At 44.6% G+C, this 135,787-nt stretch overlaps 1 protein-coding gene and 1 long non-coding RNA gene across 2 annotated transcripts; one reads left to right on the top strand and one right to left on the bottom strand.

The window, feature by feature from the left end:
* The first annotated feature begins 19,434 nt into the window (after nucleotides 1-19,434).
* FOXO3 (forkhead box O3) lies at nucleotides 19,435-108,421 on the top strand. The gene is given in 4 exon segments (XM_050314842.1): nucleotides 19,435-19,956; nucleotides 19,959-20,221; nucleotides 91,463-92,897; nucleotides 104,243-108,421. Coding segments are annotated over 3 exon segments (1,980 nt in total). The 5' UTR covers nucleotides 19,435-19,640; the 3' UTR covers nucleotides 92,864-92,897; nucleotides 104,243-108,421.
* LOC126639718 (uncharacterized) lies at nucleotides 105,364-122,775 on the bottom strand. The gene is made up of 2 exons (XR_007628873.1): nucleotides 122,714-122,775; nucleotides 105,364-110,165 (listed from the first exon to the last, which is right to left on the bottom strand). It is a non-coding gene; the product is annotated as an uncharacterized LOC126639718 (long non-coding RNA).
* Nucleotides 122,776-135,787: the final 13,012 nt, after the last annotated feature.

The following is a 135,787-nucleotide window of genomic DNA, read 5'->3' as shown; positions in this document are numbered from 1 at the left end:
GAATCCTTCTGGGCAAAATGTCCAGCACACAGCTGGATAAACACATCATGGGGTGGGAGAGCAACTGGCACGTGGGTGGAGCACAGAGGGTGATAGTGAATGGGGTGACATCAGACTGGTGACCTGTCACTAGTGGGGTTCCACAGGGCTCCATCTTTAGGCCCTGTGCCCTTCAACATCCTCATAAATGACTTGGAAGCAGGACTGGAAGGGATAGTAAGCAAGTTTGTTGATGATACTAAATTGAGAGGAGCTGTTGATTCCCTGGAAGGAAGGGAGGCCCTGCAGAGAGACCTCGACAAATTAGAGGACTGGGCAATCATCAGACCATATGAAGTTCAACAAGGGAAAGTGCCAAATTCTACATCTGGGATGGGGCAACCCTGGATGTTCGTACAGACTGGGGAATGAGAGGCTGGAAAGCAGTGCCACAGAAAGGGACCCGGGGGTCCTGGTCGATGGCAAGTTGGCTGATGAGTCAACAGTGCCCTGGCAACCAGGAGGGCCAACCATGTCCTGGGGAGCATCAGGCAAAGCATCACCAACCAGTCGAGGCAAGTGATTTTCCTGCTCTGCTCTGCACTGGTGTGGCCTCACCTTGAATATTGTGCATAGCTTTGGGCACTACAAAATAAAAAAGTTAGAAAGTTGTTAGAGAGCATCCAAAGGAAGGCATCAAGGATGATGAAGGGCCTTGAGGGGAAACTGTATGAGGAGTGGCTGAGGTCACTTGGTCTGTTCAGCTTGGAGGAGATTGAGGGGAGACCTCACTGCAGTTACAACTTCCCTGTGACAGGAAGAGGAGAAGCAGGCACCGATCTCTGTGGTGACCAGTGACAGGACCCAAGGCAATGGCCTGAAGTTGTGTCAGGGGAGGTTTAGGCTGGATATTAGAAAAAGGTTCTTTACCTAGAGGGTGGTTGAGCACTGGAACAGGCTCCTCAGGGAAGTGGTCAGAGCACCAAGCTTTTCGTAGTTCAAGAAGCATTTGGACAATGCTTTCAGGCACATGATGTGATCCATGGGGCGGTCCTGTGAAGGGCTTAGGAGTTGGAATTGGATGATCCTTGTGGATCCCTTCCAACTCAGGGGATTCTATGATTTTATGATTATATGACCTGCTTCTCTGATCAACTGCTACAGCTGGAAAAAAAAAAATAGAAAAAGTTTCTGGGCTGAGAACACTTTTTCCAGCTCATTTTGAGCTGAAGCCACTGAGCCGTTAATGCCACAAGCTCCTGCCTATGTCCTGTGTGAGAAATGAGCTTCAAAATCTTAGCCCTTGGGTCAAAATCCTTCGATGTACTACTTGGGTAACTGGCTAGAGTGGAAGGTGGGTCCCTACAACAGAGGAATTGGGCTTCAGCACCTCCTGTCTTTTAAACAGAAAGATGATTGAATTTTTTGCTTGCGTATAACACAGTAAGCAGAGGGTAAAAGCAGGGGACAGTGAGTTTCAGAATAGCTTCCCATTTCTTGGCTTAAAGCAGACAGAAGCTCCCATCTTCCTATTACCTTTGCTTCCCAGCTTTCCCACAGTCATGCAAGGGAGATGCACAAAGCCCCCCGATATTGTGCCACAGGTCCTGGGGAGACTTTACTGTTCCACTTGGGCTGAGATGCTCCTGAGGAAGGGAGAGGCTAGACACGCTGTCATGATTTGTGGCTTCCTCTCCTCCCCTCTGGTGCATTTACCATCGGTGGCAACAGACAAGTTCAATGCTGTATTTTAAGTGACTTGAGGCACCACTGTTCCATAATCCAGGCAAAATGGAGAGGCCGGGTTAGGGCAGGATAAAAAGTAAAGTAGCACGAAAGGCTGACTCGTAAGGCAAAGCTAGTCACTAATCCTGTTTTGTAGGAATACTTTTGTACTTGGGTGCATCATAAGCCATCATCTGGCTCCACCATGTGTTGGGATTTCTCCTCTTGCCTCAGGGAAGAGAAAATTTTTCCTCACCCTCTCCTACACCAGTGTTCAAGCACTTGCACCACTCTCTCTTCAGCAGGGTGCTGTAGCTGTGCCAAGCAGACAATTTCTTATCAACCACGCTCATTGTTTCTGCAATTTGGTGGCCACTTCCAGTCAAAATGCATTCCCTCATTCTTTGCTTGTCTCCTCCAAGGCACGCACACGCTGGCCTCTCCAGTGGTAAAAAATTAGCAGGCTGGGGCTATAAAGTCCTAGAGCATCCACACCTTCTCCGGGCAACCTGTCCCAGCGCCGCGTATCTTTCCTATTCCACCACTGCTTTGGAAAGCTCTCGGTGTTACCCCCGCGGCCTGCAAGGCGGGCAGGGCCCACAAGATGGCGGGCGCGCACCGCGGCCGGGCCTGCAGGGCCCGCTCCGGAAAGAAGGCGGTGAAACAACGCCCCAGACTTGTCACACGTCGGGCTATTAACAAAGTCAAAAAAATACACCGTGCTAGCCTGGGCTCAGATTCCTTTCAGAGAGTTTAGCGTAGAGAAGAGAGGACTGAGAGGGGACCTCATTAATGTGTATGTCAAAGGCAGGTGCCAAGAGGACGGTGCCGGACGCTCTTCAGCGATGCCCAGGGACAGGACGAGGAGCAGTGTCCATAAACTAAAACACAGGAAGTTTCATCTCAACATGAGGAAGAACTCCTTTACACTGAAGGTGGCGGAGCACTGGAACAGGCTGCCCAGGGAGGTTGTGGAGTCTCCCTTTCTGGAGGCATTCAAAACCCACCTGGATGAGTCCCTGTGTCACCTGCTCCAGGGTTCGATGATGTCCAGGGTCTGTTCCAACCCTATTCTGTGATATACTATTAAAAAAAAAAAAAGAAGGAGACTCCAAACACTCTGCTCCTGGCATGGGATACAGCACTCTGGGGACACCTGTGTCCCGTGTTAGGCAGGGCGGACACAAAAACAGGGGGGAGAGGGATCTTGAGGGGCTGCGGGGAGAAGAGCCTCATGCAGGACAGGGATGACCTAACCCTCACCATGCCACAGCTTTATGTTTTTAATACACAACCAGTCAATTGGTTTTGGGAAGTGAGGGCATCCTTGAAATGGGACTGCTTTATATACAGCTAAATACAATATTTCATGTTGCTTGATCCTTCCCCTCATGGCCAGATGCTGCCTTGCAATGGCTCAAGCTGAATCCATCTGGCCACAGCACTACACAGGATCCCTTGGTGCAGAGCACAGGGCACATGTGCTCCTGAGCGAAGCCACAGGCAGGCCACCAAACGCCTTTGAAAAGCCCAGGGCTTCTGCATGGCTACCTTGAGACTTCTCAGGCAGGCATATCAATGCCTGGATCCTTGTCTCCAACCCATCCTTCTTAGCACACTTTGGCATCATGTTGCCTGGGTGATGGAAGGCTGTCTCCACCTTGGGGTGCAGAAGTTCTTGGTGGGGGTCATTGCTGCCTGTCCATGTGGGAACTTTTTGGCAAGTGGAGCTGGTAGCGCCATCCATGCCTGGGATTTTCAGCAATTCTGGGATGCTCATTGCACATACAAGTGGTCTTATGAGAAAAGGAGACTCACCCAATTCAGGCACAGCTGTGAATTCCCCACATTTAAGGGCAGCTGTGTTGACAAGTTGCTCTCCGTATTTTAGTGAAGGAATCTTCTTAATGACGTCTTCTTCATCTGCTGGGATCCTGACACTGTTCTCAAAAAATCATGACAGAGCACTGGTAGGGTTTGACTCAAAGAAAACCCCATGACTATGCCTTTATAAAAAGAGATGGCACTTACTTGGGCTTACTATGGTTAAGAGCTTAAAGAAGCTCCCTAGTTCTGTTCTGCTGCCCCTTCATCATCAGTCTCTCTACTTCTCCTCCTCCTCCCACAGAGTTCAGCTTGCAGCAATTCTCTCCAATGCCAGTATCCTGAGGAGACTGTGCAGGCTGTATCCTCTCCAAAAATATGAGCAAGGAAGCTAGAAGGTTCTAGAGGGGACGGGACAACCTCTGTTTAACATTTCATGGGGTCTTTTTTGTTTTGATTTGGGATTTTTTAAATTGTTTGTTTTTCTCACAGGAGCAGCTGTCTGCTTGGTCTTCCCTGTGTGACCCCCTGCCAGGCTCATACCCTCTGCTGACTGGTGCAAGCAGCTCTTTGTGCAGCCGGGTTCTGCTCTTCTGAGGCACCAAACTCTCCCCACACAGAGTGCAAGCACCCCATATGGCATTCAGTGAGTCAGGCATTTCAATTCTCGGTGTTGCTGCATACTTAAGTACCTTTCAGGCTGCATTTCTTAATCCTCAAGCTCTAAAAAAAAGGCTAAGTTCAAGGAGAAAATATAGACAAACTTGTAGACATTGGTCCCTCTGTGGCTTGCCTAGGGGAAGAAATTATGTTGAGATTTTTTTAAGTCAAACTGTTGTACAAACACATTGAAGGGAGGTAGATAAGAGGAGACTTTTCCTAGGAAACATCACTCCTATAGCAAACCTGCTGGAACAGAAGTCTGATGATATGTAGGAAAATTACCACAGTGTTTCAAGAAACAAGAAAGATTATTGGTCCATCTGGAGTGAAGAAGAGATAAGCGAAAAAAAAATCAGCTCCAATCAAGCATGCTAGAGCATAACCCTCTCTGCAGATATCCTCTCATAACAGTCCAAGCCCATGAAAGAACTTGCAATCAATTGATGCTGAAGTCTACTGAAGGCCTTTAATGTAGCAAGTCAATGAACTTTGATGGAGCTGACTTTTCTGGAAAATCAGCTGGATTGCCAGGGTAACCACATCACAAAAGGATGCGGGATGGAAGGACATAGACGTTTGCTGAAAAGTTCTATGGGCATGACAAAATTAAATGAAACTGAATGTCCTAGAAAACAGTTTCACATTCATCATGTCTCTTGGCCGGATTCCATAGCATTACAGAAACATTTCTACAAGAATTGATTAATTTTCACATTCTGGGCCCTGGAGAGCTTCCCATGCTGCTCAGAATAGGTAGGTCTTTTTGAGTACAGGCTTAAAGGTGAGATCTAAGCCAGCTGGGCAGAGCCAACACCTTTCAGCTACACATTACCATGCATATGACTGAATCCTGCAATCAACAAGCTGAAAGGAAAGAGAGTAAAAGGACTGGCTGCTGATTTTACCCACATTTAGCAGCAGGATATGCCTGTAAAAGCAGATTAACTGAGGGGACAACAGTAAACTAATCTGAGCCAGAGAGCAAAGGTAAATCTTTTTTCTGACGCTAGGAATAACCTTCATCTGGCCAGCGACGAAGCAAATGAATCCAAGCTACAGAGTAATGTCAAAAGCAACATTCCCCCAGAGTTTTGAAGAAGTTTTAGACATAGGTTAAGTTCAGCCTAAAACATGGGGTCTTCAGTTCTAAAATTGAACGTTCCTTAAAGTCTAGGTCAGCTCCTGCCTGGGTCTGTTTGCAGCCTCAGTCTTTGCAAAGAAGAGCAGCTCCTGCAGGGCTTCACCTGGTGCCTGCCTAAGCCATTTCCATCTTTCCAGCCAAAGCCTTATTCTTCTTACATCCTCTGTACTTCCCTGTGTTGGAGCTCTTTGCTCATGCAGATACTTCTACTGTTTTCCAGAGGTATGTGGGCTTCAGGAAAACTGCTTGGAAAACTGCTTGCATGTCCTCGAAAAAATCCTAAAACAAACAAATCCAAACAAACAAAACTCCAAATCGACACCTCCCCCTCCCCCCCAACACTTCTTATTCTTAAAAGCTTTTTTCCCCTCACTTAAAAATAAGTTCAGGACTCTCACTTACTATTTGGAGATCTCAGTTCAAAACCCTGCTCTGCCTCTAACTTCTGTGTTCCAGACAGTCTATGGAACAGGTTAATGGGTTGTGGGTATTGACAACAACTGCATGACAATGGGACAACAGCTCTACCTCTTCATTTCATAGAATCATAGAATTGTTTGGGTTGGAAGGAACTTTAAAGATCATCTAGTTCTAATCCCCTGCCATGGGCAGGGATACCTTCCACTAGATCGGGTTGCTCCAAGCCCTCTCCAACCTGGCCTTGAACATCTCCAGGGGTGGAACACCCACAACTTCTCTGGGTAACCTGTTCCAGTGTCTCACCACACTTATAGTAAAGAACTTTTCCCTAACATCTAATCTAGACCTATCCTCTTCTAATTTAAAACCATCCCCTCTTGTCTTTTCACTACATGCCTGTGTAAAAAGCCTCTCTCCCTCTTCTTTATAAGCCCCCTTTAAGTACTGGGAGGCCACAATGGGGTCTCCCTGGAGCCTTCTCTTCTCCATGTTGAACAATCCCAGCTCTCCCAGCCTGTCTTGGTAGGAGAGGTGCTCCATCCCTCTGATCATCTTCATGGCCCTCCTCTGGGTCTATATCTTTCTTGTGCTGAGGATCCCAAACCTGGATGCAGCACTCCAGGTGGGGACTCAGGAGAAGAGAGTAGAGGAGGCAGAATCACCTCCCTCAGCCTGCTGATCACACTTCTTTTGATGCAGCCCTGGATGTATTTCATCCATGAGAACACCCCCAAGTCCTTCTCCACTGGGCTGCTCTCAAGTAGTTCTTCCAGCCTGTATTCATGTTTTGGACTGCCCAGACCCAGTTGCAGCACTTTGCACTTGGACTTGTTGAAACTCATGATGTTCTCATGGGCCCACTTCTCAAGTTTGTCCAGGTTTCTCTGGATAGCATCCCATCCTTCAGGAGTGTCAACTGCACCATTCAGCTTTGTGTCATCTGCAAACTTGCTGAGGGTGCACTCGATCTCGCTGTGTCAAAGATAAAGATACTGAAGAGACAGAACCCCAAGGGACATCCCTCAGCACCAGCCTCCACCTAGACACAGACTCAGTGAAGTTATTGACACACCTCTCTGGCTGCACCCATCCAGCCAGTGCTTTATCCACTAAATAGTTCACCTTTCAAATCCATGTCTCTCCAATTTCAAGATATGGACATCATGTGGAAATCACTTGCCTTGTTTCAACTCTGACTTTGTGCACAATTACCCTCTGGAACAAGCAGAAACCAGCAGACTTGTCTCAGGGTCTGAGAGAATAAAGTACTTGCATCATCCCAAGCAGATGTGGAATAAGCAGGAAAGTACTGGGACCCCGGAAAAGGCAACAGGAGATGATAAATTTTTGATTTCCACCACCAATTGCTTTTCTAGAAGAGAAGTCTTGCTTTTAAAATTAGCTTAGAACACTTTTCTAAATACAGATTGCAGGTATTTTGCCAAGATAGTACAATAGCATGTTCCTGGGAATAGCCACAGCAGCTACAAATCTGTACTTCTGCATGAAAGGCACTTTATCAAATAAAGTTCCTGACAAGCTCTTTATCTACACAGCACATCACTGACATACCTGTCCGGTGTGAAATCTGTGCAAGAAAGACAGGGTTGGTTTTGTCAAATAATGAATAAGAACCACCCTCCAAGACATCCTGCGCTAGAGAGTATCAACACCGCAACGTGCACTGAGCCTGGCAGCAGAGGCAATATGAGGAAATGGATACCAGGGAAACTGGAAGGTGTGAACAACAGGCAAGTGAAGGACAGATAAGTCCAAAGTTGAAGAAGATGAAGCTAAAAAAAAAAAAGGATAAAAAGAAAACTGCTTATCTGAGCCACTGAGCATCTCAAATTTTTACTCATGCTCTCCTAAGATGAAAGGCAGCAATGCCAATCTGTTCAGAGGGCTTGTGGACTGGACAAAGGCTGCTCTTACCATGGGTGTAGAGCAAACATTAGTAAAGCCCTGAGCAGATGAAAGATAAAGTCCTTACAGAAACAGAGGGCACACAAATGTGCCAGTGATGAGGCTGTCATTCTGATTCTTCCCTTCCACTTCCTGCTAAGTGCTGTTTTTCTCAGTCTCTCTGGGGTTAAGGACAGACAGGAACCATTAGATCTTCACAGCTCCTTTTGGAACTGTTACTCAGACCTCTCGCATATCACAGCCCTTCAAACCTCACCTTCTTGCCTTGCCTGAGACTTGACTACAGTGTCCCTCACACTGTTAACTGTGGTTAGAGCACACCAATCAGAAGCAGGCCCATCGTGTCTTGGACACATCTGGAAAATGCGCCAAATACCCTGACGGCTTGTTATGGTGATTAACCACCTTCATTCCAATAAATCTGTGCTCAGTTTTTCATATGAATGTATCTGGTTTCAGCTTGCTGCAACACATTCCCATAATTTACTAGATTAAAGAGCCTTTCAGTACCTGATATTTTTCTCCCAAGGAAGTTCCTTCACCATCATAATCAATTCCCTGCTCAGCCTTTTTTGATAAAGTAGAGAGAGCAAATGCTTCATGTCTCCCATTGCAAAGCATTTTCTGCAGGCTCTGAATCATTTTGTGTGGCTCTAATGTTCCACCACCCATTTTTCAACATCAATTTATAACACGCAAGCCATCCCAGTGCTGGTCTCACAAATACAGTACGTGCTCATATCCATTTGCTTGTCCCTTAGGACTCTTAAAAAAAGAAATCTATTCAGAGTCTGAGGCAGATGCAAGCAGGCTTCCTTCTGTCTGGCATTTGGAGCAGCCAAAAACCAGCCATCATTCACCTTCACTGGTGCTGTCAACTGAGCAGGTAAAAAGAACGCATGACAAGGCTCTCTCCCTGCCTCTTCACCACGATGTAATGCAACACTGGACAGCAGCTGTCCTTGTGCAGGTACTGCTCTGAGCACGGATTGCTCCAGGCCACATCCATAGGGATAAACTAGCCAATGGGCACAGAGCAGCAGTGTCCAGACTGTTGAACTCTCTTACCCATCAAAGTGGAGTGACTGCAGTCAGACTTTTTATGTCCATAGCTGGGAATTGTTTTGTGAAGTGCTAACAGCGTGGGCCAACACCATGCCAAGGACCAGTCTCATCAAGGACACAGCTGAGCTCCAGTACCTGGGAGGGCTCCACATCGCTGCCACCTCCTTTAATAGGAGGGATAAATGCCATCTTAACACAGAACCAGTCTCCAAGGAGGGAGAAGGATGAAATGGCTTCCTCACTTTCTCCTTCCAGACAGGTCAGTAGGGTTTCTCAGATCAGAGAGGCAGCAACAGGCTGGGGCATCCCGCAGGTGCATCATTCCTCGTGCATCTCAGCAAGAGAAAGGACACAGGAAAAATAGACAAGAAATAAGGAAGAAGAGGCAGTAAAGGCACTTTTGCATAAGCTCAGAGAGGCGGGGGCTTGTGTCTGAGGTCTTGCATCACCTTGCAGCTGGGATCAAACTCAGGCTGGCAACCTCACTGGAGCTGATGCTTTAATCCTGCACCAGACATCCACCCGGCACCAGCACCCCGGAGCTTCCTCATCGCAGGCCGGTCCTGCAGTTGCTTTGTCAGAGCTGAAACGGCAGTAACCCAGGAATCCAACGCCAACAAAGCTGGAGGCACTTCACACACATTACATACAGACAAGGTGTCCAGGCTGTGCCTAAATAAAACTTTGTCTTCAATTCCAGGGCTCTCAGATCAGGAGGCTGAGGGGAGAGTGATTTGGGAAAAATATAATCTCCACCCCAACTCAACAGAAGGGAACAAAAATATCTAATGGCTAATATTTTATTCGATTTTGCTTAGAACAATAGGAACTTTCTTATCTGCTACAGAATTTTCCCCGTTCTTACATTCTCTCAGTGGCAGAAAATGCTGAATCACAAACCTGAAGCTTTAAAAAAAAAATTATTTCACATGCAGAAGAGACATATCTTACATCATTTCATGCTTCCTGCTCTGCTCTCTGGTGCCACGTTCCTCATTTTCAGGCTGTTTTAAAGGTCAGCTTCACAGAACAAATCCTGACCTCAGACATGGGAAATATGCTGCCTCATCACTCCAGGATCTTTTCTCACATGATTAGTCCCAACATTCCTGCAAGTAGAACAGTCCCCACTGCCACTACTGCAGACAGGGGAAAAAAAAAAGAAAAAAAGGCAAGATATTTTTTCTCCATTCCCAAGGTTAATGTTCACCACCATCACACCCTCATTTCATAGGCTGGGGGCTCATTCAGCAATGTAATGCTATTGCCATCTATGGGCAAGTAATGTTTTTACCGTACGTACAAGTTTACAAGTTAAAGTTGGGATGCATGCCTAAACTGACAACTACTCTCAAAAAAGTTTGAAAGGACTTTAAAGAAGATTTTATTTAAGGTTTTCCAATGGCTTAAGATATATGATCTGGATGAAAGTTAATCGAAGACAGCAATTATTCCTCATGGTATTTGTTTTAATCCTTATTATGTATTCGTTCAACTAGCTTCATTTTGTCTGAAGAACTTTATTTGATGCTAATAATCTGAGCAGACAGGAGAGGTCACGTTAAGGTGCTGATTCAGAAGATGCATGCATACTCAGTTTATTTGAACAAAAGATCTGAACTTATTTGAAATTACCACTATCAATTACCAAGGGTTTAAAGAATGATTGAAAGCACAACGGTGATGAACAAGCTTCAGTGCCACAGGAAAGCTGAAGATTAATTTACTTGCTTAATAACTCTTCTAAAAATGTAAGGTTTCCACATTAATAAAATAGCCAGTCAATTAGTCTACTGGTTAAAAATGAAAAATATATACTGAAAAATACTTTGATTGAAGTATAAAAGTTACTGCAAACTCTTTTCAGCTTGCTTATGCCTCTAAGAAAGAATATGGCTAGGTTTATGGTAACCTAGTGGACTAGTTTTTGTCAGTATCTGTAAGAAATACAATGCAAAACTTCTCCGCTCACTGGGAGACTTTACAGAGGACATTTAAAAGAAAGCACACCACCACAGCAAGATGAAAAACGGGGTTTCTGTTAAATTATAACTAGCCAGACGTTATATTGCTCTCAGGTTCACGATAAAGGCAGAAAGGTTGCCTCCTATGCCTACAGAGCTCATTGCCAGGTGGCTCGAGCTATGCATGGTTAACTCCTCAGAGTCAGCCTCTTCTTGTTGGTCTCTGCTGAACCAGTGAAAGGAAAGTGCCCAGCCCCTGAGAGCAAAGATTGCCCCACAGCTTGTCACTCTGAAGAAAAAAAATAAAATAAAAAGGCAGCTAAGGCATCGGACCCATCTCAGGCCCTTGCCAGAGTAAGGACGCCGTAAGACTGAACCGTACAAAAAGAGCTAAAGCACAAAGTTCTCCTCTAACTAAGTCAGAACAAAAACATTTGGATAGGATTTCTGGAAGAAAGAGCCAGAGGTGTTTGTGAATAACCACAAGAATAGGCACTTCCAGTGACTGCAGAACTACAAACAAAAGCACTTTTGTGCACTCCCAGATTATTTGCTCCTATTTTCTCTTACAGTCACATGCTTATGTGGGCCTGTACTGTTTGGAAACACGATTCATTAAGACGCCTTAAATTGCAACTAAGTATTGTACTGTTAATACTGACTTTGTTTTAACTTTCCTGTTAATTAATATAATTTGTTTTATAATTTTATCTCTTATGTGACCAAATCCCCACTGAATTCTTTAAAAGTTTCTGTTGATATGTGCACTATATTTCCAAAGTGTTTCAGATTTATGGTCTCACCTCCCTTCCCTCTCATTGTTTCATTGGTTCAGGGACAGCCCCTTCTTTTCAGCAGATTGAAACATCCAGTAATCTGAAACAGATTTGCCAACCCTATAGCAGCATTAAATCATGCTTTGTGGTGCTTTATTCCTGCTCCAAAAGACTTTATGCATTAGCGAGTACATAAAGTTGTACAGAGACTGAATACATATTGAAAAGTAATAAATGATTCCATATGGTGTTAATTTTTCAAAGCACTGCACCACTGTTTTAAAGTAATAGTGGTTAATTTTCCAATTAGGAAGATTTTTAAATAGCCCTTCTGACCCACATATATGGGAACACTCTCACTTCAGATATTCTCCCCAGCTGAGGGATTTGGGTGCACCAACAATTTTCACAGTCAAATGGCGTCCTTGGTTAGCTAGCTACCAAGAGTGCAATTAGCCAAGGCAGTTAATTTCTTTCTTTTATTCAAAAAAGCTTGTGTCATCATTACTGCAAAGACACAGGTCACAAAGCCTCTGTGAGCAAACTGAATAGCACACGTTCCTCTTTAAGCTTCACGTACTCGAACATCTGTCAGACCTCCGTGACAGTTTCTCCCCAGTTTTCCCTGTTTGCTTCCAACGAAAAAATCCATTTGGGTTAAACAAGGCTTATAATACCTCTACCTTGATATATTTTAAGCTAAACATGCCTATTATGAAGAGTTGCTACTGTATTTAGAATCAGCAGGCTCTTCAGCAGATCAGTTCTCAGCACGTATTCAATTATATGTTGTCACTTAAACGTTATCCCCAAAAAATAAATTAAAAAAATAAAATCAGGTCTCAGTCTTGGTATCATTGCCTCTCCACAGGTAAACTGGCAGTGAACAACTCCAGGTGCACAGCTTTAACAGAGCAGTTTGCTAGACTGAAGGGAAAGATTTTGCAAGCCAGGCAAGGGCGCGGGTGAATGGAAGAATTCAACTTTCAAGATTCCAGGAGGAGTTTGCAGGGCAGTTTGCTATAACTGCCTGCCCTGAGCACGTTTAAGTGACATTCACATGAGCAGCAAGGAACGTAATGTCTTTAATACCAGAAGCAGGGCTGGGGCAGAACAGAGGCATTAAAGTTCATAACTGCCCTCCCGACAGCCCCTGCTCAACTGATGTCTGATACTGGAGGCTCTGGAGTACTATTTTTAGCATCCCAATATACAGGACATTCTGCCTTTCACATACCCAGAACCACCCCACGTTGGGCAGCTCTGTGTCTGTCTTCCCCCCAGGCCCAGTGCTGGAATTCGGAGCTCAGACACGTTTCCATGCAAAACGAGACCCATGGCCTCGGCTGCACAGCCTTCCCAGAGCACATCCAGCACATACCAGTGGGCTCCAGCTTCTCACAGCACACTGCTGTGATCACTCTTCCAAGACGGGACAGCAAGTAGGAGGTGCCCGTCGCTATCCCATCGCTCTGCAGCGTGCCACAGGCACTCAAGAAATATGACCCCCTTCCCATTCCTCTGACTTGATGCAGCTCCTGAGTCAGCAGTCACCCAGTTCCTCCAGGGTGTGAGAGAGAGAACCAGCTGCAAGTGCTTATAATCGACTTCCCCACCATGTGCTAAGCCGCTGACTGCTTTTGCTTAACACTTCACCAGCCCCTCCGAACCCCTTCTCAACTCCCGTGGGGGGCACTTCCTTCCCCCTGTGTGCCTTGCAGTGTCCCCCACACCAGGAGACACAAGGTCAGCTTCTCCTCGTTCTGCTTGATAGGGTTCAGGTGCCTCCCTCTGACCTTCCAGAAGAATATCTTAGCAGGGAGGTAGGCTAGCCTAACACGCACTCCATTTTCAACCAGCCTGTTGAACCCGTACTGCTGCCTGGGGGAGAGGGTGGGGATTCAGGATTCACGGGAGCAATCAAGGAGAGGCCGTGACCTAGCAATAATAACATTGCCATGGGGAAGGGAGGGGAACGGCCTTGGATTTCAGTCTCCTTTTCAAAGTGTGTCTATGTACTTTACATTAAATATCTGTCAGAGAACAAAACACAAAGTTCTGGGAAAAGGACAAGGACCCACGTCTCCAGAACAAGAGCTCTGATCACTGGAAATAGAGGATGACAGTGTGAGGGATGTGCTTAGACTTCTTCCTCCAGGGGCCACGTACAGGAGAAAATAATTAATTCTTTGAAGGAAGTGAAATAGGCCGTATGTGGGCACCTGCTCTCCAAAGGAGAGGCCAGGCTGCCGGCCTCAGCAAAGGTAAATCCTTTCCCGCAGCCTGGGTTCTCATCATCTGGATCCCCGATTAAATCCTCTGCTGTACAAGTGTGCCTCGTGTTCGCAGGTAGAGGGAAGCAGGGCTGTGAAAGGCGGCTATTTAAGGGCTGTGCTGTGTGAGAACCACTGCATCGAAGCAAGGATCGAGGCTGCATCTCTCTGCATAGCACCACATGGACAGGACAGCCACCTCTGGGACGTTTTATGTCTCCTGAAGACAACCAACACCGACACGGTTTCAGAGGTGCAGCTTCCAGATCTCCCTATCACTGCCCTGCCGCTGGGCACTTGGCACACTGGAGTGGCGCACCTGGCTGCCAGACGCGTTCCCGCCCGGGTCCTTCCCTCACACCACACACAGAGATCTGCACTGCCTCGAAGCCCAAGTCCGGAGGGCACCTGCAGCCTGGCAAAACTTTGCTTTGAGACAAGAGGGTCGGGGAAAACCGAGAGACGGCTCGGCTCGGCTCTCGGTGCAGCAGTACCCTCTGGCCGAAGGCAATTTCCCGTGCGAGCGCCACAGCCCGCTCAGGGAAGGCTTTTCTGCCGGCGCGGCCGCGAACCCCCCACGCCAAAGGGGCAGCTCCACTCGATTGTTTATGAGGTGGCGCGGGGCGGCGGCGCGGGCCAATGGGGGGCGGCGCTGCCCTGACGGGCCACGGGCGCCGGCCAATGGGCGGCGAGGGCGGGCCGCGGCGGTCACGCGCGGCCCCGGAGCATGACATCATTCGGTTCGCGCGGCGCAGCCTAGCTTGGTGGGGGCGGGGCCGCCCCTGGGGGCGGGGCCGGGCCGGGGGCGGGGCCGGGCCCGCCGCTCCGCCCGCCCCGCGCCGTGTGGGCGGAGGAAGGTGTTGGGTTATAATGACGGAGCAATTAACAGATAAGTGGGCATAATTGAACCCGCATGAGGTAACCCAGGAGGCTTTAAGTGGACGTGGCCAGGTTGCTCAGCGAGTCGGTAGTGGGGTAGTTTGGCCACTCGGACCAGCCCAAGCTAAGCAGGAGAGCTGTCTGTCGGTCCGTCCATCCGTCTTCACGGGTCCGTGAAGGTGTCCTGATGGGACAGGAGGCAAGGGAAGATGACTAAATACGTAAAATCCAAATCCTTTCATATATATGGCCCAAGATGAATTAGAAAAAAAATCGTTTTTAAAAAAGTGAAGTTTCTCAGTGGATCTCACCAGTTTGACTTCACTCTAAGATTATAAACTCAATAATTTCAAGTACCCCCGAGTATTCAAAAATTATGAGATAAACTCAAGAATTGCATGTACCTGCGAGTATTTGCACTTTTTTTCCTTCCTCTCCCCTCTATTATGGTGGTCAGTCAGCCAGTTTGCTGACTGAAGTCCAACTTCAAGTGATCTTCAAGTTGCTGTTCATCACTTTGAGGAAAATTTCATAGTCAGAACTCTGTAGCCATCTTTGGCAAACCCTTCGTGTTTCCATGGCACAATTTAGACTCTTGCTCTGTATCTGCCATTCTGCCAATCTTTCCGTAACAACCGTGGAACCAACAAGCCAGTTTTAGCCAAATTGGGCAGAAAGGTTAAAGTCTCAGGGTATGAAGCTGGCTGGTTTATAGATGACATTTCTTTCTAATCAGCACACAGGTTGCTCTGAATCAGCCACAAAACCTATTGCCCTTTGCCCAGTCTGTGTTTAAAGGGCATAGTAGGGAACTGCGGGAAGAATAAAAAATACACAGAGGGAGCTGCTTTCTCACGGAGTGGGTGGGAGGGGTAGACAGGGTTATCACAGGGAACACAAACTTCTCAGAGACCAGGCTGCAGGTGCCTTACAAAACAACCTGTCATATACTTGTTTGTGTGAGGTTCATGTAGACAATGCAGCTGTTGTTTAACATAACTGCAATATAACATCAGTTTATTGAGCAACACTAACCTTTACAGTAGATTTCTGTAACGATGTAATGGCAAAAAAGTTCCAAGTCTCCTACCATCTATGCAACTGCAGCTCCAACCTGAGGTAAGCTTATCTGCAGTAAGATATTTGTGTAAGAAAGAGGTGAAGCCAGAAATGTCACCTGCACTTATCTAGCTCCTCTAGCTGCAACGTGACTGTGACCCTGCCAGATCCATGCAATCAGATACCGTGATAGGCACACATGTTCCCAACATCAGCTTGAGTGGCGACAGTAGATAAAAGGAGATGCAGGGGAAGACGCAGCACTGCCCTAAAACACTCTCAGACTAAGTAGGCACAGTAAGTGAGCATGGTTTTTAAATGGCCTGAGGGCTGGCCTAACTTTATTCCTGTTGAAGTCAGCGATAAAACTCCCATAAATGGAGCCTTTTTGAAAATCTCACCCTTGGGGCATTAAAGTACTTGAAGAGATTGAAAATTGTGCAGGCTTTAGATTCAATTTTGATCACTTTTTATATGTATTTCAGAGGGTCCAGCTGTGGAACGACAGTAAGAGGAGATCCTGTGTCTTTCTGTTTCGCTCGCACACTTTTTGTAAGTAAAATGTGTAGGAAAAATTATACCATGGTTTTAATTACACCTCTGAACCGCAGTGTTATGGGCACACACGTGCTGCACGGAGCTATGAGGAACTGGTACCACGACATATGATAAAGGTTGCGTGACTGATGTGCCAGTGAATTCTGAAGAGGGCAGATAATCTTGCAGTAAAGGCCCAAGGCTGGTACTCAGGCGATCCAGTTTTATTTCTCAGTTCTGACATGGGCTTCCTGTATGACCTCAGTACAGTCATGTAATTGCTCAGTGCCTCAGTCTACCATCTCTTTAATAGGGTTACTACTTACTTATTTCCTTTCTCCCGCCCTGGCCTGCCTTACTTAGACTGCAATTCTGCCAGGGAGTGGAGCGTTTCTTACCACGTGCGGGGCCTTCACCCTGTACAGTGAGACCTAATAGCAATGCCTGTAGAGTAATGCAATGCCAATTAAATAAATAAATGAAGTTGATAATATCATTTAGGACTAGATTTGCAGCTTCTAATGCAGCCCACGGTCAAAGTGCTAGGCTTCCCTGGAACCTTGGGGCATATAGATGTGCTCCGTGGTAAGGTTTCCATACTAGTCAAAATCAGCCCCAAGCAGTAGCGAGTTTTGGGAAAAGGCTGAGCGTCAGTCATAGTTCTGCAGCTGACCTTCTCTGGCTAACTGCTGAAAGCCACAAGGAGAGGCTCCTCAGAGATGTGGTATTGGACTAAGTGTCTTCTCAGTGAGCATTCTCATCTGATCTTGGTTCCTGGCTCTTCAATGCTACTGCGGTTTTCCTCCCTACCGACTGCTAAATCATACATGCCAGTGTCAGTGTCACAGTTGCAGAGTGGCTGGTGTCTTTTTGAGCTGCCCATAAGAGGCCACATTACAACAAAAGCTGTGGCAGGGTACAACATTGGGACCCAAAATGGAGTTGCAGTGAAAATTATTTCCATTACTCGAACCTGCGTTCATTCTGATTAATTCAGTGTCTCTTACTATATTTAGATAATGGAGGATTAATTGTATGCATGCTGAAATGCTGTCCCTTGTAACGAAATCAGGCCAAACTATTCCTAACTTGTGTCACTTGAATTCAAAATCTAACTAGACCCTGAGAGCCTTAGGCCTTACTTAGCAGGACCTTTAAGGCATGCAGGATCAGGGCCTTGCTGTTTTCTAATCAAACTGAACGGTTTTCAAGTCTCACTGCTTGTCTATAATGCTCGATACATCAGGAACAATTTAATTTGCCTGCTAGTTCTATCCAGCAACGCTTCAGAAGCACACCTGTTTCTCAAGCATGCAGTTGTCCATCTCTCATATCAGAGACGACACTACTGTTGGACTAAACCTAGTCCACACTCTAGGTCGATACCAAGTTGGGTGAGGACTGATGCATATATGTTGCAATACAATGTATTTATAGTTACATCCGTATTAATAGCTTTATGTTCCATGTCTTTGTGGGTCACCCCTTTATTCAACCCATAATTAACTACGTCTTCGAGTGAGCTACTTTGGAGGGCTTTCTGCTAGGGCATGGCCTCCGAGGAGGAGGCACCTCGGGATTATACTCATGTGTGGGCACGTCTGAACGTGCTCCCGGCATCACCCCTACGGGCGGAATTAAAGTTTTCAAAAAATTACGAAATTATACTCTAAATTTTGAAGTTCACCAGAATAACTCGTACACCAGTAATTTACGACAAGTACAAGTCAGAAAAGAAGCAGGAGTAGTGCAACCCTTAATAAAAGTTTGCTCGGAGAAGCTTGAGCGCTTCCCACCGCCGCCTTCCCGCCACCCGGGCGGCGCGGCCAGGACGCGGCTGCGGAGCCGCAGGGACGGCGAGCAGCCGAGCATTGCCCTCGCCAGGTCCCGGCAGCTCCTCCAGCCCGCCCAGCCCCGCCGGCTCCCCCCATCCCGGCGCTCCCGCCCCCGATGGGGGCGGCTCCTGCGCGGTGCCGCCCGCCCCCCGCCCGCCCATGGGCGGGCCGTGCCGTGCCGTGCGGTTTGGTTGAGGCCCCCTGCGTGTGTCTATAACTTTGTGTTGCTGCCGGTGGTTGTTAGGAGGAGGGATGTGGAAGTCGGCGGTGAGCAGGGTGACAGGCTGCTCGGGCGGGCTGCGGCGGCGGACGGGCTGGGCGCGGGCGGATCGCTTGCCTCTCGCCGGCTGCTCGCAGGGGGAGCGGGCGCTGTGCCGTTTTCCCTTCCTTCGCCTTTAAAGGGAAGGCTCTTCGAAGCTGAAGGCGCAGGAGCAGGAGGAGCAGGAACCATGCAGCAGCACTGCTTCTTCCTCCCGTGAATTCGGATCTCGATTGCTGCCTGTGTGGAGGTGGCTGTCGATCCAGCACCCCCCGCCGCCTCCCGCCCCTCCCGATGTGGCTTTCCCTGCCTTGTCTGCCTGCGCTTTTTAAATGACTTAAGTGAAGGGGGGAAAAACTGTCAAGATGGCAGCAGCAGGAGCAAGGAGGTTATGAATGTGGTGTTGATGCTGGAACAAAACCTATTCTCTTTGGCAGCCCTAGGGAGGGCTTAAAGCTTCTGGACCTGTTGGAAAACTGGCGATTTGATTTGTTCCCGTTGTGTTTGCTTTTTTTCCTGCGAGAAGAAGGATTTATTTTTTTTTTTTTTAACCGACCAGCCCCCAGGGTGGCCTTCTCCTGCCCCCTGCTCCGTCGACGGAGAGATTTTTGGGGGTTTGCTTGCGTGTGGCTTGAGGCACCGCAAAGTGACAGGCTTACGCTAGTGTGCAGTTGGATGTATGCTAAGACTTCGGCTCCCTTTAGGGTGTTCTGAAGAAGGAAAAAGTCTTCGGCGTAATCCAAAGGACCCCTCTCCCTGCCCTCCTGCCGAGGGAGGGCGCAAAGGACCACCCCCCCAAAAGGCAAGATATCTGCGGAAGCGACGGGGAGCGAGCTCGGGGGCGTGGGGGGGTCCTCTCCCGGCTGGATACAGCGCGGTTCCTGCTGGAGCTACTTCTGCATCCGCATGGAGTGAAACATAAACAAACGCACACCCGCACCGCGGGAGCGGCCGCCGCTCCGCCGGCGCGGAGGGCAGCGCCGCGGGCACCTCCGGCACCGCCCGGCCCGCGCTGCCCGCCCTGCGCGGCTGCTCCGGCTTCTAATCTGATTTTTTTTTTTTTTTTTTTTTTATCTCTCCCTCCCCTCTTCTCTCCCCGCTCGCAGCTCCAGCGTGCGCATCGCCCGCGGGAAGCGGGGCTCGGGGCGCAGCGGAGAGCCGGCCAGCCCTTAGCGGAGCGCGGCATGCCCGCCCGGCTGCCCCCCGCCTGCTAGGCTCCCGTCGGCACCGAGGAGGCGGCGGAGGAGGAGCGGGGTCGGCGGCCGCCCGCCCGCCCCGTCGCAGCGCCCCGCAGCCGCCCGCGGGGGAGGCCAAGATGGCAGAGGCGTCGCCCCCCGCCCCGCTTTCGCCCCTGGACGTGGAGCTGGACCCCGAGTTCGAGCCGCAGAGCCGCCCCCGCTCCTGTACCTGGCCCCTGCAGAGGCCCGAGCTGCAGGCCAGCCCAGCCAAGCCCGCCGGCGAGCCGACCGCCGACGCCGCCTCCATGATCCCCGAGGAGGAGGACGACGAGGAGGAGGGGGGCGGCTCGGCCATGACCGTCGGCAGCGCGGCCCCGGCGGGCGGAGAAGCGACGGCGGCGGCCACCGCCGTGCCGGAGGAGGCGGCGCGGCTGCTGGCCCCGCTGCCCGGAGGCGGCCCGGAGGGGCCGAGCCTCTCGCCGGGGGGAGCGGCGGCGGCGGGCGGCGGGGGCTGAGCGGGGGCCCGGCGGCGGCGCCGAGGAAGTGCTCGTCGCGGCGCAACGCGTGGGGCAACCTCTCCTACGCCGACCTCATCACCCGTGCCATCGAGAGCTCCCCGGAGAAGCGCCTCACCCTCTCCCAGATCTACGACTGGATGGTCCGCTGCGTGCCCTACTTCAAGGACAAGGGCGACAGCAACAGCTCGGCAGGCTGGAAGGTGAGGCGGGATCCCGGGGCCGCGGCGGAGTCGCCGCGCCGCCCCGACGGGCATGCTGCCCGCGGAGGATGCGGAGCGGAGCGGGGTGTCGGAGAGCTGTCCCCGACGGCAGCCGGCCGGGCGTTGGTGCTGGCCCTGCTGGTGGTGATCGCCCTGTCGCCTTTGCTTTATTTAAGGGAGGGGGTACGAAAAGTTTTGTCCCTTTCCTGTTGCTATGTGCAAGCGGTGAGGGCTCCTGACTCGGGGGGCTGGGGAGACGCTGGAGCGGAGTTGGCGTCTCTGGTGCACAAGTACATAAGCAGAGAAAGAGAAGGAGAGAGGAAAAAAAATATTTTTAAGGTGTGTGTGTTTTGTTCTGCCTTTTTTTTTTTTTAAGTTACGTTTGGTAACTCATTCTGGAAATAAGCAGAGTTACTTTTATGCATGGTCAGTCTGAGTCTCAAAAGCTCAAATACAGAACGACTCTGTTATTTTTGTCGAGAAAAACCCCAGTGGTTTCCCCACGCGTTCCTCAAAGGCAATAGAGGGAAATTCGGGTCTTGACATTTCTTCATAAAGTTAATCAAAGCATGGAGTTATTGGCTGTTCAGCCACGGGAATGCTTGGTTTGCGAATCCTGCAGTGCCAGCGTACGAGGGCACCGTCTACTGATAGCCCAGCATTTTCTGTCCAGCACTGCGACAGTGAGCAGCTAAGATTACTGCCGTTTTAATAAGTGAGGGGGAAAAAAAAAAAATCTGTTTTTGTGGCTTGTTTACTCAGCGCGTGCAAAAGCACGTTGCAGGCAGGCAGGGTTTTACCCTCAAGACAAAGTCTAATAAGGCCTACCAGAAGCTGGTGCTGCACGTAAAGCACATTGAAGTGATTTCCAGAACTGCTTTTTTTCTCCTCCTTTACCACGTCCATCTACTAGTGTCTGTTGGACGCTGAAATGTCACATAGTTGCAGCTATACAGAAATGCAGGTGCTGCTTAATGTCGATACTGTTTGCAGAAGGAAATCCCGGTATGGTTCAGTTGCTGCTGAGGGTCGATAGTGGCAGCATCTGACACCGAGTTTTTGAATGGATGGCTGGAGGCAAATTTGCCAGGAAGTTCTATTGTTTTACAGAGAAATCAATTTTGAATCTCTCTAGCTCTAGATCATGTGATAACTTACAGTATTCAAATTGATCAGCAATACTGTATAGATAAAACATTTCAGGCAGGTTCTGTGCTAGGAGCCCTGTCTCGTATTTGGTGCCTGAGTAGGACTTGCTGTTAGGAATTGAAGTGAAGCTGTATGATTTTTACCTGCCAAATGAGGCACGGTAAAGGAAGCATTTCACTGACAGACTTGTCTCAGGCTGGGGAAAATATAAACACAAAGTTTATCGGTGCAGTAGCTGGTTCAAGACAAGACTTTTAAAAACACAGATCCTTTTTGCAGCTTTTGCGTCTATATTAGGCGTTGGATTTTGATCTGACTTTACAAGTGCAACATGGAGTGTGATAAAGGGTTACATCTTCCAACGACAGCTCGTGCCTTCATAAGTTGTCTGGTTTCACATAGAAGCAGTGGCTTTAGATGTCAGCTGCTATGACAAATCCAGCCTTTTTATCTGGTATTTTGAGTTTTCAGTAAATTTTTGATACCCGATTCAAACGGAGACATTGAACAATGGGGCTGACACTGTTTCTTCTGAATTTGGTGGCAAAACTCCCTTTCACTTAAGCAGAAGCAGGATCTGGGCCATAATGTGAAGTGCTTACATTGATTAGTATCCTTAATACAGTCACAATTTTTCTGACAATTCATACTGTTAATTTGATATTGATTCCTTTGCTGAGCAGCATTAACTGGTACTTGGAGCTAATTAAAATGTTAAAAACTTGGATCCCTTGAGATTCTTCTGATATAATTTAGTTCAGAAGTTTCTCACAAGCCTTTAGGATGACCTTTCTCAGGAGATGCAAGCACACTGGTAGCAGAAAATTCTGCCTCTAATGACTGTGAACTGTTTCTGGAAGTTAGGGTAAAGTGCTGGATCGCGTTAACGGTGGGTGCAGTTGTGCGTGGGTGGTAGGGGCATACTGGAAGGGGCAAAGGGAAGGTCAGGAGCTAATAATTTGCCAGGCATCAAAACCTGCAAAATTTAATTCCTTGGCAGTGCTAGAGTTTCTTTTAAAGTATGCATATACATTCAGAAGAGGACTATTTCAGCTTCTAGGCTGGAACGTAGATTAGTTTGTGCAGAGGCAACACTCTTAAATAGAGACTCCATCTTAGTCTCCTGATGCTAAAACACATTATATGTTATTATCATCTTTGTTTCCCTCACAGGTAATGAATACAGCTTTTCAGGAACCACTGTCATCTTTTCACATGAGACTTTTCAGGTTGCTAGTTACACCGAGACTTTAAATGAACAGAAGATAGTTCTACATTAGAAGTCTTTTTTTTTTTTTTTTTTTGGTGTCTTAATTTAAAATATTTTTACACAGCTAAGTTCGTTGTTGAAGGCAACAAGCCTATTTAATGATATTCTGCTTTGGCACTGAGTGGGGAAAGTGTTATTATAAACAAAGGGAAGAAGAGAACTTGGTCTTATTATCTTACGTATTATTATATATGAAATATTAATACTGTTTTCAGTGAGATGTACTGAATGCCATAATCCGTAAACATAACTGGGATTATATTCCTCAAAACAATTATTTTAAGAGCTATAAATGAAAGTTACAACTATCACTTTTTTTTTTTTTTTTTTTCTGCCTAGGGCATTAAAGCAGAAGTGAATATTTCAGATGTGGTTACGAAGGCATATTATTACGTTTCCGCTAATTCAGATAAGGTTTGCCCAATACACCCCCCCAACAATCTTCTTTCCTCACCCCTCCCCGTGGCCCCAGTGGGACGTTGGTTAACCTAATAGTGCCTGACAGCTAACTAGGGCAGTAGTTTATGGTGCATCGCTGCAGAGCTGGCATGCTCTGGACACCGTTGTGTACCAAGGGCAGCCTGGTTTGGTAGAATCCCGTACACTTCCAAACCACTTTAGAGGGTTTTGATGCGTGTTTCAATATTGACTTCTGTCTTGAATACTTTGGGAAGGTCAGTGTTTGTATTTATGAACAATGGAGCGGGGAAAAGATCTGAGGGTGAGATGGTTTCACCCTTGTGAAATGCACTGTGCCAGGTGACTGTTCCCGGAACTTACTTCAGCAGAGCTCCTCGATGACCAGCTCTATCTGTTTTTCCAAATTCAGGTACCTGTTACCCTATCGATATCTTGTAGTCATAAAACTAATGTGCTGACTTAAAAACAAGTTTTTCCCTCCAAATATTTAGGGTGCAGCACTCCATAATCCTGAAATAGAAAACTGAAACACCTTTGTGTCCATGTGTATGGTAGAGGTGCCCAGTTTCTCTATAGCTTAAGTAATTCCATATCTCTTCCCGGAATGTTATTTTGTAATTTCTTGTAGCACTATCTTGTGAAACAGACTTTTCTACATGAAGAGTACACTAGGGGGACTATTTTCCTCTTTGTCAAGCGGTATAGGCAAGACTATGAATCTCGTCCTTTATACACAGATACCAGTAATTCCCAAATTCAGTGCAGCTCATTTGCTTTGATTTGTCTTTCATATCAGAAGCCTATTTTGTTTTACACCTGTTTTATTCATCTTCCCCATGAAAGAAAAACACTAGCTGCTGGGATATTAACTTTGAAGGGGAGATCTTTGTAAACTTCGTGCATGGACATTCTCTCATTCCTCACCATGTTTTATTGGCCAGTACGTACCAAAGGGCTGCAGTCCCTTCAGTGTAGCAAATTCACGAGTCTCTTCTCTAATTTTTGAGACTTGAAAAGGCTTGAGAAATTTGCCAGCAATGTAGACAGATGTCTAAATCTGCTAGCCAGATGCTGATACATGAGATGTGTCGAACTTTTTTTATCATCTTTTTGCAAAGGATGTGAGAAGGAAGCAATACCAGTCTCTGTTCCTATTTCTCCTTTCTCGGCGTGGCACTCAATGTCTTTTTCAGGAGTAGCAATGTAAAACTGGAATGTGCATCAGTTTCTTTTTTTTCCTCTACTGTCATTTTATTATTATTTTTTTTTTAAAGATTCTGTTTCCCTGTTAACTGCAAACAAGAATATTTTTTCCAGCCTTCTATTGTATTCTTACTTTTCTTTTTTTAACATATATTTTTGAGTTGCCTTGTTCATCTGTACAGGAGGGTTTGGGTTACAAACTGTAGCCCGATTATTTAAAGTTTTGATCTGCCAAAGAGAGCACAGGTTTAAGCACGTGCATGGATCCTTGGGACTTCACTGGGATTACTTGTGTGCTTAAACTTACTGCTTAAGCACCTTACCTGATCAAAGCCTTACTATGTTGTCCTTTAACAAAATACTCAGTAACATCTGTAAGTGAATTTTGTGCTGAGCAATGCAGAGAGATGTGTGGTTCCAGCGGTTGAAACCGCTAGATAACAAGCTTCTTGCATCAAAGAGGAGTATACCTGAGCATCACAGTAACAAATGACTTTTTAAACTTTTCAGTAGAAACCATATGTAGATATTAGTGCACATTATTATTTTATATCTGCAATGTACATCAAAGATCTCACTTTTCCCCAGCTCGTGCATGCAGGTGACAGCTATTAGAGAAGTAAGAGAGAGACCGAGTAGCTCACCCAGAATCATTGATACTGTTTGATGCACAGTGTGACAGTGAGGAGCACCTCTGCTGAAGGACTTGTTAAATGCAGACATAAACACATCACCTTGCTGAATGTCATCAGCTGCAAAGAGTCACAGGCTCTGGTAAACTTAACTTTTGATGTGAATGGGAAACCTCCAGTCAGCGATGCTGGATAGTATTGCTGTCAGGTAGAGCTGCATGATAAATACTGAAATCAATGTTCCTCAGTTCTTCAGCGACAGAAGGTTACCTAAAACAGTCATGCAACATTGACATTGTCTGTAATAGGTTTATTAGTGTCAATATTTGACCATATTTAAAATAGAAAGCTTGAGAGTCAGGGGTTAGCTCTTACCTGTGTGTTTTGAAAGTACACTGTCAATGATAATAAAAATTAAATCACCTTAGTGGCATTTGTATCCATTGTATTGGCTTGAACAAACATTGTCTGAGACTATCAGGCTGTGGAGGAGAGATGTCCTGGCACTGCTGCCCTGGGACGTCCACCCTCTGCCTGGTTTTGTCCTGGTGAAGCAAGTGATGTCTTACATGCGAGGCCATTTTGTATTCGGGTCATTTTGGTGGTGCTACACTACTTTGCTGTAATCCTGGGAGATTAGGGGAGGCTGGGCACGTGCTGGTGCATTTAGAAAGGCGAGTGATTAGGGTTAGCTGGGTGGTTTTGTGAAAGCTCTTTGTGCTGACGTGGACAAAGTAGAAACCCAGAGTCGGTGGTGTCCCTTGCAGAAGGCAGGCAGCACTGGGGCAGCCCCCCTCTTCCCCCCCACAGTGTCCCCCTGCAGCAGCTGGGTGGTTTTCAGCCAGCTTGCCTGGGGTGGATGGGGTGAACAAGTATGAAACCACCCCAGAAAATCACCGTGGGTGTGCTGGGTTCAAAGGGAGGCCGAAGGGATTGTCTTGGAGATAAGGGAAAACTGAGGATAAACAGCCAAAGCATTTCTCTAGGTGGCAGCCTCCTAAAGGTGCCCTGCTAGATTTTGGCAGCCAGCTATTTTGCGTGGAAGTATGGAAAAATCTTTTGTGAGGATTGTTCTTTATTTGCAATGCAATTAAAGTGGGTCTTGGTGTAGTGGCGGCTTGCCAAGGAAGAAATTGGAAGTGTTTCCAAATGCAAGTTGCTACTTAGACTGAAGTCTCTGCATGTTCTTGTTTCTCTCCCACTTTTTTAAAACCCTTGTTACTATCTCTGTCACAGAAAACGTGCCCAAGGGCAGGGTTACAAAATGGCAATTTCGTATGTTCTAAAGGCAGGAGGCCCTCCACGTTTTGAGGCACTCTCTCTGGAGAAGGGCAAGCTCTGAGCATCCTCCTGACGCTGTTTTCGTTCCCCTTGCCGTGGTAACCTGTGGTTCCCAAGTCAGCTCTGAAAACGGGCCACAGGCCTTGCAGGTCCTGGCACAGGAGGCACATCCAGGTCTCACAGCATGTAGCAAGGATCCTGATAAAAGCCTGCCTGATAACACAGGGCTCAGGGAGCTGCAGGTGTTTGTTGGTTTTTTTGTTTTGTTTTGTTTTTATTTTTTTTTGTTGTTTGTTTGTTTGTTTTTTGGTGGCTTTTCTTGGGGCTGACAATACCTGTGTAGTGCAGCAGTTCAGGAGCAAAATTAAGTGTTGAAGTAATGTGCATAGTTATGCTGGTTTTGGTATTGCTGGCTCAGCACACTATGAGTTAAGTGAAGATTATACTTAACCTTTTATTTGCTCTTTTTTTTGTGTTTCTATAAACTTAGACTGTTCTGTTACAATTTCCTGAGCATTGCCACACACTAAGCTTGGAAAATGAGGTGCATTTAGCCAATTTATGGCCTGACATATGTTAATTAACATTAATTACCTGCTTGAATAGTCCATTTAGCACTTATTATTAAAAAGTGGCTTGTCTACAGAAGGGGATTTTCCTTCAGAGTGAGATGTTTTGTTCTAACTTGCTTCAGATGAAGTCAGGATGGGGTATCCTATGCTTGTGCACGGCTGTGCCTGTTTCCTGATGTTCCAGTTGTGCTTGTGGGATATGATTGCACCACTGACAGGCACCAACTCCTTCCCCATGTGTATTTGACGTTTATTTGACAATGGCTTAGCTTCCCAAGCAAGCCATCATGTTTCCAAGCATTTTTTGCTGGTGGCGGGTACAGCTCTTGCTCATCCATTTGAGGCAACAAAGAAAGAGCCATGCTCCTCATCTTGAGAGGAACTGCAGGGACATCTGGAGCCCTGCAGTGATGGGACCCCAGCCCCTGTTTGGGGTGGAGGGGTAGGAAAAGCTCAGGTGTGCAAGGCTGGAGGGGGTTTTTAGGAGTTGCTGGGCCACACTGTGGTGCCCTGCAGGGAGGGTGTCTTCAGCTCTACGTGGTCGAGGATGATGGATCTTGAGGCTCCCACAGCCTTTGAGAGGAGGCCACTGCTGGAGTGCAGCATGGTCTGCAGCCACAGCAGGTTATGTCTTGCTGTGTTCACCAGTTACGTTACCTAAGCTGTGTCCTGGGCAATGTGTTGGGCAAGGGTTGTCACAGATCACTGGTCGAAAACCTATGAGATGAGAGGATTAAAAAGCAGAGAGCAATTGTTCGATTTCCAAATACCAATATTAAAAAAAAAAAAAAAAAAAAATCCGTTCCTCAATTTCCCATCCCCCAATTTCTCATTCCTGTCTTGGGAGATTCCCGGGATGTCAGGTCCTACTTCACCTTCTCCATCTTTCTCTTTGTAACACCAGTGGGAGGGCTTGCATGGTGCATGGGGTGCTGGCTGGTGGTTGTGCAGGGCATGTGAAGCAGTGTAACTGCATTTCAGCTGGGGATACAGCTTGGAGAAAATTAGGCTACAGGACTGATGAAAAGCAATTTCAGGGCAGTGTAAGGCAACAAGTTGCATTAGTGCTCTGCCTCATCCCTAGCGTGAAATAGCAACGGAGCTGCCTTCCAGTGGGGCTGAGGAGCATTGCAGTGTCGCCGTTGCTTTTTGCCAGAGTGGTTCCTCCTGATGCTGTGTGTGGCTGTGAGGTCCAGGAGGAGCCCCTCTTACTCTACAAAGCCAGAGTCCTTTTCTGAGCCCCATCCCCCTTGCACATTTGTTCAAGGACTGATGTGCTCATAATGCTGCTATTAATTTGAAGTAATTTGAGGGAGCTCAGGAGTTAATAGCATTGATGTCTTGTCAGTAACTGTGTGTGTGTGTCCCTACCTGGACTTTGCTTACTGGGGCAATTTTCTTTATCTGTACACTGGTACCTAGTAAAAATAAAGGCTATTTAAATACTTTTGCTGATCTCAAGCACGTTTGTAAGATTTCACTGACAGAGAAATACCTTTCTGGGGATTTGTACAGGTAAAGAAATGCCTTGTGAAAATTAGCTCTTATAAAAGACTTGTGCTAACAGATTGAATGGATTGCTTGCTCTGTTGGAACATCCTGCGTAGTTTAGAGCTGAATTGTGGAATGGTGGGTTCTCACTTGAATATGTTTATTTGGCAAGGTATTATTTTGCTTTTCTTTATTATTTTTCCCTTGATGGTGAAGTTGCCACTTGCTATGTGTAAAGGAGCGTGGAAGGGCTGTACATGCTGGGACAGAAGGGGAGAGGCAGCCCATGGATCATTGCCAGAGGAGCTGATGGAGGAAGGTCCACTTGAAGCAAGGAAGATGATGTGCAGCACTGACAGTGTGTTGTCTCCAGTCTTGGGGGCAGGAGGCTGCCAGCAGTGGGCGTGGGGCTCTCCCTGTGCAAACCAGGGCTGCTGTACACTGGAGTGCTGCCGGCAGTCAGGTGTGTTTCCAGGACGTGAGTCACTGGATCGCGCCACCTCTGCGTCCCTTCACCCACTGCCCGTGCTGAGGTGCAGGGTGGGTCTCTGCTGACGTCTCCACTCCAAAACCCGGTTGAGAGCTTCAGAATGAGGGCAGGAGTGCTGTCAGAGGGACCCATTTTTCTCCTTTGACGCCTACCTCTCAGGCTGCCTTCACACTCCGTTGTGCTGTGGGTCTGCCTGGGGGCCACTCATAACGCAGCCCTCAGCCTTGCAGTGTCTTCAGGCCAGCCTGCCTCCTCGTCCCTGTTTTTCCAAGATCTTCATGTCTCTCTAGGGAGCAGTGGAGGCCATGGCAATCCCAGGACTCAGTCCTAGGAAAAAGTTTTCAGTAGGTTTTCTGGTTCCTGAGTCACGTGAGCAGAAAAGGGCAAGTCCGGGCTGCTTGCCAGCACTTGAACGTGGAAGTAACATCTGCTTATCCCAACCCCAGAGGAGTGGGAGACAGCAGATAAGTCGGGAGACTGATGAGGACAGATGACAGTCTGCTGTGGGAGGACAGATGACGGTCTGCTGTGGGAGGACAGATAGAGGAGCACCCAAAAACATCGGCATGTGTCTGCTTGGGCTTCGCTTTGCCTCCTGGCTGCTGTGACTGCTCACTTCGGAGTGGGAATGGAAACTGGTTTGCATGGATGCGGCCCAGTTTATGACAGTGCAACTTTCGTGTATAGCTGAAGTGAAGAGGGCATCTGAATCTCATCCCTGCTAAAGGCCACGTTAAAGCAGCCTCGAGGCTCTCTTACGATGCTGCAGCATCACGCATTTGCATTAGTGCAAGACAGACTCAGCCAGCAATGGTTAAAATTCCAATTGCAGCTGAGCATGGGTTCCCTGTGAGGACTGAGCATGACCAGGGAATGTTAGTAATAGTGTTACACTTGAGTAAACAAAGCTTTGTTTAAAAATGTATTAAATATCTAATAATACTCTAATAAAAGTTACTCTCCTAGTCTATACAGCCAGTACCTCTGAATCTGTAGATAATTTGCCCTTATAACTCAGTTTTTTCTCACACTGTACCATGTTGGTTTCTACACTTTTTTCTAAAATAGGATACAGAATGTATTATCTCAAAGAAATAATTTTAGGACATGGGCTGAATTCCAGGGCCATATTTGTTTTAACTAGAATGTGGACCGAATTATCTTGATATATGCTCAGGTGTCAGTCCTCTTAAATCCTGCTGCATTTGGTTTTTTTTCTCTCTCCACACTAGGTCTTTAAATACCTATTTCAGCTCTCCAAAGACACACTGTGACCAAAGTTAACTCCATTTGCTCACTTGAAATTTGCAGTGTACATTTAAGTGTGAGACTTAATCCAGATAAAAAGTTTCTGACTTTATGTGAACCCCAATCTTGTGTAAATATATTTACTAGTACTTCATGGAGGATGTATCAGTTTCATATATTTAATTCTAGATATGCTTAATACGTAAAATTTGGCGTCTGATAAGTGAGAACAGTGCTCAAGAAAGAATGTCTTTTTGTGAGACTCTCATAGGCTCCCACATTAGCACCTTTTTTGCTGATTGATTTTGTTCTGAGAGCAGTGGTGTGGTTTCCTGAAGGCCTGTAACCTGCTGTTTGTTTTGAAAACTGCTGTGGACCTTGACTAATTTTCAGAGAATGTTTTTTTTCCAAGAATTCATAGGAGAAGGTGACACCAGTTCAAGTCGTGTCCTGAGATGCTTGTAAACTGAGACATGTAGAGCTGCTGTCCCTGTTTTTGTGCAACACAACCCATTGTGCTTAACAGTTTCACTGTGTGTGGGAGCTCAAAACCATTTGTTTGAGATGTCAGGTTTCAGAGTGAATGGTGCTTCTTAAAGTATTCATCAAGGCCTACAATGGGAGGCTGCTGATCCTACAATGCCTTTGTAGAAGAGCAAGTTGGCACCGATAATGATGATGCCACTGAGGAGCTGTGAAAACTCTGAAGCATTTTGTGAATTTTGTTCAGGCAGCTTCTGCTTTTGCTTAACCTCAGCCATATATCTGTCCCAGGTAAGCGGGCCACGTCTAAAACCTTTGATGTACAAATGGAAGCCATGTCAGAGTTCTGCATGAATTCTACCAGAGGTCTCCCGTCTGGTCTGTGCAGCAGCCAAAAGCTCTGAACCTACCACTGTGTTCATCATGATGTTGACAGTGTGATTTTCTCTTCCTGTAGCATGTTGAGATTTATTTCTTGCTCCATTGCTCTTACATCCCGATTCATACACAGCAAGAATACTTCTGATTAAAATTTACTGGAAGGTTTGCATGCTTTGGGTACAAGAGAAATCTTTTATGAGGAACTGTTCTTTATAAAGCTATGGGCAAGCGAGCTCTGTGCATAAGAAGGTTTTTGAAAATCAATAGTGAAGCCATTTTCCTTACAAAAAGGAAGAGAAGTGTATAGGACATAAGGTAGTGGCATACGGGGCTGGGAGGAGGAAGGATTCTATGAGCTAGCAGCGGGGAGTAAATCAGCCTGATGTATGTTCATAGACATCTGATGTCTACTGGGCCTAGTGGGGTAGCTCAAAGCAGGTGGAAGAAGCATACTGTTTACCTAATTAGAAACATAAATAAAATCTTTCCAACATTTTTCTGAATTAAAATGCATTTGAAGCATATGTCAGACTTCTCACATCCAGGAAGGATCTCTTAAAACCCTGCCGTTCCTCAGGGAGGCTGCTTCTAGCCCACCTTCCTCAGGGCTCTGCCAGGTAACAAGTCTTCCTGTTTGGAAGATGGAGCGGGATGTGCCTTAGCAGCTGGAAATGTTAGGGTTCTCTCTGAGCGCACCTGTGCTCCTTTTCAATCAGTGGGAAAAGGCCTATTGTTTAAGACTACAGACCAGGGAATTGGAACAACCAAAGAAAATTGTCATGGTTGAGATCACTGAAGATAGGATTTCACATCTGTGTATTTATTGAGGAGTCGGTGATGATGGGAAGCAGGGCCTGGACCGCAGTTACAGTCAGAGCAGCTTCATATCTCCAGTGTATTTTAAGACATCAAGGAGACAAAGATGATGCTAATTGCAAGAGAAACTACTTAACCGCTTTGTATTATGTGTGAAATGAAGGGGGAATAAGGCTGATTGAATGACCTATTTTGACTTTCTCAGTATAACATGTTTAATGTTTTAGTCTTTTTCTGGACAGTGAATTAAATTTTATCAAATCCTGCTGGAAATTAATGTTGCTGGGCAAAGTATTTTATCCTCACAGTTTTAACCACAGTTACACCCTGCTTCTTGACTCGGTGGAGTTTTCTTTTTCAACTGGAAAGGGCTTTTGCCATGCCACACAGTGACAGTAGTCCTTTTTGCTTTATACAAAATAGGGACCTGTCAGGAAGAATATAAAGTAGGGCACTGAAGGAGTCTAATTTAGAAGGAGAAAGGCCATAAATCTCCACCTCTCTCTAATGACAGAAGGCCAAAGTACAGCAAAAGCGTTTCTCTGCTTGTAAAATGCCAGATGCCAAATGTAAAATACCAGAGAAGTTGTTCTGTTGAAGGCACAACTATATCTAGCCCCCTTAGAAGCTTTTCAACTTTGTTTTTAGTACGTAAGGGGATTCTTAGGCGACGAAGCAGCTCTGTTAGGGTCTTCTCTGCTTATTGTGCTGTTACAGAAATGGTTTGCTGTTTTGGACCAGTGTCAGGAAGAATAATACTGAATAAGTCCCAGATGAATGTGGGTGGTGAAAAGAGAAAAATAATTTCAAATAAAGAGGGGTATTATCAACTGAACAGCCAGTGTTGATCTGATGGTGCTGAAAAATGAAAGCACGAAAAAGTCTTTTTTTTTTTTTTTTTTTTTAAAGAGGGGAAATCTTGGCTGAAAAATCTGTTCTGACCAGAGTTTGATACCCTACTTAAACTTGTAGCTAATTGGCATTGGTGCTGCAGTGCCATGAAGCATTGAGAGGGAGAACAGAAGTAGAAACAAGCCTCCAAAACTTGAGAGGATCTTCAGATTCTTTGTCCGTTTTGGACAGCATGACCTGTAGCGTCACTTGCAGCTGCTGGATTCAAGAGTATAAATAGTGAAAAGAACACTGATTTGGCCAGGATAAAATGTTCATTTTGGGGTTTTCCAACAGCTGTGTCAGGACTTAACCATGGCAAAAGCTTCTCACACGTCATTTTTATTCAGGCTTGTACTAAGCGTGTGGAATGGCAATGTTCTCTAACTGCAGGAAAAAAGGGCAAAAGTAGTAAATTGAGAAATAGCGTGTTTTTAGTGTCCTCTCAACCTGAAGGAAAAACACTTTGCTTGAACAGTATGATAGGACTTGTTAGAGAAATTAAGTACAGATTTCCTTCAGTTTTAGTTGAATCATGACATCTTACTAAACTGGTCCAGTTTTGAGTGCCTGCTTTCTGGTTTGACATTTTTGTTGGATGGTTGTTGGTTGTGTTTGGTTTTTTGGTTTTGCTTGTTTGAAAAAAACCAGCTCTGCATGGCCTAAGGGAGAGCTGATCGTTTCTTTATTTTTTTAAGAAAACTGTATCAAGTACCGAACTACCAATTCTTTCAGGTGGTTACAGACCTGGGGGACCAGCAGCTTTCTCCCTGGAAGTACCATGATACAGTGGGTGGGTTTGAGCAATTCCAGTTGATGGGGTTTTCCCATCTTCTAGTAGCTGCCAAGAACTGGCATGGCTTGACCGCTAACTGCAGATCACTGGAGTTTCTCTATGGGTAGTTCTCGCTGTTCAGTGAAGTGCCAGGCAAAAGTACTACTAAATAAGAGCGTTCTTTATTTACGCAAAAATCTACACTGAAAAAAATGTTTCAATATAAAAGGCAAGTGCTCAAGAAGTACAAAATGTCAGAAATTTCTTCTCATGCTGGCTATGACACTGTCATTAGTAGGGAGCTCACACACAATTTATCCACCCCCAGTCTTCTTGTCAGGCTGGATGCTTCAAGTGGTACTCAGGGTTTCAGCTCATCCCCCGTGCTCTCTGTGTGGGCCCCGTGCCATATTTGTTGCACTTAGCTCTGAGTAAAGAAATACGCCCTTCCCAGTGTGTCATTTGCCCCTCAGTATCCATAGGCTTCCCTGATGAACACTGTCCCAGCCCTGTATCTTCTCCCCTCCCCGAGCTCCTTACATTCTGTTGTCTCACCCCAGCCTCCTTTCCTGCAGTTCCTAGTCCTGGTTCATGCATCCCTCCTTCTTTTTCCTGTGATCTTCCACTCCTCTGTCTGTCCCCTCCTGGTTTTCATATCTGTTCGGCTCATCCAGCTTGTCTGTTTTTTTGTCCAGCTCCCCATTTCACATTTCTCCCTGCCCCAGGATTACATATTTCCTGTGTCTTGTCTATCCTGGACCACTTATCCTGTTTCTAATCCCAGTTCAGTTCAGGTTTGCAAAGTTATTAGTGACGGTGAACAAATAGGGTTTTGCAGTAGGAAGTGTTTAACAATAAGGTGTAGGTGGGGCTCACAGCACCACCTATAATTTAGAACATTGTTTATATTTTTTAACTAATCCACCCTTAGGTAAGCAGTCCTGGTGCTGTCAGTGTGCAAATCCTTAGTCATTTGGATAATCCTGTTCCTTCTGCCGATACCAAACACTGAGAGGTTGTTCATTTGTGTAAGAGATGGAGGGTCCTGCCTTTAGAAAGACTTGGATCTCTTGTTTCCTGTGGCCTGACTTTGGCATCAAACGGTGTCTGAGATTGTACAGTTCATAGCGTTAGTGAGCTACCCCTAAAATATTTAATGGTATGTGTAGTAATTGCTCTTATTTCCATTTTGAGGGGTTGTTCCATTTTTCTTCCCTATTGGTGAGAAGAGGGAGATATACAAGTTCTTCACTGACAGTACATAAGGCATAAAAGTGTACAGTCCATAGTCACACCATATTCTGCATCCTCTAGTAGGAACCCTCTGACTTCGTGGATTTAGACTGGAAAATACAAAGACATAGCTGACTTTTGCTGACATAGCTCCATGCTTTTCTTCTATCTTCTGCCTCTGCCGCTAAGTTCATGCCTAGTTGCTAACAGTTCTTGTAAAATGCCTTGACGTCTAGGTGGGAAGCTGATAACAGTTTTTTGTTATCAGAAGAAACTCATGATGAATTGTTGCTTAAAACTGCAAGGTGTTGTCTTCAAGTGTGGAAGAATGAACACCTTTGCTGCTTTCACTGGATGTGACTTAGCTCCTATCATAGTCAGTTGGCAACTTCTAATGGACTTGGTGCTACCTAGACCAAGTCATTTAATGGTGTGAATAACCTTTTATTGACCTGTTGCAGAGCTTACGCATAGACTGTGTAGTTATGAGTCCCTCTTTCCCTTGTGATAAAGTTCAAAACTTTAATCAGGTAGCAGTGTGGCCTGTCCTCTTTCCATTGCAATAAAATGTATGCAAACACACATTGCAGCAAATAGCGCCAAGGCAAATCTAGCATGTCCTGCCTTTTTGCCCTGCAGGAGAAATCTGCAGTTTGTTCTCCACCACTGCTCCCCGAGCCGTTTTGGCGGCCTGGAGGGCTGAGGGATTCACTTGTGGTGCCTGATGCCTTTCAGGTGCAGTGCTTCAGTTTCCCGGGCTGTTGATAAAAGCTGTTCAGTCACAGCTCTCTGGGTCACCCTGTATGGGATTTTCTGATGGTTGTGGTGACCTTGCAGGGGGAATTAGAGTGGATGTAATGTTTCCAAGAATTGGAGACGCCTGTGCCATTGAGCTGGTGCACATTGCTGAATCAATTACGAGCATTGGCAGAATTTTGCCTTAGGGGAACCTTGCAGCTACATCACAGTCTTGTTATTAGTAGGTTATTGTTAATTGGTTTTAATACAGAGCCAGATCTTTTTCAGGGAGGAGGGACCTCAGATAGTTGGTTTCTGTGAAGTATTTTCCCATTATGCAACACCGTTGCAGCGCATGCCCTGTCACTGTATCTCGCTTTTGCTTTTTGGAAATTTTTATTAGTTCCTGTGTGGAAACATATGTTTGGTATAAAATGGTCATCCTCAGACGAGGAATTGTGGTATGGTACCTTGACCTCCTCCAAAGCGATCGGTGACAACTAAAACTCTCAGCATGGCAATCTTCTAACTTTTTTGTAATGCGTTGAACCACCATAAGGGGATTCAGGCTGCTGTGGCATAGACTTCCCAATGAACCCATGCAGCCCCTCATCTAAATCCATGTCACCAGCCTCTCCCGCACCCATCGCAGTCAGTTAACTGTGTTTGCAAGGGACTGTCAGAGTGTTGCATTTAATTCAAGCGCGGGTAGAGTTTTCCTCTAAATGCCTGTGTAGCGTTAAGCCAGTTAGGAGTTACAAATGTAAATATGTTTACACAAAAAAGAGGAATGCACGAAAGCTGGCATTGCCTAAGCAGCCAAAAGCAGTGTGATTATATGCTAGAGGGACGCTGAAAATGTAGGTTGCTGGAGTGTGCTTCCAGAAGTAAATCCCAACCAGAAGTGCTTGCAGTCCCTGCCTTCGAATGCACAGTCTGCTACATCTGCTGCGGCGACATGGGGGAGAGGGCTTAGGAGTCCATGGGCATCCCTGTAGAGTTTTATAGGGAAGATTGAAATGCTGAAGAGAAGCGCCGGCTGTATCTGAACGGGTCCTTGTTTCAGGTTTTCCCAGGCAGTAGCAATCCAGCTGGCAATCAAGTGACTTCTAATGCTAGCGTTTCATAACTGAAAGTTGGGCATTTTTCACAAGCTGTCCTATTTTGGGTTGTGAGCACGGGCACACGCACACCCCTCGCACACCCCCCACACACCCCCCCAGCACACTGTTTACTTCCTCTGTAAGTTCTGGGACATTCAGTACTAAGGAGCATGATACGCTTGCATAAACACCCCAGCCAGATTTATCTCTCAAGCCTATCTTTCCTTTCCCATCTTGGAAAGTGATTAATCTGCAGCACACATTTTGTTCTTTGATTGCAGGGCATTATTCTGTAATCATTTACAGTTTTGTAGAGCCGTAGCAGTGACTTGATGGAGTATTTCTGTCATGTAGCCGGCACTGTTGGCTGAAGCTTTAGCCACGTAATGCCAAGGGAGCATTATCACGAGTCTGTGTCGTGTTAAAACAGTTTTCTCTTTACCTTGTGTGCTTTCTGCACATTTAAAAACATTCAAATGTAAGGTTTTTTCAATTCAAATTTAAAGGGCAGATAAGTGTCTACAGCAATACATGCTGGGGGCTGGTTTTTAGGTTTTAGGAACAATCTCAGTACTTACAGCATGCTGGCTGCCAGCTGAGGTTTTCCTTTGCATTTATGGAGAGTGGAAGAGTTTAAATAACTTTTGTTTTCCATGCTGCAGCTCGTGTGTTGAAACCTTTGTTAGTTAGAATTGGGCAACTCATGTAGATACAACAATTGTACACATTTCTTAGTGTGGAAAACCAAAAAAGTGAAGGTGAATCAGAAAACCTATCCTGTATGTACTGCATCGAAGCTTTTCTATGTGCCCTTTGTGTATTTTGTTTGTTTTCCAGTGTTTAAGGAAAGGAGGCAGGAGAGGTAACAACCTTGAGTTAACATGCTGTGGGATTGAGATAAGGCTGTCCAGCACAGGTTTTTTTTATACAAGTGTCCATGCTGTAAACCATTTCTTTCAACAGAAAGGTGTGAAAAGTAGGTAGAAAAAATTCAAAGAAAACCATGCAACTTTGGCTTCTGATATGTTTCTTTTTTGCAATAGATGTGCACCTTTCTGTTCTACAGAGGAAGAGTTTTTAATGGTCCAGAAGCAGCTGGGCCTTGTCTAGTCACCCATGCCAATGAGCATCTTTTTCCAAAGACTCTCAGAAATCTGGCTCACATCATGTTGGACAAAGCACTTTTCTGCCACCTTATGACAAATCAAAGTCCTGTAGTTAAAAGACAGAAACCACAACACCAAGCTACTTAATGCAAAGATCAGGAAAAACTGAGGGCATTGCAGATACGGCATGTCTGTTGAATGAGATGTCCAGAGATTCCTGTGCCAGAAGTCAAGACAAAAAAATCTTCCAACAGCTTTCCTTGTCAGCCTCATCTTGAGGGCAGGACAAAGGAGGGGGGCTTTTCTCTAACTACAAATCCATCAGTTGTTTTGAATGGGCAGGCATCAGAAGAGTACCCTGCTCTGCTTTGGGGACCTGAGAATGCCGGGCCAGGAAGAGCACCAGCTTCAATTCTCCAGCAGTGGGCTTTGGAACAGGGAAAACAGGCAGCACAGACCAGTAGTAACAATTAATGGCCCCCTGATTTACTGATGTATACGAGTATCTTGAGCATCTGATCACAAATTTTAATTTTTCCATTCTAGAAGTGTAAATGTCTGAATTCTAAATTAAGGGGAACTTAAAAGCAAGGAGAAGGAAGACTAAGGCTCTTTTGAAGCACCAACTGTTTAGGAAAACAACCAAATTACAGTGAGGAAATGAGAGGTTCAGAGTGTGTGCATTTATAGAGGTATCCAACTGTTTGGTTGTGCTCAAACCCAGGATTAAGGTAGCTGTCCTGTGGTTGTTGGAGGGGAACGTTTCACTTGGGATTGTGAACTTGCACCATCTTGACTTCAGTGGGACAAGGCCTTTGCTTAGGTTGTGCTTGAGGATGGAGCCAGGTAAATAATATTTTTCTGTGGTTGAAAATTAGTATCAATGGTGAGAATCTTTGCAATAGGCAATTTTTCTTAGCATCCGAGAAAGACCAAAATCACACAGACCTGGTGCCAGACACTTCCCGCACTGACTGTTCCCCTGAAACTAAATGGAGCTGCTGCTTGTCTTCTGATGTGACTTCTTCAGTTGTGCAGCTGATTTTAAGCCCTGGTAAATGAATGGAAGTGACTCCTAACAGGAGGTAGAATGGAGTGCAGTGCTTCTGAAATGCAGCCTTGCAGCGCTAGTGCTTGTGTCCTTCTGCAGTGGGTTGCGATTCAGCTTCAGGACCCGAATAATTTGTATCCATTGTCCTGACAGTTGGAGCTTTCTCTTGCTGCACTTGGATGCATGCCACGGGGTCGTGGAGTCTGGGTTCAGCTTTGCTCACCCCGAATCCCTTATCACCTCAAAATGGTTTGTAGCAGTTGTGTTTGTTTTCCTTTAACAGTGAGAGATGAAACCCTTTAATCTCTGCTGTTTATATTACTGCCCACAGAAAGATTTCTAGGACATACTGGGTTCAGTACAAAGGAGCTTCACGCTGAAAAGTTGAGGCCCCATTCCATCAGGCAGAAAGGAGCCCTTGCCTCAGTTAATTATTTAATAGCCAGCTGAGTAGGCAGGATGATCACGTACAAGAAATGAGGCTGCCCGACTCTGTCCAGAATAGCGTTTCGGGGAGTTAGAGGTGCTTTTGCTTAGCCCTCCAGAAGCGTCAGAGCTAATGTCATGCTGTAGTTATGAATTGTGCAAAAGCTTAGGGAGGAAAAGAAGCTTTGGGCTTGAACACATTCAATTATGGAAGAGCACATGGGCTGAGACCAAGGTCCTCATGAGTGGAAAGTGTGCTTCTAAGGGAGGTTTTGGGTAAGGACCAGGTGCTGGGAACATCTGTCAGAACATCCCAGCACTTGCAGAGCTTCTGCTTGGAGCTGAGCTGAAAACTTAGTGTGACCAGGGAGGTGTCTGTTCCTGTATACAGCCTCCTCAGCTCTGTAATTGTGGTGCTAACACTTTACCTCCACACTTGGTGTGAGGGTGGACAAAAACAAAGTGTGTTTGCTTGAGGAAGACCCTTTTCCAAGCTGGATGGGTGAGTTTAGAAGGTGATGCTGTGGGTTTCAATGCAGAAAGGCCATCTTCCAGATGCAGAGGAGCCACTGGCTCCATCAGTGGAGAACCTCTGAACTGTGGAAGTGTCCTAGAAGGGTGGAAGAGCATGTTAAATTATACACTACCATTTTATCTTCTTTCAGTGCAACTGAAAAACAGGTGTGGTGTTCTTCACCCAAGGAGTTTTTTTCTAGACAGAGTAAGATCCACCACTGCACAATTTTTTCCCTAAATTGTGAGGCATCAGAGATGAAGTCATGTTTATAGGTCATCCACAAGGGAAACTGATGTTAAATTCTAAACTTCCAACTAGAGTAACATTTTGCTTCTTTATCTCATGCTAGAAGTTAGTTCTGGTCTTGAAAGCACCTCCTGTGCAATGTAGAACTGGGCCCAGAGGAAGGAAATGAAATCAGAAATGGAGAAAAGTTATTTTAATCATAAATAGCTGTGGTAGAAAGGTAGATGTTTATATGTGCAATAGTACAGTACCTACTGTGTGTATTTTAGGAGAACCTGAGAATAGCAGCTGCGCTGAAATACTTGACAGTGAAGTCAAATATAGTTTAGGTTAAAAAAAAAAAAAAAAGTCTCTGGGGAGGGTGGATTTTGCAGCCTGAAGCCTGTCGGTGTTATCTCTGCCACGTGGCACGGAACAGCCTGTGACTCTGGCGCTTGTTTGCGAACGTGCAGTTCCCGTAATGGGATACGTCCCCCTCCTATCAGTGTGGTATTGTGGCTGGGTAAACCTCCCTGCCTCCCAAATTTTCCCGGGAACCACAGTAGGCTGACAGCTTTGTTTCTCCAAAGGCTTCCTTTTCTGAGGTGTCACTGATTTTGCAGCCGATGGACCTGTTGAGTTTTGGATCTGCAGAGCTCAGAAGAAGCCAAGCTGCAGGCACTAAAACTAGAGCTCTTGCTAATGTGCTGAGGTCAAAAGGATCAAAACCTAAATTAAGTTTGTCCCTGAAATTTGACTGTGAATCACAAATTCAGGAAGTTGTACATGAAAATCAGTCTGGGTTTCTTTCTTAAGAGATCTTCAGCTAAAAATAACGTATTGTACTATAGTTATAAATAATATGGGTTGGGTTTTTTTTTCTTCCCCTGTCTAATTAAATTGTTACTCTTGCCACAACGAAAGGAAAGGGAAAAGATAATAACATGAATCTGGTTGAACAAGTACATAGCTTGCAGGTTTCAGCTAGTGTTTTGAGCTGCAGCTGGTGCTGAACCTTAACGCTCATGCATTTAGTTGTCAAAATGAAAATAAAGTGCTCTGGAGAGATCAACAGTGGTTTCTGTGTGCCCATCATTTGGGAAACCCTTTTGAAAGCTCACCCAAAGTGGGTTTCTCCTGCACCATCAAAAACCAGAAGAAAATAATTTTTTCTTTTCTCTTTTTTTTTTTTTTTTTTTTCTCCTGCAGGTAGCTGCAGTGGCTTTTGTAAAATAGCAGTTGAACTGCATGGTAGGGTACTCCAGTTTTGGTGGCACTCTAGTGTCCTACTAAAGTGACAAGTGGTGGTCACAGATAGCTCTGCCATTCTAAAGAGTGACACTTTGGCAGGTTTGCCGCAGGTAAATGGTGGATAAAGCTGGAAAAAAGAACTTATCTGCATCTTGGCCATGGTAGTGAAATGCTCTTTGAAAGCCAAGTGGGCAACCTGGCCATGGCGATCTGCCTACAGAACAGTAGAGAAGACCAACAGCCTGGCAAGACTATTTATCACACCTATTGCTGCTGCTGCTGCATGAGTGTCCAGGAAAGTTTTGTGTATTTTGCTGCTTAGACTTGTCAGTGGCTGCTGGGGCCTTTTAACAGTGTTCAGGGTTTGTGGTGGTTTCTGGGGGCTATCAGAGAGGCCATTAACAAGGTTTGGCTCCTGGGAGAGCAACGATAATGGCCAGTGAAAGCAGTAATCCCAGAAGCCTTAAGGGGATAATGACAGGCAATAACGTGGCTGCCAAACTTTAGGCTTAATCACAACATCTTTCAGGTGTTCAGAGAGTTATTTTTCTCAAAGAAGACCATGGTGAGGGAAAAAGAAAGGTCCTACAAAGCAGGCTACCACAGAGAAACTGGCCTGTGCGTGTGATAGAGCTGGGCACAGGCTCAGAGATTTATTGCGCTGAAATTTCCTGTCACTAAAAAAAAAAAAAAAAAAGGCAGTGAGGCAGCTGCGTTATTTCACTGGCAGTGATGCAATGCTGGTGACACACCAGGACGGGAGGGACCAGCACGCTCTGTGACAGCACAGCATGTACATGGTGTCACCCGAGCTGCACCCTACCAGCCGACAGCTTCGACTAAGTGCCAGCACTTCGTCCACTGCTTCGTTTTCAAGCCAATATTTATACATAACAGCTGGAAGCATGGTTTTGTAAGAAACACATGGTGACTGCACATGTACAATTTCCAAAACACCCCCTTTGCCCCTCCTATTTGCTGCGCTTTAGGGGGTTTGAGACTTTTTTTCTAAATTTGTTTTATTACAGTGCAGTCAAGGCATTTACTAATTTCTCATTCACTTGTCAACTGCTTGGCAAGAGGGAAAATCTCATAGGAAAACACCATGGTTTTTGATAAGGTTGTAAACAGAAAGCAGAAAAGCAGAAATCCTTATATTTGTTTTAATGTTTACTGCATCATTCTGAGGTTTTCTGCTCCCCCCCCTCCACCCCCCAAATTAGTGTTGCCACTGGCCAAAAGAATATTGTCATATTGAAAAGAAAGACCCAAAATGAAGAAACTTAAGCATTCTTTAAAGAAAAAAAATTGCAAAATAAGTGAGGAATAAAGCTGGTGAATAAGTGTGTGTGTGTTTGTTTAAGGAATTGAATGGGTAGCAAATACTTTTCCATGTGTGTGGAAAATATGAGTTGGCTTTTGCAATAGCATTTTGTGCGAAGAAAGATCAAGGGTTCAGGAGATGAAATACTTATTCATAAAATGTAGGGAGCAAAGACAAGCTACTTGTTGTGCTTCTGCCCATTTGCTGTAAGTCCAATCTAGCTGAATCATTTCTAGGAATGGAGTGGGAACTGCATTTCCAGCCTCCTCTCTGTCCTTGGCTTCTCTCCTGCATGGCTGCCACTGATTAGTACTCGTTGTACTGAGCTTTATGTGGAGGGTATGTTCCTGTCCACTTCACTGCTAAAGCTTTTACCACCTTGGGATCTAAGCACAATCCACTTGAAACTGGATTAAAAGAGCCAATTTGTTTATGGAGGCTTATTAACAGCTATCAGGCAGAAGCTGACCTGGGTAGGATTTTGACCTGATGCTGGAGAAATGAAAGGCTCTTCCCCACTACTGGTCCACTGTCACGCTCTGTGGGTGGCTTCTGACACAGACGAACCCAACCCAAGCATTTCCTCTGGTGTTTGAGGTCTTCCAAAAGGCTGAAGACTATGATCTGCCACATGAGGCCAAGCTGTGCTGCAGGTGTAACGTTTATTAGTTAGGTGAATGTGGTCTTTTATTTGTGTATCTGAAGAAAATCAGGGTTAGGCCGCACACAGGCTGCTTGCCTGAAGGTTTTTGCTGTCTGCTTCCCCATTCTATGCTGCCCAGATGATTTCAGCCCTCCTCAGCTGCTGTGCTGTGCGTATAGGTATGTGCCAGCTCAGTACAACAACCCGGGCTAGACCGCCACACTGTCCCGTGCCCGGCATTGTTTAATCTGGCACCTTTCCAGCTCGCCTTAAGGACTGCTGCATACCTAAAGTTACTGTGGCTCGGCAAGGCTGTGCCACAGAGGGGCCAGGTGGTGGTTTTCCCCTCTTTTCAGTGAGTGTAATGGGAGGGGGAACTAAAATAGCTGTTCAGAAATTTTTTTTAGAACTTAGAGAGGGTGTGAGCCCCTGTGCTTTCCGTGGGTTTCAGGACAAGTTGATGTTACATCCAAGGACTGAAGTTTGTCTGCCTGTCAGGAGGCAAAGGGGCTGGGCTGGTGCCTCACGGGGCGAATTTGAATCGGTTTGGTTAAAAAAAGCTTGTTAGTTATCTTGGTGATTAATATAAATAATTTTGGTTGTTAACTAGCAAGTTTTAGTATTCTGTATTTTTTAACTTCAGATATGAGTCAGAATGTGCCCTGGCAACCAGGAGGACCAGCTGTGTCCTGGGGGACATCAGGCAAAGCATCGCCAGCTGGTTGAGGGAGGTGATTGTCCCACTCTGCTCTGCACTCGTGCAGCCTCATCTAGAATATTGTGTGCAGTTTTGGGCACTGCAATATAAGAAAGATATAAAGCTATTAGAGAGTGTCCAAAGGAGGGCGCTGAGGTGAAGGGCCTTGAGGGGAAGCCATATGAGGAGTGGCTGAGATCACTTGGTCTGTTCAGCCCAGAGAAGAGGAGACTGAGGGGAGACCTCATTGTAGTCTACAACTTCCTTGTGAGGAGGAGGGACAGGCAGATCTCTTCTCCCTGGTGAGGAGTGACAGGACTGGAGGGAAGGACCTGAAGTTGTGTCAGGGGAGGTTTAGATTGGACATTAGAGAATGGTTCTTCACCCAGAGGATGGTAGGGTACTGGAACAGGCTCCCCAGGGAAGTGGTCACAGCACCAAGCCTGACAGAGTTCAAGAAGCGTTTGGATAATACTCTCAGGAACGTGGTGTGACTCTAGGGGATGGTCCTGTGCAGGACCAGGAGTTGGAATTGGATGATCCTTGTGGGTCCCTTCCAACTCAGCATATTCTGTGATTGTGTGATTCTTCTCCTCCCAGAAGAGGGAATTGCTTTTTCAATGGTGGTCTTGGTCCAACGTGCTTTTTTTTTAGCAGCGAGTGAAGGAGCTTCCTAGAGGAAAAAGGTTCTTGTTAAGATTGTCACCTCTGCATTCCACAATTACCTTGCATTTAATGAACGGGGTGGGGAGGGCTAACCAAATTTTTTAAAAGCAATTTGTTTACCTTAACAAACCTATGTGAAAATGCCACGGCTTAAGTAATTCAGAAGCCTCTAAATGATTTTGTGGGCAGGAAAGAAAGTTTTTTCATTGTTGTTGTTTTTAATCTTAAGCGTGATTCCCCTGCACCCATCTGTGTGTGTGTACTTGTAGGGTTATCACACCAAGTGTGGTTCCAGGCCCCTCAGGGCAGCAGCCTTGCCCTGCCTTATGGCTCTGAGAGGGCTCAGAAAAGCTGGAAAGATCCCGACGATTTACAGTTACCACCCTGATTTTATTACATGCCTCTTGCAGGCTCCTCTGGCGAGGCAATGCTGCCAAATAAAAGACTGTTCTCCTGTTTTGGAGCAGCTGTTGTACCTCGGGAGTAACCCTGCTGCCAGTGGCTGTGGGGGAGGATGCTGGCAGGCTGGGCAGAGCAGTTTTGTTTGGGATGCTGTCAGCTTTCTATCCCCTCTGCTGGGCTTTCCTCACTTCTGCTTGGGGCAACCAAAACCAAAGGGGCTGTACTCCACAGCATGATGTTGCAAACACAGATAGAGGCACGCAGAGGGCCAGCTCACTCCTATATGTACTGCTCCATTGTGGTGGTGCATGAAATACCCACTCCCATTACCTGTTCCATAGGCACTTCCTTCCCTTGCTGGCTGCCTCCTGGCTAGCCCTGTCATACAGGTATTTTGGAAACCCTAAGTTCAGCAGGGTTAGGGGAGCACTCACTAATGCTGAGGGTCTGGCTGTTGCTGCAGGGGGTGTCAAATTGTAAAGAGGCGATGATGACCAGCCTTTAGGATGTGAGGGCAGAGACATCTTGGGCTAGCTCACTCCCCCTGCAGTTCCTCGTGTGACCAGGTTTCTTCTCCAAAGCCAAAGACATGCTTCTCCCTGCCCTGACTGCTCATCATGGTGAACTTGAGTCCTTAACTGTCTAAAACCAGAATGCATTAATATTAAAATTGGCCAAATTAACGCCAGGATGCTTATGATGGCAAAATGGGAATTGGTGGCTGCTGTCTCTTTCCTTCTCGTGGGCAAAGGCCCCCCACCCTTTGCTGTTGGGACAACCTGGCCCCAGTGTGTAAAACCATTAGTACTGCTACACTGGAATTAGGATGGATTCTTAGGATGTGAGTGCTGTGTCCATCAGGACTTCTGCGGCCTTTTAGGAGACCCAATGGTTTGGACTTCCTATCTTCCTCAGGCTTCTCATTTTCACATGAGATGTCCTAGTCAGGGCCTAGAGAGCCATAAAGGGAAGATTTTAAATGTATGGGATATTTCAATCAGATAGCATGTCTGTGTTTAAATACCTTTTGGCTGCAAGAACTTGCCTTTCATACCTCATGCTGTCATTTAAGGAAATAAATAGCAAGAAATGTGACTGGATTGTTTTTTAAGTATCTTAAAGCTAGCCAAGATATAAATGCTCCCAGAACCTCTGTCAAAGAGGAATTAAATTGTTTTCATCTAGTGTATTAAGAGAATCAAAGGCAACCTGTCTTTTAGGAACCTTCTGCCTCTTCTTCTTCCCCAACCGCCTGGGGAAAGCAAACCTCTTTCTTTACAGTGCTGGGACACAGTTGTCCAGCCTTCCCACCTTTGCTGTTTCCACTCAGTACTTTATTGAGGGAGTTGTGTTTATTCTTTTCAGCCTGACAGTTCATTTCAAATTAGTGCTGTGTTTCCACATAGAGTCGACTTAGATCCTTTGTTATTATCTATAATATGTGAAGCAATTAGGATTGTTCAGCTTTTTGCAAGATGAGCAAAATCCGAAAATGCTCATCTCTCTCCGTACCTCTTTCACACTGTGCCAGTGGTTTTGCTCAGAGCCTGCACCTTTTGGGAGCTTTTTTGACTTCCTTGCATGTTGGACCAGCAAAATTTTAATCCTGAAGGTTGAGAGGCAACTGCCTACGTGATCTTGCGAGCATTGCCAGGTATGGGGTGAACCTGCCGAGTCATTTGAAGAGGGAGGATGTTGACACGATCTGGCAGGGTGTGATTTACAGCTGTCCTCCCTCGGGCGGGAGGTACTGGGGCCAGTTAAAGCCAAGAGACCCAAAGGCTCTGTTCCTTGCAGTGTGCAGGCAGGTAACTCAAAAACCTGGACATTTCCTTTGCAATGTCTTAAAGAGTTTGTTCTGTTGTAGGCAGTTAAGTATACTCAGAACACACATACTGTGTATTTTCTGCATAATTTTCCTTTAGCAAATATTAGTCGGTTGCAGTTATCGTTGGATCATCATTTTGGTCAGGATACTTCTCATTGACCTCTCCATACCAGGATGAAGGGGTATTGATAATTATATCAGTGCATAATATGCTGGGTGAACTAATTCAGAATTCACATTTAACAGAATGGGCTTGAAAAGAGTTTTGCAAATCCCTTGCTTATTTTAGATACTTCTCAGCGGTTAGGTTTTATTTGCCCTCAAGTCAGCTTTCCCTTTTCTTTGTTTCCAGTGATCATTTTTGTGTGGTGTTGTTTCATTAGCCCTGGGTGTATGGTGGTCACAGTTTGCTGCCCGACAGCAGTTATTTGGATTCTAAACAGAAAAAAAGGGGAAATTAATTTGTAATTGCATACTTGTCATTTTGATTTTGTCCAAATACAGATGCAGGATTATGCCAGAGAAGTCTTACATGTAGCTAATATTCCATATATTTTTGGTTTAACACAGGGTGTTCTTCTGTGTCTTCTGACTCAGAAAGGAGGGAATGAAAGTTGGGGTAATGTCATAATGTGACATTAATTTTGAACTACAATTCTGGTTTTCCACAGACTCTTAAGGAACAGTGTGAACAACTTTCCAAGACAATAAAAAAACATACTGAGAATTTCTTTTCCCTGTTTACTGTGTTTAGACATCATTTTATGAACTCTTGCTTTAGCATGACAGTTGCTCTTTCAGAGTCAGTATGGCTGGGTATGGAGAGAGATTTTAGACTGTGCTTAAACAAGTTCTGTCCAAGAGATTGGACACCTTCCCAAAGCATTCTGTTCTCAAGACGGGGAGAAGGCAAGAGGACATGACTGTGATGTAGGACAGTTTTGCAATCAAGTAGTTTTCAGTCTGGCTTGGCATGTTCAGAAAGTAGCTCAGATCTTCAGTGTGTTATGACAAGCTGTCCGAAATTGATACCATATTTTACATCCTTTTAGAGACTGACCTTTCCTCACTTGGGAAACATAAAGGAGCTCATCTACTTACCCAGCAGTTCCTTCTGAGTCTGTGTTAATTTCCCCTCGGTTGGCCTGAATTTATAACTCTGGAAACAAAGACAAATGCAGAAGATTTTAAAGAGCTGTTTCTTGAACTTTAAAAGTTTCACTTGAATAGACTGTGCACTTCTAAATATCTCCTTATTTACAGTTGGTTTTTGCTGGATTGTTTTGGTTTGGGTTGGTTTTGGATTTTTTTTTCCTCTTTTCCTTTCTGGAATGCCTGACTCAGATCAAGGAGATTTCCAGTATTACTGTGCCTGCAATTGATGGAAATTTATCTGTGCTTTCTGGGATACTTTATCAAAAAAGATCCCAAAAAACCCCCAATCCTATGTCAAAGCTGTATTTCTTTCATATTGTATCGTTAATCTAATGATTTAAGTGTAATGTTAAAGCACTTGATAATCAGATAGAGTACACAAAAACTCTCTTCATTGAATCTTGTGAATTGCATTGCATTTCTCGATCACTGGCACCTGAATAAGGATAGCAGGGCAAACAGAGCAATAACCTTCCATCTTCCTTTGCATGAAGGATGGGTGGCAATTGTAACCTTGTACCCTGAACCCTCTTCTCTAGGAACTTATGATAAATTTGCAAGGTGCTCTTTATTTTATGGGTTTTTTTAGAAATTACAAGCAATGAGGTAGAACTGAGTCTCACATCTGCTGTATTTTATCAGAGTTATTATCTGTGGGTTTAAATGTGTTCCACAGCGATGAAGGAGATGCTTGTGTTCATCACTCAGTTACCTCTCTCAGAGCTTTGGTCAAAAATTTTAGGAAGCAACTTAGATTTTTCTTAACAAAAGCACATTACTTATAAAATTGAAGAAATTGATATCTTTTCTCATCAGCAACTTTTCTGAGAAATTGCAGTGGACTGGATAATTGAGTTATTTCCTTAACAAGGTTGACAGAGTTGAGATGGGAGCTTGGAGTTTTTTTCCCAGAGCAGTCTGAGCCTTGGTAGTGAAGCACTTTCTGGGAATCAAAGTCAGGGTTCTAGGAGGCTTTCAGGATCCCTGAGAGCTGCTGGGGACCTCAGCTGTCTTTTTGATGTGCATGCCCCATGCAGTGTGTTGTACCCGTATTTATGGGTTTCTAAGCGCTGTGCATCACGACTGATGTACAGAATTGTGAACTCCTGACTGATTTATGTGAGCTCTTAGTTGTGATCTCCAAGCAAAGTGTTCAGTGGAGTGTTGAGATCTTCATGTAGCTGGTCTAGCAGCTTTTGGAACGTAGTCAACCTTTGCCTTTATTAGCAGATTGGTAATTATTGCCTTATGGTACCGTTCACATCATATTTTGTAATTCATTTTTGGTGGGAGGACCTGTTAGGCACAGACTGAGTCTGTTATTGTCTCATTGTGTACCCATTGCTCTAGCTACACTGGAGGACATCCCCCCAACATGGACCACATGCTCGGACACATCCCTTCTAACTTCAGGGGCTTCTCCAAGTACTTTTGAGTGACTGGACTTTTTACAGCTTTACCTTTTTCCGATGTTCTCAAAATTTCCTGGCTTCCAGGGCTTTTAATTTTCCCCATCTTTCAGTAATTTGCTTTAGAGGTAAGTGAGCAGTGGTTGTTGTAGGCTGTGGACTCAGGTTCCTAGTCTCAAAAGAATTGCGTTCGTCAAAGAAAACAAAAGCTGTGCTTCCCTTGCAGTACAGCAAAATGGCTGAGCTGCGCAGTTCTGCTCATTAGGTCTGTGACTTGCTTCATCTCCCTCACGTACAATTATACACGGAGAGAAAAACTCCCATTGCGTATTTTTGTGCACCTCATCCAAGCTTGAGGACTTGGTCTAGAAAGATTAAACTCGTGTTCTGTGTTTGCTGCCAAGATGCTACAATCCACTGGAGATAAAATTAATTCTTTTTTGCTGAGTGAGAATTCAAAGCTATTTATTAATAAGGAAAAGAAAGTGCCAGATCTTTCTCCTTGTTTCATATGTGTGGGCGTGTGAAGGGTACTGGTCGTGCTTCTGACCCTCCGTTCCCCCTTTCCAAAGGACATTTTGTACAAATCAGCACTTGAATCATCAGGTTTCTGAAACCAGGTGTGACACAATAGACTTTAATTTAAATGCCTTTAAATTAAAAGTCATTCATGCTTTTCGGTGTTTCAGTTTAAATAGTAATGAGGAGATTTTCAGGTATACTAGAAGAATTGGTCTCTCAACTCTTGTTGGCTTTTACTGGGTGGGATATGAAGAGAAAGCTTCCTGTGCTGCCGTCCTTGAAACATCTCTCTGTAAATGTCTAGCATTTTGTGATGAGTTGGTGTTTCTCTCCAGGAGTCTTTGAAGCCAGTATTTTCTTGAACTTCTTACCAGAACTACCAAGCAAAGCTTTATATTCAAATATTTAAAAGATTGTAATGGCTTTAATTAAAAAGAAACATGCACGTACCTGTATTTGATTTATATTACAAATACCTGTATTATCAGGTTGTATTTGCCAGAGTAAATACCTGAAAGGTTTTAAGAACCTCATTACGTCGAAGCTTATGGACTGAGCTGGCCTGTTTCTCAGGTTTCACAAGGTTTTGTCCTATCTTCCTATGCGTGTGCGTGTTTATATGGGCGTATATGTGCCCTCACACTTACCCTAGCAAAAAGCAAGCAACCTGGAGAGCTGTAGTCATCCTTGGTGGGAATAGATACACATTGCCTTGTTTTCTGGAACTGTTGCAAACACTGGTGAAATTGCCTTGAATTGCAGGAAGAGGCCTGGTTTGCTCCCACCAGAGCAGTCTCAGTCTCTCCCTCGCAAACTAAAGCCAAGTGGAAGAGCTTTGCTGCAGGTGAAAGCCAGGCGTGGAGCACACGCTGCCATGCGAGAATCGCCGGCACGAATAAGTGGTGTGCAGGTGATCTTCTTCTTCAAGACTTCTACCTTGAAATTTAATTTCATTTTTTTTCCCCTTGGTGGAGTCATATTGGTTGCTTCTTCGCCCACTTAAAAATACGTGTTGGGAGAAAACATTAGGTAGGTGACAGTACTTTCTAACCCGTTCTGTAAGGGATTTTCTGCATGCTATTCTGTACGTGTTTTAGTGCACACTGTCAAAAAATAATATATCGTACTGCCTATATGCTTTAGCATATATTTCTGCAGCTGTATGTAATGGTTCATCAAAATACATCATGCCAAGAGGAGTTTTGGTTTGTGTCCCCAGATGAGGGGGACCAGTGTGAGCCAAACTCCTTTCAGGAGCCAAGGTCAAGGCAGGCATTCTTGAACTAAGTCTAACTTCAGGGAATCTCAGGAATTCAGAAGTTAAGTTTCACTGAGAAGCGAGTCATGTAAATCTAATAATGGGAAATATTTTTTTTCCCCAGAACAATACAACAGTCCAGTTGAATGTGCCTAAAATGTGAAAATAGCAAGGGAGGCTCTAAGTAACAGGGGTGACAGATAAAGCTGGAAGGAGAGGGAAGGGAGGGGGAAGGTGGGAGTCTCTTTTTTCTCACCTTTTTCACAGAACAGTGCTGTAATGGAGGGTCTCACTGGATGTGTGAGGGTGTTTGGAAGATACACATGTAAAATCTGGAAAGAGCTTTCAGTTTTGGGTGCAAAAAAGCCATCTCTGTTTGAAAGTGGTCTTGGGAAGAAGCAGAGCAAACAACACTATCATAATGCGTCTTCTCTTCCTTGGCGTGCAGTTGTCACGAGAGATTTGTAACTCTTTTCTTGGTTCATTGTTCCCCAGCTAGTGTGTACTCTCCATTCAGTAGTGCCAGAATTAAGATGAAGCCTGCCCGTTTCAATAAGGCGTCTTTGTTGTCCAAATGGCAGCACTTGTATAGAAATTGGATTGACTCCAGCAGAGCTTGCACGATACACTGCAAAAGTGTTGTCATATGATCCTTTTTATTATTAAGAAAAAGCCTGTTCTCAAAAAAGCCAGACTAGTCCTCTTTTTTTTTTTTTTCTGTTTTGTTAGGGAGGGGGAAAAATGACCAGAAAATTCTTTCTATTAATAGTAGACTGCAAATTTGAAAACTATGCCTAATGTTTGAGTATAATAAAGAGATTGGATTAAGTGAAGTGACATTAATGGGGAAATATGATAGAGCCCAATCTACTTCATTTTACGTAGCATGAGCCTTGATTAATCAACTCACAAATCTAAGTAAGCATGTACCATTTAACCTTAGCAAAAGAGGGTGGGAGGTGATGGCACAACGAGGAAGGGAGAGATGGGCGAGTGATTCAGAGTACTGCTGTGGTTTCCAAAAAGTATGTTTCTCCCACCTGCTTGCATTTCCACAAGATGTGGAAAAGAGGCAGCTTGCTCTAAACAAACAATTGGAAAGAGTGAGCATTTCTTGTTACTCTGCATTCTTATAGCACCTAGTACTCTGTGGGTCCCTCATCCAGGCCAGCCACAAGGGAGGATGAATCCTTATGAGAAAGACATTAACTGCTAATGTCTGCTGGTGCTGCTAATGGAAATTGCAATTTCAACTAGAAGTATTTTATTCTCTGAGAATTTTTTTCCCTCCATTATGGAATAAAGCATCTGTAAATAGAACACTTCTTATCAACTAGGGTCCAGGTGTTGCATTTGAAGAGAGAATGTTCTTCCCTTTATTCTCTTTTTTTTCCCAGTCATGTACAGAGAATAGGTGAACATGTTTTTGTTATGATTATTGATACTATTTGTTAACGACAAAATTTTATTTTTTTGTTTGTTAACACTAGGGTAGTGTGTTGAGGAATTGCCTTAGGTGTAGATGAGTTCCATAAAGCAGCTTTTTTTGTATGCTTAATATAATAATGCACTTTCGTCTTGATAAGAAGACTCACTTTGCAATGCTTTGTGATTTATAAACTGTTTTTTATTTAGCTTGTCTTTTGTGAAAACGTGATAATATTTGTACAGGTGTTGGTAGCTACAAAATGTAGTTGAGTTCCTAGCACATATAGAGCAGAATCAATAGATTTCAAAGCTGGAGGGACCCATTATGCTCATTGTCTGACATATGGGACATCGAATTTCATCAATAATTCCTGCATCAAGGAGCTCTCCTCTGCCTTTTCCTCACCTCCTGAAATGTGCTTCATAGTATTTGAGTCTCTCCACTTGCTCCACAGCTCCATTGGTAGCATCTGTCTTTGTAACTGAAGTCTCCCATTAAAGTTCACTTCAGTGAGAAACTTCCTTTTGCTAATAATTTGCTTAGTCTATATCAGGGTTTGTGGGGTTTCTGTTTCTTTTTTTTTTTTCTTCCTTCTTTTAATTGAATTTAGTTTGTGGATTTTTGTTTGCTTGGTGTTTTAATTGTCTATATTTCCGATGTCAGAGTTCCAAAATCCCCACTTCCCCCTGTAGACCTCTCTGTAGGGAAAGATAGATTTCTTTACCTACCCAGATACGCGAAGTGTTTTATTTTGATTTGAGTGGAAATAATGTGGGTCTTCCATTCTGTATTCTTGATTCATTTCCCTATTCTGTCCCGCATATGATGATAAATTTGGCCTTTTGTAGATGGCAGGAACTGCAGCTCTCCTGAAACCACCGGAGCTCCAGCCTCCATTTTCTCCTGCTTTTTGCTTGCCTGTTACTTTGCACTGCAGTTTGCAGGGGGAAGTAGCACTGAAGCTACCACTTCTTGAAGAGAAGAAAGGAAACTGTGAGCAGTGGTGCCACAGAACGACTTGCAAGAGGCTACAAGCCCTATTACCACAGAGGTCATCAGCACATTGGGAACCTTTTCTGCCTGCATAGAGGTGTAAAAAAAAGTCAGAGGAGACAGAGTGGAGTATAGTGTGATTTTTTTTTTTTCCAGATGTTGAAGAGGGAGCTGCTATTTGTGTAATGAGTGGCATCTGTTCCTTGAAGGTTAGCCATGGAGAGGGAGGTGCTTGTATCCACTGTTGGTTATGGGACTGTCTGCATGTAGGGAAAGGCACAGACGTCTTCTCTCAGTGGCAGGCCATTGGAAGCTCCATGACAGTTTTGATTTGCTTCTGTGTAAATCCACATCCACAGCTTTCCAAGTATGTGGCACAGGGGAGGTTACTACGGGTCACTTAGCAGTTTCCAAGTTTGGTGAAGCTGCTGTGTAGCGCTTATTAAGGGTAAGGGAATATAACAGGTAAGCCAAGTAAATGGATTAGCTGTAAGCAGTCCTATTGTTGGCACTGCCTGGAGATGGGTTGCGAACCAGGCAGGCATGTCTTGCAAGCGATATTCTTTCATCCCCTGATTACAGAAGAGCAACATAAATAGAGTGGCCTCCATTGAAATGATTCCTGGAGGAAAGAGGCATTTAAAGCCAGGGATGGTTATGGGTACTTGGAGCAAAGTGTTCAGCCAGCCTACCGTTTCCAAGAAGGAAGGGAGGGGGAGAGGGGAAGGAGATTAAGCCAAGTGTCTCTCTGTCATCTCTGTCTGAATGCCTGAAATGTTAGGGACAAATGGTTCCTTCGAGGCATGCGGCACTGCTGTTGTCTTTAGGACCTTCATGGAGCAGCTTTTACCTTTAACTATTTTTAGTGGTTGGCTTCTGTTGGCTTGAGGGCGAGTTACAGGAGGAAGGTCACTTAAGAGGATGCCTTTGTATTTTATTAACAGAAATGGTTGGGGAGGGGTAGAAACATTGTCCACTTCCAGTGGTACATGCTGACATATTTAGAGAAAGCATTTGCTCCTTCACGGGGATTGCTAATAAAAATCATGGTTTGTGCCCATAGTCCGTCTCCAAGAAGGGTATATGACTTATGAGTCTTCTCTGCCCCAAACACAAAAGAACATGGTTTGCCCATGCCGGCTGGGCAGGCAGGATGCCCACCTCATGCTGTAGAGTGGCAGCCAGGGGGTGCATGGGATGGGAATACTGGCTTGCTGGAGTTTGTTCCCTGGCTCTGGAGGGTGAGCTCTCCTTTCTGCCGTTCTGTGGCTTGCTTTTCAGCAGAGTAGGTAGCAGAGATTAGTTCTCACTTATGTACAGCATGGTATGATTGGTGGTGTGTTTTTGGTGTCTCCCTCCTCCCCAGCCTGGCAAGGTTTACAGTACTGCAAGTGTTTGTATGATGTGGCTTGCTGGGATCTCAAAGGAGTTTAGAAGGCTTAGGGTTGGATATTTATGCGTTCATTTATTACCTACTGTTGTCACTCATATTATGTAAAATTACTCTGACTAAAAAGCTCAGGCAAAACAGTTGCCTCCTTACTGCAGTTTTCCTTACTGTGCCTGCTGCACTCCAGGCTTCTTTCAGGGTGAAGCAGTGTTACCTGGGACTGCCTCCAACCATCAGCTCCTTCGGGCACTGCTGCAGTGGCTGTGTGTGTCCATGGTGCTCTCTCCAAGCAAGGGAGGAGGGGGTTCTCCACATCACAGCTCACATCAAGGAACTCACTCCACTGCCCATCTTCCCCAATACAGCACCTATGTACCACTCAGCTATCACAGGTATCTAAATCTGGCCTCTTTATGTCAGAAAAAGACTATTTCCCAATCCCATCATCAGTCCAGGCTTTCTACCTGGGTGAAAACAAGCCCTTTCCAATGGGCTGAAGGGGACTTTAAATACACAAGAGGTTCTGGGCAGTTCCTGTCCCACCCTTGCTCTCCTCAACCTCACTCTCTCTCCCTTTTTTCCCCCTTCTATTTTATTAAACTAATAGGATTTTGAGTTGATAGCAAGTCTTTGATGAAAATAGAAGTACTTTTTCTACTGTGTGCATTAAAGCCCTCTGTCTTCAGTGCAGGGTACGTTGTTTAAAGTGTCCTGCTGTTTCTGCCAGGTGGAGTTGCAGGAATTAACATAGTTTTATCACCTAGAAACAATCTTTCACCATCTGCAGGCAAAAAAACTGGGAGATAAAACGAAGTCAGGCACTTTGCGTCTGGAGACTAAGGCTGTTGAGAGAACATGTTAAGTGTTAAAGGATTGCAGGAACAGCTTCCCTCTGAGACTTGTCTGCTCTCCAGTGTAAACCCCATTCTGCAAACACTTGGCCATAGGCATCTGAATCAGTTGAGACAACTAGGGAGAAGCGCAGATCCAGTAAACATGCATATGTGGTATCTGCTCTTCCTCTCCTCTGGCTCACCTTCCATTGGTATCTGTTGTCAGGAACTCCATAGCCATCTGGGTCTGTGACAGATTTGTTTCCACATGTAAGTGTAACAAGTTTTGCCATTTCTTCAAGGGCATATCTATCTTTTGATGTTTCTCCCACTGAGTAATAGGATTGAAAGCCACAGCAGTGACTGAAGCCAAGTTAGAAAAAGATCCCTCTTCTGACACCTCACTGTCCCAGACCTGGCACCATGGGCTGCCTGTAGCATTGCCCTGACACTTAGAGGTCCCACCGGTGTGTTGTTGGAGGATGTGTGTTCCACAGCTACTGCTGTGGGACGTAATAAGCTCCTTCAGCAACTCATATCCATGAAACTCCCTAAGAAAGAGCTCTGTTGGTGCAAGGGAGGTGGAACCAGGCTAGGAGTCTTCTGATTCAGTTGTTTGCAGAGACAGACTTTAAAGTCAGAGAGAACCGTGTAGCCATGTACTGTACCAATTTATCCAAAACCTCCTATATCAGATTGGTATGTGTTGGAAGTACAGCAGACTTTTAGAAAAAAATTGACTTTAAGCAATTGGTCTAATAGGATTACTTATTTTTCTGATGTGCTTGATTTTAAATCTTTGTAAATCTCCACATGGCTCATTTCCCCCTCAAAATTAATACTGGTTGTTTTTTTTCCTATGTGAAATATTCTACAGTTATACCAAACAGAATTAATATTTAGCATAGCATGGAAATAATATAATATAATTTGAATATGTCCAATTTTCATTTGAGTTTTTTATTTAAAGGATTTCTATTAATGCAGATCTTAAAATATCATGCAACATTGTGTGCAAATAGAGGCATAAAATGACTATGCTGCTGAGCTCCCTGCAGTTCTCCAGAGAGGCTGAAGAGCTTTCTTGGTGCCTTGCAGCAGGTCAGAAGAACTACTTCAGATGCATTCTTCTGCTGCCATTTCTATGATTGCCTCCACCATAGGAATGATAAAGTAATATTTCACATGACTTTGTTCTTTTGGCAGTTCTTCACAGTACTTTGCAAAGCTGCAATGATCCATTTGAACTCCACTTCAAGCATTGAGGGTGTCAAAGAGTGGGTACATGCCATCAGCTTTGTCCTCATTTTGCATGAAGAATGGATGAGTTTCATTTCAGGAATGTTAATTGAGCCATTTGAGTTCAGGTATGAACTCTTTGCATAACTGCATTTCATCAAGGGAGTGAATTCACGTGACGTGACCCTTTCCTATCCCTCCTCACTTGTGTCGTTTCATTTTTCACCGCAGCCCTGCTCCTAGTTTATTCCATAATCTAGATTATGGCCAAGGGCAAGACCTACATAAGCATATGGTGCACTTTGCACATTGCATTATCTGAAGTCATGAGGGTGTGATTAATGGGCTTAGGGTTTTAATTTGGCCCGTCTTACTCTCGTGTCTCTTTCCAGTGAGGTTGCAAAGTCTGACCAGTGACTGCGACATGCGTGCACCAAGTGGTGAGGTGACACTAGTTTCCTTGAAGTACTGGGCAGCTGTTGGAGGTAAACTTCTGCTGCTAAGAGAGGATGATCTTGCTTCAAACGGGCCCGCCTGGTTTGGATGGCACTGTTTTGTCAGATCCTAGTGTCTCAAGGCAGCTCAATCTCTGCCTTCTGAGCTGCGCTGGAGAGAGCGGAAGATCTAATTAATGGGTTACATAAAGCAATGTTTCAGGTGTCGCTTGGCCTTGTGGAGTGGTGTAGATGCTGCAAGTTTGTAAGGGGGAACCGCTTCCAGTGTACTTTCTGTGAGGAGGTTCAACAGATGTGCAAGTCCTGTCAAAGAGGAGCACAAATGAGCTGGACCAGAAGACTGATCTGCCTTTGTGAATTTGTGATCTGGAATTTGAAGGTTGTACCTTCATCGTCAAATTTAGTGCATAAAATGATTTGTTAGTGTGCAATACTTGGCTGCCCAGGAAAAATATGGTAGGCATCTGGCACAGCAAGAGTCTCTGGCTGGCCTGGCAGCTTGCCATGCCAAAGAGACAGGCGCTTTATCATGTGGTGTGGCATAGTGGAAGAGGATGAGTAGATCAAAGCAGCCTGTGCAGAGGCTCCTGTATCTACATTATATTCAAACTGAGCAATTTATTCCAGACCAGATTTAATCCAGTCCTTTGGACCAAATGTCTCCATCACATTTGTGGGTTGAATCGACAGATTAGTAGGACTGCTTGTTTCAGATCCTTCAATCTCCATTAAAAGATGCAAAGGCATTTGTTGCATCCCTGGACCTGAATTTCCTGTTAAGCTTTTTTCTGAAAGGAATTTCATTTGGGCCCAGCAAAGCCACCCTGTGAACAAGGCCAGCTTGCAAATGGGAGGGAAGGTCATGGGGGTTGCTTCAGAACTGCTTTGGACCACTCACTCGTGTGAACACAGCCAGGATGATCCTAGCTGGAGTTTTAAGAAGCCCAGGTTTCCTTTGCATCTGTGGCACCAGTGGGTGCCATGTGGCTTTTGGGAAGCCACTGTATCTCAGATCACCCCATCCACTTCAAGTAGGGTGGTGTGCACTCTCAAGGTGGAAACTACTTCATCACAGCTGAATACATCCTGGCTGCTGGGGTTCTTGTAAATATTGCATGTACGTTGTGGTGGCAGATGGGGACCTTGCACCACATTCATCTTGCATGTTGCTGCCTTTGCTACTTTTGCAACAAACCCCACACTTAATTCATAAAATAATCTTGAACATGTAGCAATAGGACATGCTTGTCAAAATATCACTTGCTGTCAGCCATACTACCTTGATGATATTTCAAAGACTTGTGTTTACTTGTAATAACACATCTTAGAAGGAAAAAGAGGTGAAGCTTCAGTTTACAGCCAGCTTGCTTAAGGTAGTGAAATTAAGAGATTTAATGAAATTTAGAGATACAGATATTTTAGATATACAGAAATTGAAGTTGGATCTCTTCTATCCATGGTGTGATGTTCAAACAAACTAAATTACAAGCTTTGTTTGTGCACTGATACTCAGAATTCTAAGTTTTTATTTATCTTGGAAAGATCTAATGGTTTGTTTTTAGTAATAACAGTTCTGCTAATTTTTATGTTAGACAGTCAGATGTTGTTGCCTTAGATATCTGTGTCCTTCAGAACCGCTGTTTTAATTTTTGGATTTGGAACAAACCCAGCATCCTAAGTTAAAAGCAAAACTTTTCTCAGCAGGTTTAAGCAAAAAAGAAAGCGATTGTATCACAGAATATACGCACTTAACAGCTGAGGTTTTTGATTCCATGGTTACAACAACAAAACAAAAAAGCCTCACACGTATAGCCAGTTGGTGATTTTATTGTTCGAGTTGGATGGCCATTCTTAAAATGAATTTTAATGGACAAGAAAGAAAGAAAGAATGTGTTGCTGTACTTGTGCAACTGGAGTTTGTGAAATAGGATTGGAAAAATACGCAGAATAATTGGGCACATCCTGTACTTAGTGAATCACCAAGGTAGTGCAATAAACATTTAGATCTATACCTTGCTTTTGCCAAGAACAATGGGAATTGCTTGGGATCGTGGGCTACTTGAACTGTGCCTGCCTTGTGCAAGGTATTTTTTTTCTTTGTGTATTTCGTGTTCTGAGGTAATTTTTGATTTAATGAAATAGGCGTTGGTCCAGTTCTATGATACCTTGCATGTGCTTAGACTGGCTCGGTGGAATGGAGAAGACAAACCAGGAGCTGTAAATGGCAGGATCTCTGCAGACATCGGTATTGGTAGAGGGAAAAAATTCCTGAGCAGCAAACTATGCAGTCTAACCAACATCTTCCTTCAGAGAAACAGTCTTTTGTCTTCAAAAGTAAAAACAAAAGCTACAGACATTTGAGAGTTTCGATCTTGTTTGCCAGATAAGAGGGATAAACTTGTGAACGTGTTTAAGAAATTACTAAGTTTCCAGAAAGCAGGCTGTTATTTAAGGGACGTGGGAACCATTACGAAGCCAGAAACAAATACGACATCCAAATCTGTTCTTGAATACACACGTGGCTCTTGCAAATTATGAGAGCTGCACATGCACAGCCTTAATGGGATCTTGATGGAAACCATCCAGAACTGGAGTCTGGCTCCTGGTGAAATTAGGACTGCTGTCTGGCTAGGACTGAAGTTTGGGTCTCAGGCAAACTGATGGGGATGTTTTCTTCCCTCAAGGAAATATGTGTCTCGTCGTCAGCCAGAAAGACAGGATGGTTTGTGTGCAAGGCTTTTGGTGTGTTGCTTAGTGTTAACTCTGGACTTTTTCCATCTTTTTTACTTACCCAAAAACATGATAGTCCATTTAAGGAGAAACATTACTGTTTTTCCCAGTAGCAGAGGGAGTGAACTGGGTGTACATTGAACTCTCTGCTTCCATTGTTTCACCCTGTGGGGACAGCTGCTATCCAGGAGGTGCAAACATCGTGCATTTCTGGTACCATTGAGCTGAATGGCAGAATTAATGTTTTCAGTCAAACCATCCAGTAGTTTCCTCAAGTGTCTGCAGACACGGATTGATAAGTCCCCAAAGGGTCTTTTACAGTTCAGCTCCATCTGAGGAACAAGAATGTAGGAATAGGTTGGAAAAGTCTCACTAGCCCCAGAGTAGTATTTCTGTTCAAAGTAGTGGGCCAGACAGAAAGAAATGTTATTACCAAAATGTCTATGTTAGCAGAATTTTTAGAGGCTAAACTTTAAAAGCATAGCATTTTTTGTTAAAGATGTAGCCTCTCTTGGGGGAAGAGAGAAATGGATTGAACCAGCAGAATGGTCTCCTCTGGTCTTCTCACCATCCTGGATAAACACCATTAAAGGTTCAGGACGTTCCTGGGGAGGGGAAATCAATTTTCTGCACTCCTCAGTTCAGTGCAGGTGCAGCCATGGCTGCTGTACAGTAGGTGACTCATTCTGTGGCCACCTTTTTAATGATAAAACTGTTATGTGCTACATCACCCATTCAGACATTTTGTTTTCTAATTTTCTACCCCCATTTCCCAGAAACATGAATAATGATGCTTTTAGCAGAGTGGTGGAAATGCTCCCTGAGACGTACAACCAGGTTAGGACATGCTGTTGGTTGATGCCGTGGATAGTATTAGGGATACAGGGACATAATTGGCTTGAACTTTTGCTCACCTCTAGACTTAAATCCAAAGCTTTTTTATCAAGTTCAGATAAGGTCTCCACCTCTGTGTGACTCCCATTCGAGCTCTGTCCTTCTGTATAATTCCTGGTGGTGTCTCCTTCTTTCTGCTGGGGGTTTCAGGTGGGAATGCCAGCCTGTTGTGGATGCAACAGTTGAACCCTGGCCTACAAAACCGAGCCAGCTCAGATGATAAGGAGAGGGGGGTTATTACTCCCAAGAGCTGCCTTTCCCACATCAAGTAGATTTGCATCAGGCAATTGCATGAATCAGATCTTGATCTTCATTACCACAAAATACAGCAAGGAGAATCCCATTTCTGAAAGTCTTTCTACTGTACACAAATCCAGATGTAAAGCACTGCTCTGTGCACAGCAAACGCGACTCGTATGTATTTTATTAATGTAAGTGTAATGTAATTATTCTCTTGTCCATCTGGCAGGTGGTGTTTTCATTAAGAAGTGAATAATCTAAGCTATAGGCTCTGTAGAGGGGGATGAGTATGGAGGAGATTCAGGTCATCTGCTGTGGGACCATAAATAGAAGCTAACGAGGGAGCCCTTGCTGCCCTTGTCCACTAAAACTGAAAATCTGTTGCTTTTATTTTTGCTTTATCAGACTGCTTGCAAGCTTAGAACCTGGTCTATTAGTGAAATCTTTTCACCATCAGCAGTTTAATTCCTAGTTTATGGTAGTTGCTGGGGGCACAGTTTGGAAAAAATAGGTGTTATATAAGGGAGTGAAAATTAAGTCCTTATATAAACCACTATGCATAGGAAGATAAGATTAAAATCACGCTTCTGCAGGTGCCCTGTGTGTCTCTGGGTGTGAAGTACCGATTGAAAAAAAACTCGCATTACTTAAGGGTTTTTATTCATGTATAAGGTCCCGATTAAAAAAAGCAAAACAAAACACACACAGAAGAGCAACAAGCCTGAACCGTCCTCATAAAAGTTTTGAGAGGAGTGGTATGTGGAGCTTTGTAAAGGAAATCTGGTTGCTCTCTGACCATCTGTGTGGCATCTTCTGTTTTCCAGACAAAGTTTTCTGATGTCCACATGGAAACGGGAGCAATTTCCTCTTTCCATGTCCTAGCAAGACTTTTCTTGGCACAAGTGACAGCACAAGGCCTAGTTTGAGTTTTGCCCTGGAAAGATATAAATATCCTGGCCCTGTCCCAGGAACATTCAAGCAAGGATTAGGTTTTATTTTTTATCTGGTAACATTCAGGGAAACCTATCAGGTTGGCCAGGCTGGGAGGGGTGTTCGTTTAGTAAAGCTTATAAGTAAAGAAGAAAACCAAGCTTTTAAAAAATTCTTATTATTTTTAGTCTATAATTTTAAATGTAGGAAGAGGTGCTGAAATTGTACTGAGCATCATTTGTTCCTGTATGGTGTAGGCATCACCAGGCGAAAGGTTAGAGATTGTCGTTGCCCGTTTGTGAAGGCGCAGATTTCCATTCAGATGTGCTTGTTCTTTCGCAGAGGATCCTGCTGATATTCCTTCCCAGTAAAGCTCAGGTTCAGTTGCTGTTCAGCCAGGGTGGAGTGTGGAGGCTGTTGCACCAAGGAAACACCTCCAAGGGTGCTCATTACCCTGGCTGCAGATAATGGGAAACTGAAAACAAACCTGAGCAACAGCCCCTTGAAAACAGCTTTAGAGGCTGGGTACCAAACTGTTTAGTGCTGTCTGGAGGTGCTAGTGTGTTCTCTTCTCATTAAGGGTGCTGCTGAGCTTCTTTCTTTTGTAGGTGCTGAGAATACTTGAGATATTTAACTACTGCACAGCTTACTCAATAAAAGGAGCAATGGGAGTAGGGACAGTAAATACAGCATCCCAGGCAAATGGTGAGCTAGAGCTTTGCCAGGCTGTAATAAAACATGGGTGAGCCTTTGTCAGACATGCTTTTTTTCTCTCTATTTAAAGATGTTATTTATCCCCAAGACTTCATGAAGTGTTATCTGGAAAGGCTTGCTGTGCAGATCAGTCTTTACCCTAAACCTCCTTTGATACACTCTGCTTAGGGGGGGTTTCTCAGTTTCTGCAGGAGTCAGTGATCTCAATGTATAATAGTTTTATGGTTTCGAGCGAGAATTTGCTTCTCTCGATGCATCAAACCTCAGTCATTTGTATTTGTGTGTGAAGGTCAGTGGGCTTGTCAGATACCCAGTTGTAAATCCTGTCACTAAATCAATTTCTTTTAATTAAAAAAAAAAAAAAATATGCTGCTCTTCAGAAGAAGTGCACCCTTTCATCTGGACAAAACCCATTATATCCCAACACAAATATGATAGCCGTAAGCTCTCTGCTAGTCTGTTTTTGGCTGTGTGTCTCTGCTGGTACGTTGGATGTTTGGAAATCTTGGTGGTCAGAGGGGGGCTGTGTTTTCCCTTCCTTTGAAGAAAATGAATATTGTTATTACTTTGACGTCATCTAACTTTCCATCATCAGAAGCAGAAAGAGTTAGTATCAGAAAAGCGGTAGCCACACCAACTGGTGAGACATTCAAGCCCCCTCCTCGCTCCCCACAGCGCCTGCACCAGAAGCGCACAGAAATCTGTCACAAAGGCTAAGAGCAGGACAGGATTTTGCATTCATTTAGTAATTCCCTTGGGGTTATACTCTTAGATGACTTAATGACTTAGTGTATACCCTGTCTGGAAGATAAGCAGGCATAATTCATTGCAGGCAGGTCATCCTTTGAGATAACCAGCAACTACACACCATAGGGAGATAAAGATACTATAGATCAGCAGCAGTAGTTCAAGGTTTCAACCTCTCCACCTCCTTCTATGACCCAGAAGTCATTTGCAGTTGATAATTCAGTCATTTGCTTTCTTTAGAGAGAAATACACGGGCAGCGGTTGGCTGAAGTGAGCACGTTTTCCATTCTACCTGATGCCATTCAACATAGCTACAGCATAGCTTTACCTGGAAGTAGGCATCCTTGTGTTGCTTAGAGGCTTTATGGCTGTGTTAAATACTGGTTTTGAAAACTTACCTTGATTCCAGCATTTCTGGTGTTATTTAAATGGTGAATGTTGTTCACATGCTGCTCAGGATGCTTGCACATTGTTAATTTTCAGTTTCAGTCCGAGTGAAGCTTTTAGGGGTCCAGTTGATGTGTTAGGTCCAAACTGAGGCACAAAGAGAGAAAGGGTGTGTATATAACATAGTATATTGTATTTGTTGATTTTCTTGTAAAAATAGATTTGCTTTCAGTATCAACAGGTACATTTTAAAATTGAACAAGTCCCACAAAACTGTACTGCTCCAAAGCTAACAAATATTAGAATCAGTCGTATGACATGACTTCTCCTTATTAATATTCCCTCTTCCAAAAGTCTCTAGTCCATAAAGAGCAATCTACATCTTGAGATTCCTTGCGTTGCAAAGATAAATGATTGACTCAGTAGATACTTTAAGATGACTAACTCTCAGTAAAACATTTTTCTCTTGTCTACACGCACAGCAAAAGAAATAACAAATACAAGGCTTTTGATAGGGTCATATGATGGCCGTGATGTGATTCACAGTCTGTGATGTTGCTTTACTTAAAGAGGAGGGATGGGAGAGAAGGAAGAGTCTATTTTTGTTTTGTTTTCTAATTACTTGAGCTATTTTTTCTTTGACTCAGCAACTCTGAAGAGTACATACTGTACTACAGTAACCGGTAGTCAGGGCTGGGAAGTCCAACGATGGTGATGATAAAAGTAAATATCCTGCATTCTCTGAGGGATTAGGAGGAGATGGAGGAATTAGTTCATTATGGTTTGGTGTGGTGTCCCAATCCCTCTCTGCATGAATGCTATCCTGTATGCAATCTTTAGACCTGTATTTCTCAAGTGAAGTACTGAAAACAAACAAGACATCAGAATAGTTTTATTTGCACTTTTTTTCACATACAAAACCCATTTGTTTAGATCATGAAAGTATTCACCTTGTACAAGAAACCATGCTGCAAAGAAGATGAAGGAGTCTTGTTTTCAGTACTTCACTTAAGAAATGCAGTGCTTATGGCTTGTTTGGAGTGTGTCTTAAGAATGCAGTAGAGAGTGATTTTGATTGACATGAAATAATTTGATATGAAAAAATCTGCTTGACATGAAGTACCCCATACCTTGTGGTGCTTTCTTGTCAGTCTGCGTGCTACACAGTAAGAGTTGTATTCATCATGGCACACCTTCCCTTAGTGGTCTCATTCAAAATGGTTTGAATTCCAACTTCCAGGTTGAGCCCTTACTACTTTTAAAGGTGTTAAGTTGCATTTATGATTTCACATAATGAAAACGCTTAAGGCTTTAATGATTTGCAAGCGATTCTGTCTGCAAGGGGAAGAAGTGCAGCCTGTGGACTGCTTTTGTGACAGAATGAATGCTCACTTGTCATCTTTGTGTTCTGCATCAAGCTGCTTCGTTAATGCAGGACATTCACATGTCAGGATATGTTTAATACAAGACTTTTTGGCTCCTTGGGAAAACAGCCTCACTTTAGTCAGAGTTGTTCATTAGAATTGGTTGGGTGTAAATTTTAACCAGGATGTGAATTTTAAGCAGGATATCCAGGCAGAAGGGTGGTCACTGGGGAGCAAATTCCAGAGACAGTCTTTCAAAGATGCATGGCCTCTCAAGAACTGAGAACTGGAAACTATTTCCTACTGTATCTCACAGGCTAAAAGCCCTGCAAAGTGCAGTCTTTCTCTTTGCAACATCCTCTTCTGAGAAGTCACAAGTGATGAGGCAGCTTTGTGGAAAGACAGTGGGATTCTTGCATGGGTAGGAGCTCCCATTTGACTCCTTTCCAGATGCTGCTGTTACAGGTTTTTAATGCTTTATTCCGTGCTCTTGCATCCAGTGTTCATCACAGTACTGAAAAACCTAAATGTGCCCTCTTGCAACCTTTAATTATATGATAAAAACCACGTTCATTTTAAAGCCTGTTCTTTTTCCGGAGAGGGTGACCTGAGGTTGGCATTGTCTTGTGAAGAAACAGGACTTCACACTTGCTGTTGATGGCCTACCCTCCTTCTCTGTTCCTTACCGTATTTTTTTCAGTTCTCTGTGATTGTAATTGCATTAAATATATTCGATAATGCAGAAGTGACCTATTTTGTGCACAGTTTAGCTGATTCTGCAGTTGCCTGTAGGGTTTCCTAGCAATGTTCTTCAGCCACTTCTTGGCTTACAAAAAACTGATAAGTTAAGCATGGCCATCAAAACATATTTGAGGCAAGGAATACTCCAGGTAATGGAAGAGGATGAGCCATACAGGTGTGAAGAGTTGGACTGAGTGTTAGTAAGGCAAGCTGAAGGCCTGTGGAACGGATTGGGAGGACCAGAACAGATGTCATTAAACATATTAAACTATTGGAGGCCCTTTGTACAAGTTTGTTAATATCCAGTGACATGGCCAGATATTGTGCCCCTGTAGGCTCAGCAGTTAATGTATAATACCTCTGGCATCTGTGGTACCTACTGAACTATAAAAAAAATAGATGAGCTGGGACCCATTACTATAAGCACTGTCTGCAGCCCTAACCCTGGTAACAGATTGTTCTGTGCCTCATTAAAAAGGAGATAGCACTGTCAGAGGAGTCAGGGCTTCGTTTTGCCATGTTTGCTACATAATCAGTTAATTTTGCTTAATAGTGCATTGCATCGCAGATGTGCAAAAGGGCAGAGTCATTTCCTTTTCTGCATCAAACCTCTGCTCTGGTGCAGCTGCAATTTTAACAGAGTGTGTTAGCTGGCAAGCTGACCTTAGTTGCTGTCCCTGCCTTACCCCTGCCCTGGCTTCTCCCAAAAGCCCTCTGGACAAGCTGCATGCCTGTGCAAGTTTAGGTACAATTTCCTCAGACTAGAAGTTAGACACAGATGTATGTGAGGGTGGTCATTCAATGTCTGCTGTGCTTGTGCTTTAAAAAAAAATAAAAAAAACTTATATAAGGTGCTGTCAAGGACTTCTGCACGTTTCATTGGAAAGTACTTTAGTCCTGTCTTTCATCTAAGCATTACTTAGAATATGAAAGTTAGCACTACTGATTTCTAATGAGATGAATCCAAATATGTCTATCTTAACGTGGATCTTTACGTTTTACTTTCCTTTAAGTGCAGCTTTTGGGAAGATAATTAACAAGTCAAATACGATAAGGCAAAATATGTGGAGAAGCCAAGTTCAGACCCTTGTTTAGAGACAGATTATTAAACATTACAATCAAGGTTTTAGAAGATCAGCATATTATACAGTAATACGGCATATCCAACAATTAGTGCTAATCGTATACTGCTTAAATTTGTAGTGAAACTGGGTACATGTAAGTGGTTTTCTTCAGATGAAAATTAATATATTCAAAACAAGTATATTCTGTAATCACATATGCCAGCCTGAGAGTATTATAGTGATATAAAAATAACCGAGCTTAATAACTCTGTAGTGTGGTGTGAGCGTCTTGTTTAAAACAAAGGGAAAAAAAAAAGAATAAACATGCAAAAATTACTACTAGATGTCTGAAGGGCTCCTGTTTAGGAGACTAGGTAAACACGTAATTAAGTTCATCTGTCTTCAGAAAAGCAGGCAAGCACCTACTTAAATCTAAATGAGCTTAAGTTGTGTTTACTTCAAGAAATACTTAAGTATGTTTGTAGTTAACCATCCACATAAAAGATTTTCCCCAATAAAGACTTGCATGCACACAAATGGAGAAAGGTGTTTCAAAACCTAGGTATGATTATAGGTGTAAGCAATGGGTTTGATTTTAGAAGAAGCTGAAGAAAGTAAGTGCATAAATCTAATTGAAATTCAATGAGTCTGGATCATCTAATTGTCTTGGATCCCTCTGAAAGCTCGACCTCTTTTAAATGCTAACAACTGAGGGAGGTGCTGGCCCTTATGAACTGATTTCATATTAGCACACCGACACCTTGCTGGATGTTTCTCCCCAGATGCTTCAGTGTGAGAACAGAACCTTCTGCATGTGATTTCTCCAGTATTGCCAAACACCAGTGTCGCTTTGAATATTTTTGAACTGAAAACCCACATCAAAATGCCGGTGTGTTTACAAACTTCAGTATTAATCACCCAGGGAGATTTGCAGAAGACAAAGAGTGAGGTGGGAGGATGATGGTTCAATTGCAGTGCTACGAAGTGATGAACAGAAGAGCCTTTTGGAAGATAGCAGGGTCCAGGAGAAATTTTTAATTCATAGGATTTTAATGCAAAATTAGATCTACATTTTGAATTGTGCTCTTTCTCTGCTTTTCAAAGATGAACCAAAACTTCAGGAGAAAAAAAAAAACCCTTGAATTTGGGGTGTTTGGTTGATTTTGTCTAAAGCCATGGTTGTGACTTCCCAAGGGCTGCTCTTCTGCTCACTGAGGCACATTGCAGAGGATAGAGGGGAGACGACTTCTGACAGACAAGTTTTCCACAGTGTGGTGTAAGCTGACCTTGAGAAGATCTTTGGTTATCCTGGCGCTCCTTCTTCTTCCCGCATTGTCTGTGGCTTCCCTTTCTCCACCAACATCAATTCTGTTGTTCAGCAGGCCCGTTCAGAGGGCTGATCTGGCTAAAATTTCTCATGAAGAAAAAGAATAAAAAAAAAGAGAAGAGGACTCTGGGGGGCCCTGTTTGCAGCAGTGTCACCCAACATGCACCTGCACTCACACTGTGGTGGTGAAGCGGAGTGTAGGCAGGCAGCTTTCTAGACAAGAGGAGCTGCTAAGGGTGGAAAATTATACACTGGGAGAAAATGAAGGGTACTTTTATGTTGGACTGGTTACCACTCATGCAACCCACCTAAGCATCTCCAGAAAATCTTGGGGGCCCATTCAGGGACAGGCCTGGGTCTGTGGCCATGGGCAGGCAGGGGTGCATGCTGCTTCCAAATTGCAGGTTGTTCAAATCAAATGGTCTTGCGTAATGGGGACTATAGGATCTCTGGGATGCATTTTATTTTATTTTGGTTTATTTTTTATTAAAAATGACTAACAGCAATATGCTCTTCTGAGGCTGGCATACTTCTCCATTAGCTCTTCCACTTGTGCGTAGACAGATACAGTCAAAGTCGTGCAGCAGCCTGTCACATGCAATTTGTATTCTTTGTTTGAGAAGCAGGCTATAGACAAAACTCGTTTTCTTCTCCCTTTTGTGGCATTAAGCTATTACTGAGGGGATTTCGGAGGCACTAATGGGTTAGGCACCTGATTTCTGCTGGCTTGAGTAGGAATCAAGGCATCTTCTACTGCCTCTGGAGACCAAAAATCTCCCCTTAGGTTTTGACTCGCTGAAAGCTTCTTAATTTTTTTTTTTTGGAAGAGGATGAATAAGTTTTAAAATAAGGAGTCCATGCTTTTGGAGAGGGTGAAGGCCTTGTCTGTTTATTTTTTGTCTTTTAATAGCTGCTTGTTTTCTGAGGTGCAAGTTGGGATTTTTCAGTGCTGATCAGATCAGGATCGCGGTTGGTGCTGGGCAGCCATTTCTGCACCCACTGCCTGAGGTGCTGGGATGGGAACAGTAGGTTCTGCCTGTTTTGCTCCCACACAGCACCTACAAAGTTTATCTTCTTTTAGGCTTGTTTGCGTCACTTTTTGAACAATGTGTGCTGTGTGCGTTGTTTGATTTTCAGGCTTCTAGTCAAGCAGAAAGGCAACTTTTTGCACTTACTTTATGCCAAAAGCAGTGGAAATATTTTGCCCCATTCATAATTGGACTCAGTGATGAGCTTAACCATTTAGAACAGCTGTAAAATAAGCTCAGGGTAAGGGTTTAAAAGTTACTGCAGTTTAGACATGCACTGAAATGTACTTCTGCTTTACTGTGATGTGCAGAAGGTACTGTGAAGGTGTTCTGTAGGAAAGTGCAGCATGAAGGCTCTTCACCAGGATTGCTAATGACAGGGCACAATAGCCTCACTGCTGCCTTATTAGCTAACTATTACAAATGTGTTTCATGAAGTCTCCATCGATAGCATTGCCAGCCTTCAATATGTAGCAGGAGAAGCAAGGTCACCATTAAGACCTTGACTCGTGGATGTTGTGGGGCAAAGCTTGCACCTTCTCCATGCTGGGCAGGCAGTGGAGGAGGCTCACCCTGGAGCGAAGGCAGGCAGCGTTGATCCCAGCAGCCCTGCCCTGAGGGCTTTGTTGGAGATAGACAGCTTCATCTCGTGGATAAGCCAGGAGACATAGCCTGATCCTGTGGGTGGGGATTAGAGCCAGAGGCTGATGAAGGAGCGTACTGAATGAGTTTATGTCTTGGCCATGCACCTTGATGAATGGTGGCACCTTTTGGGAAGTGCTGGTTAGCCTCCCATCCCAACAGTCCTGGGCTACACTTGTGGGATGTTGTCTGCCCTCCTCCGGGATGTCTTTTCATGTCCTCTGCATGCAGCTAATGCTACTGGACCTGGGATGTTTCCTCAGCCCAGCCCGTTAGGCAAGCCCTGGCCCAGCCTTTCCCCTCCATCCCGCTACACAGACAAGTTTCAGCATACCCCCTCTCCTTCTACAGCAGCCTGGGGAGTGAGCCCTTTGCGGGGCTGGGGTACCACCAGGGTGGTGGGTACACAGCCTGAGCCCTGGCTGCTCGAGTAGCCAGCCCCCTGACACAGTGTGAGCACAGTCAGGTGACTGTGCTGTGGCTTGCACGCTTGCTCACATCCCCTTGGGTCTGGTCTCTAATCCTGGCTTGAAATTTTATATTGACAGAGTTAATTCCTGAGTGCTTCAGACTGCAGAAACTGGTCTCTGATAAGGCTGTGTTTAATAAGGATATTCGTGGTAAAGAGCTTTGTTGGCTAGACAGAGCTTTACCTTGCCGAGCTTTGCTCTGGCAGATGAGGAAGAGGTCCCCTCCCAGCACACTCCCTTCTTGCAGCCTGGCAGTGCGGTGGAGTAGGAGACAGGAGGGAGGTGATACCTCTTTCTTCCCTCCAAAAAAATAGCCACAAAATACCTTTACACAGTTGGCTCCAAGCAGCACACGGAGCCAGAGTAAATGTACTGCTTCAGTAAGCCTAAATTCTTAAGCAAATGCCAAAAATAAAGCAGCCTGCCTTACTTTTTCCACCTTACATAGCAGTTTCCAACCACATCAAGTGAAAAGTCTAGGTGGGTGTATAGTGTTTATCATCACTGAGTAATACACATTACATTAGCTGGGACGTTTATTTTGTTCCTCACTACTGGTTTTAAAATAGTCTTATTGAGGGCAGGAAAAAGTCTTTAAGTTTATACTGCCACCTAAGAGATAGGAGTGTGTTCCTGATTTGGGGAGAAAAGCTGGGAATGTAAGTAAATACTTCCCCCCTCCCCTTCTACTACAGCTGCAAGTGGGTTGAAAGGCAGACGGTAGAAGTGCAGATTCCAGCAGTGCAAGGCTCCCTTTCTGTAAGATCACGTTAGAGTGGTTTCTGTGCCTGCATTCATCTGCAGCAATTGCATCCTTGAGTATTTGAAAGTTGTGTGCAGAGGTGGCAGCGAAATTTTATGTCCAGTGCAGCAAAAAATTGTGAACAGTTTCGCATCCAGAATTGTACCGATACCAGTATGTGGTGAGGGATAGATTGAGGACATCTACGAAAGCAAGGTGAGAGGCAAAGTTAAAGTCTACCGTATTTTTTACAGACTCTGAAAGTCAGAAATATATCAAATACAGAACCAGAGGACATGTAAGAGCTAGCATAAGGGGAATGCTGGTGCAACTGGAAGTGCTGGACAAAGAAACCTTGTTACCTTGCAGGGCTTTAGCCTTTAATGCATTCATTTCAGTCACAGGATGTTCAAATTTAGCCAGGGGTTGGCAGCCAGATGGACCGCGAGGCAGTTCACAGAGTGACTCAGTCTAGGCGAGCATGAAGAGTCATCCACATAAAGGTAACCTATTACAGTATTTTCGCAGAGTTTTTTGTTTCCCTGGGTTTTCATGTTTTTGCGGTAGTGCTTGGGTTTTCGTTCATGGTACTTTTCCAGTTCATCATTGCTTCCTGCCTTCTCTGCCACCTGGTCATGCCTCCACCTCTGCAGAATGGACATACAGGGCTTCTGTTTTCCTGATCCAGTTCCTGGCTGTTGTTGGTGGCCAGGCTGTCTTGCCTTTTTCAGGAGCTGTCAAGCACAAGTACGGTCAATGTAAAAATTGTGGCAGCATCCCTGTGTTTCCTCCCCCTTCCCCACTCTGCTTTTCTGGCCAAATTAGCTTCATGGAGGACAGAGAAGCATCTGTGATGTGTGATTTAAGGCACTCATCCTGCTGCTCATTGCTTGGTGGGATCGTGTTTCTGCAGTCAGACAAGCTCTTCAGGAACAACTGTTTCACTTGACCTTTCTTTCTAGAAAGCTGCGGCCTTGAGGCTGTATCACATGGTGGTTGTTTTTTCCTAAATGAGGAAGGTAGGAAAAACACTGTATTTATTTATGCCAGCTTTTTTTCAAGAGGGAACTGAACAGTAAAGTTTCTCTTCTAAATGAGGGTAGACAGATTTCTCCTTTGGATTGAGATTTATCAGTTTGTTATCTTGCCGCTTGATGCCTGTTAATTTGCTGTGGAAGGATCAGAGTGAGGAGCTAGTGATATTTTCAGAAGTAAGAGAAATTTTAAAAAATGAAGGATTAAACAGTTTACTCTCTAAGACTGAAATTACGGGTATTAAGTGCTTTGTCTGTTTTATTGATGGAGAAACCTTTATTGTTTGTTATAAGTAACTTATTTGATAAGGACTCTTCCTTGCCCTCTGTCCCCAGCCTGGTGTGTATCTCCTGCTGGGGATGGAGAGGGTGTATGCCCCAGTATTGGGATGGTTATTTCAGGAATGTGTGCAGTTGCTTTCATATCAAAGTAGCTTTAAAAAACAACCAGACAGGGAAGGCAGTGGCTGCTGGTAAAATGACTTTGAGGAGATGCCTCAGGAGGGATTAAGATACAATGCTGAAGCTATTAGCTGGGAAGATCCTACCTCCTCAGCTCCAGTTTCTTTTGCCAGTGTTAAGAAGAAACAGATCAGGCAGAAGGGAAGCAGTTGTTCGAGAGCCACTCACTACGAGCAGACACCTGCCTGTGAGTTTGCAGGAATCTCAGCTTCTCAGCAGAACATGTGGTGGCATGGGACTGAGCTAGGAGAGACATATATCCTCTTTTGTATTGCTTTTAGAAAACATTATGCTGCCTGCTTTCTGTTAGTAGTAAGCCCTATTTTAACTGCAGTCTCCAAGCCTCAGTGGGCACGTTTGGAGAGGGAGATGGGATGCAGCTGTGATGGGGAGTGCGTCTGGTGCAGCTCGCCACTCTTCTTCTTGCAGTGACACTTTTTCTAGCTGAAAAGTAGTCAGGGCATTGGAGCAGGCTGCTCAGGAAACTGGTGGAATCACCATCCCTGGAAGTGTTCAGAAAACATGTGGATGTGCCACTTGGGGACATGGTTTAGTGGTGAGTGAACGTGGCGGTTTTAGGTTAATGATTGGACTTGATGATCTTAGGTCTTTTCCACCCTGAAGAATTCTATGATTGTGTGACCCCTGCATACCCCAGGAGAAGCAGTAAATCCTTGCTGGCTCTAGAGGACGAGGGTGCAATGGGACTTGGGCAGGTAAGGTCAGGCACCTCCCAACCCTCCAGCAGCAGAGCTGCAGTCTTTGTGAGGGGCAGTTATGGCCACAGGTACCTGCACAGCCTTCAGCTCAAGGCATGTAGATCCAGGAAGCCTGAACTTTCTGAGCAATCTCCTTTTCAGTCTCTCCTCCCTTCTCTGAGGGTTTTAAAAATCTACCTTTCCAGTAATCGAGAGTCTTAGTCTTTCCCCTTGTGCTTCCTCCCCTATCCTACTCCAGAAAAAAAGAGTTGCTTGGCCTCACTGGCAGACAGCCTCTCATAAATCCCCACAGGCCAGATCATTTGTTATTTATTGCCCACTTTACCCCACCAAATATCTTCACATTACTCCTGTTACTTGCTGGCCTGACTTTTGCTGTCCATTTTCCCATTCATACCCTTCTAGCGAAATATTTATCTGAGGCCTTTCACATGCATAAAAATCCTCGATTTAGATACATGAGTTTTGAAGAAGTCCATGTCCTCTACTTTGGGTCTGGTCTGTCCCTCTTGACTTGGACTTCTCTGTAACAGGAATCTGAGTGCAGAGGAATCTGTGGCTATTGGGTTGCCTCCCACCTGTGCTAGCGGCGTTACTTGATGCAACAGCCTCTGAATTTAGGAGGCTTAAACGTGTCCTTTTCTGGATCTGTCCTACCACGTGTCATTTTTTGTATGTGAAGTTGTTTATTTGGCTAGATGGTGGCAGTCTCTGGCTTTTGCTATCTCTGCAGACGCATATGGTCCTGCTGATAGTCGTGCGTGTCTGCCTCAGATTTGCGGGCGACAGTGGCATGTGCAGAAAGAAATGGGTGGAGTTGGCCGCCCTGTACGGCCTGCAAGGCTCTGCAAAATCCCTATCTGTGGGAATTGCGAGTCAGCTCTTATCAGTCACGTCCCGATGCAGTGAGTTGTAGAAATCAAATTAGCAGACAAGTCAATTGCTTACGTCAGTCAGAAGTTTTGCAGTGGGGATGATGTTATAGCCCAGGGCCCCTCACTGGGTAGCCTTCCTGGGTTTGATTACAAGGGCTGTAACAGATGAAAACCTGACAGTGCAGTTTCATTTCTGTCCTGCTTTTTGGTTTTCCTTCTTTCTTGCTCAAAACACTTTTTTCTCACTGTCATTTGGGGCAAGCAGAGCAGAGAATCTGCCTTTGCTATAAAGGTAAAGAAAGCTCTGCGCTTTCTTTGTTATTTTATAAAACAAGTTGTTGTGACATGCCACACGGTTCCTCACATCACTCAGTAGTTCATTAGTCTGTCGTTGTACAAGCATACTAAATGACAAGCTAAAAAACACAAGACACTACAACAGTCCATTAAAATTCATATAGGATAACAAATATTCAAAATAAGGGATGTAAAAAGAAGCCATTTGCTGTAAATACTAATACCTGTAAGCTGCATAAACATAATGAAGAAGTGCTGTGCACCACCAAGCTGCGGACTGGTGCTGACAAACACACAACTGGCTGGGAATCCCTGCAGTTATTTATTTCCAGAGAGCTGCTGCCACTTTAGGAAAAGGTCTCCTTCAGAAGCTCCAGCCTGTCATGTGAGTCTCTTCTCCTAAACAAATACTGTGGCTTACTTGAAACTGGAGGCAAGATCAATTACTTTCAAGCTCTCAGTGTCATGGAGCAACAAGACACGGAGTTACTCATTTCTTGTGTCCAGGGCAAAAGCAATGGACCTCAGGCTTAACATTTTGGAGGCCTTTTAATTTTTTTTTCCTGTACTGCTTTCCCTGGAGTATTAATGTCATATGTCATTATATCCTTTAGTAATTCTTAACTTTATTTGAAACTGAAAATGCCTGTATTAGCAAAGTGGGACTGAACTTCCCAAGCAGAGGCAAAAGGCAAACTTTTAAGGGCAGGCCTTCTGAATAAGAGCTTCAGAGCTCCCGTCAGAACTTGCAGCAACAAATCCCAAATTCAGTTTCAGTTTCATCCCACCTTTTGGATTAATATCTAGCCTTAAATGAAAAAATTTAGAGCGATGGAGAATCCACTGCACCTTTAAGTGTGTTTTTCAGAAGGTTAATTGCCTTTGCTGCTACTACATACACGGTATTCCTGCTGTAGTTTTAGTTTCCAAATACTTGGGCTTTGTAAAGGCTTTGTCTGCTATTAATACAGTCCCCAGCCTCCTTTACCCAAATCTATAATAAATTAGTTTTCAAGGCTTTTTTCTTTAGTGATTCTAAAAATAATTTCTTATTGGAATCCAGTTGAATCCAAGGGAAGCAAGGTGATAATCGAATGATGTCACCCTCACGTCTTGCACTGCATCTCGCTGCCTGCCAAAACTAGCAACTGTTGCTATGTACCCAGGGGAAGGTGATACTCCCAGCCTTTTCTTGGTGCTGGAAAGCTCTCCTTTCCAGTGCTTGTCAGGCCTCTGGGAGCTGCTGATGTCTATTCCAGGCTTTTCATTCTGCCCTTATGTGTTGGGATAGTCATGGAGAAACATGGATTGTGTCCTGTAGGATGCTTTGAATTTTTCCTGTTGCTGAAGAAGACCATTTCTTAAAGCTGCTGAAAATCTGGAGGACTGATGTGATTTAGCCCATCAGGTGCCTGGATTGCAGTGCTTGGGCTGCAAGGTGGAGACCTTGCTGCAGCATGTGTGGCGATGTTCGGGACTCTGCTCATAAAGACAATGGCATGATACCATGACATTTCTCAGATAGTTTATTTCCTTTTCTCAGTAGTGCCCCTGCAAACTTGGCTGATGGTGGGACTCATCCTCCAACTTTTCCCTGGGTACTTCCTGAATGTAAAAATACCCCACCAGGAGAGCAGGGCTCATTGTCATTTGACATGTGGGCGTCCAGAAGTTCTTCAGTAGCAAACCCAGTCCTGTTGTTAGCAGTAGGTAGGTGATGTAGCAGGTTGTCTTTCTCTCCAGTAAAGGTCAGCCTGAACTGGGGGATTCAGTATGTAGCAGGTGATGTTCAGAACATCGCAGGGACTGGTTGTCAACAAGACTAGAGCTGTGGATCTTTTTTTCCCCTTGCTGTGCTAGCAAAACATGCTGTTGGGGTGTTCCAGATCTGTTGATAAGACTTACAAGACTTCTTACTGGCAGTGTGTGCTCAAGAAAGGGTAGGAGCTCATCCTGATGAGGATGTGATGACTATTAATACGTGCAAGAGTTCAACTCTGGTTACCTCCTTTTCACTGGCACTGCTCCTCTGTGAGGCAGAGTCTCGGGTTTGCAGAGACCTCTCCAACGCACCCAGTGTCACGCTGACCTCTCTCAGTCTGGGACCAAGCAGACAGGCCTGACCTTACTCCCCTGCACTGGCCACGCTGTGTGCTTGGAGTCATCAAATGTTGTGCCCTCCTCTGGCTCTTCCAGCTGGCCCCTTCCCCAGCAGGAGGGGAGCTGCAGATGCTGGACTTCTCCTTGCCTGCTTTTGTCCCCAGATGACTTCTGTGCACCTAGGACTCAGGGTGGAAACCTGGGAGTGAAACAAGACAAATGTTTATAACGCTCCATCCGGTTAGCGCCAACGTGTCTTGGCAGCCACTCCCTGCCCTGTCTGCATTTAAAAGTGATTGCTTACAGTTATTTGTCTTCATTTTGCTATAGTTGTTATCTAAATGTGCAAGCTCTGTCTTTGTGTTTTTGGGCAGTGTAAGGGGGCTGGATTGCTGGCAGCCTGAGATACGCTCCTGGTTTTATACAGGACTGTATTTTCTATTTCAAACATGCATGGCTGCAAATAGCATTGTACCCAGTTCCAGCAATGTCCTAATTCTGTGGAGGGAGTCAGGGGGGAGAAGGGGCACAGAAGAAGAAAGCATTCTATGTTCACTGGCTGGTGTACCAGAATGATGGGGTAGGGCTGAAGCATCGAGGCGTTTTATGATGTTATAATTCCCAGGGACTCTTTCCCAACTATATATACTGTCCCAATATATAGCAGCAATCCTGGGCTAATTGACACGTAAGTGCCACAGGGGAGTAAAGTTATTTAAAGTTATTAAAGTTATTTTGTCTTTCATCAAGTGAAAAAAACCCGAAAGTTATCTAGGTGGAAAAGACCAGAGGAAGAAAAAAACCAGCAGATTACCAAACTGTGACTCGTTCAGACTAGCTTGTGAAAGTATCTTGAGGTCATCTTTCCTGAAAGCCTTTGAAATTTGAAGACTACGGACTCTTGTCTCTTGGCACTCTGACTGATTCCTCCTCCTTCTCCTCCTCCTCCTCCTCCTCTTCTTCCTAGCAGGTTCTGCCTAACAGTTACCCTTTTTTCCCCACTCTTAAATACCCTGAATCACAGAAATTGCTCATTTTCTTCAGTCAGGTCTAAAACCTTAAGGACTGTGTTGAAGTTATGAAGAGGACAGCATGTACTGGATGCTAGAGCCAAGGGAGAGAGAGTGGGCAGAGAGAAGAGATGACCCTGCTTCCAGGCTTTGGTCCTAATCCTGCAAACTTTTTTCTCATGTGAATAGTCTTGCAGAGGTCAGCCAGACATTTCGCATGAACAGCGATTACTTGCTATTTGGCATCACGCTTGAACTATGCTTAAAGTAGTTATAGAAACATGGCCAGAGTTTGTGATAAGGTGTGGATAGGGTGCTTTAGGCCAAATGGATGGGGAGTGTTCTGAAGACATGTGTGGGATTAATTAAATAAAAATTTTTCTTGTTTGGCAGTCATGGGTGAGTACGGCTAAACTCTAGAACTCAGAGAAACTGTCTCCCTAAAGAGAATATGTAAGTGCTGGGGCACCACTGTCCGACATGCACTCCCTGGCATTGCCCTCAAGGAGGAAGGTTCGTCCAAGCGCGCGTGATCTTGCCAGGAATTATCTGCCCAGGTGGCCCAGCTCCTTGCATGCCAGTATCTCTTGTGCGCTCCCGTGTTTGGCACTGCTATCAGATCAGGAGGCAGTGTTCCGAACCACCCCGTGATCATGTTGCACTGGTGATTACATTGTTGGCTCTTGCAGTGGGAACCATTTGTTAGGGCCTGGAGGCTCAAAGCAGCTCACCCAGTGCAGCCCCGAGCCAGGGCTGTTGCTGACAAGCATGACCTTATGGAAACAAACAAAAATTTCACCCTGTTTTGCTCTAATGCCTTATGACTACATGTGGGGTCTCTGAGTACAGGAGGCCTTGTCAGGTAGCTGCAGTTGGTTTCCTGGAGAATCAGCTTCAGTCCTTACTGTTCTGCTGGACAGACACTTTCTAGCATATGCACATATTAAGGTACTTCACTAAAATGTGACTTGTAAGTGACATGGGGTCTGCAGCATTAGAAAAAAGATGCTCCTCTGTACACTCAGTTTTAAGGTTTCTTGCCATCCTGGCTTCAGTTGCTTTTGACACACTTATTTAAGGGCAGTGGGGTGAGCAGGACAGCTCTTCACTGTGAGTTAAACAAGAGGAACCCAAGTGCTGCCTGCTCCAGCCCATGCAGGCAGAGTGCCACAGGGGCAACAGCTGATGAATACAGCAGCTGCTGCAGATGCAGGAAGGGACAAATACCCAGCTGCTCCCTCCTGCCGCCTTCCCCCTGTGTGGACAGCGTAGCTGTTTGTCCTGCTGAATCCTTGTGTGCCAATCACAACCTGTCTCCCCGAAGACCCAGAGCATGGTGAAAGGCTGGGCTGCCTCCCAGCTTCTTCCTCCTTATTTATGTGCCACAGGAGGAGAAAACCTAGATGGAAATAGGTTGTCCAGGGTCATCTTGTTGTAGTTATGATGATGGCAACAATTCATAGCTGAAGCATTTGGTTTGTTAATCTTATAAACAGATGCCATTAAATACTGTATTTAGCTCCTCAGGGGAAGTAGCCTAGTTTCTTTTTCATTTTCCTTTTCTCATCCCTGTTTTAACATTAGTGACTCAGCTGTCACTCTCTTGCAGAAGGGCTGCTGGTGTTATAGCTGTGGTTGGATGGAACCAAGAACCCATTTCTGCTGAAAATAATTAATATGGTGCATTTTCACCTCAAAAAGAGCCTACAAAATCATTAGAAGGTTTTCATTAACTTTTGCAAGCTTTGAAACTTGCCTGTGAATGAAAATGAAAATTTCTTTATGTCTCCTTCTGTTTATCCTTGTCAACAAGGCGAAGTCTGGCAAAGACTGGTGCAAATCTAACCCTACACGTTCCTGTTCAAGCACACAAAGTAGTTCACCTGCATTTAGATACATGCAAAAAAGCCTTTCCAGGTGAGAATCTCACTTTGCAACAGGGCATGTGAGCAGATCCTGTGAACAGAATTAGTTTCCACTATCTCTGAAAAAAAGTCAGATGGGAGACAATTGCAGACTCTTCTATCTCATTAATTTTTCCATTCCCCAAAGCTAGTTAGCCCATTTTATACTTTTTATATTTTGCATATCAGCTCATATTACCAAAGTATTTGCAGACCTATCATAATGTATGCACATACATGTCTCTCAGGGTGCTTCCCTTTTGAAGGAGGGACAATATCCCCGTAAGTATTTGCTTGCTCTTTTTGGCCTCATCTATTCAACTGCAACTTAAAAGTGCTTGTTTCTTGTGTACTTTTGTTACTAAAATGATGCCTGGCATACTTAGGAGGCCTTGCATTCTTGAGCTGTGAATACTGTGAACAGTGTCATAAGGAAAAGGAGGTGTACAAAGGCATCATCGTTCTTGGCATTGTCCTTTAAAATTTACCCTGTGTCTTGAACGTGTAGGTGTTGAAAAAGGGCTTATTTCAAGCACTAGTTCCACTAATATAATTCAACATTTTCCCCCTTAAAGCAGGGGTGTCTGTGAAGTGACACCAGCTCAGGGTAATGAGGGGTTGCCTCAGTGCCTGTCCTGAAGGGCAAGGAAGGCTAGGTTGGTTTGTGCTAGCAAATGAAACTGAAACAAGTCTCTTGATTTTATGTTTCTTTGTGGAATTAATGCCTCTTTGTCTGCCTATAAACTTCAAGATGCAAGTGTCTTCTGTTTGTGCAGTCCTTCCCACACTTGGGAGCTCAACCAGACTGCAGGGGTAGATAATTCTTGTTATAGTACCTGATGATGACCCTTGCTGCTAGCGCAGTCCAGATCCCAAAACCCATTGCCTTGTGGCTCCGTAAAAATGTCCGGGTCTATGTACAGAGCGATACAATGTCCCCAGCATGGCCTGAGTGTTGGCTTCAGAAGGGATTGCTTAGGTGTACAGGATCAAATCGGGAACATGAAAAGGCTCCTCCACTCATCATTCTGCTATTCAGGCTCTGGTGTGGGGGTGGGGCACGAACAAAGCATCATCAGGTGCTGAAGCATTTTGACACAGCCTAGCTTTAGGCTCAATATTCAGCACTTGTGATTGTGATTGTATTGATGACAGTAAACTTACTGTCTTAAAGTAGGTAAACAGCTTAAAAAAAAAAAAAAACCAACAAAAAAACTTTCATACCTGTGCATTTACCTGGATTATGAGGTTTCTGGGATGGTGTTGCTGCCAGTTACATGTGAAACAGGAATGTCCTGCTTGCTGTAGCAAAGGGCTGATTCACTGGCAGCATAATAGGTGTCATATTCCCTTTTGTCAGCTCCTCGGGTATATTTTCCCCCTGCAGTAAACAAAAAATAAATTTTAAAAAATCCAGTAGAACCAGTAACATACAAGTCATCTGAGTGAGCTGAGGTTCAATGAAAACTGAAACAGCTCATAAATGGGGTTAGGTGAGGCTGGGATGAATCCAGAGGGGTAGAAGGAGAGTTTAGTGTAAGTGAGGATGAGCTCCCTGAAGCCGCCATGCCCTGGGAGGCACCCAGAGCGACCAACCCAAAACAGCCGCCGTCCCAAAACCTTCCTGCCAGAGGGTGAGATCCACCTCCACCAGCGGAGAGGGTCAGGCACTCTCAGAGGAGAACAGGAAGACAGGCTGGTGGGCTTATTTGTTGGAGGCCCTCATTTCTGCCAGCGACTACCAAGGTTGGCTGGTGTCACTAGCTCAGACATCAGGGTCTGACCTGGAGCTGCCCAGATTTTAAGTCTGTAAAAAAGCTTTTTCCATAGGCAGAAAAAAATAATCAAATGCTGTCAACTTGGAAATTACAGCCAGGGCATCACAGCATGGAAACTAAAGCCATGTGCCTGAGCGGTGAGTTTATGGGCAGAGCTGGGTTTAGGACTGGGTGTCCTGATGCAATGCATCAGTGGAAGTCAGATTAAAGAATGGTCTGGGAAAAGACTTCTGAAGTAAACCCACCTCACTGCTGTTCATGTAAAAATGCTGAGGAGATGGATATTTTTGTCCACCTATGTCGTCTGGCACAGCATGAGCATTGTTTGGGTATACAGAAAGCAAGTCTGTACAATTTTTCAAATATGCTCCTGAAGTGCAGTGCTTAAAATACGTTCCCCAATGCAGAAGAAAAATTTAGGATACTACAAGAAACCAAGAGGCTAGGAGGACCCATGTGTTACTCTAAGGACAAAAGCAGAATGTACATCAGAATACATCAAAAGGAAAACTGATCACTTTCTCCTTTCAAAAGGCATTAATATTTTATAGCTGCCATTACATTTTGAAGAGTGCTCAGGTATTTATTGGTAGTGCCGTAGCTACCCAGTCCGGAGTCATGAAGGAGGAAATACCTGTTTTTCAAGTTGTTGTGTTCACTTATCCCTCATCTCCTAATTCACACCCTGTCCACACCAGCGCTGCAGTAACTTGGTGAATATCTGGAGTCACAGTTCCCACACCAGCTGCCCTTTGTGAGGCTCCCAAGGAACTTCTGCCCCTAAAAGCAGCAGGTCAGACAGAGTGAGAGCCGCACTTTGGTGCATCCCCAGCTTCCCCCAGTGCTCAGGTCTGTGGAGAAGGACAATTCCCTTTGCCACCTCAGCAGCCAACTAAATGCATTGTATTTTAAAATACACTTTTTGTTTTTAAATCAGATAGTATCTTATGGTTCAGTAATAAAATAATTATGTGCTTAAAACAGCACAGGAGAGGGGTCCTGTTTTGGATTAGTCTACGTAGCAGAAATGCTGGGGACTGATTTGGAGGTTGCTCGAAGGCTTTCCCATGAGCAGGTCTCTGGCACTTGTGCTGGCTTTTGAAGGGCTTGCTCAGGCCTGATCAAACTCGGTCAGGCAACAGCGTATATCAGATCTATTCCTCCCATCAGTCACGTGTTAGCCGTAACTGTCACCAGATTTGCAATTTAATGTGTGCAGCTCAACGCTTCCAATTAATCCAGGCCGGGTGTTTAACAATCTATCATTTCGGAGCTAGCGCTTCACGGAGCTGCGTGCGGGGCAGCCTTGCGGCTGGGGGCATCAGGAGCCCTGGAGGGCTGCCTTCACACACACGGATTTTACTCATCCCCTACCACTGTGTGGTGGAAGTTACTGCTGGTTTAGTTGCGTTTCGCAGGCTTAGGAAGTGGTTAAGAAACGATCAACACATGACTGCAAAAACGTTTCAAAAAAATAAAGATTTATAATAGGTGATTCAGCAGTGAGAGGCTTTTGTGATCTTCCATGGGAAGCTACTATTTTTAGTGAATTATTATAAGCAGTAGCATCACTCACATTTATTTATAAAGGCATGAAAGAACGCCCATACATGTTTCTAAATAGTCAGCGTATAGTAACGGCCATATGCTGAGAATGAGAAAAAATAGAATTGAACATTTTGGTTTCCACAATGCTGCGTGAGAGTTGTGCTGGGATCTTTGAATCTAAGAAACAAAAAACAGAGGGATTTTTTTTTTTCCTTTTTTTCTGGTTCTTCTTTCTAGCAATACAAACCCAAAGCCTTCCCAGTGAAAGTCTGCCTCACAGTAAAATTGCATTGTTTTCATTGAGGCTTAGCTGGGTGACCACTGAGGTTTAGGAGGACTCTTCCAGTAGCTTCAGCATCTGGCAGATGGGGCTATGCTGACAGGGGTAGCTATTTTTGTAAGAGTTACTGTACATAAAGGGTTCAAGTTGATTAGTTGTGAATGCCTGCACTTCTCCTGGGGTTCCATGGCATGGAACAGGAGAAATGCAGTGATGCTGTGCTGAAGGGATTCCACAAATAAAGCATGGTGTCATTGCCAAAGTTTCTACAGTGGAAACACTTTAAATGCTGGGGCTTGCCATGGGGGATGGGGGGGTGGGAAGAAAAAAAAAAAAAAGATATTGTCTGCTGGTGATACCACTCCTGAACAGAAATTAGAACTGGTTTGAACTGACTCTGCAAAGACCCAGCTGTGTGTGTCCATTGCAGCTTTTTTGCATTCAACTTCTTGGGTTTAAGTTCACTAAGGGGCAATGTCTTTCACTTTCTTGCTGACTGTGTTTGTTCATGTCCCAGTCAAACTTGCGACGAGATGCCTTGGGATTTTCATAAATTCAGCACCTTATGAGACCAATGCCTCAAAGTAAACTCTTACTCTTAATTAAGTTAAATCCCTTGATTGAAATCAATTGTGTTGAATTTTGGGCAGCTGTGATACGAAGCAGGTGGAAGGGAGTGAAAAAGGTGGCTCTTTGACAGGGTGCCCCAGCAACCTCTCAATGACAGTGCCTTCCTCCTGATTCCCAAATCCTATTTTAATGTGGAAAAGAATCGCTATAGCATGCAGAGGCTAACACTTTATTCTTTAGGGGGTTTCCTATGGCAAAGAGTGCCAGGGTACACGGCTCCTGACACTTGGAGGAGTTGCTGGAGAGCCTGACCTTGTTCTTGCTCTGCAGCTGCATTAGTTAAAGTATCAGCATTTTCCTCACTCTCTGCTTCCTGTCTCCCAACACGCAGTGGAAAAAAAGAAATGACAACTGGCATGCTCTACTCACAGCAAAACAAATGTTATTTATTAGAGTCCTCATGTGGTCAGAGCATGTCTGACTGTAAAATAACTGGAGATTTTTCTGCTAACTGGAAGCATGATGCTCTGAGGCAATTTCCAGGCAGTGTATATTTTCAACTAGCTTTTATTTACGTCAGTGTACAGATTTGCAATATCACTGTTTGCAAAGAGCGAGGCAGTGGTTGTTTTAGCTAAAAAGTATATTTTTTCCCCCCCCTTTTTTTTTTTTTTAAAGTTTTTGAGTTGTGACTCAGTTCCCATGCTTTGAGATGATTTTGTGGTCAAGGAGGAGGACAGAAGCCTCCTTGGCGGGCAGGTCACTCGCCGCCTGCCCTGTGGCCAGGGCAGCTGGGGTGGTGGGAAGCGCAGTGCGTGAGTCAGGGAGGGTTTGTTTTTCCTCTGTAATCACCCTCCCCTGTTGTAATTTGGCACGAGATGGAGGCAGATCCATGTACTGCTCTCCTATCTGAGCTAGCACATTTCAGAGGATGAATCTTTGCTGGACTTAATGGTCTCCCAAGGAGCTTAAATCCCTGAAGACTCTACTCTTCTGGGGTGGAGGATGACGGGCAGAGATGCAGGCAGAGGGCTGATTACAATGGAGGCCACTTCTAGCTCTTCCCCTACCACCAAGATAGAAAAATCCTATGAAGGAAGGATGAGGAGGGGAAATCGCAGAGCCACCTTCAGATGCTGAGCTGACTTTTTCCCCCTAAATCTGTGGGATTTTTTTTCCCCTTTTACTGCAGGAGGGCATGCTTGAGTAGGGCTGAGCCTATGTCATCCCAGATATCCTTTCCAGAACTGTGAGGACAGTGGCCTTTGCCAGCTGGGTGCAAAAGGAGGTACCCAGTGGGACTCTGGTACCTGCTCACCACCTTCTTCTGCTGAACATCTGGTGGGATTTTTGGGAACTGCCTTAGGAACTTGCAGATGATATCAGACATGAAGCATTAAAACCACTTGGGTGCCAGAAAATATTTCTCTTTCTGTGTGTAATTTTCTTAATGCTTTTTTTCTTCCTGCAACTTCCATAATTTAGGGAAAATATAGCAATCTGCAATACATAATGCTTGGTTTAATATGGAAAAATATATATATCAGTACAACATGGCTGGATAGATATTGTAGGAGAGCTCTCTTTATGTTTTAGTTCTTGCTTTTTCTGCATCTGTGGAGTGTCCTCACTGCTTTATTAAATTATATACATTTTTCTGGTTTGCAAAAACTCAGGGAAAAGAGGAAGAAATTCTGAAACATCTTTGGGTTTGGGATTTCAAAGTTTCTTGCGAAGACCAGCACTGCAGCCTTACAGAGCTAGGCAGAAAGGGACTGTATGGAACCAACAGACTGATACTTCCTAAAGATTGACTTGCCTAGGCTTGCCAGTCCCTTTCACCAGAAATTCCTACAAACGTGCACACAGTTGGCACCTTTAATTATTTATCATTTTGAAGCCACTGCATCTGTTTTCTTGTTTACTTGTAATTGAATCTCCTCGAGGACTTTAAAGCAAACAAAACGTAAAGCATGTAAAATGTGATTGTCCCGCTCTGCTCGGCTCTGGTGCTGCCTCACCTTGAGTACCTCGTGCAGTTTTGGGCTCCACAATATAAGAAAGATATAAAGCGATTAGAGAGTGTCCAAGGGAGGACAACAAACACGGTGAAGGGCCCTGAGAGGAAGCTGTATGAGGAGCAGCTGAGGTCACTTGGTCTGTTCAGCCTGGAGAAGAGGAGACTGAGGAGAGACCTCATTGTGATCTTCAACAATGATCATGAGGGGAAGTGGAGGGGCAGAGACTGATCTCTCCTCTGTGGTGACCAGTGACAGGACTCGAGGAAACGGCATGAAGCTGGGTCAGGGAGGTTGGATGCCAGGAAAAAGTTTTTCAGCCAGAGGGTGGTTGAGCACTGGAACAGGTTCCCCAGGGAAGTGGTCACAGCACCAAGCCTTTCTTAGTTCAAGAAGCATTTGGACAACTCTCTCAGGCACATGGTGTGATTCTCGGGGTGTCCTGTGCAGAGCCAGGAGTTGGACTTGATGATCCTGATGGGTCGCTTCCATCGCAGCATATTCTATGATTTTACAAAAACTGGTTTGAAGCAAGTTTTGAGTTACTTCATAAGAAGGTGCAGACATTGGTCTGGACAGGTGGGCAAAATGTGTTGAATTATTCACAAACTCCAGTTTCAACAACAAACGAATGCAAAAAAGAAGTTGTTTGTTTCATTTCGCTTTTCTTAAAGAAATAAAATTTGGTGTAAGCCATCTGTAAGGGTGTTCATCCCAAAGGAGATTTGTGTGACAGCATTTTGAGGAAGCTGAAAACTGAAATTCAAATGAGCAAGCAGAGCCATGGAGAAGACGGACTCCCTCTGGTCACCTAGAGTCTGATAAGCTGGAGTTATTTTCATGGTTTCTTTTCAGTGATATTAGATCTGATGCCTTTCTCTACTGTGTGGCTACCAGAAAATTTCATATGGGGAAATTAAAACATTAAATGTGTTAATACAGTATAAAATTAAGTCCTTTTCTCCCAAGTGAGCATTAGCAGCATTTACGGATCTGCAAATAGTGTTTGTTTTTCTCCCACCATGTCCTAGTACCCCACTTGTTAAACAACTGCTTTTGATTTGTAGCCCTAAATTTACAGTTTAGGAGCCCGTATCTGAAATAACAAATTTGCCACTCACTACAAAACACTGAAAGAAAAACAGACTAGTGTGTAACTTGGACTCGGCAGCCACCAGCTGCACCTCATCTTGCTAGTCTTTAGTTGGCTGTTTAATAATAATAATAAAAAAAAAAAAAAAGGCGGGGACTTTTAAGAGTCAAGTTACACAACTCTCATTTTATTTTTTTTTTTTAAGTGAGTGGATTCCTTGTTGCGTTGTTGAGGATGATAAATTGATACCACATGTTGCTTCCAGACAAAAAGGACTCTGTACTGCAGTGGAAGCACTTGCAGCTGGTGTCTGAGTTAGCGGACAGACTCCACAAGGTAAACATGGCTTGGAAGAGGCTGAAACAGGCACAGGGAGGGGGAATTTTCCCCATTTTAAAGGCTCAAGCATTTGCTGCTGTTGCCTGACTGGGTCTGGGTGTTGAAATAACATGCAGTCTCAGCCTCCCTGGGAGACTGGTTCAGTTGTTTGTATCAAATGAAGGATGCAGCCCTTTGGAAATGTTTGAGTGTCCTCTCTGTCAGCTTACCCCTTTGCAGTCTTAAAAAAGTATCAAGAGACACATGTGGTAGGACATGGTAGCTGATCTCTGGGGGCTTTTTTGGTGCACGTGTGGCTGAATCCCTCGAGGAGTATTAACTGAATAAAATGCGGTGCAGTGGATCAACATTTATTAAAGCTAAAACTTTGACCTTGAATTTGGGGAAAGTGCTGTAACCTCTCATGTTGCTGCCCTGGCTACTGTGGGCACCCAGCTCACCCCTTCTCCTGGTGCCATCAGCCTAAGCCAAGGTAGGACAGCAGCCCCACTTGGCTGTAGCACTGCACTACCCTCTGCTCATACCAGTTCCTCCCTGCCTCATGTATGTTCCTCTGCCCTGGGTCTTCCTTGTCTCCACAGACAGTCCTCCCTCCCTTCAGGACCGCTTTTGAAGGGGACTGGGACCCAGCTGTCTGGCCTCAGGGCAGTACATGGTGCTCTTGATGTTATCTGCAGGAACCTCAGTCTTCTGGCTCTTAGCAGAGCGAATGGCATTCTTCAAGACCAGTATAAATAGTAACACTAATAAAGGGAGGAGCTCATCATATTTCTTTTCTGCTCTGCTTATGTGCAGTGCATATGTTGTACCCATCGGTGGTATCTGAGCTGTCTGCAGCCTGGCTTGCATCTATCCCGTATGTATATGGTCTCCAGGACAGATGATGGAAGTTCCTTTATAGATCTGTTAAAGTTTCTCATTGCATTTTGGCATGGAAAAATGGATTATGTTTCCATCATCATGGCCTAATTCATCTCCCACATAAATCAAAGACAAATCCCCATTATTTTCATCAGCAGTGGCTTCAAATGATAAACTGTGTTTTCATTGCTTCCCCGCCTCCTTTTTGGTTTGTTGCATGGTCATATGATAGTAGTGCACATGGTTGTGAGCAACAATTGTCCCAAGATATTTTCCTATAATTTAAGCAGATAGGAATATTTTTTGACAGCTCAGAAAACAGGTAGAAAATACAGCTATTTCCATCCAGATTGCAGCCTGGTAGCACAGTGCAACAGCCTTTACTATGTGAGTTGTCAATCCCCATGGCTTCTGTAGCAAAACTTGCATGTGAAAGGATAATAGGATCCAGCCCTAATTTGATTTGGCAGAGCATCCAACAGAAGGAAAAACCAAGAAACTCAGATACTGTTGCTGAAGAGGTTAGTGGGGGAGGTTACATGAAAGAAGTGGGTTTTAAGGCAGTGTTTGAGCAGAGGGTGGATACGGGGTACACAAAAATAAATTGGCCCATAATTATACTTAAGAAAACAATCTTCCTACAGAAGAAAAGCAAAATAAAACAGAAGCAGGAGTATAAGTGGCATAGTGCTTAATGTAAAGGAAAACAAACTGCTTGGATTTTTTATAACCACCAATTTTCAATGCAAAAGGATTATTACATTCTTTCATTACTTGTGTAAAACCAACACTGAGCGAAAGATATGATAAGAAGAAAATTACACATGTGCACATACATATCCACACATGCAGGAGTCCTCATCCTGAAAGGTGCCTCAGTCTCACAGTTTTACCATTTAGGATTTTTCATGGGTTTAGGCCAAAAAGTTTCATACTATGGATACCACCATCAGAAATAAGCTCTTTAATGAGAATACTACAGGCTGAAAACTGTTAGCTGCTGGCATTTTGGCTGAATGTTTTTATATCTGAAGCTGTGTGTGGCACACTGTGTACAGTGCCCACCACCTTGGGTGTTTCTTTTCTGTGTTTTCTAAGATTTATTTTTCAATAGCAAGAATCACGATGCTGTGTATTCTTATACCCAGCATTTTTAGGTGGGGAACAGCATGGTTTATATAGCTCTTGTATGGCTTGTATGGTGGTGGTCTAGCTCTGATTGTCCTCGGCCTGCTGCCAACTCTTTCTGAGGAGAGATCCTCATGCAGATGTTTTCACATGTGTTTGTCCATGAAAGTTATGGGGAATGGATGTGAGAGCTACCTGTATTGATGCAATCCAAGGTGGAATATCAACAAAGATTATTTAAAAAAAAAACAAAACAGTTTTACAGGGAGAGAAACCTGAGCAAGTAAGCAATGGTGCCTAGTTATTAGAAGTTAGACCATTGCCAGGCTCAAAATATAGTTAGAATGTCGTCAGTTAAACAATAAAAAGCTCTTTCCTTCTTTAGGCTGAAGAGCTATTATGGTGTGACTTAATCCACCATATTCTGATGGGATGATAGTGCCGCAGAAATGGACAAGTTTATAGCTGAGGCACTGACCCGAACTTCTCTTGATCATGTCAGCAGAATCTGATCTGCTGCTTTTTGTAAATTGTTTAAAACATAGCAGTTGCTATTTTGAACCGTGGTCCATATGATTTCTCTTTTCATTAAGTGATAATCACAACCATGTCTGCTGTCTGCATGTGAGAAGAACTTCGGGCGTGTTTTCCATTTCTCAATCTGACAAAAACCACAATACTGAACAGTGGGGGACAAAAAGGCATTTTATACTGAAAAGAATTATTTTAAAAAATGCTAGGCTGTATTTCTGTATACATCAAATATATCTCCAGTTTACTTATGTCAAGCATCCATTTATCCTAAGGATGCAAATGTTGAAGCACTTGCGAATGATGTCTTTGCCCATTTAAATCTGGAATTTCTTCAGTGTTTTATAAATGAAGGACACTTTTCCTGGATGGTTTGATGATGCTATGGTCCTGTTGACTTCTTGTTATTAAAGGACAGGACAAATGTGATTTTATCCTTTTCATAGATATTACCTGGTAATTGCACAAATTTAACAAAAAAGAGCACTGCAACTCGTTGAACTTGGAGGAATAGCACAAGGGTTTTTTCAAAGGAATGTGGGATAGCTCCAAAAATCTTTTTTACTTCCTCATTGGAAAAAACCACATTTGTTTACCAAACCTGGAAGCATTCACACTAACAAATACTATTTGCTTTCCCTTTCTTTGATTCATATTTTAAGCACAAGATGAGCAGGATGCATGGAGTGGGATTTTCATCTCAGCTATTTTGGTTTAAATCTGGTGCCATTTCACTAGGGGTACCGTGGTCTGGTTTTCTCAGCTTCTTTCTCATTCTGAGATGATTGTCATCGTTTTGAGGCAATGTGGTTTTTGGATGGTAGATGTTGCTGACTAGTGCAAGCGGGTAGAACGCAAGAGCAGTCTGTATGCAGGCTCCTCGGAGAGTACTGTATTTTGTAGCATCCTGTACAGCATGGAATATCTGACTGTGTACAGCAGCTTTATACAACTCTGTATCCAGCAGCTTACAGGAACAGGGATATCGTTGCATACTGTGTCACATCATGTTTTGAAGGCTGTGAGGATACTATAGTGAGAGGACAGCTGACCAGTTACTGAAGTACGGGCATAATTCTGGTGCCTCTAATCAAGAGACAAAGTATATCTTAGTCATCACAGAGTGCCTGTGGGAGAGGAGGAACAGCACTTGTAGTTTTCTCAAGAATTATTGTAACAAATATACAGCACACGTGCCCATGAAGAATTAAAAAGACATTTGCAGAGGCTGTGATGAGTGTGACTACCCATCCAGCCAGATTTTTGCTGTGCCTTTTCAGTTTTTATTTCAAGGAACTGATGGCAAGGTTACTGATAGCATAGAGATTTGTCCTGAGTCAAAAGCAAGGGAGAAACATCTAGCTCCGTGCCAGCAGGAATAGAGCTGTGTCACACTCTTTTCCTTAGGATGCAGCTTTTAGGGGTGTAGAGATGGGCACCAGGAATGCATAGCTAGTTCAAGCTCGGGGAGTGCTTTACGGCAGCATGCTGGCATGCCACAGTCACACTCTAGTCCTCCTGAAATCCAGCACTCTAGAAATCCATGGAGATATCCAGAAGGGTCCAATGCTTTTATTCATGTTGCTTTTTTCATGGGGTGTTGGTTTAATGATTGAGATTTGGGTCATAAAAGAAGTGGGGTGCTGGTCTTGATGTTTTGTTTTGTTCCTTCCCTGCAGAATTCGATCCGGCACAACTTGTCACTCCACAGCCGATTCGTCAGGGTGCAGAATGAAGGCACTGGGAAAAGCTCTTGGTGGATGATCAATCCAGATGGTGGAAAAGGCGGCAAGGCACCCCGGAGACGCGCTGTGTCCATGGACAACAGCAACAAGTACACCAAGAGCAGAGGGCGGGCAGCTAAGAAAAAGGCAGCCCTGCAGACCGCCCAGGAGACGAGTGAGGACAGCCCTTCTCAGCTCTCCAAGTGGCCAGGGAGTCCCACATCCCGCAGCAGTGACGAGCTGGATGCATGGACAGATTTTCGCTCCCGTACAAATTCAAATGCCAGTACGATCAGTGGCCGCTTGTCACCAATTTTGGCAAGCACCGAACTAGATGATGTTCAAGATGACGATGCTCCACTTTCTCCCATGCTGTACAGCAGTCCATCGAGCTTGTCCCCATCGGTAAACAAACCATGTACTGTGGAGTTGCCTAGGTTGACTGATATGGCTGGGACAATGAACTTGAATGATGGACTGACAGATAACCTCATGGATGATCTCTTGGACAATATAACACTCCCTCCCTCCCAGCAGTCACCCACAGGAGGGATAATGCAGAGAAGCTCCAGTTTTCCTTATGGTTCCAAAGGTTCAGGGCTGGGTTCCCCGTCAAGTAGTTTCAACAACGCTGTGTTCGGGCCATCGTCCCTGAATTCCCTCCGCCAGTCGCCCATGCAGACAATTCAGGAGAACAAGCAGGCCACCTTCTCTTCCATTTCTCATTACAACAACCAGACGCTGCAGGATCTTCTCGCCTCTGATGCACTTAGTCACAGCGATGTCATGATGACACAGTCTGACCCACTCATGTCACAAGCCAGCACAGCTGTGTCTGCCCAGAATTCCCGCAGAAATATAATGCTCCGCAACGACCCCATGATGTCGTTTGCTGCACAGTCCAGCCAGGGGGGTCTGGTCAATCAGAACCTGTCCCATCACCAGCACCAGTCCCACAACTCCTCTCTTAGTGGCAGCCGTGCCTTGTCCAATTCCATCAGTAACATAGGCTTAAGTGACTCCAACAGCTTGGGATCCACCAAACATCAGCAGTCACCTGTCAATCAGTCTATGCAAACACTTTCTGACCCGCTGTCAGGCTCCTCTTTGTACTCTTCTAGCGTGAACCTCCCGGTCATGGGACATGAGAAATTCCCAAGTGACTTGGACTTGGATATTTTCAATGGGAGCCTGGAGTGTGACATGGAGTCCATTATCCGCAGTGAACTCATGGATGCAGATGGGCTGGATTTTAACTTTGATTCCCTCATCTCAGCTCAGAATGTTGTCAGTCTGAATGTGGGGAACTTCACTGGTGCTAAACAGGCTTCATCACAGAGTTGGGTACCAGGCTGAAGGATCTTTGAGAGCAGGGAAAATGGGCAAACAGGTCAGTGCCCCATAGATGTGGTAAAATAATTGGTTGCTTAGTTTTATTGGAGTTCGCACAAACCCCTTAATAGTTAGTGCACACTAATAACATTAATTTGGCTTGTGATGGCTTGCTCTGTGTTTGTGTGCAACAGGCACGACCAAGAAACGTGGAGATGTGGAGGGAAACAAGGCTAAGCTGTAAAAGCTGTTCGACTGCAACACTGTCAGGACGCATCTGAGGCTTAGCGTCCTTCTTAATTTAGGCATGAGAAATGCTAATGACAAATCAGGCAAACCAAGGTGGAATATTTGTGGGTTTTAGGAATCACAGAGCTCTAACTCATCGTCTTTGAAGTCGCAACAGATGGATTCTTTCTTGCAGCCGATGCCAGATGTAGCCAAGCTGTGTTACACAGCGATGGGGCGAGGGGCTCTGCAGTCAGTGGAGCAGTGTTGCTGTGGGGTGGGGGGAGAAGAGTATCTTTGCAAGATCAGTGCACTCACTGGGGGTTGGGTGTGTGGGGCAGATCTAGACAGAATCAGGGTTGTACTGCTGCTGTGATAGAGACAACGCTAGCAAAGCTGTTTGTTTGTTTGTTTGTTTTTTAAATTGTACTTCTTGTGGGGGAAAAAAAAAGGTAGCAAATGGAGGAATTATGTATTGGAATAGCAAAGGTGAGATCCTGGAATCAGGAATTTCCTGGGTTTAATGTTTTAAGGAAGCAAAAATTGTTGTGCTCCTTCCCCCCTGACGAGGGTAGATGTAATTTTCTTTTGGAGTCCAGGAAGAGAATATCTGTAGGTTTGGGTTCTGGCATAGGTGCTTTTTAAATGTTAGCCTCGTCAGATTAATTTTTTTTCCAGATTGATCCGTTCTTTTCCATTGCTTATTTTCCACAGCTGGGGGCATTTGAACTTGTAAACATTGTTTCTGTCATCCTTCTGTGATTCTGCAGGCTCCTGCCCATACCTCTGCCTGCTCACATGTACATACTCTCTGACTTGCAGGGCAGGTGCCACACAAAGTGCCCTTTCTCCTTTGTTTATTTATCAGTATAAGGGAGTAGATTTCAAAATACAGTAGGATAAAAAGTTAGCTATAAATTATTGAAAGTGTTCTATTAACTTCAAAATAGTATGTGGAGTATCTCAGTGGTGAGGTTATACAAGGCATTCATTCAGTGTGAAGCTTACTTCCAGCTCTCTTATTTTCCAGATGAAGGATGGAAAGAAGGAGTTGGTGTCATTTGACTTTACAATGCATAATTTGCCCCTTTCATCTTTAATTGTGTTTTTGGGCACTGTTTCACAGTTAGGTGTTCAAGGGGGAAGCTTTGTGGTATGTGAGCAGCAGTGGTGAACCTCCTGAATGCTTTCCTGTTTCCTGTGTGTACGGAGGACCTCAGGAGATATGTGCTGTGATCTGCTGTCGGTGAGGGAGAACGAGACTGCCCAGGCGTCCTCCTTGCACTTGATCTGCAAAGTTGCCGTCCTCTGATGGAGTGGTTAGTTTGCACAGTCCTTTCTGTGTCAGTAGGAGGATTTCCTCTGGTTCTTGCACATCTCACTCGAAGTCAAAGCGTTGCACTTCACGGCCGGGAGATGGGCTGTGGAGATGGGCTGTAGAAGAAAGACATCATGTCCTTGCTGACCCTGTGTGAGATGGCAACTTGGCAAGTCCAGGGCTACAGCTGAATTTTGGGTTTTCTTTAGTTCCAGTGATGGAGAATTTGGGAAGGAAAAGGGGAAAAAAAGATAATTGTCTGGAGAACCAGGATGCAAGAATTTGCAGAAAGTTGTGCTTTCTGACAAGTTCTCTCTTCCTCTGGATTTAAAAAGTTCTTTGCATGATGTTAAAAAAAAAATGCTCTAGAAACTTTGTTGCCGTGAAACATCCAGCAGTACAGTCTGTCAAATGGGGCCTGAAAAATAGATGTTATTGACAGGCAAATAGGGCAGCCTCCTGCTTCCATGGCTTCATTTGCCGTGTGTAGGTAGAAGCTGCCGCAGGGGGACTTGCCTAGGCAGCACGGAGACACACCACCCCACCTCCTCACTGATGCTCGCTGCTGCCTCTTCACCCCGGCCTCTGGCATTCACAGAAAGCGTAGCTGCCGTGATCTTTTTCAGGCTGCTCCCTCCGAATAAAGGAACTGACACATCTGTGTGAGCAGTCTCATTGCAGAGGACAGATTTATTAACGAGACAGCTCTCCTCAGCGGATTACTGTCCAGTCATCTGTGGAAGCCTTTCTCCCTCTCTCTGACAAGTGGACCGGCTGCTGTGGGGAGCCTCTGGTATCAGGTGCAAGTGCAGATGATTTCTGCTGAGCTGGTTCATCATGCACCCTTCCTTGCCTGTTAAGCAGCGCTGTTTGAGAGAATGCCTCCCTACGAGCATCTCATATTTTGATAGGGACTCCTCGCATGACACCAGATGCAATTGTTCTGAAATGCTCTTCTCTGTTACTTTCTCCACTGTAGCAATAGGAACCCCTGAATTAAAATCTTCTCTCAGCAATGTTCATGACCCCAGTAATGAATCTTACAGGCTCTGAAGACTGGGGAATGCTTTCAGCAAAACAGCCTGGTGACTGTTCATGCTAAATCCATTTTACAAGGGCAGCCAGGTGTGTTTTGCAGGCAGGCAGAAGCAGTTACAATGGATTAGTGGCATACCTGGGAATAGTGAGTGCTGTGTTTTCTATGAAAAATAAGAGAAACGTTGGAGTAAGTTTTCAGGAAGAAAAGGCGGCATATACATAGGTTTTTAATTTATACATACTGTAGGTATAGAGGGAGGTTTATTTTGGAAGAAAATCAAGTACAGTTTCTTCACTGGGGAATTAAAAAAAACCCTGCAGGAGACGCCACCATTGCAAGTTAGTGGCTTTGCACATTTGGTGTACACAAGCCCATGCGTGGTCTCTGGAGAGAGCCCCACCCAATCCCATGACACTGGCCTGTGCCCATGAGGCTGGCCGTGCCCAGCCTTTCAGAGGGCTCTCATTGAGGCATATAAATGAATTTGGTTTTGTTTTCTTTTCTTTTCTTTTACAAGAAAAAAAGGAGAAAATCAATACTTTTTTTCTTCCTTTATTCACTCAGCCATAATTTCCTCCTCTTACACTGCCTGGGGCCTCTGTCCCTCTATCTCTACCTGCTTCTCAAGAGCACTGGATAATGCCCTCTGCCCACTCAGATAATCATCACCTAGGTATTTCAACTTGTTTATCAATAAATAAAGACATCACTATTCCCTCACCTGTCTCTAGAATACCTTTTATTTGGAAATTATTGGGTCCTTCTCCTAGTCTGGGGTTCTTACAGCTCTGCACTTTGCTCTGGCGTCCTTCTCAGCTGACAAGTCCAAAAGGACTTGGTTTTTGCCAAAGGGTAGTCCCAAACAGAACATCAGGGGAGACTATTCAGGACATTTGCTACTGCCTGGAAGGTCAGGAGCTGGTGAAAAATTACCACTTGGGCAAACATTTTCTCTGGCATCAAAACCCATCCAAGAAGTTGCTTTTACCTGGATTGTTTCAGTGATCCAGTTTGCAATGGCACCGTGCAGCCATTGATGCTGGCAGGATTGGGCATGGGGTGGAGAATGGCTCGGCACAAGCAGGGCAGGAACTTCTTGAGCTGGTGTCACCATCTGGAAAACTCATCTAAGCTGCATCTTCTGAGAGAGATTTCAGTGTGCCATTTAGCGGGATGCCTCTGGGCTCTGTAACAGAGCTGTGCTGGAGTCACGTTGACTTGTTTGAAAATTACATGTAAAATACTTGACAGATCAGTTAAAGTCACTCATTTTCCCCTAATATCATATAGGTCCCACATCATCTTACTGCAGCAGTAGAGTGCTGCAAATAGCAACATCAGTGTAATGTTCACGCAATTTGATGATCATCATCTCTGATTTAAAAAAAAAATCTTATGAAACCTAGCAAAATGCCTGTTCATATTCCATTAGTCTATATCAGCTTGAACTACTTGCCAATTTGTTAATTGGTGTTCAACCTGTTTCTGGGTACAATTCATACCAAAGATGAATAGGTCTGAGGATGACTTAATATTTACAACACCATCTTAAAAGTGAAAATAGTTAGTCAGACGTATCCATTTGGATGGAGTTTTAAATCAGAGAGTTCTGTACCATATGCCACAAGGATGATGATTTTTGTTTTCTACCAGGAGTCCTCTGCCCATGAAAGCTGTAATGCAGAAATCAGAATTGGTGGACCACTTGCCTGAGGACATTGACTGCCTGAGGACCATAGCTGCCACTCTTACTTCCAAAAATGAGGTCTTAGGGGTAGGGCTGGCAGGTTTCTTACACAAGCCCAAATTGGGGCTGGCTGCCTGTAAAATATCTAAAGGAAATTCAAGAGCAGCAAATTCTTCTGCTCCATTTCTAATAGGTTAGTGGTTAAAGTGGTGGTTCTTGTAACATTTAAGTGTTGTTTCTACCAGTGCAAGTTTTGAAAGGTGGTTTTGTGACTAGTTGAACACCACACGTGCCAAGTCTGGTCTTTGAACAAAAATATCTATGTAGAAAATGTGTTTTGTGAGGAACAGGGATCCCTTTAACTCCAAGGAGGGCCTGCCCTGAGCAGGCTCCTTGGTCCCCAAGCACACATCAGTGGCGGAGGAACAAACTCCATGCTTGTGGCTGCTAGGGAAGAGAAGAAGAGGAAGCTAGGCAAACCCCACTGGGGCTGCCCATCGAAGCCCCTTGGATGCAGAGGCCAGTCCTGTGCTTGCAGGGATGCTGTGGCTTTGGCTGTGTGAAGGCAGCAGAGGCTGACAAAATGAATTGCTCACTCGTTCTGGGAGTAGGGCTTTTTGGGTTTGATGGTTTTTTAATCTGGGTTTATGTTTGGGGGTTTTATTAACCCAGGGCAAAGGTCTGTAAAAGCCAGGATTGCCTCCACAGGTTTGTGTTGTGAGTGTTCAGCAGCTGAAGCCAGGACAGTGGTCTGATCCTGTGGCTTGGGTGTTCTTCTGTTGGTGTTTTATATAGATGTATTTTTTAATACCTCATGCTTTGTCATGTGATTCAGCAGCAATAATTAGGCAGAAACTTGCTGTCCCTGCAGATGCCAAGATTACAGGATGACATACTCTCACCAGATGACAGCACAAACTGATATTTTTAGAACAGCCCGCATCAACTGGTCTCCCCAGTGCTTTCCTCCTTGGATCAGCAGTGCGCAGATTTTATTACAGAATGAGTCTTTGCAAATTGTCTTTCTCATGTGAATGAGCCATAATGATTGTTTAGAGCTGCAGATCAGTGTTGGTCCCCAGATATGCTGTTGCCTGATAGCTGGGCTGGTTACAGGTGGTTTTTCTTATTTTCTTTCCTTCTTCTGAGCCAGATTTTTAAATAGCCCCCATGATAGCATATTTTCTTGAAGAAGTGCGTAATGAGAGATCCTTTTTAGAAGCATAGCATCAGGCAGCTGAGGAAAGGTTGAGATCTTTTTTTTTTTTCATAGCAATTTGGCACTCAGCCAAGGTGATGAACTGACAGCCGGAGAGGTTTAAGTCTTGTGCTGGTGACAGCCAAAAAGCACAGGTATAGCGTGGGCGGCGGGAGCACATGTATTTGAGTAGTACCGTACATTAATAGCAAGGCTTTCTGTCCTTTCTGCCCCGGGGAGGGAGGGTGAAGGAAGGATGCTCATGCAACGCCACCCTCGGCTCCTGGTGCCTATGGTGAAGAACCTCCGGCAAGGTGTTCCCATCAGCATGGTCCCTGATTGAGTCCCTAATGGTGGGGGGACACTGAACCCATTAAATCAGGTACCTGTGGCAGGGTGGTGGGAATGCTCTGCTCTGGTCCAGTCTTTGGGGCCTGTTTAATCAGCTTTTCCACTCAGATTCCCACACAGGGTGGCAGTTATTGGAGTCTGGCAGAGTGGACATCTGCTGAGCAGCAGTCGGACAGAGACACAGCTCGGCTGACGGAAGCTCCTGTGCATCCACGGTTGTCTGCCATTACTCCAGGAAAAAAGCCACTTTTCCCAGATGATGCTGTGGAGAATGGCTTGCGTTTATGCACTTTTACAGCTGAGCTGAATATCTTGCCCATTGTTCTTCCCTTGTGCTGCCTGCTTCTCCTGGCTTTTATAGGTAATTCATTTCATAGAATCTAGTTTTGAGGAAGGACCTTCTCTCTCTTGCCTTTTCTGCCACTTGTGGGTCATGATAGAGGATGTCCTGCCTTAAATCAACATGGTGGAAATCTTCTGGTGTGAGCCTTATTGGCCTGACATTTTCAACTTACTGCAGAGGAAAATGAGAAGACTCCATAGCAGGGAAGATGTTTTTAAAATAGGCTTGGCACCTGGCAAAGAAAAAGAAACTCTCTGTGAGGACATTCAGACTAATGGGTACATAGCATGTTTCCATAGCACTATAAACCCATGATTCAGGATATTTCCAGCCATGCAGGTACCTTTTGCTCTAAAATGTGACTCTCATTCTTCAAACTACAAAGTGCAAGCAAAATCCTTCTCTGGTCTTGCACAGGTGCAGTAGTTATACATCCTTTAATGATCTGCCATAGACATCTCCTTCCCAGTGCTCCAGAATGTCTAAAGAAAGCACCATTATTCCAGCTGATGGGCTTTATCCCTAACAGAAGATGTATTTTGCAAGCATTTTTGGCCTTCTTCCTTTAGTCCAGCAGCATCCTGCCTAAAATGTGCTGTGTGGAACACCCAGGCTGATGTTCTCAGTCAGTGGCAGTGTCACCCATAACTGGCAGGATTTCCACCCCACTTCTTGGGCTGCTGAACAAAAGGCAGGAGATAAAAATCCACTAAAAGGCTGTCAAGTAAGAAGCCTGATGATCTTATGGAGAGATGTAGTCCTGTGCCTAAACCCTTTTGTGTTGGCCAGGGCAGAGGATTGAATCCAGCCCGATGTAGTGGTTCTCGACGCAACTGGGTATCAGCAGTGCTTGTGCTTAGTGTTTACTTCTCAAGTGTAAAAGGGGTAGAAGGGACCTTACTCACCTTTGAGGGTAAAATGAACTGCCCAGAGGAGTAGTGGACTCTCCCATGCTGGAAATATTTCATACTTGACAGGGCCCTGAATAATCTAACCTGAGGCCCTGCCTTCAACAGAAAAGTTGGACCAGATGATGCTGAGTCCCTTCCAGCCTGGACTTTTCTATTAGACACTTACGGTTTACACAAGTGTGTAAACCTATGTAGTCACCTATGTGACTACACCTACCAGAACAGCAACACTTTAGCTCCCATTAAGTCCTAGTTCTTTGCTGGCATTCTTCCTCTTTCCATTCTTCTCCCTCACTCTCTGCCCCCAATTCTGAGCTGGAAAAGATCTATTTTTACAAGTAGAGCTTAAAGAGAAAATGTGAAGTTTCAACTGCCTGAAAGTTCAGGAAATAAAGCACATGAAGTTGCCAGCTCTTTTTTTGTCCTTCAGCTTCATCCCCTGACCTCAGCGTCGCCTCTCAAGAGCTATCCTAGGGCAGCATGTGCTAAGCCTGTAGGGTGTCACTGTAGCATACCTCCTGTGGCAGGCATCAGGATTCCTAATTCTTATTGTCCTTGAACAAAAAAAATCTCATGCTGCACTTTTGTGACTATAGAAGGACTGGCCAGAGTAGTTACCATCCTTACTTGTTTCTAAAGAAATACTGTGTATTTTTCAGTCTAGAGCTGTGAAACCTCAGGCAGAACACAAACTGGTAACCACACGTAGTCAAGTCTTGCTTTTTGGACCTCCCCCCATTTCGGAGTAGAAGCTCTACTGCTGGAGGCGATGACAAATCGAAGGGCAGAGGCACCAGAACGAAGGACACAAGTTTCCTTGAAAATGTTTGCATCCCAAGTGTCTGGACAGTAAAAGTAGTTACTGGGATTTCCTGTCCCTGGAGAGTCACTGCAAAGTGGTGCCCTTGTTTTACAGACCTCTAAATGGTGACATTTTTCAAGATGCGATCCACTCAACAAGCCTTCCAGCCAAATCAGGAGATCCTTGGCAGGCTGCCATCCAGAGGAGCTGTGTGTTGGTAGTGCAGTTTCTCATACCCTAATTATGTAAAGGAGCACATAACTTGTAACAGAAAATTGTATGTGCTGATTGTTACATTAGCCCACTGATAAACCAGGGCACGTTATCTGTGTCTCACTCTGGGTAGAGTGCATCACCTTTCTAAAATTTCTGAAGAAATTTCCAGCACTACATAATTAGCATCATTGGGAATCAAAGGAGAAAGCAACAGCAGCAAATGATCCTTCAGAGCTGCTCTGATGGTGCACAAGCTGGCATGGGGCTTGGTAGACGGCTGTCCAGTTAAGTGGTGGAGTGATGTGAGACAGAGGCGAGGAAATGTTGCTGGAGGGAAATCACAACCAACAGCTTGGCCACAGAGTAAAACAAGAGCAGCATTTGTAATTGGTCAGTAGCAAAGGTAGAGGATGGGAAGGCAGAGAATAGGGCAGAAGAAAGGGACGTCGTCTCCTGCATGACTGTTTGCAAGCAATTGTGCAGACCTTTTAGCAGGGCCTGTTGCAATAGGACAAGGGGTAATGGTTTTAAACTAAGAGACGGTAGATTTGGATTAGATATAAGGAGGAAGTTTTTTACAATGAGGGTGGTCAAACACCAGAAACGGTTGCCCAGTAAGGTGGTGGATGCCCCCTCCCTGGCGATGTTCAAGGCCAGGTTGGATGAAGGTATGAGCAACCTGATCTAGTTGAAAATGTTCCTGCTGACTGCGTAGGTGTTGGACAAGTTGATCTTTAAGGTCCCTTCCAGCTCAAACCTCTCTGTGATTCTATGATAAATGGAGATGTAACTGGAGCACTTGCTTCCCTGCCTTGATAATGTTTTCATTGCTATGAAGCAGCAGGCTGCTAACGCAGGGTATACAGAGGCTTTTTGTGGTGAGACAGAAAGCAAGAGTCTGTGGGTCTATTACAGACTTTAACAGGGTAATTTGAAGACAGGCAGGTTAAGACTTTGATCTGTTTCTTTCCTTTTTTTAATCCATTTGCAAAGTCCATGTAAATAGAGCTGTGAAAATGGAACATGGTTTGGTTTTGCTATGAGCGAATTTTGCCTCAACTGTGTGTCTGTCTCCTAAAATGTTGTCTCTGTCAAAGGACAGGTGTCCTCAGGAAAAAAATATCAGGCAGTGCCACTTCCACAAGTGACGCTCGTCTTCATTCATCCTCCAGTTTTTTCTTGTCACTTTGTTTCATAGTACAATATTTCACATAGATTGGTACCGTAAATGTTAAACAGTACTCTGGTATACTTCATCATGAGTTTCTGTACTTGTTTGCTTTTAATTAACAACTTTATTCAAAGTCGGCAAGACTTCTCACACGTGCCAAAGTTAAGCCCATGCTCAGCATAACTGGTGGATGCATGTGGGGGAGCTGACTTGCTGGGCTGCGGCGCTTTACCATAAATGTTGAACAGTGCTCTGGTACTTCATCGGGAGTTTCTGTACTTGTTTACTTTTAATTAACAACTTTATTCAAAGTCAGCAAGACTTCTCACAAGTGCCAAAGCCCATGCTCGCATAACTGGCGGATGCAAGGAGAGGGAGCTGACTTGCTGGGCTGCGGCGTTTGGGACCCGAGCCTTGCCTTGGGAGGAGGTTCTGCTTTGGAAAGTCGCTGATTTCCAGCCCCCTGTGGTGCTAAGGCTTTAAGGGGTAGGGAAAAGGATATGCACTTGTTTGAGCTGCATACGAGCCACTAGCCAGGTTTTACTGGGGGCTACCAGGCCTATCTGGGTGTCTTCTGCTGACCTTGTTACGGCCATCAGGACACACTTACCAAATGGAGTCGTTGCCAGGCAGTCACATTAACGAACGGCCAGCGTTAATTTGCCCTTTGAAAATGAAGAAATCAATATGTTGATCCAGTTGGAAATCCCTTTATTCACAAAACATTCTACCCCAAACCCCTCCACATAATTAAGGCTAAAGCCAAATTTTGTTTGGGTGAAACATGCAATCTGTCTGCTCCCTAAGCTGTGCTGAATGAAGTTCTCTCCTAATGGCACAGGGAGCAGCTGTCACACTGTTGCTCTAATAACCATGAGCCAAAATGATTAAATTTCCATCAATCATTTAGCATTATCAGAATAGGTCATTTTAATAAAATGTTATCATAGGATCAGTGCCTGGCACCTTAGAAAGGAGACAGTCTTCGAGTGATTCTCCTTGCAAAAGATGCTGGTCCAGATTAAACCATCAGTTCCACTAAATCCGCCATTTTTCATGGGGGTGCCTGATAGCAGGATCTCGAGAGTAAAGACATTCCTGCAATCAACTCCATGGCTTTTAGGTTTCAGCCACTGTCCCACTGTTCTTGCACTGTATAAAAAAATCACCAATCATTCATTTTGGGGAAAATCCTTAACAGGTAGTAAGTGGTATGAGGGGCTAAGCCCTGTTTTCAGAAGCTATTTCAGAGCCAGAAGTTACATGGCAGCATGTCTACCAATTGGGCTTTCTGAAGATCTGACAGGATTTCATTGGAGTGTTTAAATGTCCATGCTTTCTGAAAGCCTACTTGGTGCCTTCCTGTATCTTTAAGCCACTTTTAAAGCCCTGTTCCCTTGGCCCCCTTGGTTGAAATGTTCATCTGTTTTCAGTGTTTTACCTACTTACCATGTCCCTTCATAGTCATCTCCATTCTGGATCCAAGGTGTCTTTGCAGCGTCTCTCCCTCTGCAGAGAAGTTTCATGGTTACAGAATAAGATGGACCCTAACCCAGTTTTTAAAGCCAGGTGGACCCTGTCTGCTGATGGTGTATTGTGTGGGCAGGAAAATGGAGAACTCCAAAGTCCACACTGAAATTCGTGGCTCCTTACTGCTTCTTTTGAGCCTCTCCTGCAAGGCTGGCTGTCGATGTCAAACACTGACAGAAGATTTATCCAGCCTTATCCAGCCTTTTGGTGATGCTGAGAAAGGGTGATCATGAAAAATGGAGAAAAGCTGGAGGATACTTCCATATTTCACCTGCAAATACGCTTAACAAATAGACAATGCACTGGGTTTCTGTAAATCAGATTTGGCCATCATTTTTCTTTGGAGAGAGGGTTTTTTCTTCTCTATTTGAGAGCAGCTAAATCAGCAACAAAACACTCAAACCTTGGCAAAGGAGAAGCATTTTCAGGCAGGATCACAGTGCAACATATTCCTTGCTATATGTTTGAAGCTTCTGGGTGCAAACAAATCTAAATTGCTCGTCAGTGTAAGCTGTTGTTGGGTTTGGATGTGTGCTTGGTTGCCTTTTTTGTTGTGCTTTTTTCCCATATGCAGTAGTCTCACTGTCTTTTCTTCTTTTTCCTCTCCAGGCCCTCAAACTGACACGAGATGTAGAGAGAGAACCCTTTGCCAAATCTGCTGTCAGCAAGTGGACAGTGATACTGTTTACAGCTTACAACCTTTGTGAACCCTGCATTATTTTCCTAATGAAGCAGACTGTTAATAGGCCCCTGACTGGAGTGAAGATCCTACTTCTTTTTTTTTTTTTTTTCTCCTTTCCCCCCCCCCCTTTTTGTTGGAAATTGAACTCATTCTGAAGTATGCAAAATCTTCCTTTTCTGGGATGGCCAAGCACCTGCTGTGGAGACAATGTTCAGCACCATCCTGTTGAGAACACACTGTGTAGCCTTTACAGTAGTTACTTGTCAATGAGTATGTGGTGTTTCAATATATTAATGGTTTATGGGATGTTTTAAGTTGGTTTTCTTTTTGGAGGTTTTCCCCATCTGCCCAGCCTCCCCCCTACAACCTCCAGTTTGATTTCCTTAGATTTTATTGACCGTTTTTGCTTTCTCGCCCTAGGGAATTTGAAGTACTGTGCACACGCAAGGAAATGATCATAACCCAACACTGCTCAGGTGTCAGGGTTTTTGAATATACAGCGTTTGTTAGACCGATCAACTGGCTGAATTCCGGAGAGAGGGGGTGCGCGTGGCCTGTTCGTTTGTTGGGTTGGTTTGTTTGTTTCTTTTTTATTCTTTCCTTAAATTTAATGGTACACCCCTGCCTTCCATAAGTGTCAAGCCAGAGCTGACTGCAAAACGAGGGAAGATGGTGGGTTTGCCTCTTGGCTCACAAGGGCAGCCTGACAGCGGGTGCCGTTGCCCTCACGTGCCCCAAGGCAGGAGCCCATGTTCTGCCCGGTGGAGCAGGCTCCCCTCCTGCCTTATGTTGGTAAGGCTGCTCCTACTGCCTCAGTGAGCTGGTGACAAGTTACAGGCTGAGCTGCCAGACAAGGTGAACATAGCCACCTGTAGAGATGCTTTGAAAAAGCAAAAAGTAAGGGAAATGTAGCAGCTGGGCATCGGCAGGTGACTTGCAGTGACAATGCCAGGACCTGAGGCACAGGTCACTGCAGGGTGTGTTACTGCATCAGTGATCCTTTTTTTTGTTGTTGTTGTTGTTGTTGTTGTTTTAGACATATCCTTGATTATTTTTTCCTTCTCATTATGTATAATCCGTTGTGGCAGAAGAAGCAGGAGTGGGAATGGCAATGTGACAGTATCATACAAATGGCTTTTTCATGTGAGCAGAGATTGTATCAAGACAAATGACACTGAAAGACAAGGCAGTTTTATATATTTTGCTTCTAAGATTTTCTTTTATAAAATGAATAATAATTAATAATAATAATAATGAATAAAAGGTATGGTGCTGTATAGATCCTCTCTATAATCTGGAAAGTTTGATTACTTTTTATTAGTATCTTGGGGGGAAAGGGATACAAAAAAAAGAGGGGAAAACACCAGTGGTACATAGGAACTCAATATGAAGAGGTTCTGAACAGGACAGTGTATACATAATTCTCCAAAGCGATATATGAAGTTTTTTTTTTTTTCCTTTGCATAAAAGCATTATGCATATAAATATATAAATATATTTTATTATGTACAGAAATGGATCATTATGCATGGATGTTAGGAAAACAAACTAGCATTTTAACCCAAAGTCTCAGTGCATGAGTTCCCACCGACACGTGTCCCATGCAATGTGGAGTGACTCCCTCTCGCCACTGCCACCGCACATGCACAGCCATGCACACATGCGCGCATTTGTGGGCCCTTCCTCACTCCTCACTTTCCAGGTCCCCGAGGTGAAACAACAGGTGAAACAACAGCTCCTAGTGTGATGGAAGTTTTGTTTTTGTACCATAGCCTCCACGCTGTTCTCTCATAAAGATGCACCTCTTGGTTTCTCCCCACAGTTATGACTGTGTAGGCTCTGTGCAGTTGTGGTTAGCATAGCCCTGTAGCATATCAACTCTTCCAAGCAGCCAAGGGTTTATCATTTGCCTTTTAAAAAAACTTCTCTTTTTTACACTGAGGTGGTCTATTTGTCAGAATGTGGCTTAGTTTATTGTGTTCACTGGAGTTGGCTGGTGCTCATTGCCCATCTCTATCAGAAGCCAGCCTCCCAGGATGCTTGCGTGGCACACCTGGGCGCCTGGCTTATTGGAGTCCAGTTGCAGGCACCTTTTACTGAAATTGGCCTAGGGTCTATCACTGGCCTCCTCTGAGCATGTACCATTAGCTCTCAGCTTCCCAGTATACCCCAAAATGTCAGTGTATGCTGAAGGACTCTCCTTTAGTGCTTATTTCCGTGAGGCTTCTTTGCAGCTGCCACCCTGTGACTGGACTTGTCCCCTGGCCCCATGGTTTTGGCCACCAGGAGAGATCACTCTGTGGCTCCCCATGCTGGGGTGCAGCATTTGATCCCTGCATGATTCCTCTCCGGTAAGACCCGAGGTGCCTGCCCAAAGACCCACCAACCAGGTCACTGAGAGATCCAGTAAGGCCTGACTTGATGGTATGGCCAAGCTGACCAAAACCCACAATTTTTGTTTGGTCTTGGTACAGATTAAGTTCTTGTCAAAGGCAAGGGAAGGCCTATTAGCTTGAACCAAGTAGGGGCAGCTTCTGCTCTGTTCTGGCAGCCTAGCCTGCTGGAGTTCAGTGGAGCTGGCTCCTGCTGACAGAAATGAGAGAGAGAACTATGGCCTGCTCTGTTCAGAAAATGAAGAAATAACACCTGATTTAGAGGCAGCCCATCAATGTCAGAGAAGTTTTTTTAAAAAGTAATAAAAGCATTAGCAGCTGAAAGGGTTAACTTGCCTCCCAGCAATGTCAAGGAGAGCATTTCCATTGGCATGGCTGGAACACCTTGAGCCCCTGCTTTGGAGAACATCTCAGCACTTGCTGAAGAGGGTTGGACTTGGCCTTGGTTTGGTTTCTTTTGCTCATTTTTGGGGCCAAACTTTTCCAGCACAAGTGCCTGGTATCAGGCACTGAACACTGGGGACTCTGGTGTGGTCGCAGAGGTTGAGCTGCTCTGTCCTTGTCACTTCTTGAAGGAAGGGGAAGTGACAGGTCCCCCCAGGCCGAGGGGAAAGTCATCATCCTCTACACCTGCTGAGGTGCCCAGCAAGGTTCCTTCACTCCAGAGGTGCTAAATAAATCTCACTGAATTCAAAGGGCCACTTACTTAGGTGTCAAAATACAGACTTGAACCGCTAATTTTGGGAACCTACCTTTTGAAAATTTGGCCTTTGAGTCTTTGAACATGTTTATGCCTAGAAGTTTTTCTTATGAAATAGTGTAAAACAGATAAAGGTCATGGTCACAATTACGTAGTTATCATTTGGACACTTGGTCTAAACAAAAGGTCTAAAAAGGTGTTATTTATGCAGTTTCTAGTCACAGATTGGGGCTTGATTTAATGATTTTGTAAAAAAAATTTCTCTTGAGAATAATGGGATAGTTAAACACTGTTGAACTCCAGAAATTTTTGTGCCACTGCTTAAAAAAGTTACCTTTTAGGTTATGTATTTCTCTAAAATTATGTCATTGCTTGGCAATCGATGTCCTGTAAGTGTTTCTAGTACACAATATACCTTTGGAATTGCCAACAGATGCGCAGGGGGACCAGATACATTTCGTTACTATGGGTTGGAAAAAATGGATTGTACATTTGGCTTCACATGTTTAACTTTTTTTTTAAAAAGTTGCATGATTGGAAAAAATATGTATACAGTATCTGTAAAACTGTTTTATCTGTTTCTGTTTCAAGCCATGTAAATTGGAAGAATATTAAATCCACAGCCTTATTGCGCATGGCCGTCTTTACATACCGAAGAGCTGAACAGTTTATACTTTTCATTTGGGCTATCTTGTACTTTCATTTGAAAGCAGACACTCTCACGTTGCAGTCTTACTGAGGATTTTTTATTTAAAAAAAAGAAAAAAAAAGAAAAAAAAAAAAAGAGAAAAAAGATGCTGCCCTGGAGGAATATATTACCTTACTACTCAGAGGTTGGAAGGAAGTTTGTTTTGGAGCAAAACCTGCCCCTTTCCAAACGAAGTAGAGACGCAGTGCTTACTCCACTTGGTGTTAGTAGATATTGCCTTGTGTATTCCATTTTAAATTGTAATCTAGTTTGTAAAAGAGATGGTGACGCATGTAAATAAAGCATAATGGATCTCTACATTGCACATTTGCCTTCCCTCCGTTTCATTGTGTCATGGACAGACATGTAAACACAGGAACTGGAGAAGGGGTGATTCCCAAGCAGCAGGTGAGAGCGGGTGCTGGGGGGTCTGGGGCTCCCAATCCTGCATCCAGTAGTATCTGTAAATGCGTATTGACGTGGGCCTCTGCACTTCAACCCTTCAGCCAAGCCAGCATAGCTTTGGTGGTCAAATAACCCCCAGTGGGATCATTTACTGCTGCTAAAAAAATCACAAAGTTCACTTGATTTTGGGGACGGGGTGGGGTTGTCCCCTGGGGTGGCAGCTGCACCCTGCAGCTGTGGACAAGCTCGCCTGACCTGGGAGACAACCAGACCAACTGCAGACCTGTTGGAGAAGAGTTACACACCCACCCCTACCCCTTCCTCCTCCACTGTGGGCTTGGCTGGGTTTCAAGCTGTCTTTGAAAAATGCCTGGAGTACTTAAAACCACCCATCTGGGATTTGGGATAAGAAAACCAGCAGCCTGACTCGGCAAAAAGCTATACTGAGGGCTCTGGCCGAGGCACTAGGGAGCATGCTCAGAAACATGAGATGTGGGGAAAAAAAGCTCTTCTCCCACCCTGATGGGAAGCCCCAGATGTATATGGGGTTTTGGAGTTGTTTTTCAAGAGCAAATTATATTTTCAAGAAAGAGGAGCCTTTCCTCACAGCAGGGAAGGGTTTCAGATGACTCCAGGGGGACAGCCTCCATGTTGTCCCTGCAGAGCCCGCAGGAATGCTGTGCTGAAGTAGTGCAGCCATAAAGAGCAGATTGGGGATATCCCTTGTTTAACAATAGCAAAAGCTATTCAGGCTTTGTCCTAAATAGAGATAGCCTGAAATATTACAAGATCCAGTCAGAGAATAGCCTTTGACCAGGATGAAGTGCATGTTAGCCTTCCCAGAGCGAGAGCACACTTGTCCTGCAGCAACTACAGCTTCTCCTCAGAAACTGAGCTGTTTTGCTTGGCTTCTTTTCTGAAGGCTTGTCCAACAAGGCTCTGTCACGAAAGGACCCATGTCCTCTGCCTCTTTAGCATTGCCCCACTGGTATTTGGCATAAAAGATGAGAGCGTTTGGCCCAGCAGGGTGCCAGGTCAAAGGGCCTCAGCTTTGACCTGAATTTAGGCAAGGGCAGCAGCAGCACTGATGAGCTGATCAAATTCTGTGTGAGTTTTGTGCTGAACCTACTTGGTTGTGTTGTGCAATGCCTTAACTGTGACCTTCAGTTCACCTGGCCTTGGAATAGATCATTCTTATCTTTCAGAGTACTTTCAAAATAAGTTCAAACATTTTAAAACTTCTGTAAGTTGTCCCAGAAGACAAAAGACTTTTCAAGTTGCTTCTGAGGCTGGTGAGGCAACCGAGAGCTATTTTGGGAGCTCCTCACCACATATGCTGAGTTGCGAGTTCCACCAGACCAGGGAAAACAGTATTTTACAGCTCTTGTTTGGCTACTGCTGCCAAGGAAGTTAGGGGTGCTTTCAAGAAGTTTGAGATAAGCAAATCTGGGAGGCTACCTCTTTTACTGGTGGAGTCACCGTGACTGGAATCTCCCTGTTCAAAAGGAAGTCTTCTGGGAGGATGTGGAGCCCAAGCCAGATGGAGTAGATACTGCTCATTGCTGGTGCACAGATTCATCCCACTGCCAGCGGCTTCTGCAGTGTGTCATGGCATCTCTGTTTGCCCAACTCAGCCCACAGAGCTTTTTTCCCACTGGCTCTGCCTGTGAAATTTTTTTAAATGAAAATATATTTATCATGTAAACACCAAACATAGAAAATTCCATTAGAACAAACAAACAAAAAAGTGAGCTTTTTTTTTTCCCCCATTAACTGCTATTTAAATCTTTAAGAAACTTTGGAATTGTCTGACAAAATTCAGTCTTCAGTTTGGAATTTTTACTTTTGCACCTGGATTTTCTTTTCATACTCATGACATGAGCAGTTTTGCATATGCCAAAACATTTACTTATTAGAAGAAAGTGTCTCCTGCTTTTATTGTTTGATGGTTTGATGGCATAGCAAGGAGCAGTTTAATCTAGAAAATGAGATAAAATGTCCCAATTCAGTAGAGCAATTGGCCTCGATGAGGGTAACTGTTGTAACAGTCTTTTAATTTTACATTATGCCATGCAGGTTTAAAGATGTCTATATCCTATGAATGATATGTGGTGAAATGGGGGGAAAACAGTAAAAATAAATGATATCTCATAAAAATATTTCCAACTTCCAAGACAAAATGTAATCCTGATCAGGAGTCCCTTCCCTCAATTTTCACTCTTTTTCAGGTGATACTTAAGACTTTGGTTTTCCTGAAATTCAAAGCACAGAGCGGTTCCCAAGTGTTGCCTTTCTCTGGAGATTAGCCTTGTAGCAGTGCTTATCAGCTGTGCATGCTGCCCTGCAGTGGGCATTGAGGCTGCTGATGGCACCTGTGGAGCCTGACACCACGTGAATGTCAGGCTTTGGCTCTAATTCGTGCTCTGGGGGCCTCTGTAAGCCCTGAAAGATTCCACGGCTGGTACAGCAAGGTCCAAGGTGAGAGAATGGGGAGGGCATCAGTGGGAGCAAAGCGCAGCAGATGCTAGCACCCTGCCCTGTTATGTGATAACCTCTCTGAAGCTTCATCTGCTGCACGGACAATGGTTCCTTTTTCTGTTTGTAACCACACTGGAAAAGGATGGCTTTGGTTAGAAAGTGCTAATCAAGAATTAGAGGTATACACTACTAAGAAAATACAGATATACACTACTACAGATATACCCTCCAAAGCAAAAGATGGAGGAAAATTGTGCATTGGCACAGCCACCTCAGAGGTCCTCTCTGGGAGCAGCATAGGAAGCTGCTCGTGACACCCTCCCCTCCAGGAGGGAAAGGTCCAGCCTTTCCAAGCCGCTGCTTTGAGTGACTGGCCCGGTGTCTGTCTTGCATTTGTTGTTTCAGTAGAAAATTCATAACTCAGTAACCTTTTATCTTAAATCTCTATGGGCTCTTCTTACTTAAGGCTATCCAGGTTTGTACACCATTAACTAGTTCATGGGTGAATGTTGTGGAGAAAAGTCAATACTTAGAAGGCAATTCATAAAAGACATACAATAATAGTAATTTTTTTAAGAAGTAGTCCTTTTACTCATTAAATGAAACCCAGTGACATTCTCACTTCTCTTGAGAGTCGTACTTGTGATATCAAACTGTGTTACCAACCTCAGTGTGCATCTCTTAGGCAAGACTGTCTCATTTATACAGAATTTTTTGCTATGCACTGTCACTCAGCCTAGCAGACTCCCATGGAAAAGCCACAGTTTAAGCAATAATTCTACTGTGCCTGAGCAGTTATAAAATTATAGTGGCTTTCAGAGCTGGGAGATAATCAAAACCTCTTCCTGGAGAAGGCACCTACCTTTGCATGTCTGCTCTGAATCTTCTGCCTCTGGGGAATGTAGCAGAGGGGAAGGTCAGGCATGGATATACAGGGAGTCTTAACTTTGCAGCTGAGTTGTGTTTGCTCTGAAGTCCAGGTGAGGTGTCCCGAAAGGGTCAGTGCTGACCACCTTACCACAGAGCAGAAGGGGTTATGTGGGAAGTTTCCCGGGAGTAACACAAATGCGAAGCCTCGCTTCCCTTTTCCTCACCCATAACTAGCACTTCAGGGTGAGCCCATTTCACTCTGTTTTTCACTAAAGGACTTCAAGGTGACAAGTTGTCTGCAGAAAGTGCCCTGAATTGCTAGGTCTTGGGGGACATGGCTGAGATTCTGCTGCTACATTTCCAGCCTCTTAAATCTCCTGCCTGAATATCTTTGCTTTTCCACAATTGCCTCACCTTCCTGTGCCAAAGCTTTGTTCTCTTAATAAGAAAGGGCCTTAGGGACAATGACATGATGTTGCTGTTAGCAGGAGCCTCTTGTGGTTTGGTTTTCCCACTCAAATGCATGTGTGAGGAGCAGGGGGGTGGCCAGCTCCCACCTTACCTATCTTACGGACCATGCATCTGAATGGACTTCTCTGTCCGTGCACAGAAAATCTCAAGAGGTAAGAGCATGCAGGAATGGAAAATAAAGCAGCATGTGAAAAGGGCTTAATAAATGACTCCATGCCATGGGGGTACCTGAACCACTCCTTCATTCCCTTCAATCATTCTTCAATTCATATCTGAAGTCATGAGTGTTTTCCATTGCTGTCAGCAATGATCTTTCTATCTTTTGATCCCCATGAATCTTTCTCTGGAAATCTTTTTTCTCCTACTTTCTCTGTTTTTCTAAGGCCAGTTATTAAAATGTTTGTGGGGTCAATTATGTAAGTTGTGGATACGATTATTTTTTATGATGCTTTTGTTTAAGCAAGAAGCCCAGGTAACACAGTTACCTGGTAAGAGCTAATTGCCAGTACAAGTCACACCATTCCAGCTACACCAGCAAGAAACACATCTGAGTCTGAAGATGCAGTTTGCTGCTTTAGCTGCATCAGCCACCTTTTCCTAACATAGGCAAAACCCTGAACGTGGTTTCATGCAGAATAGTTAAGTTTGCAGCCAATGTGGTCTGGTGGCTGTATTCAAAGGTCTGCTCAGGTCAGGAGATGCAGAGCTGAGAGTAAGCGCAAATGGTTTGTGGACTTCTTACCACGTATGGTTGCTCAAAGGGACACGAGCACGCCACTTCAGAGCAAACTGCTACAGCCATAGGAATGGGAAAAATTATCACCTTGCTCTTTTTAAAAGTGTCTCTCTTTGTTCGTGCCCTGCCAAGTCTTTCTGTGAGAAATGGATGTTGTGAGGTAGCTTTGTACAGCCTAGATGCAGGCTAGAACAACCAGCTACAGAGTTGGCTGTGGTGTCTGCCTCTGGCAGTGCTGGCACTCATGACCTGCAGTACTTCCCTGGGCTATAATCTGCAAAATAAAATCGAAAAACTCTGATTCTCTCTATTTTAGTGAGTCAAGAATCTGCAAACTTTTCCTCTTGAAGGTTAACAGAATTTGAACATTTCATGCTGATCACCTCATCCATAAGGTAACAAAAGGCTTATCTATTTCTTTTCCACTATAATTGACAGTCCTCTGTAGGTGCATGTTCAGCATTTCGAGACTAACTTAAAGGTCAAATTTACCATATAGGCAGACTGGATGAGCTCATGGTTGAGGAAAGACCATCTAAAGGTGACTTGTCTAACATAGCTGTGCAGACACACACACACACACACAAAGCCCCTACACATTTCTTTCCAGCGTAGCCTTGTCTCAGACATGACCCATGTGCCAAGAGTCTCAGGATGAAGCTGTACTAGAAATGTCAGAGGTGGATTAAATTTGGCACCTGAAATAGAAGATAATAATAAGGGTCTGACAAAGAAAATGTTTTAAGAAACAGACGGAGCAGATTTTCATTGTTCTGACCCCCTTTATCTGAAATCTGAAGTACACCAAACTGCTGAAGTGCCTTGTTTGTGTTAAAGCAGTTTACTCCCAAATTTTGTATCCAGACGTGGGGTTGTGCTACACCAGAGAAAGTGTACAGATTCCTACACCTCACTGCACATGTCCACGTTCAGCACAGGCGCTGCAACAACCAGTAACAGCACCTGAAACAAACACTGGGGACCCTTGTACCCCACACATGGGCCAGTCATCCACAAACAATGGCCTGTAACAACACCCGGGCACGTGCTAAGTCTTGCTCAGAGCACAGCTACCAGTGAAAGTACTGCACCTGCTCGGCTTCTTCACACAAAATCAATGTACAGAACTCAAAGTATGATAAAACTGCAGGCACGGGTGAAAGTATGAAATGAGGAGCGAAGGTGGATAACTTTCCCCAATTAAAATTTGTGTCTTCAGCAGCACCCCCTGCACCCAGTTTGGTAGGCCATTATGGGATGCAGACTTTCCTGTTGGGAAACAGTTATCAGCTGGAAGTCCTGTTCCCCCTGGAATTTCTCCTCTATATCCCACAGACTTTTTTGGCCAGTTGACAGTTTTCAGCCCATCCTCTTTTCACCTGGTAGAAAAAACACAGGTGTTTGGCCACAGAGGAGGAATTTGGAGATAGCAACTGGCTTTTCACCAAGATACTTCAATAACTATCAGCTTTCTCGTGCGTGCTTCCAAAAGTAGAACTTGCATGCTATCTCCCCTCCTAACTGTCCTGTTCTCCTGTGAGCCTAATCTCGTGCCACACTTGTCCCCTTGGTCCCCCTGTCACCTGCCCCACCCAGCTTGGCTGGATGCCCACGGCCACAGGGCCTTGGAAACCCGAAAGTTGGCAGTAGCCTCTGCTGGTTTGTCAGCCAGCCCAGCAGCTGGAGAGCATGTGCCCCGCACCCAAAGCAAGGCCCTCGTGCAGAATGAGGAGTGCCATCATGTGCCAGCCTGAGGAACTGGAAGGGAGTATCAGCCAGGTGAGGTTCAGTAGACAAAGGTGCTGTGCTGAGGAAAGAGATCAGCTGCGCAAACACCAAGTGGGGTGCAAGCAGCAGCCCTCGATAAAAGGCACTGTGGGTAGTAATGGGCCAGACACTGTCTGAGCTCCTGCTGTGGGGCTGTGGCACTGGGGCAGTCTCGGGTGTTTGAGCCAGCCTGAAGAACAAAACGAGCAGAATCAGTGAGAATGGGGACCTATGGGAGAAGGCTGATTTTATTGGAATGATTTGAGAGGGGACACGAAACACCTTTACATTAGTTAATGTAGAAGATTACTTAAAAAAACCCACCCTTCATGCCCACTAAGGAGAGGACATAGCTGTGTTTCATCTGCAACAAATGTAGGTTATGTTCTCTTAGCTATAAGGATAATTAACACATTTCCTAGAGGTGTGGACTTTTCTCCACTAAGGGTGTTTTTGGGAGCAAAATGTTTGCCTGGATTTTCCTTGGCCCTGTCTCAGAGCAGGAGGATGATCTCCTGAGGTCCCTTCTAACCCCATGCTCCTATGATGGGCCTTAAAGACTTAAAACAGCTTTAAAAAAACAAGGCCAAAAAAAAAAGAAAAAAAAAAGAAAAAAGGTGCAGAGACTCCTACCCTTTCCTACCTGAAGCATAGGTCTCTAGGTACAGTAGCAAATTGTTATCTTTTCTCCCAGTTTGAGTGCAACAGGTGTTGGGTAATGTTGTCCCAGTGTGGTGACACATGAGCCAGGGTGTGGCCCAGACCCCAGAGAGGCAGTGATGTAGTACAACCATAGAGTCCTAGAATCACAGAATAATCTAAGTTGGAAGGAACCCATAAGGATCACTGAGTCCAACTCCTTGCCTTGCACAGAACACCATGCGCCTGAGAGTGTTGTCCAAATGCTTCTTGAACTCAGACAGGCTGGTGTTTGGTTTTCTTCTGTTCTCTAGTGTCTCCATTTGCCTCCAGAGAAGCTTTACATTGTTCTGATTCATTCTCCAGACACATCTCACTGCAAAAGAGTTGCTCTTTCCTGTTCCTGGTGAGACTTGAAGCTCTGAGAAGATGTCCTGCCCCATAGGCTTTGTTTTACTGATTACACCAGTGCAGAAAGCGCTCCTCTTTGTGGCACCCTGTGCTCCAGCAATTATCTATCCCTCTCATGGCCAGATGTCTGCAAATCTGAAGGACTGGAAGTATAAATACAGATGAAAATACAGATATTCCTGTGGTGAGTCAGGTTTATTTCAGAGGTGGCCTGCTTCCCCTGCTGAGGGCACATGTTGGCTCTTCTAGAAGGGATGATGGGCTAGACCAGGAAAAGACGCAAAGCCCCACAGACTGTGAGCAGCAGGACTGGCATGGGCAGGGATATGGGAGACATGTCAGGGAGACACAGCTTTAGGCTAGAACCCAGGCCCTGGTGAAAGATGCCACCTAAAGCCATTTGGGGTGTCCCCATCACTGCTGTCAGGCTACCAAGGCTGGTGTCTGGGAGGTTGTCCCCTCTGGGTCGCAAGGAGTCAGACAGCCCATGCTAGCAACCGTGGGCAAAGCTCAGGTGCCTGAGCAAGCACGTGATGGGCTGTGCCAGAGAACAGCAGGGATGCTCAGGGCAGGATCAGCCTCCTCTCCTGCTGGCAAAACAGAGTGGCAGCTGCCTCCTTGCCCTCCAGTGGGGCCGGCGGTAACCTCACGCAACAGAGTCCCAGCGTAGTCAGTCAGTAAATTGTACCAGACTTGGGCTCCCAGACAGAAAAAACAAACCCCTGCCCGTTCGATGTTTACATTAGATGTTTATTTTACAGTTCATTTCACAATCCGTTTCTCTTCTCCCTTTGCTGCGAGGTGATTTATGGTGCTGCAGATCCTATCTGCCTGCCCTGCCCAGGGCACAGACCTGGAGAAAAATCTGTCGAGGGTCTGTCCCTGTTGTTGTTGCTCTTTTGTCTACAACTGCCCTTACCTATGAGTAAAACTAAAGCAGTTTCTTCCAAACAATGAAAAATTAGTCTCTTGCTACCCTGTGCTTGTGTTGATGTTTTGAGGGGTGGGTGGCACAGGGTCTCTGAAGAAAACAAGCAAACAAACAAGGTGCAAGGGGCTGGCCTAAGATTCCAGCTGGCTGACTAGTGCCCTGGTCTGACTGGTGGGGTGTTGAGTACTCCTGGCACACCATAGAACTGTAGACCCTGCAGCCCATCCACTGTGGCCCCCTGATGAGGAGGTGTCATTCCTGGCTGTGGGGCAAGTCTCTGAGCTGCTGGGATGTTTTATGTCTGCAGGAGATGGCTGGTCCCTGCCCGCCCTGCACCATAAGGGACTGTCGGGGCTGCTGGGATTAACAGGGATTACTTGCTCCGTGGTACATTTAAATGCTGATTTTTATGCTGCTATGTCTTAGCAGAATTTGGGGAGGTGGCTTGGCCTCACTGGTTTAATCAAGTCCTTTCCTCCACAGCTGAACATGCAAAAAAAATATGCTGCATTTTACTGAGAAAATAGGGTATGTGATCTGAAGATCTGGTGAGAAATCCCTGAGTAATACTCGACCTTCCTTGCTATCTGTGAAGGTGAAGGATTCAGCTCTTCCTTGTGCAGAGCCAGATGCTCCCCATGAATAACAGGACCCAACCTAAAGGCAGGAGGAAGTGTATATAAAAAAAACAGAGGTGTGGTAATGACACTATCAGGCTTCATGTGCGTTGTGTAATCCATGTATGCGTGCTCCCCAGTCGTGGCTAAGTCACTCCTTGAAAACAATGATAAAATCCTAATAAGTTGACTGGCTAGAGGTGTTTGTTCTTTTTCCCCAGGAAAATTATACTCACCGCAAGCAAATGTGTATTTTTGTGGACCGAAAGCTCATGTGGCAGACATACTGGCTCGACATCCAAGCCAAAAGAATCTTTTGAAAGAAGTTTTCTCTTCCATTTTTTTTTATCACAACTAGTTGCCCTGATGCAGACAATGTGTATGGATGGTAAAAACCAGAACAGTTTCAAATGGAGGGCACTGCGAACCTGTGATTACCCAAATTAATAGCTAAATAAGTGTCTCCCCACAAACTTGTTTAGCAATTTACACCTTTCAAATTGCAGTTGTTCCAAGTGGGGAGTTTGATGTTAAGAAATTATTTTCATGTTCAACTTGATGCAAACTAGAAGTCTAGAAAAAATGAATCGATTTGGCAATATTTTAGCTCTAGCACACTGGTCCAGATTTAGTCCATTCCTACACTGGTAACAGTTCTTAAAGGCAATATGAAAATACCTGTTTTGTCTTCCTTTCCTACCAAAAGCATATGTACTTTTATTTAATTGTGGAATCATTCTTTCTTACCAGTAATAATTCTCCAGGCATTTGAGACTGACGTTGGAAATAGAGAAAGAAAATAGCCAGGGAAGTACAAACTTTTCTCTGCCTTTGTGCACATGACTAAATACTTAAAAGGAAGATCTGCTACATTTCACTATTTTATGTCACTAACACCTCCAAACAGTACATTAAGAAACAATAAACCAACACTCTGAGTATAATATTTGACCCCAGGTTAGCTAGAATTATGTGTGATAAGCCCCAGTAAAGCTTCAACCATTTGCACCAGTACTGTGAAGCTGGGGCAGGCATTGTGGGTTTTTTTGACTCTAACTGGAACTGCACATTTTAGGAAAGCAGGCAAGTCTGACACTGCTCAGCAGCCTGCTGTGGAGGCATTCCTGGAAGCTTGTAAGGAAGTCAAAGGTAGAACTGAAAAGCTGAGGGGTGGCAGCACTAGGAAGGGCAAAGATGATTTCTGCAGACTGATCAGGAGGTGCATTTCGTAAGAGAGAAACCTTCTCCCGGATAATTTTTCATAGCTAGCAACCATGCCTTGCAGTTTCTGTCTTGCAACACAAGTTGTATGCGGAGATTGTGTCTCCCTACCTGACCTGCATGCCCCGAAAGAGGGTCATGAAGCCTCAGGGAAAAACACGGCCCCTGGGGAGTCCTGAGGATACCTCCTTGGCTGCCTCTTGTCCCCCACAGGCCATGGGTCTGCAGAAGGGGAGTGACTACTGAGGGTGGATCTGAGATGGGGTAACCAGAGGAATGAGAGCAGGATTTGCCTGGGCTGGAGTCCCCAGGTGTGGACCAGTGATGGAGCCTCCCTGGGCTCTGCTGGTCACCCTGGCACTGCAGAGGGGCTGTGGGTACCCTGGCGTAGCAGCATCAGCATGGACAGCCCAGTACTGCAGAGGTGAAGTGGGGAGTCTGACATTCCAGAGATGTCAAAGGCTCCCAGGCTTTGCAGAGGTGCCATGTGGATCCCTCTTGTGCCTGGTGTAATCTCTGCTCAAGAACCATTGCAGAACACATGGAAACCTGCCTTCATGTGGAGCAAAAGTGGAGGAATTGTCCCTCTCACTTCCTGCCAGCCTCACCAGCCAGACCAAATTCAAAATCCCAAGGGAAAAGATTCAACTGGTGTGTTGCAATATCCTTCTGTATCTTTTTGCCACCCCCGTTTCTCAGTCTGTTGGCTAAGACCGAGTATAGTATCTCAAGGACACTCCAGTTCCAGAAGGGAAAAGGAGAGATGAAAACAGTTTTGAAAACACTTGTTTACATTATTTTGTAACTTCTGGGGAATCCTAAATGAAGTACATCCACCCATGAAATGAAAATAACCCTAGGAAAGCAGTTACTAAAGGGATTGTCAATATATGCAATGAGAACTGAAATATGGTAAATATAACTCCACTAAAAAGAATAGAGATATAGCTGCTGAGGTCTGTGTTTCTGTGGTTTGCAAGTCAACTTTAGTGCCCATTGAGCATGTCCAGTTCCTACTTTCTGAACAGTTTCACTCCTGAAGCTCTGCTCCTTGCAGGAGGCTTTGGGTCTCCGTAGTTTTTTCTACAAAAATTCTAGCAGTTCATGAGGAATGATTCTCTAGCACTTTATTCTATCACATCTCCTAAGAACGCAGTGTAGGATTAAGAAAAATGATATATGGTATCTTTACAGTGCAGTTTGTATTTAGCAGCACGATACCTGCAGTACCCGTACTGGTAAACCTTCCCCTGAAAGTTAAGTGCCAGACACAGGGCATAAGCACATGGCTCTCCCAGCCTTGCCTCGGGAAGGTACCCAGTGTGACAGGGACAGGGCAGCCAGCAGCTGCATCCCAGGGAAGGACAGCTTTGTGAGAGGTTGGCAGCTTGGGGATCTGCCACGGAACAAGCTATGAGAGCGGTGGGCCATGGGCATGCAGACCAGACGTAAAGGAGCAAACTGCTGGCATAAAAAGAGTTCCTGCTCTTTATCTGGCATTCAGAAATGGCCTATGATACTAGGAAGGGATGGATCAGAGATCTGTGGAGCGCTACTTTTTTGTGCTGATTGCAGGGGACTGCATTAATAGGGCTGCTGAATGTTGATAAGGGTTGCTACAGTGAGAGAAGCCAACTGATGTGATAAGAAATGTATTTTTGTGTCATGTTTCAAGCCATCTAATAGCACTGGGTGGGGGTGGGGTGAACAGGAGCAAGAGTTGGGTTAAAAGATGTCCTTTGTGTTAGAGAAACCTACTTGAACTCACTTTCCTGTAGTTTAAATGAGAAACTCAGTTAAATTAGTCCTGATAAAGTGCTAACTGCATGAATTATTGTTCACAGGCAGGAAAAGTGCAAATTTCTATCACAGTTCTGCCCATGCATCTTTCTGGGTTTGGGGTGGGATTTTTATGACCCCCCCATAGGACTGTACTTGAGGCCTTTCCCAAATAATAGAATCAGTTGTAAGAAACTGCATGTGAGGATTCTGCATTACCACTAACCCAGGAACAGGAACGTGAAACTTGCTTTCATTGTGGATGATTTGATTAATCTTTTATTGAATCTGTGAAAGGCTACTGAACTGACTCAGACACCTTTTCTGTCTTTCAGAGACACAAGGTGTTTTTTTCATCTGGTTCCTCCCCTTTCCCTCTGAGTGCAGAAAGGCTGCAATTATGGGCAGTTTTCAAGGATGGCAGCTTTTGCTAACAACCAGGACTTGTTGGGGCACAGAGTGCAGGAGCTGAGTTGCACTTGGACCAGAATGAAAAGTATTTCAAATGGTGCCACTCAAACCCCCAGGGCTGAGACCTCCCCTCATTTCTGGATGTGTATGCTTGGAGGCCAGGATTTGGCCTTGGACCAGGCATAGCCCATCATTCCAGCTGTAATCAGTTGCTCCTCTGCTGTGTGGAACAGACACTCAATGAACCTATATGCAGTTCCACGTACTCTGCTGGCACTCCAAACTTCTCTGGCCATGCCTACAGGTGCAAACCAGGAAAGGGTAACATTTGCACGATAACTCCCAGGAACTGAGTGATCACAGAGATCCTCCCATCCTGCCATGCTTGACCAAAACTGGGTAACGGTTTCAAGAGCTTCTGTACAGGCAGTGTCTGACCTTGTATGACTTGCTTGTGTAGAAAATCAGGCTTGAACAAACCTTGAGCAGACCCGAATGCCTTTGCAGAAGATGAAATTTCTTCGCTTGTCTTGTGTTCCCTGGAGCCTTTCAGAGTGGGGTCTGGGTCTTTTCATAATTTTTTTCAAGTGCCCCCTCAAATCCTTACCTGAAGTACTTTAACATGTGGTATATTTTCATCAAGGGGCTATGGCAGCATTAGCATGTGGTAACACTAGGTGAGGAGAATACAAAGGGCATTGCTGGAGAAAAGGGAAAAGCATCTTGTATGAGCTCTGGTCTTCTCAGTGAACCTCAGGACCTTCCATTAGAAGATGGTGACCTGCTCCTAAAATTTTACTGTGATGAAGCAGCTTCCTTTGTAGGACTCACCACCCTGCTCTGATGTATCTCATTCTACATTCAAATGTAGGTGACCTGGTGAGTGCTTCATGGTGTCTGTCACATTTGTCTCTCGATGTGATCTGCCTCTGGTACTGCAGGCAGCTCTGCTCTTTCAGCCTTCAGTCTAGATAGTTAGCTCATTTTTACAACAGTGCAGTATGCTTGTGGAGGCAGGAGGATTTTTACTCCTTGCAGAGGCAATTCTGGATCTTTCTAGCAGCTTTCTGTGTTGGCTCACAGGGTTGTTAATGTTAATGGTTGTAAAATTATTGCACCCTTTCCCAATATCAGTTGACTTTGGCCTTGAGAGACGGTGCTACCCTTTACACTTTAGCATTTCACAAAGACTTTAAATGTTGGCAACAAGAGCTGGGTATGAACTAATCTGGGCAGCAAGTTACAGGTTGCTTCACTTAAGCTTTTCCATGTGTTGATTTCAGGTTCATAGTTTCTATGTGACTCCAAAGTATGTAAATGTGAGAGTTCATTTTTCCCTCTGCACTTGCAACTGAGCTTGAAAAATATAGTTCCTCTGAAAGCCAGTCTGTTATAGGGTTTGCTGAAGTGAACCTTTCTTTCCAGGGATGTGGAATACTGGGATAAGACTAAGCTTTATGATTCAATCCTTCAGTTTGCAGCCACTCCTCTCCTTGGCACAAGGCTGAGATGACACAAGGTACAGATCGTTTTCTTTCAAAGAAAAGGCAAAGTGTTCTTCTAAGAAGGCCTGAAATACCAATGGCCTGAAAACTCCTTCAGGAATGTAATTTTTAGTGCATGTTTGGGGATGGGGGGGGTGCTGTCAGGTAGACATATCCCATACAGTTCTATCTGCACAACATGTATGTTTCTTTCTAAGCTCCTTCACTCGGAATTGCATTTTAATATTACAACTGAAAAAATGTATTTAATTATTGTGGTTCCCATAAGAAACTCCAGGCTCTTCTGAAGTCCTCTGAAAATGCAAAGTGTTTCACAATGTATGAAGAGCTAATTTGCATTGAGAATCAATATGCTAATTATTGTGTCAACACTTACTGTTTTGGCATGTTTCTTGGCTTCTTGTCCCAGGGTATACAGCCACGTATGGTCCCGATTCCTTTGAGAGATGTAAGATGTGCCCTGGCTCTGCAACAGTCACAAGACTTGTTAAAAGAGATGCAAACCCAAGAAGACTGGTACAGTTTGTACTGTCTTATCCAGTCTAGCCTCATTCTATTAGAGAACATCAATTAAATCAGATGAAGAAATTAAGGAGCTTTTGTCTAGCTGGTAAGCTAAATAAATAATGACTAAAATAAAATGATTGTTAAACAGATGAGTCAAAATAACTACCATACCAATCTGTATGTTTATACAGTGTCAAGTGATGTGGGAATACAAGTGTCAAATATAGGCCCAGAGATGTTCTCCTTCTTCATTTTATTTATTTCGAAGATGGTTGTGCTCTGAGTCAGGAACCAGGAATAGCTGTGCCAGGCACTGCGCTACCTCAGAACAAAAAGATGAACTTTGCCTCTTGGCTTCTTCTGCAGCCTGGCAGCTCTCTGGGACACCGGGGCTGTGCAGGTGTTGGGAGGAGGGTGAGAAACAGGCAGACAATCATGGCTCCAAGTATGAAATGATATGAACGCAGGGCACACACAACATGTGTCTGCAGAGCATTGGGCCAAGAGTTTCTGACATGACTCTGTGACAGGGCTGTGAACAGCCCAGGATAGAAGTCAAGATGGTCCTGGGAGCCTAGAAAAAGCAACCAGAAAACGTCTCTCTCTGCTAGACCTGTTAGTTCTTAATTGCTCCATGGTAACTAATGACTAAGCTGCACAGGGAGAACTATAATGCAAACTTGGATTACGCTTCCAGTCTTAAAGTGCTTGCTTTAGGGGCTATGTATACGTGTGAGGCATGGCAAAGGCTGGTGAAGTGGAAAGGTAGGTGCTGTAGGTCAGGATAAGTAGTCATAAGAGAAGAATGTGGCTCTTTCCTCACCCTTACTGTCCCTGGGTACAGCAAAAAACAGTGCAGGCAAAAGGGAGGGGTGCGCACCTGAGAGCTCCTCACTGTCCAGGAGTTCACAGCACAAATGAGAGTGGCTGGATCTTTTTGGTTGCCCAAACGACCACTGCAAACTTTCTGGCAGATCACTTTGCATTTCCTATTGTTTCCCCCTCACCTGGGAAAAAGGCTGCTAGATTATTGCTTTGCCAGCCAGGTGCTAAACTGCTACACCTGCACACAGTAAAGTCTGACACCCCACTGGGCTTAAAGGTGCTCACCAAACCCCATTATTCACCTTCCAAGCAACAGAATGGCTCTTCTGCCCACCCTGTATATGTGTTCTCTGGGACACATGTATCTGTTGGGGATCCCAGACACAGGGGACTGAGCCAGAGGCTGGTGATGGGTGATGCTGGGTCAGTCATGTACCTTCTTCACGCTTAGTCCCCACCACCAGCACAAGGAAAATAGTTATACACTCTGTCTCTAATGCAAAGATAAAAAGTAAAAGCTAGGAAGGATTTATGAATCTACCTATATTTACCAATAATTTCCAGATATAATTTTTTTAAGTCTCTGTGATCAAGAGCTAGGAGAAAAATATTTGTAAATGGTGCTACTCCCCAACTCAGCCAGCCATCAAGCACTTTTTTTTTCACAAGTAGTTCTAGTTTTACTTTATCAAGGCTGCCAAGGACTTTCTGAGCCTGATGACAAGCCTTCCAATTTGAACAAGCACATGTTTGGGTGGGTTTTCTCACAAAAGGTGAGTGATGATACACAAGCAAGGTGAAGCTAACCTAGAGATGGCTTGCCCTGCTGCTGGTTCATCTCTTTGGTTTTGGTCTCTGATTTGTTTTACTGGAAAATTTCTGGGTTTTGTTTGTTAGGTTTATATTCTAACACTTAATAATTTCACTTTACATGTCAGCTTTTCATTTTGAAATTGCTAACTACTATCAGGTAACTGAGCTTAACAGAGGTTTCTTTCTTTAGCTGTACCTTAGATAGCAGAGAAAGATCAGATACTATTGAGAAGTCCCACTCAAAATTTCGCAGGGTGCTTTTGCTCCTTTACCTGCAGCAATTAACCTTGCCCCCCACAGCCCCTGGTGAGCAGCTCTGCCAGCGGGACACCTCCAGCAGCCGCTCTCGCAGGTGAGCACAAAGGCTCACAGAGCAGAAACGCCTTCCTGCCCCCGGCATGTCAATAGGCCCGCTCAGCTATGCTGAGTTTAGTCATGCATTTTAAGTTTCTTCCTGAACCGGGGTCTTAATCCTTGTGCCATTTTACTGGAACAAAGAGGTCAGATTATTTATAGGTCGGCCGCCTTTGTGTGCGCGAGGCTAGCAATGCCTTCGGTGCTCCAATTTCTGGGACTCTTTTTCCCTCCGGCTCTTAAGTCTCAGCTATTCTCTCCTAATGCAATAACAGTAATTATCCTATCGCCGGCCACTGCAGCACCCTCCATTAGCGCCTGCCTTACCCAGCGCACAGCACAGGCTGGCAGCCAGGTAAAATCCCTGTAATTTATAGCTCATCAGAGAAGCCAATCAGCCCACGGTCTTCCTGTTTTGTAAAGAGACAGACTTATCACCTAGACGCCGCTGTGATGGGTGCACTGGAAAGGCAGGAAGATAAAAGTAGTGCACAGGCAAGCTCTGGCCCCGTCTCTGTTTATGTTCTCTGTTGTTTCATCCAGGCATGCAGTCAAGCAAAATCATCATGGCTCGATGCAACTAGAAGAAAATATTGACATCTTTTTGCTTCCCGGTAGACCCATGACATTTCGCAACCTAATTGTTGTTTCGCATCCGGCTGCTGAGTGCAGAATGAAAGATGTGGAGCTGGGCATGCTAATGTTTCTCTGCTAAGGCACAGAGAAACTTTAGTTTTCGGCACAGTGGTGACTTCTTAGATGTTTTATGTGGCTGGTATCCTATAGCATCCTATAGGGTGTGCTGTGTGGTGCACGGGCTGACCTCACTTCTTCTTCAGTCCTTGTACGTTTTCATGACCAGAGGGATGGAGCAACTCTCGATTGAAGACAGCCTGAGAGAGTTGGGGTTGTTCAGTCTGGAGAAGAGAAGGCTCTGGGGAGACCCTACAGCACCATCCAGTACTTAAAGGGGGCTGCAAGAGAGTGGGAGAGGGACTTTTTCAAGGGCATGAAGTGATAGGCTTTACGCTGAAATAGTTTTAGATTAGATATTAGGAAGAAATTATTTACTGTGAGGGTAGTGAGGCTCTGGAACAGACTACCCAGAGAAGTTGCGGATGCCCCATCCCTGGAAGTGTTCAAGACCAGGCTGGATGGGGCTTAAAGACCACCTGGTTCCAGCCCCTCTGCCATGGGCAGAAAAGTGTCCCTATCCATGGCATGGTGGTCAGAACCAGGTGGCCTTTAAGGTCCCTTCCTGCCCAAACCAGCCTATGATTCTGTGAAATTCTCTGTCATGACAGCACTTGTGGTGTGTCTGCTCTTAGGAGGAGAAATTTTTTTTCTTTAACCGCTAGGCTGACACATCCAACAGGATTTGGATGGCAGTGGTATTTGGTAAGGATAGATGAAATGTAGAGCAGATCTTGAGAGAATCACTCCTGACACTTATCCCAACCTCATGCAGGCAAGGCCAGATAGTCCTTTGTGCAGAGGATGCAAACACACACACATCTGCACTGGAGAGATCAGTCAAGCAAAATCTTCTCCAATACCATTTGGACTTTGCCTGTTTCCGTTCTTCAGGCAGCGAGGAGCATTTTCCAACGTGCCTTAGAACACCTGAGGATGGTAACCACATGCTTACCAGCATAAAAGTTTCTGGCTGTGTATTGCTGAGAAGCTTTTGCACTTCTGATGGTCCCACAGCCTCTGAAACTCAGTAGGAGAAAAGCTGCAGGGTCAGAAATACGATTTCTCTTTGTTCCTTTAGCTGCTGTTCATGTTTTTGGCTGAGATAAAAACTCTTCTGGAAATTATTCATGTCTTCATTCAGTGCTTTGGCAATCTGAGGAGACTGCATTACTCAATGATGCTTCAAGTTAGCAGTGGTAGGGCCCAGATATCCTTGGATTTGACAACCAACAAACATCTTCATCAGTGAAGTCATACAAGGCAATGTTGTTTTGATGTGCAATTAAGTTACTAGCGATCTAGTCACAGAGCAGAGCTTTGAACTAAGTAGCTCTCCCTGTTTGAAGCAAATGGGGGAATAAACACAAATACGTGTACGTCTGAGACTCAGGTTGCCAACGGGCAAACTGACATGTTCCTCAGCAAAGCTGGCTCTAGTGGAGAAGGTGGAAGCTTTGAGTGCAGGAGAGGCACAGTCAGAGGCATGAAGGTGAGGCGTCCTGCACCCTGCCTGCTTGCTCCACGTGACTGTGATGCTCAGTTCTCTGGTTAATCCTGGAGAGTCTTACAGGAAGAGTACTTGATCATTTAGAGGTCAAGAAATACCAGTGTGAGTGTCAGAAGCAAAGCTGAGCTGAAACTTGCAAAGTGTTCCTGAAAAAAATGGGAAAAACTTCTCCAAATCTCAGTGTAAGAGAGGAAGAAAAGCAAAGTCAGACTGGTGTGCAGTAAATGAGATTAAAGATAATTTAGGCATGGCCTGCAATCAAAGGAGTACTTTACCTCTGCTCTGGTTTAAGAAGATAAATCCTAGGGGCAAAAGCAGGCTGGTTAATGGGAACGGGGATATGGAAATAGAACTGACAGTGTGCTCAAAGAGCAGGCGGTGTTACTCTTGGGGAGCCTGTCCAGGAGTTCTGGAAAGACCAGCATGTAAGGTGGCACCTCCAACAGCAACTGTTTTTATACATCTGCCAAGTCAGAGAAGGACTCCGTGACTCTGGGATATCCATTACAATGTGTTCATTTGTGCCGAGTTAAAAAATAATCCAGTCAGCCATCATCGTCCTTGTAACTCTGAACTCACTGGTATGCAGGGCTTTGGAACATGCCTTGAAGGTTAATTAAAAATGCAAAGGCACATCAAAAATGGGATGAAATGCAATGAAAGGTACATCCTGCCAGACTAACCCGATGGTTCTCTTTGATAAAACAATTATTTTTCCAGACAGGTGATATCTGCCAGATTTCCTTTATCTAGACTACTTTAATGTATTTGCTATGATGTCAAGTGAGAAACCACTGATGTTGCTGGAGACAAAACAGATCAGTAGAGGAGTTGCATCGTTGGTAAGAAGAGGGGACAACGAGTACTGAGGCTGGAGATCTCAAGTCAGGAGGAGTTATCTAGGAGAGTTCTTCAAATAGGAGTTTTGGGACCAATTTTGTTTCAATATTTGCATTAATGACATGTTCCTGGCCCACGTGAGCGCTGTGTTGGTGAAATGTGCTGCCCAAAGCCATGACGCATCGCTGGCATGGAGGTGGTTTGCAGGCCAGGCAGGATGAGCAGGGCACCTTGAGAACCACTGTAATAAAAGGAGGATGACATTCAAGTAAAAGACGAAGAGTCATGCAGGTGAAAACTGGTGTCAGGGGCTGCTTTTGCTATTAACAGTGAGTGAATCAGTTGGGAAAAGAACTAAGGAAAAAGCAAAATCGGCATTAGATAGTCACAGGAGAGTTGTGTGCTGCCAGTGTGATTCCTAGGCTGCACTTATTTCCAGTTGAGATAAGGAAGTGTTAGTGCCCAAATGAACTCTCCTCCCTTCCCACCCCTCCTTTTGGGAATTATGCATTAAGAGCAGAGCAACAAAGAAGAGCTGCAAGGGAGACCAGGAGACCAGAGAACCCCCTTCCTGGGAGGCCAAGTGAAGTGCCTGGAGCACACGCATGGGGTGATGGGTATGGAGTTTGATGGAAAAGCACCCTCCTGCAGTCTCAAGTATTCAAGCACTGCCTGTTCCAACCTAAGGCCAGCCCCCATTGTTGCCAGCCACTAGCACATCCTCATCTATTTTCTTTGGATTAGGGTCAAAAGCGGTCCCTGGAATAAGTAGCATGAGTGGGGGTAGGGTGGAGGAGGGAGGAAAGGCCAGGCTGGACCAGCTCAGTGGTGCCTCCCAGTGCTCTGGTGCCAAATGAACCTGGATTCAGTGTTCCACTCTCCCTCCCAGAAGTCCCTTCCACCACCAGGGCCCGGTAGAGGAGCCATAGCCTTGTGGGTCCGACTCCAGCAGTGGTATTCTCTGAGTAGCAGTTGTAGTTGCATGCAATTCCATTGGGTTTAATATTTTTCCTCAAAGCTTGGAAAAGTAACTGAAAAGAATGCATAAAAACAACTGCCTGTCTGCGTGATTTCACAGCCAGAGCAACCAACTACGTCTTGCTCTGCCTAGCAATTACCAGGAGTTTTTATGCATGTGTTGAAGAGAAGGGAGTTTGCAGGAGTGCCTCAGGTGGAGCTTAACCAAAGAGGTATGAGCAGAGTCCGACCCTCTGGCCATTCTTCAGGCCAGTCAGACATGGAGCAACATGGGTCTGGAAGCTGCATTTCTGCCTTTGTTGGAGATGCATTGGGAGAGGGGCTGTTGGCTGTGGACTGTCAAATAAGGCCCAGCAAGCAGCTAAGAAATGGCTTCCAACCCAGGTTTGTTGCCCAAATGCTCAGGTCGTCAAGGGGAGCAGAAGTGCCTGGAGCAAAGGGCTGCAGGGCTGTGCCTTCTACAGAGGGACTGCAAGGTTACATTCCAGAATTTCTGTAGCTTCTCTAGGAGCTCATATTGTCTCCATCGCTGCTGCCTTTCTAAAGTGAGGAGTGGGAGGGAAAGGCAGACTGTGAGAGAAGGGCAAATGAGAAAGAGAAGAGCTGGATGCCCATGCAAAACTGCAAGAATTAATAGTAGTGGCTCTTAAAGCTTGTGTAAGACCCACACAGCATTTCCAGGCTTGGCAAAGAAGTCAGGCAACCTCCGGCTCCTCTCGCAAGAGCAGTCAGGAGCAGAGTGGGACTCTCCCACAAGGGACCCTGGCAGGCTGTTGATTAATATGTTGGTGTTGAGAAGCTAAGTCAGATACAATTATTAAACTGATTATTCATATTCCATTCTGTTCACTGTGGGAAGATACTCCTTTTGGGGTTATGTTTACGGGCCATACAGATTGTCAGAGTGAATCTAATTAGCAAGAGAAATCCAAATGGAACAATGACTGGTAATTGTTGTTAATGATGCAAGTGTATTATACCAGCTCAGAAGAAATCTTAGGTTGCAAGCAGCACTGAAAGGCAAAGAAACATTTACAGTAGTACAGAAAACACTACAAGTCCTTACCTCACTGCTCTCAGGTGTGGTTGAGCTAAGCTCCTACTTGTAAAACAACCGTGACTTGTCAAATGCTTCCTGGTCACCATCAAAATAAAGTGTTGGAAAAAATGAATGACCTGCAGAGCTGTGGTAGGAGAGGTGGTCTGTGTCTGGGCTGAAAGCTATGCCTTGCTTTGCTTTCACTAACACAAACCTCAGCTGCCTACAGAGCTGATTTTTTAAAAAAAGGACCCTTTTTACTTGCACAGTCTCTGGACTGTGTCTCCAGCCTGGGGGTTGGAGCATCCTGGGCTACCAGCTGTTGGTGCTGCTCTTGGCATGCCTTTCCAGCCCCACCAAGAAAGTGTGGGGCGGGCCGCCATCCAAATATTTTGAATTCAGTTTGGATCGTGAATTATGCAATACACACAGGCAAACACACAAAACCTATTTTGTTGTTTCTGCCAAAACAGGTGGCAGAAACAACAGGAGGTGGGCATGTAGACCTTTCCGACTGTACAGTGAGCTCTGCATCTGAATTTGTTGGAAAGATCTGGTCGGGCGCCTGCATTTTGGTTAGCAGTCCCCAAACTAGAGTGCTGGTCACTGGCGTTTTCAATCTGTGGAAACTGCCATGCTTAAACAGCCAGTGGAGCTAGGACAACTTGTAGCAGTCATGGATTTGGTCCAGCACTGAGCTTCAGCTCTCACATGAGATGGCCCTGATCCCATGCCTTGTTTCTCTCTTTCCAGCCTTCAAATTGTTTTGGACTGGTCTTTAGTTCAAGGCCTACTTATTCCTCTGCGTTTTTGTGGTAGGATGGGTTTGTAAGAGATGAATTGCATAGAAATATTGAGAAAGGTGGTTCAAGCTGCCACATTTTGTTACACAAGTTGTGTGCTTTTTTGGCATTACTATAAATGTAAATGTGATGGGAAGCCTGGACAATTGAAGCATTTTCTAATTATTCATCCTTCCAAATGTGTGTGGGCAACACAACCTGGTACAGGCAAAAATGCAGAATCTCCCTTGCATCAGTAACATTTTCTGTGGCATGAAAGAGGAGAGTTATGATGGAGAAAGGTAGGAAGGAAAGTGTGAGGAAGAATGTGAGTGACAGTTTTGAGACCAGGCCATTGGATAAGACCTCCATGTCTGCAGAACACCCTGTCCTGGACCACAATGTGCAAGCTGGCTGATAAATATCCCTTCATTCATATGATGTTAGAGTGTTGGAGATGGTTGGACATTCAGCTGAAATGAAAATGTTTTAGTTAAAAGAGAAAAAAGCCTATATTAACATTTTCAGAACTTGAATAAAAACAAGGGGCTGTTAAAATCTAATTCAGGTACTTTTGTTTGAAATACCATTTAAGATTGGTCTCAGATAGCTGTTGTCTTATAAAAACCCTCAAAATTTCAACAGTAATTTTCAGGATTCTATTTATATAGATTTGGCAAAAATTTTAAAAACTTAGAGAAAAGAAACCTTTCCTCTCTGTAGTCCTCTTCCTAATGCAGGTTTGAGTTATTATAATGAGTCCATGATAGGCACTCAGTTCTGCCAAGGACACGTAAGGTTAAAAATTAAAAACCTGTAAAAGTACTCAGTACATTTAATACATTTCAAAGACTTTTGTTTGAGTTTTTTCCAATGATTGGCATAGAAGTTTTTTCATGTGTCTAAATTCATACTTAGAAATCTATTTTCCACAGCTAAGAGTGTCATCATAACCTCAAACTTGTCTTAAAAATAATGATGAGATTTGACTTTTTCTACATTTTATTTCTTCAGTATTATAAATGGTTATTTTTTTATTTCTCTTTGCTTTTCAGATGTGTCAAGAAATTTTAAAGGTAAACAAAATTTTGCAATTGAAAACAAAATTCCTACACTGTCAGGCAACCCTTATTTGAAACATCAGGAGTAAATTGTTTCTTTGCAAATTATTTGCACAAGTGAATACATAAAAAAAACAGTCTCAGTTTTTTGAGATATTCAAAATCAGTTGAACAAGGTACTGCGGAGCTTGAATGTAAAACCTGGTATAAAACCTGGTCCAGCTCTGAGCAGGGGTTTGTACCATACGAGCTCCAGAGGTCCCTTTCAACCTAAATTATTCTATGTTACTAAAATTAACTTTTATTCACAATTTTTAAGATCGTCTTTCTAGACTTATTTGAATCTATAGTGCTTCCAGATTTTTTTTTTTTTTATCAATACCTGGCTCAGAGTTCATTTATATCTTCATTATTATCAGTTACAATAAATAAGTCTGATATCTTCAACTGGAGGGCTAGAGAATGATAAAAAATTACAAGGAGACCTCTTGGTATCACTTTAACAAGAGTGAACAAATGCTCAAGAGGAATCTTCACAAACCATTTTGCTAATTCACTTACCAATACTGTGTAAGAAGGCATAACAGAATCAACTGGATCATATTAAAACCAAGTTTTATTCTCTAACAGCTCCAATACAGTAACAAAACCTTATTTCTTTATTACCCAAAACCATCACACTGTAGTTAACTTAAATCACCTGGTGGTTTAAATGTACTTTTACAAAGAAATCTCTGTAATGCAAAATTCTCACTTGAAATTATCAATTGATGGATCATTTAAGAATACAAAAACGGGAGAAGTATGGCAGTACAGGTCGAGGTGGGCTCTCTGGAATAGAGCTGGACTCCTCCTTTTGCAGTAACTTAGGGAATGTGCCATCCCACACATACAGTCCCCAGAGCAGTCAAGAAGAATGTAAGTCTTATTTATTCTAGAATCCATGAACCTGCATAAGTGAAAATAGTTTATGTTGTTAAGCCAGAGGTGAATCTTCCAAGTTTGTTTCTTTTAGCACAGCTCCTGTGGGTTTTCAGGAGCTACAGCTATTCCACTTGTGACTGAGAGTGTCCTAGAATGACTCTTTCTGTGTCACAGGCACAAAAAGTTGTTATCAGAAGCTTAAAGGACAAAAATTGTAATTGCATTTATTGATTCGATGGCTGCCTCACTTTTTTTTTTTTTTTTTGGTTGTACACTCAACGCTGTCCCAAGATGTTGTCCAATGTCAGTGCCCACTACTCCTTTTTGTCCGCTTGACTTCTCTATTCATTTGCTTTCCCATGGGTTGATGTTCTGTCTTGTCTATCAATACAGAACCGGAGGAGGCAGCAGCAGGAGGAGAAAAAACAGCAGCTATCCAGCTGGGATAGGAGAAATTTAGTTCCTAGCCTGTGAACATGGAAACCTGAGAGAGATCTGTGTCAGAGCAGGATGAGGTTTACAGCATCTAAATTCCATATCAGTCCTAACGCCTAATTTTTGCTGTTGGACATTTGTCCATCTCCTGAAAAACACTGGTTAAAAAACCCCCCACCAATACTTTTTAACACCATCTCCCGAATGCAATAAACCTTCGTAACATTATTAAATGTGATTATCGAAGAACAAAGACTTTGCCCTACTGTCTTTATGATGTACAATTTACATACTACCCCATCCTTCCAGTACAGGTTGGTAATTTTTAAAGGGCACTAAAATATGATAATAACAAGTATGCTTGCTGATGTATTATGAAATGTATCCCATTAGTCACTTTGTATTTGAAAGGCAGAAAAAAATTCCACCTAGCAACAGAAAGGCTTTTAGGATTATAAAAAAAATATTTGGCAGGCAGTAGGCGTGTTAAACTATGCCAGGAGGAACCCAATTGGAGGTTTCTAGAGACCACAGGAGCATAAATAAGTTGTCACCTGTGTCTCCCACCACAGAGCTGGAAGAAAATTCAAAGCTTTGTAACCTGAAAGAGCAACAGAGAAGCAAAGGGCAGCCTGGTGGCAGCCGTGGGCTGGCTGTGGAGATCCCTGGGAGGAACCATTGCCCTCCAAAGCCACAGAGAGAAACATGGCAGCAGATACTCCAGTTCACCTGATCCCTCTGTGCTGTGCTCCTGATCATCATGTTGGCCACAAAGAAGATAATTCACTTTCTTAGCTTAGAAAGAGTGATCTACTACCAAAAATGCCCAATTAATGACGGCACTGGTGAGACAGATTGAGAGATTCTTGCTAAGACTTCTTTTTTTCCCTCCAGCTGGTGCAAGAGATCTTACCATTGGAAAGCAGAGCAAGCAGAACACTTCAGTTTTGGACCCAAGGCAAGCCAGGCAAAGGACAAGAACTTTTCCAGTTTATTTATATCAAACACTGCCTATAAAATTTTATTTTCTGTGACCTGTAATTTATTCAGGGATAGAAATGTCCTCGATAGGCCAGGAAAAGGCTTTTTCCAAGAGAATCGTGTTTTAATCACATTAGAATTTTCATTCAGTTCTTTTCCTTTGGAGAAGGAGATCTTTTAGCAGAACAGGACTATGCAGCCAGCAAGTCTCCTCGTGTAGCTCAAGAGTGGCCTGCTGAGGAGAAATAGGCAGCAATACTTAATTTCCCATGTGAGTCCAAGCTCAGGACCAGGGAGTTCAGAAGGCTTTAGCGAAGACCAGAAATATTTTCTTACCTCGGCAGGAAACGTACCTTAGCTACGCAGCACTACATTCCCTAGTCATCCTAAAGTGAGATGAAGGAATTGCTTTTTCTCCTTCTGAAGTGACACTGCTTTCATGTCTGATCACAATGAGTAAAATGTGCAAAATAAATATAAAGGGGAAGGACATCGACCAGATGGAGCGAGTCCAGAGGAAGGCCACCAAGATGATTAGAGGGATGGAGCGAGCATGTCTCCTGTGAGGAAAGGCTAAGAGAATTGGAATTGCTCAGCCTGGAAAAGAGAAGGCTTCAGGGTGATCTAATTGTGACCTTCCAGTACCTGAAGGGAGCCTAGAAGAAATACAGGGAGAGACTATTTATATGAGCATGTAGTGATAGAACAAGGGGGAATGGCTTTAAACTGAAAGAGAGTAGGTTTAGATCAGATACTAGGAAGAAATTATTTATTGTGAGGGTGATGAGGCACTGGAACAGGCTACCCAGAGAAGTTGTTGATGCCCCAGCCCTAGAATTGTGTAAGGCCCAGTTGGATGGGCTCTGAGCAACCCAGTTTAGTGAGAGGTGTCCCTGCCTATGGCAGGGGGGTTGGAACTATGTGATTCTTTAAAGTCCCTTCCAAACCACACCATTCTATGGTTCTGTGATACCATTACATGAGCATAATGAATGCATATCACCTCTCAGTCTGGCTTCTGGTCCTGGAGGGTGCTGGTTTATTTACGGAACACTCTTTCTGCTGAACACTGAAGATCATCAGAGGAAGGAGGCCTGAGAAAGGACAAGTTTTTTCAGATGCAGCCTTATTGAAGAGGCAGGAGTCAATGTGCCCGCTCTCTCTCTACACCTCATTACATGGACATTTCTGGACATCTGGACTACTCTGTCTGTTTGTCAGGAGAATTGGATCACACCCTCAGCTGGGACTCACTAACACCCTACTCCAGTATGGCGTTTGCCTTATTTTATCAGTAGTGAGTGACAGTATTTGCGGCAAATCTTTGGAAAAGGCTCTATGCTGCACAAGAAGGCAGCAGGGTCACTCCGAACTGAGTGTTTGACAACACTGAAAAGCAATGAAACACTGCCTGTGCCTCCTGCAGCCTGCTCCCCAAACGCCAAGCACAAGCGACCCAGTGGCACCACCATGCAAGATGCCAGCGAGCAAAACAGTGCTGGGCAGGGGAGAGCGGTGTGCTGCTGGTTATCTGAGAAGACATCAGATGCTTTCTTTCTTTCTTATTCCCACCTACTGGAGAGGGTGCTGGGACTGATATACCTCTGCCTGGAGTAAAACTCTTCCCACCCTTTATGTTAAACAGAATCCACTTTACTCTAGTTTGGAGACAAGTCATAGGCTATAATTTGAGGATACCTAAAATGGC

The sequence above is a fragment of the Myiozetetes cayanensis genome, unplaced genomic scaffold (assembly GCF_022539395.1).
Source record: "Myiozetetes cayanensis isolate MyiCay16 unplaced genomic scaffold, myiCay2020 scf2-11, whole genome shotgun sequence".
In the NCBI taxonomy this organism is placed as follows: domain Eukaryota; kingdom Metazoa; phylum Chordata; class Aves; order Passeriformes; family Tyrannidae; genus Myiozetetes; species Myiozetetes cayanensis.
Note: the sequence above shows the minus strand (reverse complement) of the source record. Positions and strands in the feature narration are given on the sequence as shown.